The 144,179-nt window shown below is 35.8% G+C and overlaps 5 protein-coding genes and 2 long non-coding RNA genes across 27 annotated transcripts; 5 read left to right on the forward strand and 2 right to left on the reverse strand.

Moving 5' to 3' along the window:
- The first annotated feature begins 1,573 nt into the window (after positions 1-1,573).
- LOC145807484 (uncharacterized) lies at positions 1,574-3,563 on the forward strand. The gene is made up of 2 exons (XR_014350619.1): positions 1,574-2,768; positions 2,880-3,563. It is a non-coding gene; the product is annotated as an uncharacterized LOC145807484 (long non-coding RNA).
- Positions 3,564-12,101: 8,538 nt separating this feature from the next.
- Positions 12,102-13,346, forward strand: LOC114290867 (uncharacterized). Its single transcript, XM_028234874.2, has 2 exons — positions 12,102-12,662; positions 13,242-13,346. The coding sequence occupies exons 1-2, from the start codon at positions 12,102-12,104 to the stop codon at positions 13,344-13,346; spliced, it is 666 nt and encodes a 221-aa protein (XP_028090675.2).
- A 6,532-nt stretch (positions 13,347-19,878) lies between these two features.
- LOC114290822 (uncharacterized) lies at positions 19,879-110,005 on the reverse strand. 21 transcript variants are annotated; one of them, XM_082904470.1, is made up of 10 exons: positions 109,304-110,005; positions 108,680-108,746; positions 108,453-108,549; positions 108,322-108,372; positions 107,709-107,805; positions 107,466-107,549; positions 107,325-107,365; positions 106,708-106,773; positions 106,506-106,619; positions 102,472-104,913 (listed from the first exon to the last, which is right to left on the reverse strand). In XM_082904470.1, the coding sequence occupies exons 1-5, from the start codon at positions 109,674-109,676 to the stop codon at positions 107,719-107,721; spliced, it is 675 nt and encodes a 224-aa protein (XP_082760596.1). In that variant the 5' UTR covers positions 109,677-110,005; the 3' UTR covers positions 102,472-104,913; positions 106,506-106,619; positions 106,708-106,773; positions 107,325-107,365; positions 107,466-107,549; positions 107,709-107,718. The 21 variants fall into 21 exon arrangements, with proteins under 21 accessions (XP_082760598.1, XP_082760593.1, XP_082760596.1 ...); XM_082904478.1 differs by having other exon boundaries at positions 108,322-108,549; positions 109,287-109,414; positions 109,510-109,994; XM_082904475.1 differs by having other exon boundaries at positions 108,322-108,549; positions 109,287-109,438; positions 109,510-109,994.
- LOC114290823 (uncharacterized) lies at positions 20,335-23,026 on the reverse strand. Its single transcript, XM_082904976.1, has 8 exons — positions 22,988-23,026; positions 22,518-22,583; positions 22,113-22,350; positions 21,911-22,045; positions 21,298-21,364; positions 21,071-21,167; positions 20,943-20,998; positions 20,335-20,432 (listed from the first exon to the last, which is right to left on the reverse strand). Exons 1-8 carry the CDS (start codon positions 23,024-23,026, stop codon positions 20,399-20,401), a joined length of 732 nt encoding a protein of 243 aa, XP_082761102.1. The 3' UTR covers positions 20,335-20,398.
- Positions 52,031-52,384, forward strand: LOC145807060 (zinc finger BED domain-containing protein RICESLEEPER 2-like). Its single transcript, XM_082904977.1, has one exon. It carries the CDS (start codon positions 52,031-52,033, stop codon positions 52,382-52,384), a length of 354 nt encoding a protein of 117 aa, XP_082761103.1.
- Positions 68,942-71,759, forward strand: LOC145807597 (uncharacterized). The gene is made up of 2 exons (XR_014350837.1): positions 68,942-69,223; positions 71,463-71,759. It is a non-coding gene; the product is annotated as an uncharacterized LOC145807597 (long non-coding RNA).
- LOC114290821 (uncharacterized) lies at positions 96,089-97,645 on the forward strand. Its single transcript, XM_028234801.2, has 2 exons — positions 96,089-96,756; positions 97,340-97,645. The coding sequence occupies exons 1-2, from the start codon at positions 96,187-96,189 to the stop codon at positions 97,466-97,468; spliced, it is 699 nt and encodes a 232-aa protein (XP_028090602.1). The 5' UTR covers positions 96,089-96,186; the 3' UTR covers positions 97,469-97,645.
- Positions 110,006-144,179: the final 34,174 nt, after the last annotated feature.

The raw sequence follows: 144,179 nt of genomic DNA on the forward strand, positions 1-144,179 counted from the left end.
ATGTTCTAAGAACCATAGGCCTAAAATTACTGGGCCTCTGGCCCGTGGTTCAGGTGAAGATTTTAGTAAAAAGTGTTGTGATAATAATGATGAAAATCAAATACAATATATAATAATTCATATAAAAAAATTCTTTAAGAATAAGAGAAAAAATCTAAAAAAATATAAGCGGAATAATACCTATATGTAAGTACAGAGATTCAAATTGAAAATACCTCCGAGTGAGACAATGAAAGATTTCGAGATCCATTGACTTGATCTGGTGATGGATCTAAGAAACATTTATATATATATTGTTAGAATTTACCATCACCTACCACCACTACCACCTCACCTACTCCACTAAACCTAACCCACTACACCACTACCACCTCACCTACTCCACTAAACCTAACCCACTACACCACTATCACCATCCACTACACACCATCCACTACACCTACATCTATATAAGGAACCATTTGTAATAGAACAATATATCAATCAATAATACAATTTCTCTATTTCTCTTTATACATTAAATTTCTACATGGTATCAGAGCAGGTTTAGAACCTAGTATTTTCGCTTCACCGGCGGGCGGCAACCTCACCTTAGCCGTCCGCCGGACTTCAACCTATTCCGCTTATTTTCTACAATACCTGCCATCACGCAAACTGAAGAGCTTAGTCAACTTCCTCAATTTTGGGACCAGCACCACTACCACCAGCAGGAGGAGCATCATCATCATCCATAGCAGCACCACCGGCACCCTGGTACATCTTGGCAATGATGGGGTTGCAGATGCCTTCCAGCTCCTTCATCTTGTCCTCAAACTTTCTTCTTGTGGTCCTCATCCTCAGCCTTGTATTTTTCGGCCTCTTGTACCATCTTCTCGATCACTGTAACTATGCTGTCAACAGCTACTTTCAGAAGAAGAGTCAAGTTACTGGCAGCTGTGATTTCACAGGCACTGCCACCACCACTCAGACCCTCACTAGCTCAACTTCTGGATGTGTTTATCCCAGCTCTGCAGGGAGTAGCACCACCCCATCAACAAGCACAACTCCATCCACAACCACAACTACTCCCTCCTCTATATTTGGCCTGGGCCCCACAGGAAGTGGCACCAGCATTACCAACACTGACAGCAAGGCCAGTGTGACCCTCCACCAAAACAAACACTTGTTTTTCTGCTCTTTAGCTCTAACCCTTTTGTTCTCAGGCCCTATCTTTTTTAGGCTTTGAAAGATTATTGGGGTTATTGATGTGAGGGGGGTATGATGTGTGGATGATATTCTGCCGTGACAGCTCGAGCAAAGCATGTGATATTCTGTTCCCCACTCCTCTTTCTTTTCTTTTCTTTATTTTCCACTTTCAAACCCTTTATTTTTTTATTCTCTTTGATCACCCACGGGTAGGACCTTTACACCCAGCAGATTCTCCCCTTTCTTTTCTTTTCTTTATTTTCCACTTTCAAACCCTTTATTTTTTTTATTCTCTTTGATCACCCCCATGTCTGACCAAACACCACTCTTCTTTTATTTCACACTTTTCTTTTATTTTAAGATATATATATATATATATATATATATATATATATATATATATATATATATTTTATTATAATCTATTTCTCCTCTCCCTACTTTTATTTTATTTCATTTTATTTTTTTTTCTATCTTTTTTTTTCCATCAATATTTCATTATTATACCACTCGTTAGTGAGCATCACCCTTTTTCCATTATCTTATTATTATTTTTTTTTTTATATTCCACAAAAAAAAAAAAAAAAAAAACCATTTACCAATTTGCACAACAAACCATATTTTATTCATCTCAGGGGGTCACCCCGATCCACATTTTACACCACAACCAAAAAAAAAAAAAAAAAAAAAAACCACACAAGATCACCATCACAACAACAACAGATTTGTTTTCTTTTCTGCAGACGGCCACCCACCGACCTACTCTGCCGCCGGTCTCTTCTTTTTGCCTCCGTCCTGGGCGGTCCTTGACGGTGCTGCCTCCGTGTTTCCCACTCCACTGGGCACGATCACTAACCCCTGCTCCTCCACTGCAGCATATGGTGGACCTCCAAATCGGAACATAACGGTGGCCTTCCGCTTAAGCTCCTTATTTTCTGCCTTCAGCACACTTATCTCTGCTCGCGCATCCTTATACATGCGTTGGAGCAGAGCCAGTTGGGCGTTTAAATGCTGCACTTCATTTGTCCTACTCTGCAGCCGGTTCGACAAGTTTGTGACCGCCGTCATGGTTTCCACACATGACTTCAAAGTATACTGATTGGCCTCCACATCCGACTGCACTGCCATTCTTTGCTCCACAGACCGCATCGGAAAGTTCAACGGAGCAAACTCCGGGGCGCTTGGTAGAGGTTCCAGTGCCACCGCACCAGTTCTCTCTCTTGTTGACTCGTTGAGGTCGGGAAAGAGAGTGAGCAGACTCCGGGACGAAGAGGCCATTTTCTGGGCAACGAAGTGTTACAGCCTATCTCTCTCAGCAAAACGAAGAGTTTTTTTTCAGAGGTTTTTCGCAAGTTTTTTCTCAGCCTCTGCCTCAGCCTCTGCCTTCGTCTTAGTTAAATAGCCGAGGCAGACACGCGCATCGCGCGCCTCTTGACGCCAGACGACAAACCGGGCGCGCCAGCCAAGGCTCTCACGTGCCTCGCCATCATGTCCGGCACACCTTTTGATGAATTGGGCACGCCTTTTGATGGCACGCCTTTTGACAGATTGGGCACACCTTTTGAGGGTGCGACTTTTTAAGGGTCCGACAAGACTCTGTAAACTGTCCCAACATTGATTCCGGTTAGCTCCTTTATAGGTCCGACAAGACTCTGTAAACTGTCCCGACATAGATTCCGGTTAGTTTCTACAAGGGTCCGACAAGACTCTGTAAACTGTCCCGACATTGATTCCGGTTAGCTCCTTCATGGGTCCGACAAGACTCTGTAAACTGTCCCGACATTGATTCCGGTTAGCTCCTTTATGGGTCCGACAAGACTCTGTAAACTGTCCCGACATAGATTCCGGTTAGTTTCTACAAGGGTCCAGCAAGACTCCGTAAACTGTCACAACATTGTCTGCTACAACGGTCCGACATGACCCCATAAACTGTCTTCTACAACGGTCCGACATGACCCCCTAAACTGTCTTCTACATCGGTCTGACACCGCCATCCAGTGTCCTCTACACCGTTATGACACCCCCATACAGTGTCTTCACCAATGGTCTGACACGACCATACAGTGTCTCCTATCCTCTTTTCTTTTATGTATTCGTCTATTTTTCTGTTTTGTTACTCTCTCCAAACTCAAGTTGGTTAGTTTCTATCCTCCTTGAGTTTGCGGGGGGCTGTTAGAATTTACCATCACCTACCACCACTACCACCTCACCTACTCCACTAAACCTAACCCACTACACCACTACCACCTCACCTACTCCACTAAACCTAACCCACTACACCACTATCACCATCCACTACACACCATCCACTACACCTACATCTATATAAGGAACCATTTGTAATAGAACAATATATCAATCAATAATACAATTTCTCTATTTCTCTTTATACATTAAATTACCATCACCTACCACCACTACCACCTCACCTACTCCACTAAACCTAACCCACTACACCACTACCACCTCACCTACTCCACTAAACCTAACGCACTACACCACTATCACCATCCACTACACACCATCCACTACACCTACATCTATATAAGGAACCATTTGTAATAGAACAATATATCAATCAATAATACAATTTCTCTATTTCTCTTTATACATTAAATTTCTACATATATATATATATATATATATATACATACATATATTTGTGAGAGAACTGTAGGGACAAATTAATTTTAAAAAAAACTACTATAAATATGTGATAGGTTGCCTTTATTGATTAAAATTTAAAAGCTAACCTTATGAGTTAAGAATTGGTAAGATGTCCTTTCCATTACAAAATTATATTGAGTGACTTTTAACTTGGATTGTTAAGCGAATTAAATTACTTCGGTTTGACTCGTATTCAGTTCGTTAAAAATTTATTTGAAGTCGATTTGTTATGCAAACAAATCAAGTTTAAATATAATTTTAATCTTGTCAAGTTTTTAAGTTAAGTTTGAATAATCTACTATTTAGCTCAATAAATAAATATATTATATAAGGAAAAGGATATTTTTAGTAAACAGTCTTGTAAGAGGTTCAATATCTGCATACTAAATTTCTTGATTTTTTTAATTTTTGATAATTAAGAAAATCTTCATTAACTAGTTTTATTTGATAATCTCACATCGAAATCTCTATTGGCTAGTTTTATTTTACAATCTCACATCGGGAAAAGAAAAAAAAAAGAATTATTTTACTCATATAAAGGGAGTCTTATACTCCCATCCCATTTAGTAAAAAGACTTGTGAGAGTTTCAATATTTCATACTAATTTTCTTGATTTTCTTAATTTTAAACAATTAAAAAAATTTCTATTGGTTAGCTTTTATTTGATAATCTCACATCGAGAAAAGAAGAGAAAAAATGAGTTATTATACTCATATAAAATGAATCTTATACTCACATTCCATTTAATATTGTCGTGTTGTGCATGTTTAATTCAATATAGTTTAAATTTTAAAATTTTTAATTGATTAATTATGACCTAGCCGATTAGGCTCAATCATTTTTTATTTGATTGATTTGTTGGTTTAACCGCGATTTTAGTGGTTTTATCAAAATATATTACTTAGATATGTTTGATTCGAAATAAATTAAAAATTGATCTGATTAAAGATTGAAACACTGAGATTACTTGATTAGAAATAAACTTTTCGTCCAAATAATTGTTAACTTTTATTTTATAATCCCACATTGAAAAAAGAAAGAAAAAAAAAAGTGAGCTGTTTCACTTGTATAAAGTGAATCTTAATAGTGTAATATTGTGTACATTTCAATTCAAGACAGTTTAAATTTTAAAATTAAAATAACATTTAAAAGTTTTAATTAATTATTTATTATATAAGTTGTTGGTCATTTGACCTAACTGATTAGGCTGAATCATTTTGGATTTGACCGATTCGCCGATTTAATTACGATTTCTCATATTGATTTTATTAATTTTAAACAATTAAAAAAAATCATTGGTTAACTTCCATTTAATCATATAAAAATAAAACTCTAATTAATTTATGATTTATTTATAATCCCACATCAGGAGAAGAAGAAAAAACAAAGTTTGTTTCACTACCTATCTATATACTATATAAGGAAAATGGAGCTTTTAGGGAGAAGCTTTCTACGAGCTCCAAACCCTTATTCTAAAATTATTGAATTTTCTTAATTTTAAACAATTAAGAAAATTTCTGTTGGCTAACTTCCATTTACCTTTTATTTTACACTCTCATATCGGAAAAAGAAAGAAAAAGTGAATTGTTTCACTTACATAAAATGAATCTTATGCTCCTATTTATATAAGCAAAATGATATTTTTAGTAAGAAGCCCTATGATCAATATCTTATACTCATTTTTTTTTTATTTTCTTAATTTTAAATAATTAAAAAAATCCCATTGGCTAGTTTCCATTTGACTTTTATTTTACAATCCCACATAATTTTGATTTTAAAAATAATTTTGTATGAGATTTGAAACTCTCATAATATTTAACTTTAAAATAGTTACAATCCCACATTGAGGAAAAAAAGAAAAAGTGAGTTGTTTCACTTATATAAAGTGTTACAATCTCACATGAGGAAAAGAAAGAAAAAGTGAGTTGTTCCACTTATATAAAATGAATATTATAAATGGAGTTTTAAAGGAGAAGCTTTCTAGAAGCTCCAAACCCTCATTCTAAAATTATTGAATTTTCTTAATTTTAAACAATTAAGAAAATTCTCATTGGTTAACTTCCATTTACCTTTTATTTTACAATCTCAAATCAGGAAAAAAAAGAAAAGAAAAGAAAACGTGAATTGTTTCATTTACATAAAATGAATCTTATGCTTCAATTTATATAAATTATTAAAATTTCTTAATTTTAAACAATTAAGAAAATTTTTATTGGTTTGTTTTCATTTAACTTTTATTTTACAATCTCACATCAGGAAAAGAAGGAAAAAGTGAATTGTTTCACTTATATAAAGTGAATCCTATACTCCCATTTATATAAGCAAAAGAAGATTTTTAGTGAGAAATCCTATAATCAATATCAATTTTTTTTATTTTTTTTTATTTTCTTAGTTTTAAACAATTAAGAAAATCTTCATTGGTTAGCTTCCATTTCACTTTTATTTTACAATTCCACATAGACCTTTTGATTTTAAAAATAATTTTGTATGAGATTTTGAAACTCTCATAATATTAAATTTTAAAATAATTACAATCACACATTAAGAAAAGAAATAAAAAGTGAGTTGTTTCACTTATATAAAGTGAATCTTATACTTTCATTTAATATTATAGTATTGTGGATGTTTCAATTCAAGATGATTTAAATTTTAAAATAAAATTTAAAAGTTTTAATTAATTAATTTTGTTATAAATTGATTAGTCTTTTGACTTAGCCGATTAGGCTGAATCGTTTTCGGCTTGACTAATTCACTTGTTTAATCACGGTTTTAGCTATTTTATTAAAATATATTGCTTAGATTTGTTTGATTTGAAATAAACTAAGATTGACCTTATTAAAAATTAAACGACTGAGATTGCTTGATTAAAAATGAATTTCATGTCCAAACAACTGTTAACTTTTAATTTACAATCTCACATCAGAAAAAAGTGAAAAAATTAATTGTTTCGCTATATAAAATTTTTGCTCCCATTTAATATTGTAGTGTTGTATATGTTTCAGGTCAAAACAGTTTAAAATTTTAAATTAAAATAAAATTTAAAAGTTTTAATTAATTAATTTTTGTATAAGTTGGTTGGTCCTTTAACCTAACCAGTAGGATGGACCGTTTTCAGTTTGATTGATTCGCTAGTTTAATTGCGATTTTAGCGGTTTTATCAAAATATATTGGTTAAATTTGTTTGATTCAAAATAAATTAAAGCTTGACCTAATTAAAAATTAAACGACTAAGTTGCCTGATTCGAAATAAACTTCCATCCCAAACAATTGTTAACTTTTAAACAATTAAGAAAATCCTCATTGGCTAGCTTTCATTTAATTTTTATTTTATAATCCCATGTCGAGAAAAAAGAAGAACAAATTGAATTGTTTTACTTATATAAAGTAAATCTTATACTCCCATTTATATGAGCAAAAAGAGATTTTTAGTGAGAAATTGTAGTGATCCCGATTTTGACCCGGTCAACTTACGGGGGTCGAGCAGGGAATTGTGTTATTCCTTGGATGATGAATTAGAATAACAGTATTTATATTCATCTTGTGTTATTGACATATCAATTCATTTGATTACATTAAACTTTGAAAGTTGATTTGAAAACTTGCATTGAGAAAAGAATGTTGAGAAACAAGTTTTCATAGAATGATTTTGGGGTAAATACGTTGGTAAGTCTTGATAGGTGCTGTAGATAATATTGAATAAGTTGGCCTATGTAATGCCCCGAAATAATTCAACACGAACTACCCATATTAATTAACATTTACTAAACCATGACAATAAGCCTTCCATCTTTACATAGTTACTAAAAGAGTTATACAAAAATTTCACATGCGGATATACATTGATGAAAATACACATGAATCTATAGCATGTGAACCGCCTAGTCTCAAAACAATAAAATGCTCTTAAGGGCTTACATCTTCCAAGGCAATAATCCGGTTACACAAAATGGTCTCTCGGACCCTTACATGTTTAGCCCTTGGCTTTACAAAATTTACAACAAAAATAAGAGAGCTATTTACTCTTCACAAAAAAATATCCACGCCCTCAGTTCAGCGAGATCACCACATCTTTACCTGCATCAAATCCCATAGGGGTGAGCATAACGCCCAGTAGAAAATTCTAACAAAGTATATACAGTTATGCCAAATCTCAATAAAATACTAATGTCCATGCTATGCCATGCTCTCTTAAAGAAAATTTCATTTCATGCTCTTCTTAAGGATTTTCATTTTCAATAAAAGCCAGCAATCTCCACATATTTCAAAACTTCCGATTTTAATCAATAGGTAATCCCTAGACTGGTGTCTGCAAGTAGACTCTACAAGTATTACCAAATTGTCATTTTTACCAATATTAACCGGAAGGCTCAACACCTATCCGCGCGGTTTTCTGGTCTTTCACCATGGACACATAGGCCAACTTATCAAGTTCAACTACACCCCCTATCCGGACTTACCACGTATTTACCCCATACCACTTTTCCATAGTTCTCATTTTAGCATAAATTTTTCTCAAAGTAAACATCTTTCCAACTCATTTCAAATATGCAATAATGATGATAATTCAAATAAGGATATGATGCATTACTTAATATTTCATAACATTTCTCAATTTCCAAATGTCTTAACAACAATAACAAGCAACTACCTTTCTCATTTCTTAACTTCAACATTATTTCGCAAAATAACCATGTGCCTTTATCACACAACAACAATTTCCCATCATGCACAATTCTAATCAATTTAGCCTCTTCAAGGCCATATGTGATGTTTTCAAACATAACTCTCCCATGGTTATAATTTTCACAACCCATAGTGCACAATGATTTACCACTCCTCAACTATACATACTCAATTATCTAGTAACAATGCTAAAATAATTCTCATGGCTCATATATCAAGAAGATTTGCTATTTAATAAAAACACACAATAAGATTTACACTTCTTCATTTATCCTCTTGACACAAGATAATAAAGAACTTCATAAGCACTATTCTTATCTTCCAAAATCCCCAAATTTCTAGGGTTTTCATCAAAAACCCAACATCCTCTCATTTCATGGTGAAACCCAATCAAAATCACATCCGTCTTGAGTTTTGTAAAAAGAACGTTCTCATAGATAGGAAAAGATTGAGATCAAAACCATTTCTTCAAAACTTTCTCTATATTTGGAACAAAATCAAAATCAACACAAAAACTACAAGAAAGCTTTTAAATCAACATATATATAGCACAACATGTATATATAACTCAAGAAATCCCTACCTCAAAGCTTTGGAGAAGATGAGAGGAGAAACCCTAGAATCAAGAGGTGAGAATCTTTGGTCTACCACCACACAAGGATGAAGCTGTAGCTTTTGATCTTCAAGATTAGAGAGAGAAGATGGATCTAGATCGAAGGAACTTCAAGAGATCAAGGGTTTTGGAGGCTTATAGTCATGAGGCCTTCGCCCGAGGGAGATAATACCGTGGCACAAGACCTCGCCCGGGGGAAACAATACCGTGGCTCATGTATGACATATGTTATCCGGTACCGGAGGTTTCTTTTTGAAACTTGATACGCTTGACCAAAGAGACATGTTTATTCTAATGGATGTTCCACGCATGATTTGAATATGAATAAGCCTATGACTCTGTTTCAACTATAAACTTGATTATGATTCTGATTTGCTATGAGATTTGAAATATGTTCTGGGCATCATTTATTAAAATCTTTACTGTGTTATTATTCACTAGGCTTCCGCTCACTATTTATAATATGTATGTAGGTGACCAGGCACATGACCAAACCCAAAGTTGAGGATCTGGTATCTTTATTCTGTTAGCTAGCCGTTGTGCCTCCAAGGAGGTTCCTTTTTGATTTTGTCAGCTAGCCGTTGTAGCTCCGATGAGGTTCTTTTTTGTATGCAAGTCAAGTCTAAACGGCATAAGTTAAGACCTTGTATTTTTAGTAATACGAACAAGTCTTTTGTTATGTGTATATTGGGCTATACCCCTTTTAGGCTACAACTGTATTAAATGTGACGGAGATTACTACATTTTGATGACATGTACGTAAATATATTTTATAAGGTTTCAAATTTTTCCCCATGTAAGTCTGCATGGCTTTATGGACTATGTGTATATAGTATATTTGCTTCCACAGCCCCTAAACATATGTTATTCCGTTAAGAGGCCATTGGTAATCCAAGGATTATTAGCCGGTTACGGTGTTAAACCTATAAGGGCAGGTTTGGGTGATGACAGAGTAGTATCACAGCACATGTTAAACCACACACACGAGTCCATAAGAGCTATAGGGTGTCCTAAAAAGAACTAGGGACTTTTCATTAGTATGTGTGAGTGTGTGATAATTATTATACATGTGAAAACTGAATTTGAGTCTGAATAAATAAAAATTAAAAGAAATTAACAAGATTATTCCTATGTTTATTGTTACTTTGTCTTTCTTTAGCGAAATGGAGAATGCAACGGGAAATGATATAAGTGAATCTTCCGAGGCCCGAATAAGCCGAATGGAACAGATGATTACCATTCTAACCGAAGCATTAGCACATCAACAAAGACAACAACCAATGCCTCCTCTGCCCCCTCCAGTTCAAGTTGAATTAGATAATAATGACATCATCAACCTAACACAGAAATTCATGAAAATGAAACCACCAACTTTCTTGGGTAGCATTGAGCCGTTAAAGGCATAATCATGGCTGCTTGAAATGGAAAAATTATTTGAGGTCTTTCCCTGCATCGAGACGCAAAAGGTTCTCTTGGCCACTTATACCTTAAAAGATGAAGCCCGTAGATGGTGGTTACTAATTCGAGGCAGTAATGGGAATATGACATGGGCTTATTTCAATGAGATCTTTTATGACAAGTACTTTCTCCAATGCTTCAAAGATTGGAAAGTGTCCGAATTCCAAGAACTTAAGCATGGAAAGATGTCAGTAGCCCAGTATGAAGCTAAATTCATTGAGTTAACCAGATTTGCTCCTCATATGGTTGATACAGATTACAAAAAAGCTCAAAATTTTGAAGGGGGATTAGATCTGGAAGTGTATGACTGAGTAGGTGTATTGCAATTGCCTACATATGTTGATGTCCTTAATAGAGCATTGATAGCAAAGGCCATCCTGGCGGCAAAGAAGCAAGCTACAAGTCCAATGACTGAATGGAAAGGTAAAAGGGCTGGATTTAATTTCAAAAAAGGCCGATCACTTTTGAAGAAACAAAACATAGGATCCTCCAGTAGCTCCGGTCAAAGTAGTGGATCTATACCAAACTGTCCAAATTGTGGCAAAAGATATAGACAAGTATGCTACTGTGCATCTGGTGCCTGTTACCAATGTGGCAAAGTTGGCCATATAATAAAAGATTGTCCACTAGGATCCGGGAATGTCAGTCACCCCGCAGCAAGTTCAACTGGGTCTGCTTCATTGGCCAGATCAAATACCAAAACTAATACCAGGGGCAACAACTGGAATGAAACGTTAAGGCAAGGGAGAGTATTCGCCTTAGTGCTTAAGGATGTACAAAACACTGAATCAGTAGTGTCAGGTATGATTTCTATCTATGCTCAGAATGCCTATGTGCTGATTGATTCCAGTTCCATGCATTCATTTTTATTGCACGTTTTTTTCTCAAAAATTAACTAGACCGTTAGAACCTATGAACTGTTTGCCATCTGTATCTATATCGACTGGGGGTTCTATGATATGTGCTTATGCTTATCCGGCATAAGATCTTATGATTGGCGAAATGATATTGTATGTTGATTTACTACCCTTGAATATTGATTATTTTGATCGTATTCTGGGTATGGATTAGTTGACTAAGCACTGTGCCACTATAGATTGTGTGAATAAATCTATTGTATTTCGTCCACCTGGCTTGCCTGAGATTGTGTTTACTGGAAATGGGGTAATTCCTCCCCCATACCTGATTTCTACCATGAAAACTGTTAAACTGCTTGGAAAGGGATGTAGGGGTTACATGTGTTGTGTTTGGACTGAGATTTCTGATAATTCTAATGTGGAAACTATTCCTATTGCTAGTGAATTTCCTGATGTGTTTCTGAATGACTTGCCTGGAAACTTAATTGATAGGGAAACTAAGTTCACTATTGAAGTAACACCGGAAACACAACCTATTTCTAAGACCCCTTACATAAAAGCAACATTACACAAATAAGTAAGCAGCAAGACAAAGGAGTTTCCTCAGTAATTGCTAACACATTTCAGCAGTCTCAGATATGGCTACAACAACAATAACAAATTCAAAAATCAGCTTGAAACTCCTCATAGACACCAACTCCAACAAGGTTCTCTTCGCCGAGGCCAAAAAGGACTTTGTCGACCTCCTCTTTGGCCTTCTCGCGCTTCCTCTAGGTACTATCTTGGCACTTCTGACCAAACATGATGACACGGCTACTACATTTAGGTCGTTGAGCAGAGTCTACCAGAGTGTCCAAAACCTAGACAATGACTATCTACAACCAAATCAGACCAATGACACCCTCTTGACACCCAAGATTGGTGCATCTAACACTGCCCAAACCCCTCTGTTGAAGCAATTTTTAGCAATGGCAGACCCACCAAACCAGACCAACGTCGGTGATGGGTATTCTGGTCATAGAAATGTGAATGTGAATATGGTGCATGGGTTTGTTAAAGGAGTGGTGACTTCCATGGTGATGGGTGATCTCATGGTCAAACCTATGTCCTCCATTTCTAGTATTGCTCTTCTCAACAATCTTAAGGTCAAGGACATTACCAACCTCCAAGAGAAGACAGTGACGGTTGACATGGACGAGGTATGGTTAACATCTCCTTTTACTTGTTTTAAGTTTCAGCAATGCTACGTGTCCAGGAAAAAAACATACACAAAAATTATCCAGAATTTAAAACGTGTGCATCAGATTCATCACGAGTGTATATTATATTATATCAAGTTTGAATCTATATCGTATATTCAAATTTTGAATATTTTTCTGGGTGCATTGACATTTTTGTTTAAGAGTTGTTTTGAGTTAAAAGTTAATTTTTTTTGACTTTTTTTTTTGTAAAAGTGTTTAAAAAATGTAAGAGATGATATGACCTAAAATGAGTTAAAAGTTAGAAGATAGACTTTTAATTATCTTCTCAAAATAGCCCTAAGTTCCAAATTCAATCAAGTTAATTTGTGATGGAAAATAATTAAAAAATGTATTTTTGTTCTAGAAAGATATAACTATAATATTTTTGTAATTACGTGTGTTTCAACTTTAAATGAAATGGTCACCAAAAGCTCACATAATTCTGTGTGAAATTTTGTACAACAATTTTATTTTGTATAACATTACAAACATTTTTGATTGATTAACAACTTTTGAGTTCTATTGTTGTTTGGTTAGGGTTTGAAGCTGTTCATGAAGGCTTTCTCTAAGTCTACTACAGTCCTCACAGATATGTTCCTCCCAATAAAGCCCAATGTGAACAAAGACCAGGGATTCTGTTAACTTCAAGAATGCTTCAATGCTTGATTTAGGTTGCTATTATAGTAATTTTAGGGTCAGTCCATCTTAATGAGTATGGCAAGAGCCATTTTTAGATGTCAATGTCTTTGGGTGTGTTTGATCTTTGTCGCTGGACTGTGAGTGAATTGTGTATTTGATCTAAAAACTCTTTCTTCCTGTTCTCCTTTCTCTTCTGATCTTTTTGGTTCTGTAAATTCAGGTTCTTACTTCTTACCATGACATTTCATTTTGGCCAGTGATATCATAATAAGCAAAATAACACCAGCAAAATTCAAGACAACATACTTTACTTACATAGCTAATCAATCAATCATCCAGTTTTTGCTCAGCAGAGAAACTATTTTAGATAGGCAGTTTGGAATGTGATGTGAGTGTACTTTTAAACAATTTTAATTTGGAGTTAAAAATTTTTGTTTGGAATGAATTTTTAATTTTTTTGACTTTTATAGAGAAAAAAATTTTGATTATGGTTTGGAGATGATAACTTTAGCTTGAGACTAAAAATCTATTAGGAAGTGGGTTAAAAGTCATTTCTAGTTTTTAATTCATTTTAGGTTACATTATCTCTTATATTTCTTACATATTGTTTTTAAAAAAAGTCAAAAAAATTAACTTTTAATTATCTTCCCAAAATAATTTAATTTTTGTGATTATTTTAGTCCCAACCCAACATGCCAAACAACTAGGTGTTTGATGGGAAGGATCAGAGTGTGGGATTAAATTGTAATTTATTGAAATTCTTTTAATCGGCGTTTAGTTTTTCTTTTTAATCCGCTGAACATGGAGTCCAGTTGGTAGGGCTGAGCAAGGAATCCGTGAAATCCGTAATCCGATCCAGTCCAGTCCAATCCGATAGGTTTGGATTGGTTTTTTGAATCCGTGGTTCGGTTCCGGATTGAAGAATTAAAAATCCGTAGTCCACGGATTGGTTCCGGATTGAACCCCACGGTTCCGGATTGGAACCGGTCCGGACCGTATACAAATAGTGTCTATATTTTTATTATACATCCTTACCCATAGTATCTTCGCTTATTCCATATAAAACCTAAACTCAAACCTAAACCCGTTTAATATCTTCTTTTATTACTTTTGTTTGTTAGTTTTTAGTTTTAACTTGTAATGGTCTAAATAATTATGGTGAAACTAATTTTCTTATGGTTGTTTAAATTCTATAACAGTATGTTGCTATTATAAAGACATATTGCTATTGTGGAACTAATGTAGTGCTATGTTTATGTTTATATGAAATTAAAGTGTTATATATATATTTTTTTTATTATTTAATTATGTGAATCCGTGGTCCTAAACCGATCCAATCCGTATTTAAATGGATTGGTTCGGATTGGTTCCATGATTTAAACGGATTGGATTGGTTCTAATTTTTCAGGAACCGTAAATAACGGATTGGTCCTGGTTTTACACCAATCCGGTCCAATCCGGACCATGCTCACCCCTACCAGTTGGACTCCTTATCCCCTATATGTAGGATTACAATGTCAGGAGAGGTGGGGTATGGGACAATTTTTATGTGATAACAATCCCGCGAGATTAGGTAGTGAAATGACCATTTTGATCATCTACTATTTAATTATGTATTATATTTAGTAATTTAATAAAATTTAAACCTCTATTTAAAAATAAAATAATTTTACTTAACTTTTTATTGATGTTTTATTTATTTAATTTTTTATAGATATTTTATTGATATTTTATTTTAAATTTTTGTTTATATTTTATTTAATTTCATTATTTAATTATTATTATTTTTTAATATAAATTTATTTAAAATTTTAATTAAAAAATAACATATATTTTTATTGATATTTTATTTAATCTAGCTGAAAAAAAATTAAAATATTAAAGATATGTTTAATATTACTATTACTTAATAAACAATTAAAAAATGGTAAAATAATCTTTTGCTCATTTATCCTTATCCAGTCAATCTAATCAAACATTGGATTTATTAAAAATAGTCTTTTCCAGACATCTAATCCCATGAAAAACAAACACAAGATATACATCCAATCCAACTAAATAGTCCGGAAGATTCATAGTCTCAGGATTCAAGTCCGATAAATTCTAATCCCCCTTATCTAGTCCATCCAATCAAACATGTGAATCCACCGAACTTGATAAGGAAGATTAAAATCCATCAGACTTGAATCTTGGGACTGAGAATCCCCCTAAACTATTTGGTTTGATTGGATGTGTATCCCGTGTTTATTTTCTCACGAAATTAGATATCTGAAAATGATTATTTTTAGTAAATCTAATGTTTGGACTATTTGATTTGGTTGGATTAAATGTGTATCCGTGTTTGTTTTCTTATGAGATTAAATGTTTAGAAATGACTATTTTTAATAAATCTAATGTTTAGTTTGATGGACTGAATAAGGATAAATGAGCAAAAGACTATTTTACCCCTTTCAATTCTTTACTAAGTAATAACAATATTAAATCTGTCTCTAAATTTAATCTTTATTTATAATTGATTAGTGGACCACAATTAATTGTTTAATTTTTTCAATGTTTGAAACAAACATTTTTCCAATAGTTATATTTTTTAATGGTCATGTTATTTCAATATAAATAAGACCAGTTTGCTTCTAATTTTTATCCAACACAAAAAAAAGAATTTTTTTTTTTTTTTTGATCAACAAAAAAATAACTTTATTAATGCATAGAATGAACAAAGCATAAATACATCAACAAAGAAAAAGAGTAAAGAGCACACACCCAAAAACCAAAAGAACAAAAAACAGAAGTTGAAGAGATTTCAACAAAAAAAACCCTACACAACTATAGATTAAAAGCAACATACCAGCAGCATCACGCAACGCACTAGCAACAATACGCAACACACCAATACTTCCTTATCACACCAGCAAATCCACACAACACACCAATTACTAATCATCCAAATAACAAAACCAGCACCACGAATCCAAAACAAAAAAGAGTACAACAACAATATGTAACACACCAACACTTCCTTATCACACCAGCAAATCCACACAACACACCAATTAGTAATCATTCAAATAACATGACCAGCACCACGAATCCAAAACAAAAAAGAGTACAGCAACCAAAATAAAAACAGCAACTAACATCAAAGTGGTATATGTTCATAGAGATGTTAGCAGGTACAAATATTTGCTCTTACAACTAGCAGCTTTTAACAACAAAAACAACAGTATCCAATGACTAGATGAGTCGAAGGCACCAAATCATGATATAACAATTTAACCCACAAAATACAGTGCTTGACGAAGAGAAAAAGCAACAATTAAGTCTATGGAGAATAACCCAAAAACCAAATATTCCCATCATATACCACAAGTTTATTATGGAGCATTCTTACTTAGCAACCTCATTACCCACCTCAGCCTATCATCATGTCTCAAGCTGACAAAAATGTCAAGTTTTTAGACATCATGGGATATGATTTCGTAAGCATCTAACCTTTCATCTACAGTAATTGGCAACTTTGTAAGTTCATCATTTAAGTCGAATGGAGTTGTGTAACAAGCAACATGCTATGATAATATGATTTTGGGTTCTGATGGGATAGTATTATACACTGTGAAGTATTACCCATCTCATTTTCGACAATCCAAAACACCTTTTTGTAACATTCCTGACTTGTGCATGTTTCATATTGAAATATTCTTGGTAATTACTTGGAGTTGCCCCCCCTCTCTCCAAACAGAGAAATGGTATCGCTGACCACGGTAAGGTGCTAAGAATTCTTGCCCATTCATATGGCCCGCATCCACTAGGTAGTAGTAACCTGGGTGTGGAATGTTATGCATTAAACTCAATTATTACACATAAACTTCAGAAGAATTAAGTATCCTGAAATTACCATTTGGAATCCTTAGGCCATTAGGCTAATTGATTGCATCTCTTAAAACCCTAGAGTCGGCTGCTAACCCTTCCCACCCCGGCAACACATATATAAAATTCATTTGTTGGGAGCAAACTCCTAGAACATTAGTAGCAATATCTCCCTTTCTCATCCTATACATTGCTTGATGAATCACGGTACACGAACTCTAATATAGGTGCCATCAAGTGCTCCAAGGCAATTCTAAACAAACCAGCTGAATAGATATTGTAATAGTTATTTATTTATTTATTTTTTATTTTTATTTTTTGGGTAAAATAGAGAACATAAGAAAAGAAAAGAAAAATAATGTAAAGTCGCCAAATTTGTAGACAATATATTTACCTAAAAGCAATGCCACCATAGATCTGTGCTTGCTTCGGTAATAGGATTTGGTGTGCTAAGTTGGCTTATGGGCGTAACACGGCCTTTAAGACATCCTTGACATATCAACTGACAGTCTGCCCAAATCTATAGAAATTGAACTTAACATTTTGTATTTTCAAGTGTTATACCAAAATGAAGAGGAAGTAGGCCACCGTCTCTTCTGAAGTGACATGTTTTGAAGGTCCTAACCCACCAATTGTATGAAGCACATTACACAAGGTCATAAAAGAACGACGATCCATACGAAGGTGTTCAATACATGTTATGTCGCTTTCTCTCACTAAACGATTAATATTGTCCATTTGTTCTTGCAACCGATTTGATCCTCTAATAAGATTATATGGATACTTACATAAATACTTCTTCAAGATAACTTCAATGACAACAGAAACTACAATGCATAAGGCAAACAGTTCTTGCATTACAACTTGCAATACTAGGTACAATTGAAGCACATCATTACTTTCATCGTCAAAGTCATTGATTTTCTCATCCATCTATGAAAATAAATTATCATACAAAAACCATTTAGAATTACAAATAATTTAAAGAAAGGAGCATCTCTAGGCATAGAGATAACATATAAGAATTTGCAAGCAGCATAGATGCACCACTTTCATGATTATAAACTTTCTTCCAAATTTAAACAAAGAAATGAAAAAATTAAATCATTTCTACTATATTTTTTCTTTTTTTAATTTTTTTTTTAAATCAATTATAAAAATATATATTTAATTTATAAACGTAACCCATCTTTTGCGGCAACGGAGAACCATGTATATAGCTTTCCAAGCGAGATGCATTTATCATTCTTTTGCTGTCAGAAACTCCTTCACATTCCACAGAATGCCCTTGTCATATGGATTTGTAAGCCTTGTTCCACTTTCACTTTCACTATGAACTAAAAATACCTGGTTCAGACTGGACAGTCTGATGGAACTCTGGATACCTCTTCCAGTTTGTCTGCATAAAAATAGTGTCTACAGTCACAAATGCTGCAGATTTCTGTTATCCTATTCTTCACACATAATTAGACATATTCTGACTCGGGCCATCCATGGTGCTGGCTGTACATTATCTAACTTGTCTAACCTACGGTTTTTTATGTCCAGTCAAGAGTCAAAAAAAATACTTGAGGTCTTCTCAACACCAAACTGAGGCCATCCATGCAGCCAAGCAAGATTTTGAGGGTAACTATTTTCCACATTAAAGTAAAGGGTAAATATATTTTACAAAGAAGAGAAATCATTTGATATTAAAAAGGCTCGGAAAGGAGTTTCCTTAATAAGCTTTGTTGACAAGCCAAATCTATACACCATAGCACTAAATTGGTTACATAAACATCCCTCGCTTCTTCCATATAGATTAAAATGCTTCTTTACGGAGTTCAAGAAACACTTCCCCCCCCCCCCCCCCCTTCCAAAAAACAAAAAACAAAAAAGGTTTGGGAATTCAAAGATCAGAGGGCTCCAACTCTAATTTACAAGCATTCAAAAGATCATGAAATTAGAGAATTGAAAAAATTAAAGCTCACAGTATGACTACATCAGTGTACAGAATAGATTTGAGAACTTACCCATTCATCAGTTTTGATGTTGAAACAAACACAATAAATATGCCATGACAGGAACACCCCTATAAACATTCACCAGCATGTTCCTGTTAGATAACAATTCAATATTCAAATAGGGAAGAACTTGTATAGGAGAAGAAACAATGTACACCTGCCAGAGCACTTGGAGAAGAAAGAATAGTATTGTGCAAATTGCCAAATTTCTAGACGAACTAGTCTGCACAAATAAAATGTAAATATAACAAAAATACAAGTCATAAAGTATGAAGAGTTTGATTTTGTCCAACTAAAATAATCCATTTGTTTGGAATACTTGGAGAGAAGAGAAAAGAAAAGGGATTCTCTTCTCCCTAATCACTTGTTTGGATAGTTTAAGAGGAGCAAAAAAAAATGGGGAGAAAAATGGAGAGAAACCATAATCCCATATAAACAAACTTTTCAAATTTACTTTTACGTGGAGAGATTTGGAAAGAGGGAATGAGAGTTGGTGATTATCAATTTTGTCCTTGATTTTTATAACAAGTGGTTTTCATTTTACCCTGTACATAATAAAATTTGCTTTTCTTTTACTATATCTCCATCTTTCCTTCTTCTTCTCTCCTATATTATCCAAACAAGAAAGAAGGATACCGCTATCGTTTCTGTTCTCTCCTACCTAATCCTTTCTTTTCTTTTCTTAATGGACTGTTAGTACAAAAGGGCAAAATATCATGAAAATAGAAGATTTGAAAATGTACCAGACCCCCAATGTTATCCATAATCTGAAATTTTGTAGCAACTGAAATTCATAATAAGAATAAAATTAGCATAATTAATTTCACCAAAAAAGTAAATTGTTGAAACTAATGCAGGTCAGTATCCAATATATTCAACCTTACACTGAGATGAGCACGCTACATACGAAGCCTCAGTAAAAACAAACCCAACTAGGAGGATTATGAAGAGGACACGGTTTTTTTGACCTGCATTAAAAGAATATCAATGTCAGTATCCACAAAGGCAGCAAGACCCACTGTTTTACCAAATCCAAGACTAGTTTAATAAGAACGAAAAAGGCAACAGTTTTTGTTGTCTGAAGTAGTTAAAAATGTAAAGAACTATACCCACATGTTGTCATTACCTATACAGTTTCCAAAAGCAGGACAATGGTGGTTGAACCCCTTTACATATGCCTTGCAGTGCCTACATATCTGACTCTCTGGAGTGGAATAGAATTCTGTGATAGTATAAATACTGAAGACTTCAGAATACATAAGATTTCAATGATAAAGAAGTAAATGAAGTGCTAAGATTTTGTGGCTAAACAGAAATTTAACATGAATAGAAAGCTGAGATATTTTCAATCAATAGTGATTTGCTATAATGAAACGCAACAGAATTTAAGATAGTTCAACACATATTGCCACCCGATTACATTTAAAGTCTTCGGCTTTTCACTATGGAATCCAGATTCCAAAAAATAAAAAACCAGAAATCCAGGATCATTGTAAGCTATGAAATATAGACCCGATAATTAAAGTTTCAGTTGATATTCATAGTTCCTTGCAATCACATCTGACTACCTAGTATATATTAAATCAAGATAATATTTGAGAAGCAAAACATGAAACAAAACTAGCAAGGCTACCAAAGCCAATTTTGAAAACTAAAATGCAAAGGATAAATTAAATATGATCGCAAACTCAGTGGTATTTAATGCTGTAACTGATGAAATCACCGGAATCACCTTACTTCTTCAGCAACGAACTCATAGGGAATGTCACAAGTTGAAGGCACCAGTTCCTGCACCAGTAGATAATTTCAATAGCTGTGTTAATCATATCTAATTGGAAGGGCTTCTCAAAAATTTACAACCTCAGAATGGGCTTCAAATACTGAGACAGAACTCTCAACAAGCTGGTTATGATGGGAAGATTCATTTGTAACATAACCAGGGTCTGTTGTCAGGATACTGGCACCAAGAAACACACAGTTAGGACAATGAATAAATGATTGAAATTCATTCTTTCAAACCTTAAATCTAGATTTTGTACGAACAAATCAATTCAATAAATTTTTGAGTGCAGAAACAATAATCTGACCTGCATAGACTAATCACGAGCATAAAGAACTCTGCGTAGAGTATAATGTCTAGCAAAGGTGAAATGACTGAAAAAAAGACAATTTTTCTAAGGATGTCAGGATCCCATACAAGTCACAATTTGGAAAAGGAAGACACGTATCGATGATGAAAAACCTATCCACCCAAAATTTGAGCATTCTCACATAATTTATTATCTGGTTGGAAAAAATAAATTACTCACTCCTTTACAGAGAAATGAACAAACAAACAGAAAACAACGGGAAATTTTTACATGCTAATAATAGCATACACGTGCCACTAACTTCAATTATTGTATATGCCCCTATTTTTCCTCAAACACCCAACATAAATGTAATGGATCCTATCGTCAAATTCAATCATAATAGTAGAAGGAACTACGCGGCATCTACACCTAAAAATTCCTTGAAAACACCATGTATATGATGAATAAATAAACCATCTCGAACTGTTGAAAAAACCCACCATCAGAATCCCATTGTATGCAGAACCCAGATTTTAAAATTCGTAGAATAATCAAACAGTGAATCTGACGATACAAATTAGAGACTAGAGAGAGAGAGAGAGAGAGATTACTGAGAATAAAGAGGGACCTTGTCGAACCATTCCAATATAAACCCCCCAAATGAATATAATATCGAAGAAAACGAACGCCCGCGCTGATGCTTCCACTCCTACAAGTCTCTTGCAGCATCTCCCAACACCTGTCACTCCCAACAGTGCTACAGCTGCAACAAAAGCAACCACTTCAACCACATATTCATATATATATATATATAGAGAGAGAGAGAGGACCTGAGAGTGAGAGGAGCGAGAAGGAAGGGAAGAAGGAAGGAAGCAAGAAGAGGGACAGTTGAGTTAGTGATGAAGACACAAATGATATCAAACAACGACCAATCGAATTGGACGAAGCTACTCTCTTCTCTGCTTCTGATTTCCTATTTCTTCCATTTTTATAGCCAAACAATTCAATTCCAATTCTTGTCGCACTACCCAAACACACAAAAACCCCTGAAAATTCACCAGAACGAAACTAGAACAGTATAAATCGGGTCTCCCGGTCCACGGGTAGGAAGATCCGGACTGTTTTGACGCCGTCTGTGGCGAACCGTGATCGACCCGGATTCAGGGCCCAGATCCGGTTCTTATTCAGATGAAATTCTCTTGTTTGGGTTTTATATTCTAGTTAAAAGTTTAGACCATCTCCAACGCTTCATCAAACTTGGCATCAGATTTGAATTTTGATGAAAAAGTTAATTTTTGATACTTCAATAATTTCAACAAATTGGTATTAAAATGAGAAAATATCAAACGTTTCACCAAACTGAAGACGAGTTGCTCCTTTCACCAATTCACTGTGTATAGCCGTTAAAGCAAAAATTTGTGGAAATTTTACACATGGTGGTCGACCACCTGGTTGACCACGTAGTCGATCCCCTAGTCGACCACCCGGTTGACTAGCTCGTGCAAATGGTTCAAAAATTGGCCTACGAACTGGTTCAAATGGTTCAAATTACTGATTCAAACGATTCAAAAAAAATTTGAACCAACGGTTAGGTAGGTTCAAAAAGTTCAAAAAGGTCAAAAATAATAATAATAATTGCTTTACCGGTCGACCGACTGGTCGACCAACCGGTTGACCCACGGGATGATTCTTCCTTTTGATGTACCGTTGGAGCAACTAATATCAAATTGAGAAAATGAGCCATTTTTTACTCAAATTTGGTGAAAAAAATACTGAACCGTTGGAGATGCTTACATAGTTTGAAAAATTATTTGAAAAATAAATAATGTAACAAATCTCAAAATATTAGTAGATATGCAAACAATCACGTGATTTGAAAAACAATTAAATTTGAACATCATTAATTCTATTTGGTTTAATTTTAGAATTATGATTTGAATAAAAAATTGTGTTTTAAGTTTTGAGTTTTTAAATCATGATTTTAAAAGAAAAAATTTGTTTAATTATGAGTTTTGAAAATAATTTTGAGATGATTTGTACTTTTTTTTATTGATTAATATATAAAATATGAGAGAATGTGAGAAAAGAGATAAGAGAAAAAGTGATTGATTAATTGATTAATAATAATTTTAAAAAAAAAAAAGAAAAAAAAAAGTTTTAAAAGTAATTTTAAATTGTATTTTAAAATTTTTTTTGATTATAAATTTTAATTTAAATCATAATTTGAAAACAAAATAAAATTTTGAAAATTAAACCAAATTCTTTTTCAAATCATAAAGTAATAAAGACCCCCCAAAAAAAAAGTGCACTAAGCGACAAAAATTCTTCTCAACCTTTTAAAGTTTGTACTGTTTTATATTTATTGTATAATGTAACACGCTTTATAATTTATCATTTATAAAAAAAAATTAACTCTTCTAATAATTATATTATTTTATTATATTTATTTAAAAATATATATATAATTATCAAATCATATTTAACGAAATGAATATGATTATCGAATCATATTTATCATTATTTTGTTTAAAAGGTATGAACAATTTATTTAATGAAATAATATGATTACAAATCATATATTTATTTTTAAATAAATTATCTTCTCACAATAACTTACAAATAAACAAATTGAATTATTAAAATACAATTAAAAGTTAAAATATATTTTAATGGACTACGAAGCCCCTTGGTGGTCTTGCACCTTTAGCTTAACTGGCATGATGTGGCATGAATCATGATTGGTCTTTGGCTCCATGATACATTGCACTTTGTTGGATGTCATTGTCATTTTTTGTTGTGTTTTGTTTTGTATTTTCATTGTCATTTTTGTTCTTTTTTGACAATTTTCTAAAACGTGTAATCGATTTGTTTGCCTTTTATGGACAAGAGTTCAACTGGATTCAATTATACTGGTGTCTCCACTCAAAGACTGGTCACTCCATGTCGGCTTCACAAGTTTGATGAAAAATTTAATTTATTCCTTATTTAATAATGATAATACAACACAATGGGAGATGGGTCGAACTGAAACACGCGCTCTTTGGGTTTTCTAGTTTTTGTCATCTTGATGCATGCCTGCAAAAGGCCTAATGGGAAGGTACCAAGACTAGGGAGGTTTCTCCCCGTGAACTCTCTAATGGTTCAATTAGACAAGAAATGATTGAACAGAAAAGAGTAGTGAAAGTTGATAGTGGAGGAGGAGAAGAAGAAGAAGAAGAAGAGCAACAGTGTTACTTGTTGTTTTTTAACATTCTTCACAATATTTCTTATATCTTTTACTAATCATTTCCTTATCCATTCAAGCTGTCTTATTGGCCAAAAGTTTATGGTCTACTCGTCGTCGGTCATGGCAGTTTCACCATACCAGGGAACGAGAGGTCTTGTTGCATTTAATACCATGGCAGTCTAATTTAATGCTTGATACCTAGCCTCAACTCTGCAGGATCTTTGTCTGCCATGTAACTAACTCCCTATCTAACAGGTGTCTAAATAGAGATGGCAATCGGAACCCGACTCGACGGGGACTCAACCCCCCAACCTCGAATTGAGCGGTTACTCCCCGAAAAATACTCCCGACGTGCTGGGATGGTATTAAAAAATGTATCCTCAGTGATATTTAGGCTGGGGACAGGGATACATGCTTCAGTCCTGGGCCCGACCTGACCTCGACCCCGACCCCGACCCCGATCCCGATCCCCACCCCGTATAAACCCCGATGTGAAATTACTATTTTGCTCCTCCTTATATGTATGTGCACGTATAGGGTTTTGTAGAAACACTCTGCTCACACACAAAACACTAACACTATTGCTCTCTCTCTCTCTCTCTCACACACAACGAACGACGATTGTCGCTCCTCTGTCACTACCGATCCGCCGATCCTCCCTCATTGTTGCTCATACCTCACCGCCGATCATCCTCCCTCACCGTTGCTGTTTAGGGTATCTCTTTCTCTCTCTCTCTCTCTCTCTGGGGATTTCGATCTACTAGGGTTTACAGACATATATATATATATATATATCAGAGTTTATTTATTTTTCTCTAAATTTATTTATTTATTTTAGTGTTTTCTCAAATCAAAATATATATGATTGATCTGTAATCTGTTATGGATCTATTGTGTATATATATGATTGATCAGTTGTTACTGATCTGTTATTTATATATATATGAAATTTGATCTGTTATCTGTTATTGATCTATTGTTACTGATCTGTTATATATATATATATATATATATATGAAATCTGTTGTTTATTTTATATTGGTAATTGGTATCATCACTATTCATTAGTTTAATTTGACGAGTTTATCATGAATCAGCAATATAGGTCATTTAATTTAATTTTTTATTTTTCATTTACAAGGAAGTGCAAAAGAAATAAATGTATTTGAAATTATAGTTAATTCCATGGGGTCAATATAGCTTTTTATTAAGTAGAGTTATCAGTTATTTGAAATTATAGTTAATTTCATGTCTCAAAATGTGTAAGAATTTTAGTGGGTGAAACAATAGTTTTTTATTAAGCAGAGTTTGTAACCTGTAATTTTTTACAATGGAAAAAAAAAATAGAAGAGAGATAGAGAGTTTGATTAAGCATCAATGAATAATATTCTTTTTTGGGATTTCATTCCTCTTCTAAGGATAATGTTTTCAAGAGCTCTCTAGTGCATATCAGTGATGATATGATTGGTTCTTGGGTTTGTGAAAATGTGACTTCAAAACTTTGAACTAGGGAAATAAAGCTAGCTAACAAAGTGGGAACAAATAAGAGAGCTCTTATTTGCACACACAAAGTTCAAAGTTCATTCAAAATATGATCTTTTTTTTAATTATTGATTTATTTATTTTATTGATTTGTTTGTAACCTGATTTGTTAATGATTCATTCACATTTTAATTCAATCCATATTATTTTTATAAAGGTAAAAAATGTCAGATGTTAACTCTCAAGTACCAGTTAACCCTGAACTACCAGTTAACTCTCAAGTGCCATTTGAGAGTGACGCATCACAACAATCATCACCAGCTACCAACTCACCTACGGACTCACCGTCTCCCTTCTCTAATAAAAATGTTATTGATTTAGAAGAAGAGTCTAATACTTGTGGAGGAAGTAAAACAAAACCTAGTGTTGTGTGGGAACACTTTAAGAAACAAGTCAATGGGGTATGGAAGGCAATATATAATTATTGTAATAAGCATATTGGAAGTGATTCAAAAAATAGAACTAGGCATTTGCATGATCACCATAGGAGTTGTACTAAGAAAAAAAATGATGGACATGAAGCAAAAAGTTTTAACTAATAACTTTAATAGAGAGAGTCCAAAAATGAATTCTTATATTTTTTATCAAGATTTTGCTAGGAAAGAGTTGTCACATGCCATAATATTGCATGAATATCCCCTCTCTATCGTAGATCATGTTGGCTTTAAATGATATTTAGCCGCACTTCAACCATTGTTTAAAGTGCCTTTTCAAAATATGATAAAGAGTGATATTTTAAAGATTTATGATTATGAGAGGGTGAAGACTTTGAGTTTGGTGGAGCATAATAAAAGTAGAGTGACAATCACAACTGATATGTGGACTGCTAACAATAAAAAAAAAAGGATTCATGGCTGTCACCGCACACTTTATTAATGATTCATGGACATTGCAAAGTCGCATTTTGAGGTATATATTTGTAAATTTGCAAATCATTTAAAAGTTATACCTTATTCAGTTCAATTTGCATGTTATTAATACTTGTTCATGAATATTATTGTTGGCTACATATTTTGTATAAGTCAATCATGGTTTAACACATGGCAGGATGAGGGCAATACCGGAAGACGATTCAAATCTTCAATCATAATCACACACGTGGCAGTTAGTATTGGTTATTGTAGATCTACATAGCACTGGATCAACAAAAAGATATAAGATGATGTGGCTTTAACGGTTACTCATATATTTAAATTCAAAATCAGGAGGGAAGCCTAACTGTAGGCATGGCATAGTGGAACTAACTGTAAGGAAACATGATCAGCGATTATGGAGGGATGGTTCGACGGTTAAAAATTCATTTCAACGGTTGTCATTGAGAAGTATAAATACCAGAGAAGGCCCCAAAAAGAAGCCCCAGACTCAGATCCAAAAAACCAGTTTTATTTACTTTATTTTCAGTTTTTACATTTCTTGCTCTTAAATTTCTGTACTTCAAATTCCTATACTGCACTTCGTTCATAGGAGTAGTTTCAAGTAACTTGTTACTGTAAACCTCTATAAGGCTGAATTGGATCATTGTAAGTCTTTCATTTTAGTTAATGAAACGCTATAATTGTTCTTCATTTAATCGTTATTTGCTTAATTCTCCTAAACAAAATCACCAGTAAAAGTCCTCTTCATTGAGGCTGAAAGAACTAAAACACAATCGTCTGATAATTGGTTGACAATTAATCTTCTATAAGGACTGATTGATCATTGCTGACATGCTTAAAATTACAATAATAACCTTCGAAAGCCAAAAAGTCAACATATATTTTTGGCACACCCAGTAAGACTAATTGAAATGGCTAGACGTAGGAGACAAGAAGAAAATGAACGCTTGGAAGAAGGCGCGAAAGGAGAGGTAGAAATACCTAATCTAAAGGATAATGTGATAACACATCCTGTGAAAGTACTTGTTTTATCGGAACCTATGGTCGAACAGACCAGCACTTTGGAGCAAGTACCACATGTTCAAAGTATTGGACGAAGCCAAGGAATTGGACCATCCACTATTCCATCTACTCAGCCAATGAATCCATGGGGAGGCCTAGTAGATGCCATGAGACAGTAGTTAATGAACATAATAGAAAGATAGGCAACATCCTTTTTGGATCGAATGAATACTCATCAACCAACTAACGCAAGGCAAATAGATGAAATTTTAAATGTCCCTCAGCAAAAATTAGCTAGAGATAAACAGCCTATGCAGAGTAATGGACATACTAATGGTCAAACTAGTAACCAAAACTATGAAAGACCATCACCTCAGTCTTGGTATGAGCCTCTTTTGAGGCTTGTGACAAATCAAAATGTCTCATTACTTAATAATGAAATCATGTAAATTGGTGGATCCGAGCCAACACAAGAAAATGGCATAAGGATGTTTCCAAATCCCATATTCGAAGCCATACCTGGCACAAGGAGGTTCACTAATCCTTTGTTCGAATTTGCACCTAGGGGGTTGGAAGGGTTTTCTGCGACTGGAAGAGACACAACACCTGTTCCAACACCTTTCGCAGGCCCTTTTGCAGGACAGGCTCAAAGGGGTCACCCATACCCTCAACAGTAGCCAGCATCACAGGAACAACCAGTTCCAAATATACCGCCTTATGGACCAAGAGGACCTCAGGCACAAGGTTGTCCACCAAATCCTGTGTTTGTTCCTCCAGTAGTGGTTCAACAAGCACAAAATATAGTTCCTAGGAACCAAATTGCTGATATTATTAGAGAGATGTGTGGACCGATGGCTCGAGGGGTTCAAACTCTTGTGTACAATAAACCATATCCAGAATGGGTAGATAAGGTACATGAATACCCAAGAGGGTTTAGGATACCAGACTTTGCTCTTTTTTATGGGAATATAAACTAGTCAACGGTAGGGCATATTGCTAGGTTCGCCACTCAATGAAGTGAATTTACCAATAATGATTACATGAAGTTAAGACCGTTCCCAAATTCTCTAACTAGGGCTGCCTTTGTATAGTATATTAATCTTATACCTAGCTCTATCCAAACTTGGCAACAAATGGAGGAGGCATTTCATGCCCAATTCTTCCAAACAGAGCAAGAATTTTCTATGGCAGACTTGGCAAGATTGAGTCAAAGGCCTGATGAGAAGGCTACTCAATTTATTGCCAGATTCAAAAGAGCACGAAACAAATTTAGGATCATCCTACCAGAGCCTGAATTCATGAGATTGACTCAAAATGGTCTAGAGTTTAGGCTTCGAAAGAAGTTTGACTCAACTGAGTTTAAAGACTTAGTGGAACTAACCTATAAGGTGTCTAGGTATGATGCATTACTAGAGGAAGAACAAGATTGAAGTAATGCTCATACAAGACGTATTATAGAGATCCTAATAATGAGATTGATGTAGCAAAGATTGTAGTGAAAGAACCTGTAATCTGTGAGGCATTAATTCATAAAGACACAACAATAGATCAACAGTTAAAAAAGAAAGACTTTCATAGGAAATACTCTTTCGATTTAACAAAGGCAGATGACATTTTTGATCATTTTCTTGCGGCAAACTTCCTGAAGTTACCAAAAGGAGTCAAAATTCTGTCTCCAGAGGAACTTGAAGGAAATGTGTATTGTAAATGGCATAATTCTTGGTCTCACTCAACTAAAAACTCTATTGTTTTTCGGGACATGATCCAAGAACAGATTCGAAATGGGAGTTTAAAATTCTCAGCTAAAGCAGAAAAGACTATGGGGATTGACATTAATCCATTCCCAAAAATTGAAGAAGTTGCAACCAATGTTATTGTGCCAGACTTCCAGAACTTATCCTTGAAGGAATTGGAAGAGCTCAATGTGCAAATGGATGTTGTCAGCCAGACTACTGTCAAGAAAGATGCTAGAAGTTCAACTGTTGGACAGGGCTTTGCAGACCAGAGGGAAGATTATGATGGGGAGGCACTGGATAATGATTCTTTAGAGGCAGCTGTCATGCAAAGAATGTGTCCCAGGTGCAAGTTGAGTTACAAGTGGTTGAAAGGGCTTTCGATTGATGGGAAGCAATATTAGAAGGATGTACAAAGGCGTCCTAAACCAACCAGTGCCTATAACAAAAGGCCATAACCAACTGGTCCGAGGCAACAACCATTTATGGCTGGGTCAGCAGCCACTAGAGTGCATTCAAAGGGGAAGAGACCTCTACATGAGTTCAAACCACCCAACTATTACAGAATGGATGGCAATCACCCTGAAAAGGAGACCTGAAGTGGGCTCAAGTTATGGAATCAAAGCCGGAGATTGGCCCTATAGACCAGCCTTACACAAGATGGAAAGTGGCCACCTTCATGGAATGCCTGAATTAGGCCCAAAACAAGGAGTCAGGGCCAAGCAGTGGCCTTCACAGGCAGCTTCAAAACTGGTTCCAAAGGAAGAAAGAGACAGTTCGACAACTGAGTTAATGGGTTCATGGGTACCTGGGGTTCCAGATTGATTTGTTATGCAGAACAAACCTAAAGAAATAACTACCCATAGAAATGTTGTTGGAGACCAGGATATTATGGTCAAACCTCCCTCGGTGGCTCCAAATAATTGGGTGTTACTAAAGTATCCAAAAACAAAGGAACCAAACATGGTCCCAGTGATTTCTAAATCCCAAAGGAGGAAGATCTAACAAAGGTATACTCAGTACCAGAAGGATCTGAAAGAAAGTGAAGAAAGCTCTTCATTGGTCCAATCAAAGGGCCAAACAGAGGAAAGAAATAGTCCAAAGTTAGATCATAGTCCAAAATCAACTCTTCAAGACAAAAAAAGTTGCAACAGAGAGCAATTGGCCAAAGTTCACTCCGAACTAAAAGCCAAAGAAAGATCCAGTTTAGCAGGATTGGAAAGGGCTTTGATGGAAAGCGATAGTGAGACAGAGGGAGAAGTTGGCCTAGGCCAAAGGAAGGAGATGGTTGAAGAGGAAATGTTTGAAGCCTTCATGGCTGATCAGACATTTTTTGTCAAAAAACCAGCAGAAACAGACCATTCGAAGAAAGTCACTAGTGTTGAAGTGCCAGAATGCAACATGGAAGATGCTTCTGACGTAATTGAACAAGTTGGCCAAGAAAAGAAGCAGGTACAGCCAGTCGTGCAATTTGGCTCATTTCGTCCAGTGTCAGTGAATATGGTGCATATACTACCATAGGAGTTCCAAGCTGAAGATAAAAACCAAGAAGGTCAGGAGATTGACCCAATTTCAATTTCTAGTGAAGACTCGCAAGTGAGTATAGTGCAAGACGAAACCAAAGTGGCCACCCCAATGGAAACTGGAGACGAGAGTGAGGAAGAGGTGAGTATTAACCTCTCATATCCTTTTGAGTATCCCATGACATCTATGACACAGCATGTCAAAGCCTTGTATATCAAGGCCTTCTTCGATGGGATACAAATGAACCGAGTATTGGTGGATAATGGGACAGCAGTAAACCTACTTCCAAAATCTTCTTTGAAGAAACTAGGAAAGAGGAACCCCAGACTAATCCCAACCAGCACAACCATTGCTGGTTTAACTGGAGACAAACAGATGGCTCAGGGCATTTTGCCCATCAACCCGAGTGTGGGAACCAGGGATTGCATGACGGTATTCTTCGTTATTGACAGCAATGCTAAGTATAATGCTCTACTTGGTAGGTATTGGATTCACACCAACAAATGTGTGCCTTCCTCTCTACATCAGAAGATAATGATGGCCTTGTGCAATGGAGAGACAGAAGAGATCAATGCAGACCCTCAACCCTTCAATGCTTGTGCAGATTTTACAGAGGCCAAATTGTATACTGAAGGAGTAACACCACTCAGTATATTGAGAAAACCTGATGGATCAGCCGAAGTGACAGCTGATGAAAAATTAGCACACCTGAAACACTTAGTCCAAGAAAGTGCCAATGAAGAGTTTGTCGCTAAGGATGACAATGATTCCTGGTTGTAGGCAAAAAGATGGAACCTAGGAGGCCAGATCTTTTGCTTTAATTAAGTTCTCAGTATTAGATGTAAATCAATAGTCTAGAAGGTGCAAGAGCAAGAGAAACAAGCTATGGTAAGTGGCTGTAAGCAGGAGCAGGGATAGGTCCGGTTTTTGGCCTTTGATAAATACTGTGCTTTGAACATTGAAACAAAAATCCAGGAGAAACAGGAAGAAGAAGCCTTATGGACAGACTTTGTCTATGAGAATGAGGGTAAAAATGTTGAATCGAAGAAATTGGGAGCAGGACAAAGTAAGGAGATTGCTTCGAAGACAGAAGAAATCAAAAAAGAAGCATCAGTGAGTTCTCAGATACAAGACCCCTTGGAAGAAGTTAATTTAGGTGAAGGTTTCACACAGTAACCCACCTACATTAGTGTGACACCCCTGTTCCGTAGTATGTTAATTAGTCCTTAACATGATGTGATTATGTATTTTGATATGATTTTGTGTTCCACTATGTGAAAATATGTGGTTTGAAATTTTATCTGTTCATCGTAGGAATATCTGTTTGAGTAGTCTGTTTTGGAAATTTAATTGAGGGCCTTATCGGCCACGGAACCCGAAATTGATTACGCCATTGTGGTTGGCATAATTTTTAGGGCCTACGGTGAAATTTAATTGAAATTTGATTCTGGTCAATTTAAACTGATTAAATTGAGAAATTAAGTACCCCATTATTTTATATTAAAATATTTGTTAGTGGGGCTTGTTGTATATTTGTATTGCACTCTCCTTTAGCTCTCTTAAAACTCAAAATCTGAGTTAGACAATTGAGAGTGAGAGAGAGGCCGGCCATGGAGAGAAAAAGGGAGAGATTTGTGTAATTTGGGCTCAAGACTTGGGAATTTGAAGATCTAGCTCAAGATTTGGCTAGGGCTTGAGTGTTGAAGCTCTTAGGTAAGTGATTTCATGAAATCTTACTTGTAATTTGTAAGTTCAAGGGTTGTTTGTGATCAAGAACATGTAATGAGTTGATTTTTGTTGAGATTGAAGTCTTAGAACTCATGCATGTAAGAAATTACTTTGAATTTGCATGTTTGAGCTTGAAACACATGATTCATGTGGAGTTTTGGGTAAAGCTCATATTGTAGTCACCATTTGTACCATCTAAGTTGAGAATGATGAGCATCTCCCACATGCATGTACGAATCATGGGAGTATAAGTCTTGAATGTTGAATTTGAGCATGTTGATGATGGGTTTGAGACAATTTGGGACATGCATGTAGATAATTCATGTAATTGAGCTTCCTAATGTTGTAATCTGCATTAGTAGCATGTTAGCATGTGTAAATGTGTAATTTGAACCATTGCATGCAAGAAATGTAGATGGAAAACTGATTTGGAGCTCAAGAACACGATCTGGGAAACCCAGATTTTTGAGGTCCGCTCGAGCGGGGTAATGGCCGCTCGAGCGGGAAAATCGTGCTCCCAGCATTTTTGCAGAGTTGGATGCCCGCTCGAGCGGGACATTTCACGCTCGAGCGTGGATTTTGTAGACGGACCTTCAGCTCGAGCGCATCTTTTGTGCAACCAGTACCTTGCAGGCCTTAAGGGTCCGCTCGAGCGGAGAATCTTACGCTCGAGCGGGGACCCTGTTTCCTGGAATTTTGTTCATGCATTTTGTGATTTGTTTTCCGTTCTCTTTCACTTGTAAGCACTCCTAGGCATGTGTTAAGCATTGTAAATGAGTTAATGAGATAAGAACAAAGCCTAAAGAGGAATATGTGAATTAAAGAACGGATTGAACTGTTAGTGACCCTTTTGTATTCATGAAATGTGTAGGGTCAAGCTCCAGGGCGCATCCACAAGCCGATCACTGTGAGTAACATCAATATTTGAAAACTTGTCAATGTCCAATTGTTATTCCCCTATAAATATTATGAGTTGTTAATTGGGATTGTGGACAAAAGTTTGACATGAATGAATGGGCCAAAGGCCGTTTGACATGAATGAATGGGCCAAAGGCCGTTTGACATGAATGAATGGGCCAAAGGCCGTTTGACATGAATGAATGGGCCAAAGGCCGTTTGACATGAATGAATGGGCCAAAGGCCGTTTGACATGAATGAATGGGCCAAAGGCCGTTTGACATGAATGAATGGGCCAAAGGCCGTTTGACATGAATGAATGGGCCAAAGGCCGTTTGACATAAATGAATGGGCCAAAGGCCGTTTGACATGAATGAATGGGCCAAAGGCCGTTTGACATGAATGAATGGGCCAAAGGCCGTTTGACATGAACGAATGGGCCGAAGGCCGTTTTGCCATGAATGGAAACCCGGATGGGCCAAAGGCCAGAATGTTTGGAACTACAGTTACTTGACTTGCATTTCGTATAGTTATATATATATATTTTGCTGTTAAACAGAAGTATGAATTGGGCCCAAGGCCGTTTGGAGCATGTTGATCTACATATTGTTATGTAACTGTTATATTTGATATTATTCACTTGGCTATCGCTCACGCTCATTCATGTATTTGTAGGTGAGCCAAGGGAAGTCCAAACCCAGCCCCAGTGAAGTCTGCTAGGAACAACAGGAGTTTTGGGAGAGTCAGCCTTGTGCCTCGTGCATGAGACCATCCTTGCCCTTTTACTATGTACCTATGTTTTGTCTTGTTGGCAAGGACCCAGTGCATGTCTGTACATAGTCTGTTATAGGTTGACTCGTTTTGGACGATCCTGTCTGTAATGAATTTTGTGAAGCTGTACTTTTGATGTGAGTTATTAACGTATCTGAGTATGGTTTGTTTGATGTGCATATAAGCACGGCTCTATGGACAAAGTTTTTAATTTTGCTTCCGTTTGGCCCCCATTAACTCTGTTAAAATACGTTTAGAACAGTTTGAGGCCGTAGGTAATCTCATGATTACTGGCCGGTTACGTCCTTAACCCACGGGGGCGGGTTCGGGTCGTGACAGAGTGGTATCAGAGCACGAGTTAATAACTCACACACTTGTCCAAAAAGAGCAATAAGCGTCTAGATGAGATCTAGGATGCATTCATGTGATAAATACGAGTTTGGAAGCATTGATTATATGCTTAAATGTTTTGTTATGAATAATTATATGTGTAAGTTGTGAACTACTTGCATTACGAATTATCTGGAAATATGTGCTCCTTAGTGTATGTGTACTTGTGTACCTTTGGTATGGAATATAATGCAAGTTTAATTAGATGGTGAGAACCAGAGGTGATGAGTTAGAGGAATCCTCTGCTGCCAGACTGGACAGAATGGAAAGACTGATTCAGGAAATGGCAGAAGCTTTGAGACAGCAACAGGAGTGGCAACAACAGTGGCAGCAACCACATCCGCCACCTCCACCTCCGGCACCACCTGTGCCAGATAATCAAAATGATGATCGGATAATCGCCCTCACCAAGGAATTCAAGAAAATGAAACCACCACAGTTCCATGGTGGACTAGATCCCTTAAAAGCCGAAGCTTGGGTACTTGGGATTGAAAAACTGTTTGAGGTGTTTCCGTGCTCGGATACACAGAAAGTGCTTCTAGCCACCTTTATGCTAGAAGATGAAGCGAGAAGATGGTGGATGTTGATGAGGGAAAACCACAGAGATATTGATTGGGCGAAATTTTTGGAAATCTTCTATGACAAGTACTTCCCGCAGTGTGTCCGGGACAGGAAAGTGGCAGAGTTCATGGAACTCAAACAAGACAGTATGACTGTAGCTGAGTATGAGGCCAAATTTACTGAGTTGGCCAGGTTTGCACCACACGTAATTGACACTGATTATAAGAAGGCAAGGCATTTTGAAGGTGGGCTCCGAAGTGACATCCTAGAGCGGGTGAATGTCCTGAAATTGGAGACCTACATTGGGGTGCTTGACCGGGCCATCATATCAGAGGCTAATATAGCTAGACAAGCTAAGCCAACAACCGAATGGAGAGGCAACAAAAGACAAGGCTTCTTTTTGAAGAAGAAATTTCTGAAAAAGCAAAACACGGGCTCCTCAACTACCTCAAGTTCTTCCCGAGACACGACTCCCATGTGCAACACTTGTAGCAAAAGGCACCGTGGAGTTTGTTACCGTGCATCGGGAGCCTGTTTTAAGTGTGGGAAACAAGGGCATATAGCCCGAGATTGTAATCAGAATAGTGGGAAGATAGCTGCTAGCTCCACTGCATCGATCCCGAAGCCGGGAAACACTTTGAGATCTGCTACTACTGGGGATACAGTGAGACAAGGGAGAGTCTTTGCACTCGTTCCGGGTGATACACGGAATGCCAATGCCGTTGTCTCAGGTACTATCTCGATATGTAATCAGGATGCTTTTGTGTTAATTGATTCTGGATCAACGCATTCATTTGTGACATATGCATTTGCATCTAGACTGAAAAGACCCCTAGAATTGTTGCCATATTTGTTATGTGTGTCTGCTCCATCGGGGGAATCTGTGTTATGTGACTATATATATCGGTTTTGTGACATGCATAGTGAGGATGCTACCCTGTATGTAGATTTGTTGCCCTTAAACTTTAGACACTTTGATGTAATTTTGGGCATGGATTGGTTGACCAAATACTGTGCCACTATAGATTGTGTGACAAAGAGGGTTGTATTTAAACCACCAGAACAGAAAGAAATTGTGTTTGTGGGAAATGGGGTAGTACCTCCACCATATTTGATATCTGCAATGAAAGCATGTAAATTGATCAGGAAGGGATGCCAGGGTTATTTGTGTTATGTATTGACTGAACAATCCGTGAATGTTGAATTGAATGATATTCCCATCGTTAGAGAATTCCCAGATGTGTTTCCAAATGAATTACCAGGGGAATTGGTAGACAGGGAGATAGAGTTTACTATTGAAACTGTGCCAGGCACCCAACCTATTTCTAAAACTCCCTACAGGATGGCTACAGCCGAAATGAAAGAATTAAAAGAACAGTTGCAAGACCTTCTTGATAAAGGGTTTATCCGGCCCAGTACTTCGCCTTGGGGCGCACCGGTGTTATTTGTAAAGAAAAAGGATGGTACCTTACGCCTATGTATTGATTACCGGGAATTGAACAAGGTAACGATAAAGAATAAATATCCCTTACCCCGTATTGATGACTTATTTGACCAGTTGCAGGGATCACAGGTGTTTTCTAAGATTGATTTGAGATCCGGGTATCATCAGCTGAAGGTTAAGGCAGAAGATGTTGAGAAAACCGCATTCAGAACGAGGTATGGTCATTTTGAGTTTCTTGTTATGCCATTTGGAGTGACTAATGCTCCGGCAGCATTTATGGACTTAATGAATAGAATTTTTAAAACCTACCTTGATGAGTTTGTTGTTGTCTTCATCGATGATATTTTAATATACTCTAAAGATAGACTTGAACACGAACATCATTTGAGGACTGTTTTACAAATACTTCGGGAAAGAAAACTATTTGCTAAGTTAAAGAAATGTGAGTTTTGGTTGGATGAGGTTATTTTCTTAGGGCACGTGGTCAACAAGGAAGGAATTTCAGTGGACCCGCAGAAAATAGAAGCAATTGTAAATTGGCCTACACCAACTAATGTGACAGAAGTTCGCAGTTTCATGGGCTTAGCTGGGTACTACAGAAGGTTTGTAAAGGACTTTTCGAAATTAGCTGTGCCTCTTACCCAATTGACACGTAAAGGACAACCATTTGAGTGGAATAGTGAAAGAGAATCGGCCTTTCATGAATTGAAGACAAGATTGACCACTGCACCAATTTTGACACTACCTTCAGGTACGGAAAATTTTGTGATTTTCAGTGACGCATCTTATAAGGGTTTGGGTTGTGTGTTAATGCAGAACGGAAAGGTTATTGCTTACGCCTCCCGACAGTTGAGGCCACATGAGAAGAATTATCCAACACATGACCTAGAATTGGCCGCAGTTGTTTTTGCTTTGAAAATCTGGCGGCATTATTTGTATGGGGCAAAGTGTGAAGTCTACACAGATCATAAAAGCCTAAAATACTTCTTCACGCAGAAAGAGTTGAATATGCGTCAGAGAAGATGGCTGGAATTGATAAAAGATTACGACCTAGAAATTCGGTATCACCCCGGAAAAGCTAATACAGTGGCTGATGCCTTGAGCAGGAAATCAACAGGGAGTGTGGCTTGCTTGCTTACTGAACAAAGGGAGATTTTGCAAGACTTTGAAAAGTCTGAAATTGAAGTGGTAGTGTGCGAACAGGGCGGATTGATAGCCGCTATTACAGCCGAGCCGGCAATTGTTGATGAAATCAAGCAAAAACAGAAAGATGATGAGTTCCTCAGAAAGGTAATTGATGAATTTGAAGTCAGCCCAAAAGCAGAGTTCAGTATCGAGAATGGAATGTTGAAATTTCGAAACCGAATATGTGTTCCAGTTATTCCGGAGCTAAAGAAGAGGGTCTTAGATGAAGCCCACAGATCCGTATTTGCCATGCATCCGGGTAACAATAAAATGTATCGGGATTTGAAACAAACCTATTGGTGGCCTAAAATGAAGAAAGAGATTGCAGAACATGTGTCCAAGTGCCTTCAGTGTCAGCAAGTTAAGGCTGAACATCAGAAACCAGGCGGTCTACTTCAACCTCTCCCCATTCCTGAGTGGAAGTGGGAACATGTGACCATGGATTTCGTTGTTGGCCTACCTCGGACTTCCCGCGGTATGGATTCTGTTTGGGTTGTAGTTGATAGACTGACTAAATCTGCACATTTTCTGCCTGTCAAAACTACATTTACTGCTTACAGGTTGGCTACTATTTATGTTGATGAAATTGTCCGCTTACATGGAGTTCCAGTATCCATTGTGTCGGATAGAGATCCGAAGTTTGTATCTAGATTGTGGAAGAGTTTGCAGGAAGCTATAGGAACAGAACTAAGGTTCAGCACTGCATTCCACCCACAGACAGATGGGCAGTCAGAACGAACAATACAGACTTTGGAAGATATGCTTCGCATGTGTGCTTTGGATTTTCAGGGGAGTTGGGAAGATTACCTGCCTCTTGCAGAATTTGCCTATAATAATAGCTTCCACTCCAGCATCGGTATGGCACCCTACGAGGCTTTGTATGGTAGGAGGTGTAGATCACCTATTTGTTGGACAGAGGTCGGGGACAGAGCTTTGCTCGGGCCTGAAATTGTACAAGACACCTCTGAAAAGATCAAAACTATTCGGCAAAGGCTCAAAACAGCTCAAGACCGACAGAAGAGTTATGCAGATGTCCGGAGAAGACCTCTTGAGTATGAGGTCGGCGACCATGTGTTCATCCGTGTTTCTCCAATGAAAGGCCAAGTCAGGTTTGGGAAAAATGGCAAGTTGACGCCCCGTTATATTGGGCCGTTTCAAATTTTGGAGAAACTTGGTCCAGTTGCTTATAGAGTTGCTTTGCCACCGGGATTTGAGCAAATCCACAATGTGTTTCATGTGTCAATGTTGAGGGGTTACCTCCGAGACCCGTTGCATGTGATTGATTATCACCGGATTGCTATTGATGAAAATATGGAATATGCTGAATGGCCGGAAAGAATTGTTGACCGACAAGTGAAAGAATTGAGAAACAAATCCATTCCAATGGTGAAAGTGGAATGGAAGGAACACTATGGGACAGATGCTACATGGGAAAAAGAGGAGGAAATGCGTCTACGCTATCCACATTTGTTTCCCGACGAAGGTAAGTTAAGTTTGGAGGACCAAACTTCCTAAAGGGGGGAAGACTGTGACACCCCTGTTCCGTAGTATGTTAATTAGTCCTTAACATGATGTGATTATGTATTTTGATATGATTTTGTGTTCCACTATGTGAAAATATGTGGTTTGAAATTTTATCTGTTCATCGTAGGAATATCTGTTTGAGTAGTCTGTTTTGGAAATTTAATTGAGGGCCTTATCGGCCACGGAACCCGAAATTGATTACGCCATTGTGGTTGGCATAATTTTTAGGGCCTACGGTGAAATTTAATTGAAATTTGATTCTGGTCAATTTAAACTGATTAAATTGAGAAATTAAGTACCCCATTATTTTATATTAAAATATTTGTTAGTGGGGCTTGTTGTATATTTGTATTGCACTCTCCTTTAGCTCTCTTAAAACTCAAAATCTGAGTTAGACAATTGAGAGTGAGAGAGAGGCCGGCCATGGAGAGAAAAAGGGAGAGATTTGTGTAATTTGGGCTCAAGACTTGGGAATTTGAAGATCTAGCTCAAGATTTGGCTAGGGCTTGAGTGTTGAAGCTCTTAGGTAAGTGATTTCATGAAATCTTACTTGTAATTTGTAAGTTCAAGGGTTGTTTGTGATCAAGAACATGTAATGAGTTGATTTTTGTTGAGATTGAAGTCTTAGAACTCATGCATGTAAGAAATTACTTTGAATTTGCATGTTTGAGCTTGAAACACATGATTCATGTGGAGTTTTGGGTAAAGCTCATATTGTAGTCACCATTTGTACCATCTAAGTTGAGAATGATGAGCATCTCCCACATGCATGTACGAATCATGGGAGTATAAGTCTTGAATGTTGAATTTGAGCATGTTGATGATGGGTTTGAGACAATTTGGGACATGCATGTAGATAATTCATGTAATTGAGCTTCCTAATGTTGTAATCTGCATTAGTAGCATGTTAGCATGTGTAAATGTGTAATTTGAACCATTGCATGCAAGAAATGTAGATGGAAAACTGATTTGGAGCTCAAGAACACGATCTGGGAAACCCAGATTTTTGAGGTCCGCTCGAGCGGGGTAATGGCCGCTCGAGCGGGAAAATCGTGCTCCCAGCATTTTTGCAGAGTTGGATGCCCGCTCGAGCGGGACATTTCACGCTCGAGCGTGGATTTTTGTAGACGGACCTTCAGCTCGAGCGCATCTTTTGTGCAACCAGTACCTTGCAGGCCTTAAGGGTCCGCTCGAGCGGAGAATCTTACGCTCGAGCGGGGACCCTGTTTCCTGGAATTTTGTTCATGCATTTTGTGATTCGTTTTCCGTTCTCTTTCACTTGTAAGCACTCCTAGGCATGTGTTAAGCATTGTAAATGAGTTAATGAGATAAGAACAAAGCCTAAAGAGGAATATGTGAATTAAAGAACGGATTGAACTGTTAGTGACCCTTTTGTATTCATGAAATGTGTAGGGTCAAGCTCCAGGGCGCATCCACAAGCCGATCACTGTGAGTAACATCAATATTTGAAAACTTGTCAATGTCCAATTGTTATTCCCCTATAAATATTATGAGTTGTTAATTGGGATTGTGGACAAAAGTTTGACATGAATGAATGGGCCAAAGGCCGTTTGACATGAATGAATGGGCCAAAGGCCGTTTGACATGAATGAATGGGCCAAAGGCCGTTTGACATGAATGAATGGGCCAAAGGCCGTTTGACATGAATGAATGGGCCAAAGGCCGTTTGACATGAATGAATGGGCCAAAGGCCGTTTGACATGAATGAATGGGCCAAAGGCCGTTTGACATGAACGAATGGGCCGAAGGCCGTTTTGCCATGAATGGAAACCCGGATGGGCCAAAGGCCAGAATGTTTGGAACTACAGTTACTTGACTTGCATTTCGTATAGTTATATATATATATTTTGCTGTTAAACAGAAGTATGAATTGGGCCCAAGGCCGTTTGGAGCATGTTGATCTACATATTGTTATGTAACTGTTATATTTGATATTATTCACTGGGCTATCGCTCACGCTCATTCATGTATTTGTAGGTGAGCCAAGGGAAGTCCAAACCCAGCCCCAGTGAAGTCTGCTAGGAACAACAGGAGTTTTGGGAGAGTCAGCCTTGTGCCTCGCGCATGAGACCATCCTTGCCCTTTTACTATGTACCTATGTTTTGTCTTGTTGGCAAGGACCCAGTGCATGTCTGTACATAGTCTGTTATAGGTTGACTCGTTTTGGACGATCCTGTCTGTAATGAATTTTGTGAAGCTGTACTTTTGATGTGAGTTATTAACGTATCTGAGTATGGTTTGTTTGATGTGCATATAAGCACGGCTCTATGGACAAAGTTTTTAATTTTGCTTCCGTTTGGCCCCCATTAACTCTGTTAAAATACGTTTAGAACAGTTTGAGGCCGTAGGTAATCTCATGATTACTGGCCGGTTACGTCCTTAACCCACGGGGGCGGGTTCGGGTCGTGACAATTAGTGTTTGGTTAAGTGCTCTTGACATGGACCAGTTGGTGGTGGTCTTGAAGAGATATAGAGATTGTTTTGCATGGTTTTACAATGAACTGCCAGGGTTGGACAGGTCATTAGTAGAACATAGGCTTCCTATGAAGCCTAATTTCAAGCCATACAAACAAAAATCCAGAAGGATGAGTCCTGAAGTGATTCAGAAGGTCAATGAGGAAATTCTTAGGCTCCTTAAGGCAGGTTTTATTAGGACAGCTAGATATGTTGAATAGTTATCCAATATTGTGTCTGTAGTTAAGAAGAATGGTAAAATGAGGGTATGCATTGATTTCAGAAACCTGAATTTAGCAACTCCAAAAGATGAGTACCCCATGCCCATACAAATTTATTGGTGGATAGTTCAGCAGGGCACAAGATTTTATCAATGATGGATGGGCACTCTGGTTATAACCAAATCTGCATTACAGAAGAGGATATCCACAAGATAGCATTCAGATGTTCTGGGAACATTGGCACCTTCGAATGGGTTAAAATGCCATTTGGCCTGAAGAATGCTAGGGCCACATATCAAAAGGCTATGAACACTATCTTTCATGATCTCATTGGAGGATATTTAGAGTGTTACATTGATGACATTGTAGTAAAGTCCCAATCCATGGAGGAACATTTGTTTCACTTGGAAGCAGCTTTTGAAAGACTGAGAAAGTTCAAGTTGAAACTTAATCATCTTAAATGTGCTTTTGGTGTGTCAGCTGGAAACTTCTTGGGCTATGTAGTACATAAGAAGGGAATACAGATTGATCAAAACAAAGTCGAAGCTATCATTGAAGCCAGACCTCCATCAAGTAATAAAGAATTACAAAAATTCCTTGGGCATGTTAATTTTCTTCGAAGATTTATTTCTAATACTGCAGGGAAAACTAAAGTATTTTCTTCCTTATTAAGGTTGAAAGTTGAAGAGGAATTTGTGTGGACAGCAGAGCATCAAACTGCTTTTGAAGGAATCAAAGTCTACTTGGCCAACCCTCCAGTGCTAATGTCACCAAAGGGTGATAAGCCCTTGAAGTTGTATATAGCTGCAACAGAAGATTCACTGGGAGTTTTCTTAGCCCAGGACAATGAAGAAGGTAAAGAGCAAGTAATTTATTATCTTAGTAGGTTTCTAAATTCTTGTGAATGTAAATATTCAGCTATAGAAAAGTTGTGCCTTGCATTGTATTTTGCTACAATGAAATTAAGATATTATCTTTTGCCTACAACTGTCTTGGTAATTACAACTACAGATTTGGTAAAATAAATGTTATCTAGACCTATGTTGAGAGGAAGAATTGACAAATGGATACTAGTTTTATCAGAATTTCATCTAGAATATATCCCTCAAAAGGCAGTAAAAGGACAAATTTTAGCTAATTTCTTGGTAGACCATCCATGTCAAACAAAAAGCCAAGAGATAATGGAACTTGGTATGGTTAGTGTTGAACCGTGGCAAATTTGGTTCAATGGATCAAAAGCCAATGGTCTAATTGGAATTGGTGTGGTGATTAAGTCACCACAAGGGGTAGAAACCACACATTGTTTCAGAGTTGATGAAATTACTTGTTCCAATAATCAAGCTGAATATGAAGCTTTAATAATGGGATTGAAAATACTTATTGGATTACAAGCTCATGCAGTTGATATATTTGGAGATTCTCAATTGGTGGTTAACCAGGTGAAAGGAATTTTCAAATGTCAAAATGTAAGCATGTTCCCATACTATGTTGTTGCATTACATTTGCTTTCTCAATTTCAGATAGCAAATGTAACTTATATCCTAAGATTCTTGAATAATAAAGCTAATGATATGGCTCAGAAAGCTTCGAATTTCAAGAGAATGGATAACACTCAAATGAACATATCAAAAGGTAATACCACCTTTAAATAAAAGGAATGTGGTCTTAGAAGTCAATCATAATGACTTACAAGAACAACATTGAAGGTATCCAATAATGCAGTATCTAACTGGCCCATCTTCGAAAGCCAATAGGAAAATCAAATTGCAATCTATGCAATACATAATGTATGGTAATGCTCTCTACAAAAAAGGGGCAGACGGATTATTATTGGAATATTTAGGTCCAAATGAAGCATTGACAGCCATGGCTGAGGTTCATGAAGGCATCTATGGTGCTCATCAGCCTGGTGTGAAGATGAGATGGCTGTTTCGAAGACATTCCTACTATTGGCCAACTATCCTTAAAGATTGCATAGAATATGCTAGAGGTTGTCAGGCATGCCAAAAGTATGGCACAATAAAACATGTACCTATAATTGATCTGCATGCGGTTGTGAAGCCTTGGCCGTTTAGAGGATGGACTATGGATATTATGGATATGATAGGGAAAATACACCCACCCTCTTCGAAGCATCATTGTTTCATCTTAGTGGCCACAGATTACTTCACTAAGTGGGTTGAAGCTAAGCCGTATAAGGCTGTAGACCAGACCGAAGTTATTGGATTCATTAAAGATCTGATCCACAAATTTGGCATCCCATAGACTATAACTGTTAATAATGGGACTGTATTTGATAGGAAGATGATAAATTCTTTTGTGGCAGAATTTGGAATTAGTCTTATTAATTCTACCCCCTATTATGCACAAGCCAATGGTCAAACAGAATCATTCAATAAATCTTTGAAGAAAGGAATACAAAAAGTTATGGAAGACAATCCCAGGTATTAGCATAACTTACTGTTAAATGTATTATGGGCTTACAGGACTTCTCTAAGATCAAGTATACAGGAGTTACTTCTTATGCCTTAGTATATGGGCATGATACAGTGTTACCTATAGAAATTATCATCAAGTCCTTAAGGGTGAGAGGTCAGGATCAGTTAGTTCTTGAGCAATACTATCAGAGTATGTGCTTGGAATTAGAGAATGTGGATGAAGCTAGAATTCTGGCATTAAATAGTATTCTTTTCCAAAAGAAGAAAGCAGCCAAAAACTATAATAAGAAATCCAAGCACATTAGCTTTGATGACGATGATTTGGTATGGAAGACAATACTCTCAATAGGGATTAAAAGCCATAAGTTTGGTAAATGGTCACCTAACTGGGAAGGATCATATCAAGTTCATAGAGTCTTGCCTTTGGGAGCATATCATTTGAAAATTTTGAATGGATATGTACATCCTAAGAAGATTAATGGCAGATATTTGAAGCCTCACTATCCAACCGTGTGGGAAACACAAGAAATATAATAAGTGCTAAATGAAAAGAACATGAAAACACTCAAATGATAAATAAGGATTTTATTTCATAATGAATTGAATATATGCAACCATAGATTGGCCTAAAAGTCAATACAATGTTTCAATTGTTTCTTTACAATAGACTCTCTACACTTAAGAGATGGGAACAACTGAATGGCTGTAACTATCTCCTGCTTTCAATCAGCTAGTCCTTGGTTAGTGATTTGCAGCTTGGTGGCAGTTCGATCTAAAGCTTGGTTGACTACTGATAACTCTTCTTCAAGCTGAGCTTTCTTCTCCAATAGTTGAGCTCGAAATTGGGAGATAGAGGAATGTTGCTCTTTCAATTCTGACACTTCAGCATGTGTTTTGGAAACAAAACTCTGATCTCTCAATAATTTCTCTTCTGCAGCCTTGGCGACATGGCATATGTTGATGTAAAAGTCAATGGTGGCTGCCGCTTGAGATAAATGATTTGAAATAGTCATGCTGGATTGCTCAACAACTTTGCTGAACTGGAGGAAACCATTCTTGATAATAGGCCTTACAAAGCTTCGAAGGGGATCCTCAAGAAAGATGTCAGCAATTCCAAACAACTGTCCAAGTCCAATGTAGGCAGGGAAGTCTTACTAATGAAGGAAGAGCTCTAAAAAATTTCTAAGAGAGAATCAGCTAGGACTAATGGCTCAGTTTCATTGCTAGCTGTTGAAGTGGTGGAAGGCACATCAAAAAAGCTAGCTAGTCTAGCTTAAAAAATGTCCACTTATTCTGTTGACATGGTTAGCACAGAAAGGGCTCTAATATGAAGAAGAGATGGCAGCATATGGATAGGAGAAGAAGATGAAGCATCCCTACCAGTATCTATAGTCTTAGCTACCAGTAGGTCAAGAGAAGAAGGACTGGAGCTAGGTAGAGATAATGGACAAGGAATTGGTGAGCTACTAGTGTCTTCTCTACGGGAATCAGCTATCACTGGAGATGAAACAATAGCTGAAGTAATAGCAGGAATTCCCTCAGAAGATGAAGGAACAGTAAGGCTTAAAGGGAGAGCAAATTGAGTAAAGTTGAAAGATAGATGAGGAAAGTATGGAGTTAAGCCAAAAGATAGGGATGCAGGAATACTTTGCCTCAAGAAATGTATAAAAAATGTAGGACCAGAGAGTGGGAGTATTATTTGAATTGGCTCTAGATTTTGAGGTCTTTCAACTTCAGATGAAACTGAAGGAGTCCTTATTGAAGGAGAAGACAGAGTAGTTATTGCTGCAAAAGAAGAAATACAAAGTAACGTTAAGTCTCAATATTAAGAATTTGAGAAAGGAAAGTGGAGACACGAAAGGAAATTACTGGTTTCAGAAGTGGTGGCAATGATGGGAGAACTACGAAGGAATAATGCTCAGCAATGTGTTGCCTTCTCGCAATTTCCCTTTGGATTGTATCAGCAACAGCAGCTTCATACCTTAGTAGTTGTTGCTACCACCTTTTTTTAGCTCTCTGGAAAACAATTATTTCTTTAAAGTGTTCCTTCTCCACTATTTTGACAACTACCTCATGAGTAGGGTCTTCGACCAAGTCAGAAGGAGAGGCAGTTATGTTCTTTCTCTTTTTTCTCTGCAGTGGTATGTCCTGCTCTTTCTCTGTCTCTTTCTCTTCAATCTATGACGTAGACTCTTCAGGAGTGAGTATTAGTTTTCTTTTCTTTTTCTACTGGTGTTTGTCTTTGAGAATAGTTAGAGCTTCATCTCTCTTGAGAGATTCTTCTTGTGGAGACCCTACACCAAGTAGTATGGATATGAAAAAAACAAACAGAAAATTCTCAAAGAAAGGAAATCTAAAAATGCATACCCTTTTTCGAAGCAGCTCTGGTAACTCTGGAATGAGAAAGTGAGATTGCAGGAATAGTCTTGTTAGCTGTAGAAGGAGAGGGGATGGTCCCGGTTTATTTTTCTTTAGCCTCAGAAGGCACACCTAACCCTATTAGTAAATCATGAGGATGTATTGCTAGATGTACTTCCATATTGATTGTCCACCAATTTTGAAAACCTTTTAAAATTGAGCAAGAGGGGAGGAATGGGGTAAATTTAAACTTACTCAAATCTTTCAACAATTTAAATGTAGCCTCCTCTAGTTTAGATTTGGGTACTCTCAGGTCTCTGGCTGTAAAATGGATATTCGAGAGACTGCAGAGTGAAATGGGAATTCCTTAAGTAAGCCCAAATTGCCTGGCAAACTGGGAGGGGCAGTATACCTCAGATATGCACTTATAAGCTCGAGGGTTTAAAATACTAATAAAAAAGTTCCTTTGGAAACAAAATAGAAACCCACATATCTTTGTGCGATGTGATGGAACACTGTCTATCAGCCAAGAATCTCTTTAGCCAAGTCGGTCCTTTATTGGCATCAAAGGGGTAAAAGAAGGTGGCAGCTGGGGAAACAGGAAGCTGGTGAAAAAAAGTAAGATAGTAGGCGAAAGAAGCAGGATAAAGGGCAATTCTAGCATACTTTTATCCATAAGTGCTAGGGTCTTGAACTAAGAACTTCAAGCACTTGGGACGTAAATCAGTAAAGTATGCAAAGAGCCAGAGTTGAAGCACCCAGAGGGGACCTCCTTAGTTGATATCAAGAGGTTTCTCACAGAATTGGGAGCAGGCTCTATAGACATGGCCTAAAAGATAAGGGGCCAAGGCTATTCGCTTCTTCAAAACAAGGGCCTTCACAAGTGGGGCAAACTCAGGCATAATTCGTTGAGATGATGTACAAAAAGGAAATTTACACAACCAATATAAAATAAAGGACAAGAGTTCTCGATCACTCACAGGGCCCTCTTTTTTATTCTCAGCCTTTACGAAGTCATTGAAGGAAGAATTCAAAGGTGGAAGAGAAAATTTAACCGAAAGGTCTGGATAGCTGGGTGCAAAGGGAGTACCGAATGGTGAAAGCCCTAAGAGATGACAGATATCAAGAATGGCGGGAGCCATCATACCACAACGAAACTAAAAAAAGTTAAAGGCCATATTCCAGAAACAAAGAGCGGCAGGAATCAAAAAGGGTCTTCAGGAATGATAAACCTGGAAAGACAAAGGGCATCGAGAATACAGAGTTCTTATAGGTCCCATTTTCTTGCAGGCACGACCCTATCATACCACTCCTCCCACTCAACCCTCAATGTTGATGAGGTCGGTTCATCCTCCAATTTCCCCAGTCAAGCCCCCCTTCATAGAGAAGAAAGTGGCTCTCCAAACAAGGGTACAAAGCGGGAAGTTTGGAGGGAACCTATTGAAAGATAGGACCTAGGACATATTCTTGTTTTTTGCTATGGCGAAGAATGAAGAGGCGTCTGTCTATGGCACTTGATCCACCAGCTTTAAATTTAGTAATTTCTTCCTCAATACATCTTTTCAAAGCCATTGTTGGGCTTATACATTCGCCAGTTGGTGCTTTCAAGAAAGAAGACTCCATTGGTAGCGAGCAGCAAGAAAGAGAGGGTCGGTAGAAATAAAGGGTTTGTGTGTTAGGCAAACGAATATATTCAAAGCACGAAATAAAAGGGTTTTTAAACCTGTGTTTGAAAAATATACCCAATCATTTTAAGTGGGTTGAATTCATAAAGAAGTGTTAAAAGTACGGATACAAAAGGTTCCCCTAAATATTGATAGTTATGGAGGGAAACGTATTTCAAAAGCTAATGTTAGCTTCGAAATAAACTATTTGGCTTTGAAGCCAAGTTTTGGCACCAAAATCAAGTGACAAACGGCTTTGAAAGCAGGAAGTCGACTTCGAAGCACATTCCACACCTAAGGGTGCAAGAATGCTCAGGTATTTGTTTACTTCAAAAGGATTAAAGACCTATTTTTAGGTTTCTTGATGAGAGTAAAATCCTTTGGAGCAAAATTTGAAATACCTTACGGCTAGAATTTGTTTGTTCTAGGTTTCAAACCAATAGATGGTTTGGTAGTATACAGAAGAAATCATTTTTTTAGAATAAAACAGTGCAGTTCTTAAAAGAGGTTTCCATATGTTGAAAAATATAGACTGTTTGTTCGAAACGAAATTAATTGATTTGAAATTACTTGATTGTATCAACCATATGTTGGGGAATTGGATATGATCAAATCAAGTTTTCGAATGGCAAAATTGGTGAATTCGAACTCTGATTCTGAAAGGAAACTGACAAAAGTTGTAAATTGCACTCCATAAGTTGGAAAAGTTCAAATTGGGTTTCCATTATTTCATTGGGTATGATTGAATCGAGATTCGAAGGATAAAATTATTGAATTCTAAGCCCTAAGTTTGTTTGTCTTTGACAAATGGGGAAAAATCAACCCATGCCAAATAAAGAAGAAAAAAAAAATATCTTAGCTTTATTAAGACAAAAGTAATTATATCAGAAGCCTTCTTTGGCTACATATTCGAGTTCATAAAAATAAGGAATAGAATAAATGACAAGGTCATAGAACTTGTTCCAACTATGGTCAATGAACTTCTGTTCTTTCTTTATTCTATTTTCTATCTTTTCCAGGCTAGGCTGCTGAAGTTGATATGCTCTTACTTGATAAAAAAGTTTTTCGGCCTTTTTTTCAAACTCTATTTTTTTCAACCCTTGTTCTATCTCATCCATGTCCAAGTCATTCCAGTATGCAGAGTCTTTATTCTTGAAATCATCATATTCATCGATGAGGTTTTCTGCTTCATACCGGGTATGAACTCGACGGGCTAAGATTTGATCCAAAGATCGAGTAGTGGCCACAGAAATGTGATGCCAATGAAGAAGTAGTAGGAGTTGGTCTAAAAATATTTGTAGCTCTGCTTGGGCGATAGGGTTAAGAATATGACCCCGGGTCATAACATCACAAGCCCATCGAAAGTTCTTGAGAGGAACATCGTCCTCGAGAACATTAAAGGGCAAGTGAGAAAAGGCCACAAGCAGAAGTTGGACTTGCTGTCACTAATATTTAGTAGTACAAGATGGAGGGTGATAGAAGGGGAAAAACTAGTCCTCAAAGAGAGTATTTCTCAGTTCCTCTATCCAGTGAGGGTTTTGCGGAAGAGAAGGTGCAGGAGCTTCCATCTCGAAAGAAGGAGGAAATTGGGGGTTGTTGACAATATCAAGCCAATCAGAAGAGCAAAGCTTTTCCTTCTGGGCTAAGAATGACGGCTATACCCTTGAGTTTCTTCTAGACGACGGACAGCTTGTACTATCTTCGTAGGTATGAATGTTACGAGTAAGTTGTCTTCCAAACGGCGTCGGCAGTCAATGGGTACATATGGGTAAACCACTGATCTCCGAGCAAAGTAAGGGAAAGTTAGAGGATCAACAAATTCGACGAAATGATGATTGATTCGCTCTCTTAACTTGGACTCCTCAGGTTCTAGCCAGTTTCTCCAACCAGAAGCCCCAGAAGAAGAAGAAACTGCAGCCTCATCCCACGCAGAAGGTTTTGGGTTAGAGGAAGAGCTTTCAATATCCATGTTTGCAAAATTTTAGGTTAAAGAATTGTGGACAATAGGTTCGTAATCCAAAGATTGATAGTTTGCAAAAGCTTCCATGACTTGAATATAGGAAGGTGGATAAATGTGGCTAATCAACGCATGAAGATTCTTTCGAGGACGAACAACATTATCAAATAACTCTTCATAGGCTTGATTGAGGTAAGAAAAGGTCTTCTTGGCCATGAGAGCTGAACTAGTCATTTTGAATACTAAGATAGTGGGAATGTTCAAACGATAGAAAAGAATTTAATGCAAATGTTCATTGATGAATGACGGTTGCATTTTTGAAAATGCAAAGCCCATGCACGTTTTAAGACGTGGGTAAAATACCTTGATCCACTAATATCACCAAGTATTGGGTATATTAGTGCGAGGGGTAATGTTGGCTACATATTTTGTATAAGCCAATCATAGTTCAACACGTGACAGGATGAGGGCAATACGGGAAGACAATTTAAATCTTCAATCATAATCACACACGTGGTAGTTAGTATTGGTTATTGTAAATTTGCATAGCACTGGGATATAAGATGATGTGGCTTTAATGGTTACTCATATATTTAAATTCAAAATCGGGAGGGAAACCTAATTGCTGACATGGCATAGTGGAGCTAACTGTAAGGAAACATGATTAGCGATCATGAAGGGATGGTTCAACGGTTAGAAATTCATTTCGACGGTTGTCATTGAGAAGTATAAATAGTAGAGAAGGCCCCAGAAAGAAGCCCCAGACTCAGATCCAAAAAATCAATTTTATTTACTTTATTTCTAGTTTTTACATTTCTTACTCTTTACATTTCTGTACTTTATATTCCTGTACTGCACTTCATTCATAGGAGTAGTTTCAAGTAGCTTGTTGCAGTAAACCTCTACGAGGCTGAATTGGATCATTGTAAGTCTTTCATTTTACTTAATGAAATGCTACAATTGTTCTTCATTTAGTCATTATTTGCTTAATTCTCCTAAACAAAGCCACTAGTAAAAGTCCTCTTCATTAAGGCTGAAAGAACTAAAACACAATTATCTGATAATTGGTTGGCAATTAATCTTCTGTAAGGACTAATTGATCCTTACTGGTACGTTTAAAATTATAATAATAACCTTCGAAAGCCAAAAAACCAACAATTATATTTTAAGTTTATTTATGTTCCATGTCTACACACAAAAGAAGTTCTTTGTGATACTTTGCTTGAGTGTATAATGGATTGGAATATTAATAGAAAAATTTCTACTGTTATTATTGATAATTGCTCCACAAATAATGCCATGATTACCATGTTGATGGATAAATTGAGTAACACATCGCTTTTGTTGGGTGGTACTTTGTTTCATATGCGTTGTTGTGCGTATATTTTGAATTTGATTGTGAGAGATAGATTAGATGTCATACGAATGGGTGTGGAGAAAATTCGAGAGAGTGTAGCTTATTGGACAATAACGCCAAAAAGACAAGAAAAATTTGAAGAAATAGTCAATCAATTGCGTAATCCACATACTAAGAAATTAGGACTTGATTGTGCAACTAGGTGGAATTCAACCTGCTTGATGCTTTAGACTGTCTTATTATATAAGGATGTCTTTTCTCGGTTGAAGATTAAAGAGCCTCAATATAAGACCGTGCCAAGTGAGCAAGAATGAGAGTTTGCTAGAGAGATTAGTGGGAGGTTTAAAATATTTTTTTCTATCACAGAGTTATTTTCTGGTACTAAATATCCCACAACCAATGTGAGATTAGGATGACACTATCTCAATGGCTCTCTTGTGAAATTGAAGTGATTAGAGCAATGGCATCAAAAATGGTTGAAAAATTTGATAAATATTGGTTAGTGATACATAGTGTTATTGGAGTTGCTGTTGTGCTTAATCCTAGCAATAAGATGAGTGTATTGAAGTTTTATTTTGAAAAACTTTATCGAGACAAAGCTGAAGGTAAAGTTGAAGTTGATAGAGTTTGTCAGCTTTGTTATGATTTGTTGCAAGAGTATTAGCACCGAGTTGGTATGGAGACCGATGTTGTTGGTGACTCTTTTATTCATCCAGAAATTGTTACAGAGACCCTTTCAGAGTTTGATTTGTTTGTTAGTAGAAAAAGAAGTAAAAAAATGAAGAATGTAAGATCAGAGTTGGACCATTATCTAGAAGATGATGTTTTGCCAAGAACTTTAGGTTTTGATGTTTTGAATTGGTGGAAAGCCAATGGACCAAAGTATCTGACCTTACAGGCAATTGCTAGGGATATTTTAGCTATTCCTATATCCACTGTTGCTTTTGAGTCAGCATTTAGTACTAGTGGAAAGTTGGTGAGTCCACATCATAGTAGACTTCATCTAAACACATTAAAAGCATTAATGTGTGCACAAAGTTGGTTGTGGGGTGCAGAGATAAAAGGTACTCATATTATTATTTCATCCAATCTACATATTATTATTTCACTTTTATATTACCATCGAATAATTTCAATATTGAATTTATATTATTTATTTTTTAGGAAATTCAACATTGAAATCAGTGGGCTATGCGACAATATGATGATGATGAAATCGACTCGGATGAGTCGTGTGCCACTTTTGTGTTAGTTGTCATCTTTTTTCTTTTGATTGTTAACATTTTTTACATCTTATTATTAGTATTGATTTTTTTATTTTATTTTTTGTTATTTAATAGGAATTCAAGTTGAAGGAGATGATGAAAGTTGTAATGTGGTTTGAAAGATGATGAAAGTTGTTTTGGACAAACAAACTTGTTTTTTATTTTGTAATGGATTTTTTTTTTAATATTTATTTTTTGGATAGCCTATCCCATGCGGGCTGTGCTTGGGACTAATTATTATGTTTGCAACTTGTTGAATTTTCCTTTTTGTGGGCTGTTGGATTGAATATGCTATTTCAGTTGACAGATTATGGCTGCTGGATGGAATCTGTCAACTTGTTGAATTTTTTGGGTAGATTATGCTATGCTACTGACAGATTATGTTGTTATGCTATTGACAAATTATGTGAACTTGTACAGATTTTTTAATTTGCTATTTAGTTTAGCTTGACAGATTATGTTGACAGATTCTCCTAATAGTTGTATTGACAGATCACAGATTATGCTATGCTATTGACAGATTATTTGAAAATATGTACAAATTTTTTAATTTGCTATTGAGTTTAGCTTTGACAGATTATTTGAAAGTATGTACAGATTTTTTAATTTGCTATTGTGTTTAGCTTTGACAGATTATGTTGATAGATTCTCTTAATGATTGTATTGACAGATTATAGATTATGCTATGCTATTGAAAATATGTACAGATTTTTTAATTTTAAAATATGTGTTGATTATTTGAAATATGTACAGATTTTCTTAATATGTACAAATTCGCTTAATAGGATGTTTAAAAAATTTAAAAATATGTACAGATTCTTTTAATTTTAAAACATGTAAAGATTCTCTTAATATGATGTTTAAATATTTTTTTTGAAAATTTTTTTTTCTATAATTCGGGGAATTTGCGGGGTCGGGAATACCCAATCCTCGATCGGGGGCGAGCGCGGAGGGGCGATGGGGTCTCTGCTGGGGATCGGGGGCGGGGACGGAAAATTTTTCACTATCGGGGATCGAGGACAGGAAGTGTAGTCCCTGGCCCCGCCTCGCCCCACCCCGCCCCATTGCCAATCCTATGTCTAAATGCCACAGGACCTAAACCTGTTCGTTGGCCTGATATTGAGTTTTACCTATTGGGCCATAAATAAATGACCGTTTGGGCCACCCAGGACAATGGTGGATTGGGCTTTCCTGGCCATGTGGGTCATGCCCATCAAATAATATTTTTTGGTGAAAATGTAATTTGATATAGATGTGATAAATGAACTAGATCTCATTTTTACCATTTAGTAAATTGTTGAAGATACTCTTAGCCCTAGACTTATGGTACCAACTAAAAAAGCTTTTTTTATTTTTTATTTTTTATTTTTTATTTTTTAAATTGTATTTTTTTTCTAATTTTTATAAATTTTTTGGTCCAATTTAAAAGGATTTAAAAAGTAAACAAATTTCTAAAAACTAAAAACAATTAATTTTTTTTTACTTTTTAAAAAAATTTAAGGTCTTCTAATCTAATAGAATTTAAAATTGAAAAGTTTAAAATAAATAAAGTTCACAACAAAAATTTAACAAATAACCTGCTAATTTTTTATTTTTTATTTTTTATTTTTTATTTTTTGTCAAACCTCCTCTCACTTGAATTGTTGGTTCCATTTTTTTATTCTATTTTATTTTATTAATAAAAGGACAAAAGGGACAATTAATGCATGATAATCCTAGATATGTTAGCTCTTTTATCAATGCATTGTCAATGAGTATTCAGTCTGTAATTTTAAAGCACCATATGATTTTCAAGCCCCATATGATTTTCGGTAGTGCTATATTATCATACCTATAATATTATTATTGATCTCATTTATTATATAAATTATAAATGTTTAAAATTTTTAAAATTATACTTTATTATTTATTAGTATATTAATTAATATACCAATTAATATATACAATATTATTCTATGATTTTATTTATATAGTGTGTGAAATCAATTACTTAATAAAAAAAAAATTATGAATAGATTACATTGATTTTACAATTGGAAGTAGTGGCCAACGCATCTCTCCTCCACTCAGTTGAGCAGATGTCGATTTTCAGAGGTGTCAATTTGCTTCAACTCATTGCGTTGTATTCCAATAGACACTTTGCCTCTTGTGTGTGCAGGTGAATGATGTCCATTTGTGTGCTCTAATGGTGAGTCTCTTTTTATGAGTTGAGTTAAATCTAATCAACAATTAATTATTCTGGAACCAAGACTTACGGATGTTATGATGTCCTCATGAAACATTCTTTTTTTATTCAAAAAAAAAAAAATTAAAAGAGATTATATTGATTCACATGGTTAAGCAAACACAAAATGATCAATTTAATACATCGTGTTATAATTTTTTATTAATCTAAAATATCATTGTTATTCATTTACATTTACTTTTAATTGTAATGGTTAGTTATTTACCGTTTACACATGTTACAGTGCCCTCGTTTGGCATGATGAGTTGCGAGATTAAAAAATTAAAATAGTTACAAAAAATTAATAAAATAAAATATGATATTTAAATTATAATTATTTTAATTTTTCTCTTATAATAATTAAAAAAATCAAAAAATCTATTTCAAGCGAAACTTTTTAGCTCAAGCTAAAATAATTAAAAGTAAAAAAACTAACCCACTTTTCAAACGAAGCCAATATCACCATTTCATTTACATCATATTAATGAAATTGATAAAAAAATGACATAAATTTTTGTGATATATTTTTAACAATATAGTTAAAAGGGAAGAAATCAAAATAAAATTTTAATGAAAGTGAAAGAAAGTGTAGGGACATAGGTGCCTTGAAAAATATTGCAGGTAAATGATTGGTTGTTACAATTAAAAATTAAAAAATTTCAATAAAAGTTTAATAAAAATATATAAATTGAATTAGAGTGTGTTGTTGGGCCTCGGTAGGCTCACCACGAAACCCAAATTGATATTCACTGTGTAAGTTCATCGAGTACTTTATCTTTATAAAAATTTATATTGGTTAGATATCGCTACTCATTCGATTAGATTACATTTGTGTCAATAGTAAGTACAATTTTAAAAATAAATTATTAACACAAATATCATATAATTAAGTGGCTATTAACATTTAATCAACATAATTTTTTATAAAAATAAAATATTCAACAAACCTTATACATTAGATAATTCAAATTATTAAAATAAATTTAAAATAGGCCGAATTGAACTGCCCAGTTAAAATTCCAAATTGAAGAGGTTCTAGTTAATTTTTTACTTTCTTAAAGTGTGTAGTAACTTTAATTTCGCCAACATGTTTAATCATTATATTTGTTAATCGGCATGCGACTGTAATTATTAATCTCGGACTAAACTTTGGGCCCCTTAATGCAGTACCATGACACATTTATGGAGTGTTTTGACGTATTGAAAAGGGACTAAAAATGAAATAATTATTTTGGTAATAAAAAAAATTATACAAAAAATAAAATTATTATTTATTAATTTAAAAGAATGATCATTTTTTCAAAAAACTAGAGTATAGCTATTTTGTTCTTATTTAAAATTATTTTTGCGGACCAAACACTAATTTAAAGCAAGTTTGTGGATCAAGGTGGTAAGCTTACATACATTAGAGTACAATTCTACTTAAATTTTCATACTTTTACAATCTATACTATTATATAATGTTTTCCCTATCTAAAAAAATATGTATAATGTGTATACTCAAACTTGGTATTTAAGTTCTGTTGGAGCATTGTAATATTATAAATTTTTTATTTGTTTTGAGATCATTCACATAATCTATGAACTAATATATCACTCGTGCTATGCACGGAATTAAATTAAAAAAAATATTTATAATTATATCAAACATTTTTTTAACATTATTAGTATAAAATATACGTAATTTTGAAAAAAGAAATATTGACATTTCATAATTAAAGTAGTAAAAATAAAAATTTATTACATTGGTTCAAAATTCACTGAATAAATAAAATATGTTCTACTAAAATCTAAATTGTTGTGAGTCTTTTATCAGCATTCTTGTATTATCAACATGATAGTTAGTGTTATAATTAATAAACAACACATATATTATGTATTTATAAATATTATAAAGTAAAAATGTTATACTTACATATTATATATATATATATATATATATATATATATATATATATATATTACCTTTTAAAAGGTATAAACATTGTTCAGACCAATTTACATTTAAAACAAAGGTCACGCACGGTGCACAATCTAATTGATGTTGCATTGTTAGTACATGTATGATAAATGCATAGGCACAGTCTTGGCATGACGCAATGTAATCTTTAATCATTCTAACTCCATTATCCTGTAAAATTTTAGAATTATAACATTGTATTTGAAAATGCAGGAATAAGTTATTTATAATAAATTATATAATTTCCTACCTTAGATCTCATATTCTTCAAATATGATAGTTGACATCGCAAGATAAATTATATAATTTCCTACCTTAGATCTCATATTCTTCGAATATGATAGTTGACATCGCAAGATAAATTCTGCTCGTTTATCTTGGACAGTGAGATTTATTGAACCGGTATTGTCTAACCACAATGTTAACATTGTATTTAATAAATAAATAAATAAACACTTGTTAAAAGAAAATATTGTATTTAATAAAAAATTATAACACTTGTTAAGTTTGAATTATTATTGTACATAACAATTATTTACGTAAAGGAAATCACCTCGTTATAATATCAATATCATCATGTATGCAGTGATGACAAATAATATGACCATAATGATATTCAATTTTTTGGTAGCAACTTTTGCATAAATCAATCCAAATATTGTCAACATCAATTTGTTCGATATACCCAAGTATTCAAAAATATGAAACCTATAAAATATTTGGAAAAACATAAATTATTCCCTATCTGTAAACGAATATATATATACATATCGTTTAACTTTCATTACTTGAGATCCGTGGTGAAGCCAGAAAATTAAGTTAGAAGGGGTACTTATTAATTATAATTTTTTATTTTAAAAAAAAATCATGAGCAACATTAAGATAATAATAATTTTATGAGATAAATTTAAACATAAAAAATTACATATTCATTATTAATAAGAACAAATCAAAATTCTATAATAGTGTGGAATAGCTCGGTGTGGAATGATGATGTAAGTTTGTAATTTTAGCACAAAAAATTATAGATCAAAATTCCTAATTTTAAAAAATAAAAATACATCATTTATAACATAAATTATTATAAAATTTATTTAATTTTTATTTGACAGAAAAATATTAAAGAGATGACATTACTTATAAATGATGTGTTTTGAATGAAAATTATTTAACAGTCTTAGAGTACCATATGGCGTTGCCTACGTGATACTCAAGGTATAGAAAATCATAAATCACATTAAGTAGTATGTCAACTACTTGAAAATAATGAGTTCATTATATCCAATCTATAATATTTTTTACTACACTATTTATTTAAACTACTACATAAATAATATCACATAGTATTCCCAAAGTATTAAATAACTACTTGTTATGAACAACACAATAAACTCTTAGCCAAAGAACATGTTAAGGAAAAAAAAAAAAGAATACATTTTATACATGACAATAATCCAAAAAAAAAAAATTCAAAATTGAGGGGGGAGGACATGACCCCCCTAGCCCTACTGTGCCTCCGCCCCTGCTTAGGATGATAAGTGTGAAGGTGTGCTGGAATGAAGATTGTAACTTACCGATTTTGAAGATTGTGTTGGAATGATGATTGTAACTGTGAAGGTGTCAACCTTTCATGCTATAAAAAAAATTAATATAATAAATTTGGAATGAATATTTAATCAATTGTAAAGTAAAAAATAAAAACAGAAAAATAAAAACACACAAATATCTCTATTGATACCTATTTATCTTTCAACATAAAAATAAAAACACACAAATATCTCTATTGGTACCCATTTATTTTTTAACAGAAAAATAAAAACACAAATAATTCCATGCATAATATGGGTGATATGGTAGTTAATATTTGTATTGTGAAAGAGAAGATTAAATAATCTATTACTTGACTAAAAAAGTTTTTAAAAAACACAGAGATTGTCATAATTCATACATTTTTTTTTCTCATAATGGGAGTGTACAAAAACTCAATCACAAATTAAGTTAATTAATATTTAAAAAATATAAATATTTTTTTGTTCAAAAAATGCAGTGAGTTAAAGACCCAATTACAATTTTTTTAAAAATTATTTCAGCATACAATCTAATCATTAGAAAGTATAGAGATTATCACAATCCAAATAAATTTTTTTTCTAACCATGTGATCGAAATGGAGTGTAGAAAAACACAATTATTTAAAAAATAAAATTACAGTGTGATCAAAATGGAGTATAAAAAAACACAATCACATTTTTGCTTATATAAAAAAAAAAAAAAACAATGAAGTCAATTAGTAATTAAAAAACACGAATTTTTTTTCTTCAAAAAACATAGTGAGTTAAAAATTCAATCATAAATTAAGTTAATTGATAATTAAAAAGCACAATAATTTTTTTATTTTTTTTTTTGCAAAAAATACAGTGAGTCAAAAAATCTAATTATAATTTTTTTTAAGTTTCAGCCTTCTGGTGTAGTGGCAGTAGTAGTGGAGTTTGAGCAGTGGCGGTGACAGACGACATCCTCGGCAGTGGTAGTGGTTTTATGCTTGAGGCAGACCTTTTATCCTTAGGTTGGAGTCCAAACCACATCTACAAGTAAATCTGGTATTCTCAAACCGCTACTGTTTTTTGAGATTTTTTGTAATTTGTATTAGAATTTTTCTTTTGTTGTTCTTGTAATTTATTTTTTCTTTTAATATATTGCCTATTTTTCTGGTTCTAAACAAAACAAAACAAAACAAAATATATGCTTTATTTTTAAAAATATACGGTCTATTTTTAAAAATATACTTATTGTTTATTTTTTTTAGAGACAAATATATATGGGTTAATTACGGGCCAGTCCTATTAAGTGGACGTAAATATCATTTGGTGGGGGATTAGCATCCTCCTGTACATGGGAACAAGTTTTGCTGCAAGGTCCAGTGGTAGGACTTGGCCCTGAACCAACAGGGCTATCCATAAGCCCAAAACAACCAATTAGTTAAAAGTCCTACTTCTCCACTTGCTGATTGGTTTTTCTCTCCTATTTATTTGAGGACTTCTCCCTCCTACTTTGATAATTGTATATTTTTGTAATTTCCCTATTTATGATGTAAAAAGAATAGAACAAGCCATAAAATTGAATTTCTACGTCCAATTTTCGATCAATTGTTAACTTATTGTGTTGGGCCCTTTGACATGTTTTAGGTCAGATAGTAGGATATATGAAGTTGAATTTTTACCAAGCGACAGTGTTATCATGTATTTGGTTACTCAAAATCATTTCCGGATGAATGGGAATTCAATGCGCATTTTCAGATTCGTAAAAATGGCTTTAGGTGAGTTTCCTACACATTTGTGAAATGTGTTTATCCCACATAGGAAAGGCTTAAGGATTTATATGAGTATATAAACTCTACATTGCCATACTTGAGATGGGTCCTAAGGGGCACCCTAAGTTTTGAAATAAGGGGAGTTATGGACAAAGTATGCTTTGACCAAAACCACCACACGCGTGCGTGCCGCCATCCACCCGACCGAGCCGGGTGCATGGTGTGGGCCGGAACTTTAATTTTTTGGATAAAATTCATTTGAATTTTTTCAAATTCTTGCCGAAAAGTTTGAAATCCTTATGGAAATAATTCAAAATTAGCGCCAAAATTTCAAATTCAAATTTCCAAATTTTCAAATTTCGATTGTCTCTTTTCCGAACTGCTGTCATTCCGGTCGTAACTTTCTAGCCTTGTCCGAGCAGCCACAAAGGTCTACCCGAACAGGTGCATGGTTAGCTATAAATAGCCTGCCATTCCAGCATTTCAATCCATCCAATTTTTCTGAGCATTTCTTCATTCTTCTTTCTTTCTGTCCTCTTGTCTTCCTACATATATTTAACATATAATCTTTAGGAAAAGAAAGAAAGAGTTACAACATAGTTTTGGTTTGCCAAACTTGGTTTTATAGTGCTACAAATCAAGTAGTAGTCGTTGCATCTTGAGAAGTAGACGCTAGTAAATCTTGAAGCACCGGAGCGAGGGCGAAATCTACTTTATGGAGATTGTATCCAACACAAGTCTCGACTTAAAATTTCTATAAGCAATTAATTCAGAATATAATTTATTTAATTATTTTCTAAATTATTTAATTTTTTGTTGTTAATTTTATTTACATTTTCACACATGCACACAACCACTAGGAAATAACACCAATTGCACCTTTTCGAACATCATTTTGTCTCCAAATTATCAGGTTAATGCCATCAGGAATTGCTCTACTTAAATCTGCATCACCGTTGAGCAATGCACATCCATATAAAGTAACCCATCTTTTCCAGCAATAGATAACCATGTATATAGCTTTCCAAGCAAATGCGTTTATCATTCTTTTGCTATCAGAAACTCCTTCACATTCCACAAAATTCCCTTGTCATATGGATTTGTAAACCTTGTTTCACTTTCACTTGAGGTTTTTCCCTAGACAAAAAGAATAATTCAAAGACCAATTTTGGTATAGATGGTTAAACAACATACAGAGCCACTAGAACTATGAACTAAAAATACTCGATTCAGACTGGACAATCAGATGGAACTCTGGATAACTCTTCTAGTTTATTTGCGTAAAAATAGTGTCTACAGTCACAATACTGTAGCAGATCGAGCCAAGCAGCGAGAAGTTCCTAAGGAGGTTTCGGTTGCCGGAGAATGTTAAGGTGGATGAAGTGAAGGCTAATATGGAGAATGGGGTGCTGACTGTGACTGTGCCTAAGGTGGAGGAAAAGAAGCCTGAGGTTTAAGTCCACTGACATCTCTAGCTAAAGACTAACATGGTCATATTTTCTCATGCTTTGTTTTCACTGTATTCTTATTAAATTAAAAATTATTGTGTGTGAGAGGGTGGCGTGTAAGAATATCTCCAATTGATCATCAGATATTCCATTAAATTTGAGTAAAAATTTGATCTGATATGATACACTTCAATCCTTTCATCAAATCTGGTTGGTCAATCGTCTGTCTAAAGTAAATTTTCATCAAATTCATCCCAAAATTGGTTGTTTGGGAGAATGTCCAGGTGGACATCTGGCTCAACAGTCACCTATAAATTTGATGAAAAAAGTACCACTTCTGTGGATGTTGATTTCCGACCTTACCACCAAACAAAGAACTTAGCTGGAAAGCACTAGCAGAATAGATTAAACCAAGGACCTGCAAACAAGAAGATAAGAATACCACGGTGGCTCGTCCACTCGGGGGCACTCCGATGATCAAGTCAGTCACTTATCTCTCAAAGATATTAACTCAATTAACAGTGCACAAGTAAAAGCATATCTTAGACCCATGGAGGTGCCTCACTTTTATAGCTAGTAGTGCCCTCGTCCCCTAAAAGTCTCACTTCATAGGACTCAAGCACAACGCTTATCTCAGATTCTTAGTTAGATATGGATAAACTACTCAAGAGCCTCATCCCTATATGAACTAAGCACTTCACTTATCTAGGATTCTTGTTCTCTATCAAAACATCTTGGATTCCGGCATTACCGCATCATATCTCGACAATATCACAATCACCTTGGCAATCTTACTCGTCCATGTGGTATCTCAGCTAACACCTAGGCCATGTGACACGACCCCAAAAATACGTCCCCACAACTACACCTAGGTTCTGTTACTTCGGCCACTTGAGATGATAGAACCTATATCATTTGATCTCCTAACATGTCAACTAGACAACGCGCTAGAGATATTCTTCCAACTAAGATCATGACTCATCGGCGTCAAGTGTCCACTCATCAAAACCCAAGAACCGAAATGTTCTTTCTCATCTAAGAACAATATCTTAATCGAGATCCATTACTAGCCAAGACCATGACTCATTAGTTCAGGAATATCAAAAACCCCAGTTGCGATGAGCTGTCACGCCATAATTACCCCAACCGTTTTATCCATGTGTCATCACTAGAGTGGATCGTACGCAACAGACGCATTGTATCAATCCTATCCCACGCCACCCAACGTCAACATGGGCACGTCTCCCTATGCAGTTAAATCATTAGCTTTCCCACCCTTTTGAATTCTAACAAACACTTTCCTTCTCTCTTTTCTCTTCATTCTGCAATCACAACCCCCTCTCATACTTTCTCTCTCTAAAATTCCCTTAAACCACCATTGTTGCCTTTCCATGTTCTCTGCAACTCCACTGATCAACCATCTTCGGCAAGAAATCACCCATTTTATTTCGATCTGTTTCGGCAATCTAGACTTGTAAGTTCTAAAACTCTTCGCCTACTATATTTATCTCTTGTATTCTTCATGTTTTTGAATACTTGTCTCATGAAATTCTTGCTTTAATTATTAACATTGCACACGTTGCACTTATGGTCAAATTTTTATCACTTTTTGTTCGATATATCTCCATTCCTGAAATCTGCCTAAATTGCATTCCTAGATTATTCAAACTCACACATTTGTTACATTAGAAGATGTCATTACATTTTTTATTATTTTCTGAATCGGCCTTTATGTCATTCATTGTTTCCAGATTGCCTCATCTAATTCTTGCTCATTTTTATTTGCCCTTACATATTTTAGACTAGGAATTGGGATTTGCCAGTACACTAGGAAAACTAAAACTAACCGTTCCCAAAACCTTCTTCAATAACTTAATAGAATCTTGAACCCAAAACACATTAGGGTCTGAACCAACAATCCTAAGTATCCATTCATTTAGCCGAGATAATAGGGATGTTCAAATGGAGGGTAGATTTCCCTAGCAAACTAGAGTATTTTCACCAAGAGTTTAACATTCCAGCCGATGTCCACATTAGGCTAGCCGGTGAGAACGACTCTATCATGCTTGGAGAGAACTATATGTCTTTTCCCATGGTGTCAATTGTTGAGGGTGAAATTAGGTTCCCCCTTAACATCTGTGACGACCCCGCCACGTATAATATTTTGCATTTAATTAATTCTTATTCTGATTTAATTGTGGCATTCTCAATAAGGTGAAATTGACGAATTGAATTATTTTAATTTCAAGTATTGGACCATATGAGAGTTTAATTAAATATCTGATTCAGTTTAGTAAATTTGAAATTTTATTAATTGGTTCTGAATTGGAGTTGATTAAGTTATAAAAAGAAAAAATAAATAAATAAATAAACAAAAACGGAGCAAGTGGCACGTAGTGTGGTGAGTCACCAGGTTAGATAAGAATGAAATTATGGTGATAAATTTGAAGGAGCCACGTGTTGAGCTGTGGCTTAGGGCTCACTATTTTCCTCCCTATTTAGGGAGGAGATGTTAAGTTAAGGAAGAAAAACAAAAACAAAGAAAGGGGAAGAAAATATGGGTGAGGAAAAAAAATAATTAAGAAGTAAAGAAGGTCCTTGAAGGATGGAAAGAAAGAGTAAGGAATTAATCTTAAGATGAGTTATATTATACCTTGAGTCGCCATAATATATTTTATGTATATTTTCAATTACCATAATTTATTTTACATAATTTGTGTTTTATAAAATTATATTAATATTTCATTTATGTTGATTATTTTCTGAACTTTATTTGCTTAAATTGAAACCCATAAATATGTTTGTTTAAATTTTAGAAATTATTTGACAATGATTTTATAAACAATTATTTTCTATAAGTACCACTACGAGAGTCTCATGCATTGGGGGACTTAAATAAACCATTGACTTCTGATTGGTCACTTTGTGGCCTTCTGTTTATCATGAATCCATTGACTTCTGTTTTGATTGTCACTTCGGTGACCTATGTTTTGTTTCGTTCTATACCATGGTTATGATTATTTTGTTTATATGATCTATTTATTATATATTTGTTATTCAAAATTATTTTCATATTATATAAACTATATTTTAATATCAAGCTCTATTTAGCCCAATAGTTATCCATGGTGATTTTTATACCCTTATGCTTTTAGTATAATATTTCTCACTCTGTCATGTGCTTATAGTTGTTAATCACTTTCAAGTGACGTGTCAGGTTCATCACGTGGGATAGGCACAAGGCACTTTATAATCATAATCTAGGCTCGGGCAATGAAATTAAATAGAAGCTCCAATGTATATGTTCGGTTATTATTGAATAAAGTTTTGGGTACCCTTTGTTTTTTTTCTCCGTTGCTCTATTAATTTGTTAGGACTTCAGTTATTATCTTGTCGCGACACTGAACCTCCAGGTACTGGGTTTTGGTCGTGACAACATCCCATTTAGGTAGATGATGCACTTCTACAAACTCAACCACATGCAGCTAGCAATAAACACATTTAGGATCATTAATGGCATAGTCGAGTTATGTTGCCAACATAACGCAAGGCTTATCCTTCCCGACATCCAATATTACTACACCATGTGTAGCCTGAAATTAACCAACGGCTACCCCTACTATCTCAAACCTCGGTCAACCGCTTACAAAATGATAGTCGACCTTCCAGACTCCAACAAGGGTGCTGGAGAAAGCTACCACATCATCTAGAGCAACTGGGAATTTGCACAAGATGATAAACTTTGCCTCTTTTTCCTGCGCCAAGGGATCTTTTAGGAAGGGGAGGGTAAGAACTTAGTCATCCTAAACCATACACTCTTGACATTGCTGCCCATACTTAGTCCAATTCTAATTTTTTTTCTTATTTTTACAGAGCTTCCTCAGCCTAGTAAATCCTTCAACAAGTTATACGTCAAAATGCAGGACCTTACCTGACTTCTGGACTTGCCAATCAAAGACCTCAAGGCCCCATTCTGCTCAACTACGTGCTGACGTGCCGGTCTCTACTGCTCGACGTTCTATCCAAGAGTATAACTCTACCATTTGAAACAACTCCATTAACAATATCTTCTCTACGAACAGACCATGTCACGACCCAAACCTGGTACCTAGAGGTTCGACGTCACAACAAGACAAAAACTGAAGTCATAACAAATTAATTATGTAGCGAAGTAAAATAATAGGGTACCCAAAAAGTTATTTAATTACATCCATAAAATATATACATTAGAGCTACCATTCAATTGCAATACCAAAGCTGGACTATGACTACAAGTGCCTTGTGCCTACCACACGCACTAGTCCTAACAAGTCACCTGAAAGTGGTTAACAACTATAAGCACGTGGTAGAATGAGAAATATTATACTGAGAGCATAAGGGTATAAAAATCACCATGGATATGTATTCAAGCTTAACAAAGATTTGTTTAGTAAAATAACCGAGTACATAATACGGAAATCATTTTGAATAACAGATATATAATACAGAAATCATACAACTAAATAATCATAACCACGAGATAAAACAAAAAAGAACAGATGTGTGGACTCAAGAGGTGGCTTGAACGGATCCTAGGGGTGGCTCCCACAACAGTGTAACACTTAGCTCCGCATAACACTTTGCTCCGTACCAGAAATCAAAGGGTCAGTGGATCCATCACAAACAGAGGGTTACTTAACATGACAATAGAACATAACAGAAGGTCACATAAAGTGACAAGTCAGAGGGCCAATGGATATTAAAGTCCTCCCAAGGCATGGGGCTGTCAGACAGCCAATGGATATTATAGTCTCCCAAGGCGTGGGATCTCGTGGTGATACTTACAAAATAATTATTCACAAACACATTTCATAAACAGTTTTATCCATGGGTTTCCTTTTTAAAACAAATAGGTTCAGTTAACAAAAATACTATACTTCAAAAACTAATATAATTTGCAAAACAAATTTTATATAAAACAGTTTATGAGAGCTCAAAATATAATAAAACTCACCTCAAAATTGATCGTTTACTCTCACTTTTGACTTCGGTTCACTCTTTCATATACCCCTCATTTGTTATTCTTGTGATTTTATTACCATGCAACTCACCTATTTATAAATGAGAAGACCCTTACTATGCAACACTGTACACCAACCACATGGCAAATCACGTAAACCATGTGGTTTGCACAACAATTGAATAATTTTGATTGATTGAGAGGAGCCCAAATTGATCAAATAACATTATATTATCATTTTTTGTTAATAAAACACAATAACTCGTAATTTAAATCAAATTACATTTTATTACACACAATTATAAAATTAAGTATTTTGCAGCGTTACAATCTTCCCTTCTTTTAAAATTTCGTCCTCAAAATTGATTTAGAAAATTATTTTTTTCATTTCTGCTATGCACTCTAATATAACATTTTAGGTATACATGTCCTATGCTCTAATGTTTTTTTTTAAAAAAAATAAACCATTGCTCTAACACCACTCCATTGTTCGTGGTTCCCAATGGCCACATCGGAGTCCCATTAAATCTAACAATAAGGTTGTCAGACTGCTCCAAATCATCCTTGTGAAGGGCGAACTTCTTGTAACATTTGATATACATGATGTCACAAGAGTGTTGTAATGACCCCCCAAAAAAAATTAAATAGCTGGTGCATAATGTAATTAAGCAAATTTTCAAATTTGATTACTGTGCAAATTCTGTGCAAAAATAGTTCAGTTTTGTATTTTGTAAAAATAGTTCCCGATCTCAGAAAATTATGAAATTTTTATATGTTGTTCCCATATGAGTCTAGCACGTTGGATAAAAATTTTAGAATTAAATGATGAGTTTTTAATTTATTAAAATTCACGGACTGATTGGTGTTCAATTTAATTTATAGCAGAATTTGAAATTGAGTTTTGGGTGTTCGGACCAGGATTTGAGATAAATTTGTTGAGACTATTTTGGTATATAATTGGACCATGTTTGACTTATGAGAGAGACCCATGATTTAGATTTAATTTAATTTGAGTTTGTTTAATGACTCATGTTTAAATGTTTGGTCCTTTTTAATTAAGTGATTGGTAGTAACCACCTTAAGAATTGTTATTATTTATTATATAGGATTATAATAAATATTTGATGATGAGTGTGGAATAAAGAAAGGCTGTGGAGAATGATGATTTGCGAGAGCTCATAGATGAGCAATGATCAAAAGAAAATTGAGTGGCTGACAGAAGGGATCTCTAAAAGAAAAAGAGATAGAGATAATATAAAAAATGAGTTTTGTGTAATGGTGGAGGTTTTTGGCTGAGAGCATTTTTGAGAGAGAAAAAAAGGTTAGAAAAAGGGAAAGACACACACATGGGGAGATAAGGGACATCATTGTTTTAAAGTTAAAAAAAAGAAAAGAAAATACACATCAAGAGAATATATGATGACTTTCTCTCTCTGTGGGGGCTAAGAGAGGTTTTCAGTGGAAATAAAATAAAATAAAAAAGAGGGTAAAGAAGAAGTTCATATGGCTGTCATCTCTATCTCTCTCGGTGGGATATTTAAAAAAAAAAAAAAGAAAACGAAAAAGAGATGACATCGGCCCACTCTTGAACCTATTAGGCAGCTTAATACAGTCAAATGAGGGAATTGGAGTGAGCAGATTTATGGAAAAAGTTGTGAAAAAGACCAATCTCTCTCTCTCTCTCCCTCTTTATTTTTCCATTGATGCTCAATCTTTGAGCTTGAAATGGGAGTCTTTAGAGTGAGATTTTGCCAAAGTGTTGTACACGAAAGTCGGAAAACTTGTCGTGATCTTCGCAATAGTGATCTCGGATCCATGATCGGGTGATGTTTGCATTTTCGGATTAGCTTTTCTTCATATTTGAGGTAGGGACTTTTTTCATATTTTTACATTAAAGTTATGTAAGGGTTATTTTGAGAAAATATGTCATTATAAGAGGTATTGCATATATATATATATATATTTCAGATTTTTGTTTGGTAATTTTTGAAAGAAAAATTAGGTTGAAGTGTTAAGAATATTGTTATTTTGAAATTGATTTGGAAAAATCATCTTGTGTTAGAAATACTTGTTAAAAATTCAAAAATAAAATAAAATAAATAGTTGTATGAGTTGTATCTACCTCATATCATGGTTAGATAATTTATTTTGAAAAAATAATGTTGAAATATTTATTTCATCTTTGAGTTTTGGAATTTATTTTTGAGAAGAAAAATAAATTGATGTTGAGGAATATGGAGTAAATGCTTAAGTAGGAATTATAGAATTGTTTTAGGATTAAAAACTCTAAAAGTGTTATATTCATGATATTTTATAAAAGATGATATGTTGATGATTAAGTTGTGTTCATTTTTATGAAAATAAAAATGTGAAATGTGGACTTTCAAACTTATAACCTTGAAAATGTTACTATTGGGCATATTTCATAATTTTGATGTAAATATCATGTTGGTTAAGTAATTTTAGAAAAAGTTGTGAAATTGTTATTGGTAGAGAATTTGGTAAAAATATTACCTCTTTAAATAGCTTGGCATGAAAAATGATTATGTTGAAATATAGTTATGTTTGAGGGATGAGGCATGTGAAGTTAGGTTTGGTATTGTTAATTTGAAATTTTTTGAATATAATAAACTTACTAATCTAGTGGATTAAATTAGTTTTGGTTAAAAGGTTATATCCGTTATGGTTAAAAGTGTGTAATTAAGATTAGACCATAACTTTTGACATAGTATGATGGAAATGGTAAAGTTTAATAAGTAGGGATTTCCTTTGAGTTATATAAATGTTTTTGCAAGATCTAGATGATTTTCGAAATTATCCTTTGATTTGTTTTGAAAATTGATTGTTGATTAAAAAAGATGAGAGATTTTTTTTTAAAGTGGGTTTACTTTCTTGTTCCTTTTAAAATACAAATTGAGGGTTTTGAACTATGAGGATTGAAGAGAGATGTTTTTGGTGACTTTCTTTCAATAAATGAAGATGAGTGATTTTGGTGAAAAAACCTAAAAATTGGAAGTTTTTAAGAAACATGTTGACAATTTTTGAAGATGTTGTTATATTTATTTTGTGCACCAAAATAAATGATATTTGAAAAATTATTTATTTTTTTACATATAAATGATGGTTTTCATAGAATATGAGAATTGTTAAGTTTTAAAAATTGTTATTCAAAATGTTGATATAGTCTTGAAGTGACTAAATGGTTGAGATTACACTAAGTATGGGAATTATGTTGTCCCATGGATGAATTGGAATAAAATTATTTATATTCATCTTGAGAAATTATATTGAAATGAGAAATGAGAATTTTGATCAGAATAGGAATATTGTGTGGAAGTATTGAAAGTGGAAGAAATATTGTATTGTATTATTAATCATTGCATTGGCATATCATTTAATTTGATAATGATAAGCTTTGAAATTTGATTTGAAAACTTTGTATTGAGAAAGGAATGTTGGGAAACAAGTTTTCATGTAATGATTTTGGGGTAAATACGATCGTAAGTCTTGAAATGTAGTGTAAATGATAGGTGTCGAACCTTCCATTTAATACTGGTAAAAATGACAGATTACAAGTGTCGAGCCTTCCAGTTAATACTGGTAAAAATGAAAAATTAGTAGTACTTGTATAGTCTACTTGCAGACACCAGCCTAGGGATTACCTGAGTCGTATTTACCATCTTGGAATTTTATTAAAATTGTTGGATTAATGTATTTTCAAAATGGCATTGTGCGTAAAATTTTCAAAAGATGAAAAAAATATTTTGAGTATGACATGGCATATGCATTCATCTTGTAAGACCGTATAAAATGGATTTGATGAATTGTTTAATTATTTGATTCAATTGATAGTGAGATAATTGAATGAATTGAAAAGGATGTCCTGTTTCTATTGAAACATGTTTATTTATTTAAGTTAACTTGTTATGGTTAATTAAATAAATTAGATATAAGAGATTATGTAATAAAATCATATAGTTTTAACATGATATGATTTCACATATATGTATGAGTATTTTGGTACCCGTATATCTTCTAATGTTTTAATATGAGATTGCTTGGTAAGCTAGTGGTTGCTCACCCCTTACATGTACATGTGTACAGGGAATGCTTTTCGGATTTGAAGATCAAACAATGGTTTTTACCATTTCATAAGTGTAATGTAGTGATGGATTGTACTACTTCATTTGTTGTTTGGCTGAGTGCTATTTTTTTGTAAAAAGTAGTATCTTCTCTTTTATTGTAAGCCTCAAGGCATTTTTTTTATTTGTATGTAAATGTCATTGTTGTATAACAAGAGGGATTATGTATATTTAATTATTCATCATATCATCCAAGAATGAAATGTTATTTGTAAATAGACTTAATTAATGAATATTGGTAAGGTTGTCCGAGTAATAAAATACGGGGCGTTACAAGTTGCCTTGATCAATTAGTATACGCCTTACCTAGTAGTCTCTAATCTTCAGTGTCATTATCAGAACATCGTTGTGCGTATGTTACACCATATCTAGGTCTTCGTCCGTGAACGAGATCGTCGGCCCCCGATGTCCCTCAATCCGAGGCTTCTTCTGTTGGGCTTAGACGACATACTACAGATGTCTTACGCTCTGTGTCTCTCATTGGATCTCGTTTGCATTGACCTTCTGTGGATCACGTTGATAACTCATGGTCCATTTGCCTATGGCGCAAGGGTGGTGGTTCTGCTGCCGGTGCCTGGGCCAGCTTCGCCTATTCCTCTCTTGTCTTTGCCTTGTCTATCAAGTCTCTCAGGTGTCCCTTCCTAACCAGGTCCTCCAAGTGTTGTTTCAGAGTCCGACACCCTTAAGTCATGTGCCTATTCTTGTCATGGTAAGCACAATTCTTCTCAGGGTTCCTGTCAATGTACTCCATCGAGGTCTTCTGCGGTGCCCTAAAGTAGGCTGATTCTTGATCTCCTCCAAGATCTTGTAGATTGGGATCCTGAAAACTATGCTCACAACTTGCATAGCCTTCAATCCTAATTCTGGCCTGTCGGTGCCGATATTTCCTCGATTGCGCTTTAGTGAGTCGTTTCTCTTCTCTTGCTTTACTACACTTGCCTTCTTTATTTTCTTGTCTTCCTTTATCCTTGCATACTTTTCAATCCTTGCCATGAGGTCCTCCATGCTCTTTGGGAGGGTCTTTGTAAGGGATTGCCGAAGTGGGCAATCATTTTACAAGTCGTTCTTGAAAGACACGACTGCAAATTCCTGGTTACAAACTGGTATTCGATTGTAAACCTTGTAGTATCTCTTGGCGTAAGCCCTAAGGCTTTCGCCATCGTCAATCTTCAGGGGCAATAGGGAATCGACCCTTAATAGCTGCAATCTGTTTGTAACAAACCTGGCCACAAATATCTTGGCCAGGCCTTTCCAATTCTTGATGCATCCCTTTGACAATTTGAGGAACCAATCTAATGTTGTTTCCCCAAATGTTGATGGAAACACCTTGCATAACAACTGCTCGTTTCCACTTCACAGAGACATTGCATTTAAATATAAACCAACATGAAAGTTCTGACTTACCATCATAAATTTGGAACCTCGATATACTAAATCTCTTTCGTGCCTCTAATGCATCCAACTCTACCTAGAAAGATGTTCTTGGTTGAGCAATGGACATTACCTTGGCTCTCTGCCTATTCCTCTGGAGGTAATCTTGCAAGTCTTCCTTCGTCCGCCCAGGAGCTCGGCTATCGGTTGATTTCAGTCTCTTTGGTGCGTTGCTTCCAATGTTGGGATGTGTATGTTTGGATTTCTCCACATCTATTACATCGTCAAAGCACAGGCCCTACTTGTTGATCTGTCAAGATCTCCTGATATGGGTTCCTCTAGTCCTTAGGGTTCTATGTGACTCCTCTTGTCGTGTTTCTGTCCGCCCGGCATTCTGTGACCGTCATAGTGAGTTCCCAGCCCTCTTCTCATGATGTGGGACGGTTGGTACAACAACCTATCCCTCCCTCTGGGCGCCGTCGTTTGCTACTGGGGTCAGCGTTGCCGGTAAGGACAACGCTGGTTGCATCACTTTATTCTGCATCATGAAGTTCACCACAGTTTGTAAGTCCATCAGTTTGTTTGCCAAGTCCTTCACCTTGTCGTCTTTTCTCAGGCATCTTTCTTTCCATACTTAGAAGTTGCTCTCGTTGTCGGCATTGTTTGCTTCAGGATTTACTTCTTGCACTTTTTCGTCATTGTTTCCTCCTCCAGCATTTGGATCCATGTACTCCCCTTCCTCACTGTGTATGCCATCCCTGACTCTTACCTTTTGTCCAGCGTTAGCCATCTATTCTTTACTAAGTTTCTACAGACGGCACCAAATTGTGGGTGTTGAGTTCCGACCTAACAATCAAACAGGAAACTTGGCTAGAGAACACACGGCAGAATAGATTAAACCAAGCACCTGCACACAAGAAGATAAGCATACCATGGTTCCACTCGAAGGTACTCCGACGATCAAGTCAGTCACTTATCTCTCATAGATATCAACTCAATTAACAGTGTATAAGAAAAAGCATACCTTAGACTCTTGGGGGTGCCTCACTTTTATAGCTGGCAATGCCCTCGTCCCCTAGAAGTCTCACTTCATAGGACTCAAGCACAACACTTATCTCGGACTCTTAATTAGATATGGATAAACTGCTCAAGAGCCTCATCCCTATCCGAACTAAGCGCCTCACTTATCTAGGATTCTTGTCTTCTATCAAAACATCTCGGATTCCGGTATTACCACACTATATCTCGGTAATACCACAATCACCTCGGCAATCTGGCTCGTCCACGTGGCACTTCGGCCAACACCTCGACCATATGACACGATCCCAAAAATGTGTCTCCATAGCTTTCTTCATTTGATACCAAACTAATAAAATAGTTGGAGTACTGTTTTCATTAATTTTTTATCAAATTTAAATTTGATGAAGAATTGAAAATGGTCTAATAGATAGAAGAAAATGATGTCAACATTGTTTACTTTGCTTTAAAATAAATAAAAAGTTATTACTTTCACCTTGTTTATTACAAATTCTAGGAACAATTTTAAATATTGGTCAATATTATTAAATAGTATTAGTTTATAGATCGGTAAATATCAACTGTAAAAATTCAAAATTTGTGATGTTTTACGTTAAGTTGTTTATTATAATTTTGGGTGTCATTTTAAATAAAGGTGTCAGACTACTGCTTGTTTCAGTAATATAATTATATATTCATGAATATCAAAAATTTAAAATTTCAAACGGGAGGTGTTTATCAATATTTATAACCCTAATTAGGGCTACGATTTTTGTTAATTAAGGAGTTTGAAATTTGTATAAATATTATGCCAAAGGGTTTTTTTTTTTTTTTTTTTTTTTGAGAACATGAAATATTATGCCTAAGGTTGACTACTCATATTCATAGCAATGTGAAGAATTAATGAATAATTTTCAAAATCATGGGAATTATTTTAGTTCACTGTAAAAGGTTCATTAGTGCATGTTCTAAGAACCATAGGCCCAAAATTACTGGGCCTCTGGCCCGTGGTTCAGGTGAAAATTCTAAATTAGTAAAAAGTTTTGTGATAATAATGATGAAAATCAAATACAATATATAATAATTAATATAAAAAAAATTCTTAAAGAATGAGAGAAATTTTTTTAAAAAATATAAGCGGAATAATACCTATATGTAAGTAGAGCAACAATGATTTATCCCACTAAAAACATCACCACTAATAGCACTAATGCATTAAAAAAGTAAAAAAAAAAATACAACTCCAAGACCAAAACATCACATCATTAATGACGGAACCCACTGCCACCTAATTAGTGGGAGCACTAATGCTCCCAAGCATTTTTCGTAAGTAGAGAGATTGAAATTGAAAAAACCTCCCAGTGAGACAACGAAAGATGTAAAGATCCATTGACTTGATCTGGTGATGGTTCTTGAAACATTTATATATATATATATATATACATATATTTGTGAGAGAACTGTAAGGACAAATTAATTTTAAAAAACTACTATAAATATGTGATATGTTGCCTTTATTGATTAAAATTTAAAAGTAAACCTCATGAGTTAAGAATTGGTAAGATGTCCTTTTTTCCATTACAAAATTATATTGAGTGACTTTTAACTAGGATTGTTAAGCGAATTAAATTATTTTGGTTTAACTTAGTTCATTAAAAATTTATTTGAAATCAATTCGTTATGTAAACAAGTTAAATTTAAATACAATTTTAAATTTGTTAAGTTTTAAAGTGAAATTTAAATAATTTATTACTTAACTCAATTAATTTATATGTACTACAAATTATTAAGCTACTTAAACTTTATTCGAATTCAACTCGTTAAAAACTTATCTCCTTATATAAATAAATTAAATTTAAATATAATTTTAAACTCATTAAATTATAAAATCAAGTTTCAACAGTCTATTCGGCTCATTTTCGTGCTACTTTTTAACTTTTTGCTTTACTTGTGAAGAGAGAGATTTATACAAAGGGATCTTTTGGGAAGTGAATTATAATCTACTTTTTAGATTATAACACACTTTTTTCTCTCACAAAAATCAACTTTTAACAAAAAAATTAATTATAACTATCTTTATAAAGTAGGCCAAAATAAAATAGGAAAAGCAAAATGCCGATGGAAAGAGGACAACTTATTTTATTTCCTGAAGCAAAAGGAGCGCTCAGCGTGGGAGAGAGAGAGAGAGAGAATATTACTTAATTGTGAAGAGAGAGATTTGTTTTGTTTTAGGAAATAAGTGAAAAGTTAGGTTGCGCTGGGTAGAATTTTCTAAATATAATTTGAAAATAGAATTATATTTTGAGTTTATGAGTTTTAGAATTATGATTTGAGTGTGAAAAATTTGTTTAGTGAATGAATTTTGAAAAGAGTTTTGAATTGAATAGGAAATTTTTGATGTGACATGTGATATTTGATTAAAAAACTTACAACTTATAACCAAACACACAACTCAAAATTCTATTCCAAACTCATAAAAAAAAATTAAAAATTCTGAAATTTTTTTATTTAAAATATAAAAAATACCAGGTGCCAATTATAAAAATAAAATAAAATAAAATAATAGTACTGCTCCGGTCAATTGGCTCAACGTCTGAGAAGACGACCAGTTAGTCCAAATTTTCCCGCATTACAAAGAGTTTTCAAAAGTGAGTGTGAAATTAATTTTTAAAAATACTAAACAAACACCACACTCAAAAGTGAGTGTGAAATTATATTTTGAAAGCTCCATCAAATGGGGCCTTAAATTTTTAATGTTTTTTAATTTTTTTAAAAAAATATGTAAAATAAAAAAAAAAGTAATTAACCTAAAAGAGGTTTTAAAAAAAAGAGGCCAAAATAAAATAGGAAAAGCAGTATGCTGAGTGAAACAGGACAAATCATTCTTAGCACTCTGCGATAGAGGGAGGGAAAGGGATGTGGTTGGTTTCTACGATAGCACCTTTTGAAATTGAAATTATTTTATTACTTAATTTTTTAAAAATAGGATTAAAAAAAAAGAATATTTAAATATTTTATCAAAAAATTTCACTTCTTATGTGATGTGGTAGGACTTTCTTTTTTTTAAAAAAATAATAAATAAAAAAAAAAAAAAAAAACAAGTGATAGACCTTATACACCTAGTATTTATTTTGTGAAAACAAGTAAATAAAATAAAATAAAATACGTTTATCACAAACAATAATGCTACATTTTTATTTAAAGCAACGGTACATGAATATGTATATATATATAAAAAAAAAAAAAAACTAGAACATGAAAAAAAAATTAAAAAAATAGAAAATAACCTTTTTAAAAACAAAACGAGAGAATGCCCACTAAAAGCAACATTAAACAAAGGAGTAAGCAGTCAGACAAAGGAGTATCCTCAGTTATTGCTCAGAGCATCTCTAGCAAAATCGTTATATCACCAATTTTGTTATTTTAGTCAGTTTTAAGCTCGAAAATGAGTCTCCAACAGTCTCATCAGAAGTTTGCTAAAATAATTTTAAGTTACAGTAACTCGTCAAAGAAGATGAGGCACAGTGTTCTAGCCTCATAATTTTTTATTATGTTCTTCCTTCCTCGTGTTGATCTCTGAACAGGTGTGCTCTTCAACTTTTTTTTTTTTTTTAATAAATACTATATTTGAAAGAAGAAAGAATAAAAAATAATATTTAAAAGAAGGAAGATAACTAAAGTACATAACCTTATTGGAATATATAGTAAAAAAATGACTACGTAAAATAATAATAAAAAAATTTAAATAACTATTTTAACTATTTTTACTGGATATGCTCTTACACATTTCCGCAGTCTCAGATATGGCTACAACAACTACAAATTCAAAAATAAGTTTAAAGCTCCTCGTAGACACCAACTCCAACAAGGTTCTCTTTGTGGAGCCCGAAAAGGATTTTATTAACCTCCTCTTTGGCCTCCGGTTCAATTCGTATTTAGTTTATTAAAAATTCGTTCAAAGTATACTCGCTATTATGTAAATAAATTAAATTTAAATTTAATTTTAAATTCGTTAAATTTTTAAATGAAGTTTGAATAATTTATTACTTAAATCAATAAATTTATATGTATTACAAATTATTAAGCTACTTCAACTTTATTTGAATTCAATTCATTAAAAACTCATTTTATTATATAAATAAGTCAAATTTAAATATAATTTTAAGTTCATTGAGTTATAAAATTAAGTTTGAACAATCTGTTCGACTCATTTTCAAGCTATTTTTAACTAATTTCTCTTTACTTGTGAAGAGAGAGATTTGTACAAAATAAGATAGGAAAAGCAGTATGTTAGAAACAGGACAAATTATTTTATTTCTTAAAACAAAAGGAGCACTTTGCCAGAGAGAGAGAGAGAGAGAGAGAGAGAGAAGATTACTTAATTGTGAAGAGAGAAAGATTTGTACAAAATGAGATAGAAAAACAGTATGTTGACGGAAACAGGACAAATTATTTTCTTTCTTAAAGCAAAAGGAGCATTGTACGAGCATGAAATAAAGGAACTCATATAATCCTATTGATCAAGTTTGCACTCCTTCAAACGTCGTCGCTTTGTTACTTGAAAACACAAACGTGAGCTAACCGGCGGGTGTGTGTCAGATACCTCTCCCATACCTAAGTCAGCAAGTAGACAATAGACAAAAGCTCTGTGTATTCGAGAGTAGAAATTGTGATACCTGTACATAAGTCCTATCATGAGCTTTTATAGATTCCGCATGGCTCAATCCTAGTAGGACTCCAATTCTCCTTATAAGAGTCCTCGTAGGAATCATACTTCTAAGGATAATACCTATCCTGATAACACCTTACTCACTACCAACCAAGTGAGATGGCTCGAACCTCCTTACCTCGGCTTGGTAGTAGCTCATCTGAGCTAGCATGGCCTTGCCCCAGGCCAGACAGAACCAGGAATATTTGACCGAGAAAACCAGTTCGGTACCCCGATCCAGCTTGGGTCAAACATAACCACCTCGGTCTAAACCTTGGGCCGAATATCCGCCCAATCCACGACCGAGCTTACTCCATTCTCATTTCCGCCCACAGTGCATCCTAACGACCAAGAGTGTATACCTAGCTCGGTCCATCCAATAGATGGTCTTAGCTTAGCCTAATTTGCACATAAATTGCCCTCTCAATTGCCCCTCAATTCCATTTGCAATGCATGATTGGGATTATTCTTCTCAAGCCGTGCTAAGATATTCCAACCAACTGAACCAAAAGCAACCCAACCGAACTAAAATACTTCTATCAGAACTATAGACATGTCCATCTCTAGGTAACTCGGTTTGCTAGAACCGTGCCTGTTACACTGCGTGTCGTTTCGCGTACCCGACATCGTGTCCTTACTAGGACACATGGCACACGTCCATTGCTTCTCCGTACAGTGACAGCCGTCTCACATTTATCAAAAAACGTTCGAAAAATTCTCGCCGTTTTCATGCCTATACAAAACCCACTTCTTTAACTAAGCACTCTTACTGTTGATCTTCTCTCCCTTATATTTCCGAGTTCCACATCTGTGCCTCCTGTGCTCTAGTCCCAAACCAAGTAGCCATATCATCCGCTTCACTTGCCCTATTGTTGGTTGGATTCTAGCTTCTTGCTTTAAACCCGTAAGTTGTTAATGCCTCTTGCTTCCTTTTGCTGGTGTTCCTTTTTATTAATTTCTATAATATTAATTTCTATAATTCCAGCACTTAATCCCTATATATACGTATTTATATACACTAGAGCGTTAAGTTTAAATCCAAAACCTCACGCTCAAGCCTAAAAACACACTAGATGGATTTTGAATCAGTTTAAAACATGGTTTTGATCCAAAATTGTGCTGTGACTGAACTAGGAACTTGTTTGCGACCTTTAGGCTTGTACTTGACCGAACTAAAAGCGCACTATAACCTTGTGCATTGATCACCAACCGTGCTATAAACCTTGAGTTGGCTCTGTTTCACAGCCGAACTGGAAACTGTCTCTAACCCAGATATAGCCGAGCTAGGCTTATTTTACTTTTGCCTATTTACTTAGCCCGGTCCAGTTATTTGGGCATAACACTTTTTATTTCCACTTTGCAGACTTGACTAGGTTGGCCAAGCACACCCTTATACTTTGCCCCTGGGCGATTTTGCTCAACCGAGCCATCCAAAGTCACACCAGTGCCGAGCTAGGCTGCCATGTTCATTTTTAATATAACAATTTTTAAGTATAATGGGTAAATACCAATTCCTAGTGGACTCACCTAGAGCCATGGCAGAATTTCGAAAAGAATACCACATCTCAGATGACGTCCATCTTTCCTTAGCCGAGCTAGACACCATGCCATGGGGCAAGTCAGGATTTGTTCCATTCACCATGGTGTCTATTGTAGAGGGGGGACTTCGGTTCCCAGTCCAACCCTTGATCTATGAATTTCTTAGGCAAACCAGACTATGCCCCACACAACTATCTTTCAATACTTACAAAATAATAAATGGCATAGCCAAACTAAATCGCCGTCTTGGCCTCAACCTCGGACTGGTTGAGCTTTTTCATCAATATTCGCTCGGTCAGAATGATGACGATTGGGTATATTGTCTTAGAGTAAGAAAGGGCTGAGAGAAAATCATCAAGAACACACTTGATAAAGATCTAAACGACGATGATTTTCTTTGGGTGTCTGGGAACTTTGAAGATCATAAAGCCCAAATACCGAGCTATAACATCAACTGGAACAAGGGGACAGCTGGTAAGGACAGCTCGGTTTCATCTTTATTTGTTATCAAAAATAACTGTCGTACTAACCCTTGTGTTCTTTGTTCATTATGCAGATTTGAACCACCTGAAATCAACTTACACTTACGTGAATCAAGACGCGATCCGAGCCGCGCTACGATACCGGCATCGAGACTGGATCGAGCTGCTCGACGTACAACTGTTCTACTGTTACAGCGGTAAGAGAAAAACCAAAGTAACCGACTTCCTCCTTCACCCGAGCCAAACCCCACTCTCCCCCAAATCAACCTAATCCCACTCACTAAAGAATATGAGATGGCAAAGAGGCGAGCTGTCTACGCCCTTATTACCCAGCAGACCGCTGCTTCCACAGTTGAGGTCCAGACCGAGTTGCCCCCAGCTGGTAACGCTCGTGAGGCCGTGGTCGCCCTTCCAACCACTAGAGCCTCGTCATCCTGGCCTAATAAGAGACCGCGTACCTCGGCCGACCAAACACAGCGTTTGGTTGATAAAGAAGACGCCAAGCAGCCTCAGGCCATGCTCCCTGAAACACCCACAAGTAAACATTGAGCTACCCCATCTCCTCCTCCAGCGTGGGCACCAGTTGTGTTTTTTAAGGGCCGAGTCATGACTAAGTCTGATTCTGTTTGCGCTGAAAAAGACCATCTTCTGGCATTTAACTTGGAAAAAAATGTCTGCCTTCCAGCTGACATAGAGCACCACGCCCATCTAACCGAGCTGAAGGCCATACGATCTGCCAACAAATCGCTAATTCTAGTAACGCTGAATTCTACCTATGTTCTGGTTTTGCCACTAACTTCTCTCTCGATTCTTCTAACGGTAAATGTTCTGTAGGCCGTGCAAAAGAACTAGATCGCGCACGAGCGCGTGCTTGAATTAAGAAGAATGGCCAAGGCGGCCATTGTTGAAGGCAAGGCCAAAGAAGCCGAGCTTAAAGAACTACGAGCAAAGTTCGCCGAGCTAAAAGCTGACCAGGACCAATTGGCTGAGCAGGTTTCTGCTGCTGAGGCAGATAAGAACAAAGCTCTGGACGAAAAGAAGGATCGTTATCTTCGAGAGATGGCCAAGCTCGAGAAGAAAAAAGATGCCAAAATAAAAGCATTGCAGAAGAAAATGGAGAACGCTGAAGAGCACAGTTTCAAAGAAGGTGAGGAGCTCTACGTCCAGCAATGCAAGGCGTCGAAAGACATCTTTTTTAAGTGTGAGTGGAAAGCTGCCGTTGCCAAGCTCGGTCATGGGCCTGATTCTGAAGCCTTTCTCAACCCTCCCCCTCACTTTATACCCAGTTATGTGACAGACTATGTAGCCGCGGTCCAACAGAAGTTCCTTCAGGCGGGGAAGGAAAAAGAAACCTCTGATCTAAATAATGCCCCAACTGCTAACACTGACCCCGGTCTTCAGCCTGCTCGGGTGGATCCGCTCACCCAGCCTATGCCAAGCACGGTTGACGGGGTGCCCTTGGCTAACCTACCTCAGGAGACAACCGCCGAAACCGGGCTACCCAGTGGTGAGGTCCGGGTTGACCTGAACATTGACCTTGACGACCTTTTTACCTAAGGCTCATTTTCTCTTTTCTTTTTGTTTGCAATGTAACTAGGCTAAACGCCCCACCTTTTGTAATTACTTACCAATGAATAAAATCTGTCTTTTTTCACTCTTTATAGTGTATTATCTTTAATGCAAGCCTAGCCGGCCTGGTTAGCTCGGCCGTTCCTTATCTTGCCCACCTTTTTCGACCGAGATATTTATCTCGGCTAAAAAATAACTTGAAAAATTACAAAACCTTTGTGACCGAAATGTGTGCCTTGATCCTTAGCTCGGCTAAAAGAAAATAGGTTTGATTAAACCTGCAAACTTACTTGAGCCTAAATCCTTATCTCGGCTGAAGAACGAACTAAGTGTTCAATCACATCTGCCAACTTCCTTGAGCGTAGATCCTTATCTTGGCTTAAGGGACGAACTAAGTGTCGGTCAAACCTGCCAACCTTCTTGAGCCTAAATCCTTATCTCAGCTGAAGGAGAAAGATTTGTCGATCAAACCTGCGAACCTTCTTGAGCCTAGATTCTTATCTCGGCTAAAGAGCTAAGTGTTGGTCAAACCTGTCAACCTTCTTGAGCCTAGATCCTTATCTTGGCCGAAGAACTAAAGATGTTGGTCAAACCTACCAACCTTCTTGAGCCTAGATCCTTATCTCGGCTGAAGAACAAAAGGTGTTGGTCAAACCTGTCAACCTTCTTGAGCCTAGATCCTTACATCGGCCGAAGAACTAAAGGTGTTGGTCAAACCTGCCAACCTTCTTGAGCCTAGATCTTTATCTCTGCTGAAGAAGAGAACTAAGTGTTGGTCAAGCCTGCCAACCTTCGTAATTACCCCCAGTCGACAATAAATATGAACACCTTTTACAAACAAAGGAAAAAAATATTTTTACTAGAAAAAAAAAAACTACTTGTTTTATTGCAAAAGAAAACTTACAAGTGTTTTTAAGAAAAAACTAAAAATAAAATAGTTTAAGATTGGCTGTGTTCCATGGCCTAGGAATAGCTTTGCTGTTCATATCTTCTAAGTGATATGCCCCTTTTCCCACTAAACCAATCACTTTGTATGGTCCTTCCCAGTTAGGTCCTAACTTGTCATCTCTAGGTACCAAAGCATTGCCCATTACTTTGCGCAATACCCAATCTCCAATCTTGAATTGTCTTAGGTGTACTGTTTTGTTGTATTTTCTGGACAACTCTTGTTGATATGAGGCAATGTGCACCAATGCCCTTTCTCTTCTTTCTTTTGCGGAGTCGAGTTCTAAGGCTATGGCCTCACCATTCAAGTTTGGATCAAAATTTGTTCTCCTAATAGTGGGGAGGCCCACTTCTAGGGGAATTACTGCCACCATGCCATAGGCCAAAGAAAAAAGTGTTTTGCCAGTTGACCGCTGAGGTGTGGTACAGTAAGCCCATAAAACATGGGAAAATTCTTCAGCCCACTTGTCTTTTGCTCTTTCTAACCTCTTCTTCAGACCATCTAAGACTACTTTGTTAGAAGCTTCAGCTTGGCCACTAGCTTGGGGGTACGCCAGTGTAGAGTTGTAGAATTCTATTTTGTATTCTTCACAAAAGCCCCTAAAGATTTTTCTATCAAACTGAGTGCCGTTGTTGGATATTAAAGCCTTGGGTATACCGAACCGAGTTATGATGTTCTACCAGATGAACTTCTTGACGTCTTTTTCTTTTATAGATGCGAGTGCTTCTGTCTCCACCCACTTTGTGAAATAGTCCGTTGCTACGAGAAAGAACTTTCTGTTGCCTGGCGCAGTTGGGAGTGGTCCTACTATATCCAGGCCCTACATTGCAAAGGGCCACAGGCTGGTCAATGGTAGAAGCTCTCAAGCTGGTTGATGCATTTGGTGTGTGAACTTCTGACATTTCTCACACTTCTTGACATATTTCTCTAAATCTACTTGCATGTACGGCCACCAATACCCTTGTGAAATTGCTCGGTAGGCCAGCGATCTTTCCCCTTAGTGGTTTCCGCAGACGCCTTCGTGTATTTCAAACAAAGATGCCTCGACCTTACTAGGATGGACACATTTCAAGTAAGGTCTTGTAAAGGATTTTTTATACAGTGCTAGTGATGGGGAGAGCCAAAATCGTTGTGACTTTGCTCTAATTTTATTGGCTTCTTTCTTTTCTTCAGGTAAAATGCCATCTTTTAAAAACATTATGATGGGATCCCTCCAAGAAGGGCCTAGCTCGGCACAATATGTTTCTGCTGCTTCGGGCTCTTTAATACTTGGTCTGGGTAGGAAGTTAATCAACAATGGGTGTGAGATAGATATATCTGCCATTGACGCAAAACCGACCAGTTCATCTACTTTACTATTTTCCTCTCAATCGATTTGTTCTATCCGAACTACTTCGAACTTCATGATCTTTTTTCTGACCAACTCTTGGTATTAGCCATTCTATCATCCTTTGCTTCGTAGTCGCCCAGAATCTGGTTGACTACCAGCTGGGAGTCACTGTGCACTATCAGCTCGGTGGCCTTCATGCAAAGTGCTGATTTCAAACCTACTAGCAATACTTCATACTCCGCCTCGTTGTTGGATGTTGGGAAGCCAAGGTTGACTGCATGTTCAATTGTTAGGCCATCCAGTGAGACGAGAACTATGCCTAGTCTTGTACCATGCCTATTGGATGCTTCGTCCATGAAGAGTTTCCACATCTCTCCGACGAATAGCTTTTAGCAAGTGGAGGGATCTGATGATGTCTTCAGATCAGAAGCATTGCTGATGCCTTTTTTCGGGTTAATGTCTGCTGTTGGGCTTTGATCCTCACTGTCTGACTGTCTCAAGACTTTATTTTTGGGTGAGTCCTTGTTGGCAGTGCTGCGATCTGTTCCTTTTTCCCTTTCTTCAGGCCTGAATGGCTTGCCATGCAGTCGGGCGTCCTGCTTTGGGGGCTGCACTATTCTTGCGACACTTTTCCTCCTTCTTTCAGTTGCCTCAGTCAAGTCGATCGAGTAAACATGATGACTCCCTGGCGCGAACTCGGCCACAAAGTTTGCCAAAGCTTGGGCCTTTATTGCGGTTCTTGGTTGAAACTTAATGTCAAAATGCGTCAACTCCACTGCACACTTCAAAATTCGTCCAGAAAAATCCGCCCTCTCAAAAAAGGCTTTTAAAAGGAAGGTCATTAAGATAATCACGGTGTGGGCATGGAAGTAGTGCGACAATTTTCTTGAGGCCATCATCAAAGCTAAGGCCAGCTTTTCCAACGGCAGGTACCTTGTTTCAGCGCCCAGCAATGTCTTGCTCACATAGAAGATAGGCAAGTGTTGTATTCCCTCAGCTCTCACCAATATTGCGCTAACTACATGCTGGGAAACTGTTAAGAACAAAAAGAGCTCATCTCCCGATACTGGAGTCACCAACAATGGAGGAGAGGTCATCTAGTCTTTCAAGCTTATAAAGGCGCGGTCGCACTCATCATCCTACTCAAACTTGGCCTTCAGTGCCTGGAAGAATGGTCGATACCTGTCTGACGACTGACTTATAAATTGGTTTAGTGCGGCTGCTAGGCCAGTGAGATGCTGCACCTCCTTGATGGTGTTAGGCCTCTTAAGGTCTTGGATGGCTTTGATCTGAGAGGGATCAGCTTCTATACCCTGGTTGGTCACTAGAAAGCTTAGGAATTTGCCTGACCTCACGCCGAATGTGCACTTAGATGCGTTTAGTCGCAACTTGTGGGACTTCAAAATTTGAAACATTTCATCTAAGTCCTTGAGATGGTTCCCCTCATCTCTGCTTTTGACTACCATATCATCTATGTAAGCCTCCGTTGTTCTGCCTAACAATGGTTCAAACATTTTGGTGATCATCCGTTGAAATGTAACCCTTGTGTTTTTCAAGCCAAAGGGCATGACCCTGTAGCAATATAGTCCTCTAGGTGTTGTAAACGATATGACCTCCTAATTCGGTTTATACATAACGATCTGATGGTAACCGTGATATGCATTAAGAAAGCTAAGTCGGTTATGCCCTACTGTTAGGTCCACCAATTGGTCTATTCGTGGCAGGGAAAAGCTATCTTTTGGGCATGCTTTGTTAACTGTTTTGTAGTCCACAGAAACGTGCCATTTGCTGTTCTTTTTTGGCACCACTATAGTGTTGAAAATCCACCTGGGATAGTGTATTTCTTTGATTGCCCCTGCTTCCAGCAAGTTTCCCACTTCTTCCGCCACTATCTCTGCGTAGTAGAGTATCGATCGGCGAGTTCGCTATATAATTAGTCTAGTACTTAGATGGACATTGAGTTGATGGCAGATGAAATTTGGGTCAATGCCAGGCATGTTGTACGGCATCCAGGCGAACACTTCGATGTTAGAGGTCAAAAATTCCATGATCTCTATTCTTTCAGTGCTGGATAGAGACGAGCCGAGCAAAAAGAACTTTTCTGAGTTTTTTCCATCTATCCTCACCTCTACTAAGTCTTCCATTGCCTTCTGTTCGGCTGCTTTACCGACGTCAGTGAACAGCTCGTTGCTTTCTAGCTCTTCTACCATTTGTACAAACTCTTTTGCAGCCCGACTGCCGTTTATAGTAATGAAGCACTGTTTTGACATAATTTGGTCCCCTAAGACTTCTTCAATCACTTCGGTTTCGTTAGGAAACCATAGCACCTGATGGTAGGTTGATGCCACTGATCGCATGGCGTGCAACCATGCTCTTCCCAAGATTATGTTGTAAGTGAAAGGGACTTTCAATACCTTCAACCTGTTTTGTCATCGTTCCTGCCTTGACCAACAGAAGTATCTTGCCCACCTACCATTCTGGCATTGAGTTGAAGCCGACTAAGGGAGATGTTGCGGGTGCCAAGTCTCTGTCCTCCAATTTTAGTTACTTGAAGGTCTCGTAGTACATTATCTCGCAGGAGCTCCCTTGGTCAATTAGGATCCGCTTGATGTCGAAGTTTTTGACGCGCAAAGTAACCACCAGTGCGTCGTTGTGAGGGCATTGTAACCTTGCTAAGTCCCTGTCAGAAAAAAAAAATGACATTCGTTGCATTCGTTTTTTCCCTTTTGACGGTAGGTTGTGCACTTAGTACCCCTCTCAAGTGCTCAGCCTTTTTTATCATCCCTCTGAGCTCACATACCCGTTCAGGTTTGATGATCCCATGTATTACGTTGATTATGCCTTGGGGTGGACCGTTGACCGGCATCCCATCCAGCCTGTTGCGTTCTTGGGGGGCCGGCTGTGTTCTCCCCTCTATATACTGGTCCAGGTAGCGTGCCACCACTAACTCCTCCAGATGTTGCCTCAATGGCGTACAATTTTTAGTTCGGTGCCCCTTTACATCATGGAAGGTGCAACGGTACCTATCATCGTAGCCCCTCTGCGCTTCTCCCAACTTGGCAGACCGCCGAACGAAGGATTCGTCACGTATCTCGCTAAGAATCCGGTGATAGGTTTATTGAATATCGTGGTGATGGCAGTATGAACTCTCAACTTCCTTGCTTGGGGGTCCTCTTTGTTTGCTCTACTGTCTTGCCCATTCTTGCTCGGTTGTTCTTTTCGCCCGACCATGTTTACTTTTGCCGTAGGTTTTTTGTTTGACATCGCTGTTGTGCCAGCTTTCGCTTTGGTTCGTACGACATCTTCTTCTACCTGGATGTGCTGATGCACTCTCTCTATTAGGGCCTCCATTGTGAGGGGTGGAGTCATCGTCATTGAATCCCTCAATTTGTTGCCAGCTGGCAAACCTCGTTTGCACTGTGTGATAGCTAGGTTTGTGGGGCAATCTCCAATCTAATAAAAAAGTCTCCCAACACCGGTTATTGTAAGACCTCAATGTTTTCTTCTTGCCCATGTCTATGGAGAGAAGCTGGTCAATCTTCACAGGCATCTTGGTGTTCGTTCTGAATCTAGTCACGAATACCTTCGCTAGTTGCGCCTATGAAGCTATGCTGCCTTCGGGCAACCTTTCAAACCACGTTAAACTCAGGTCACTGAGGTTGGAAGGAAACATGATACACATTAAAGCCTCGTTTCGCCGATATACTGCCATAACCTGGCGAAAGTGGCGAAAGTGCATGTAGGGGTCTGACTTTCCCTCATAATAGTGAATTTAGGCTGGTAGAAGCCTGAGGGTAATGGTGCGTTCTCTATTGCCAGAATGAATGGCGAGCTCTGCAACCTTGCTATCGCTTTGTCTGCTAGTTCATTGGCAAGGCACAGCTTTGGCATTCCAACCTCGATACTCCCATGTATTCTAGGAGCTAATCGTTGCAGCGCTAAGACTCTGCGGGGGTCGCGAGCCTAGGATTCTTCTCTTCTTCGAGCCCTTTCCTCAAGCACTGTCCGCAGGTCTGCCGACCTAGGCAACTCAGATGTCATTTGGTGCAAATGCGAGGGCCAATAACTACTTCTTTCTGTGTAAGACCTTTCAGTCCTCGTTCTCTCAGACCTGGAGTAGCGAATCCTAGGAGTCCTTGATTGTGTGTCGTCTATCCTGAGGCTTCTACTTTCAGCTTGTGATGGTGTGACTTGTCTGTCACGATCTCCTGAATGGTAAGAGCCTGTGTTGCCTTTGCGCCCCTCTTCTGTTGCCACCCCTTTCTTTTTATCTGACGCTTCATTGTCTCCATGTTTGCCGCCATCCTCCGTATCAATTCGTCTTGCTCCCTTACCCGATCTTCTAGAACCTGAGGATCCAACCTCTGCCTCTGCCTTTCAGGGCTTTGGGAGCGACAAGGACTAGAGCCCCGTCTTTCTCGTGTGTCCCTCTGCGGGTTCCGTTGCGGGGGATCTAACTCTGCCATGGGCAGGATAAAAGGCAAGCCTTCACGCCTTTCGCCTCCTTCTAGGGTTTGCCCATCTATAGCAGAGTGTGGCAAGTCTTCATTGTGCGCCATTGAAATCAGTTGAAAGAAAAACTTAATCAAGAGGTTTGTTCTTGGTGATTGCTTCCTACAGATGGCGCCAATTGTACGAGCATGAAATAAAGGAACTCGTATAATCATGTTGATCAAGTTTGCACTCCTTCAAACGTCATCGCTTTGTTACCTGAAAATACAAACGTGAGCTAGCCGGCGGGTCTGTGCCGGATATCTCTTCGATGCCTAAGTCAGCAAGTAGACAATAGACAAAAGTTCTGTGTATTCAAGAGTAGAAATTGTGATACCTGTACATAGATCCTGTCATGAGCTTTTATAGATTCCGCATGGCTCAATCCTAGTAGGACTCCAATTCTCCTTATAAGAGTCCTCGTAAGAATCATACTTCCAAGGATAATACCTATCCTGATAACACCCTACTCACTACCAACCAAGTGAAATGGCTCGAACCTCCTTACCTCGGCTCAGTAGCAGCTCATCTAAGCTAGCATGGCCTTGTTCCATGCCAGACAGAACCAGGAATATTTGATCGAGATAACCAGTTCGGTACCCCGGTCCAGCATGGGTCAAACATAACCACCTCGGTCTAAGCCTTGGGCCGAATATCCGCCCAATCCACGACCGAGCTTACTTTATTCTCATTTCTACCCATAGCGCGGCCCAATGACCAAGAGTGTATACCTAGCTCGGTCCATCTAACAGATGGTCTTAGATGGTCTTAGCAGTATGTTGACGGAAACAGGACAAATTATTTTCTTTCTTAAAGCAAAAGGAGCACTTTGCCAGAGAAAGAGAGAAAGAGAAAAAAAAAAGTAAGATTACTTAATTGTGAAGAAAGAGATTTGTACAAAATGAGATAGGAAAAGCAGCATGTTGACGGAAACAAGACAAATTATTTTCTTTCTTAAAGCAAAAGGAGCACTTTGCCTGTGAGAGAGAGAGAGACAAAAAAATAAGATTACTTAATTGTGAAGAGATAGATTTGTACAAAATGAGATAGGAAAAGTAGTATGTTGACAGAAACAAGACAAATTATTTTCTTTCTTAAAGCGAAAGGAGCACTTTGCCTGAGAGAGAGAGAGAAAAAGAGAAAAAAAAAGAAAAAAAAAAGTAAGATTAGTTAATTGTGAAGAGAGAGATTTGTACAAAATGAGATTGGAAAAGTAGTATGTTAATGGAAATAGGACAAATTATTTTCTTTCTTAAAACAAAGGGAGCACTTGCTAGAGAGAGAGAAAGAGAGAGAGAGAGCGAAAAGTGGACTTTTCCATATGGTTGGTTTTTACGATTAAAAATGTTAAAAATTTTATTAGATATTTAATATGGATGTAGGATCTATATTATGTGTATATAATGGGATTTAGTGATGTTGTTAGGCAACCTACATAGCAGCAACTGTTGTGCATTAAAACGGGCTCATTTCGAGGTTCATTTTGATCATCTGAACCGTTCACATTTGAGAATACATCAAGTAAAACATGCCTGCAAAAAATCAAGTTAATCGGATATCGCTTACCCATTCATCCACTCACATTTGTATCTACAAAAATAAATAATAATTGTAATTTAAAGTATTAAAATGAATACAAATGTGAGTGGATGAATGGGTAAACGATATTCGATTAACTTGATTTTTTGCAGGCATGTTCTACTTGATGTATTCTAAAATGTGAACGGTTCAGATTATCCAAATAGATCTCGAAATGAGCCCATTTTGACGCACAACAGTTGTTGCCTAAATCCTTGCGCAGCAGCATCACTAAATCCTTGCGTAGCAGCATCACTAAATGCTATATAATGTGAGTTCTACCCTTATGTTAAATATTTTTAGTTAAAAATTTTATAAATTTTTTAAAATTTCTAATATTACTCTTCTACAATAGCACCTTTTGAAATTGAGATTATTTTATTACTTAATTAAATAGAGTAAAAAAAGACTATTGAAATATTTTATCAAAAAATTTCACTTCTTATGTGATGTGGTAGTTTTTAAAAAAAAAAATAAAAATAAAAATAAAAACATGATAAACCTTATACGCTTAGGCCCCAATTGTTTATTAGGTATAGAAGGCCGAATATAAGTGTGAAATCGGATATAATATGAAGTAGATTTCACATATTTTTTTTATCTTTTTATATTTTGTGTTTGGTTGTTCCAGATATAAAGAGTCCAGATGGTATATGATGCAAAAGGAAGGTATGCAGTACCACCCCCATTGTATTGTATATCCCTACTGTCGAATATAGCTCATCTTTCATTAAAAGATTAAAAATTACTCTCCTCTTATTTTATTCTATATCATATCTTAACCAAACATAGGGGTTGTTTGGGAAGTGTTAAATTAGAATTTTTTTTTTTTTATGAAAAAAACGTAAAATATGGGTTGAGTTTGAAGTGATGTGGTAGAGAGGTAATGTAACTTAAATAAGATGATTGTGACTTAAATATGATAATATGCTAAACATGCCAAATACTTACATAGTATAAGTGACCCCACAATATGTGATGTTTTAGAAAGTTGGTAAAAAGTTGACTTTTGATTTTTTTTTTTTTTTTGTGTGTGCGCAAAAAAATCACCTTTTTGTGACTTTTGTGTAAAAAAAGCTAAAAAATCAAAAAATTGACTTTTTTAGCTTGTTCCCAAATTGCCAATATATATATATATATATCTATACTATATATATAAACAAATGTAGTGGAGTATGAGAATTCTCCAAACTCTTAATACTAAATTCTTATGGATTCTCTCTCCTACATGTCACTTCTCAAGTCTATCCTCCCACTTTTCCTAATTTTTAATCATTTGTCAATTATCTAAATCTCAAAAGCTAAAAGGATTATATATATTTAAATAAAATGGTAAATATTTAAATATAAACAACAAAGAGGTAGAGATAAAAATATAAAATAAATAAAATAAAAAGATAACTATTCAAATTTCAACTACAAAACAATATAAAGAGTCAAATAAAAGATAAAAAAATAACTATATAAAAAATATTACGAGTCAATTAATTATAAAAATAAAAAGTTAACTATTTATATATGAACAATTAAAAAAAATCTCCAAACTCTTAATACTAAATTCTTATGTATTCTCTCTCCTACGTGTCACTTCTTAAGTCTCCCCTCTCACTTTTCCTAATTTTTAATCATTTGTCAATTATCTAAATCTCAAAAACCAAAAAGATTATATATATTTAAATAAAATGATAAATATTTAAATATAAACAACAAAGACGTAGAGATAAAAATATAAAATAAATAAAATAAAATGATAACTATTCAAATTTCAACTACAAAACAATATAAAGAGTCAAATAAAAGATGAAAAAAATAACTAAATGAAAAATATTGCGAGTCAATTAATTATAAAAATAAAAAGTTAACTATTTATATGTAAATCAAAGTATAAACGTAGCAGATGAAAAATTATGGTCATACCTTTTTTCTGCAGAATCTGAATTGAAGGATCTCGTGGGTAAATCACGTGCTTCCTAAATTTGATCAATCAACCCAACAATGGAGTGATATTACAGAATGAATATCACCCACACAAGTCACAGTGCAAAATAGCTCTTGATCGTTGTATTTTTTTGGAAAGAGTCAGTATATAGGAAAAACATACGACATACGTTGTTTTTCTCTTAGTATTACTTTTATTTAATATATTAGTCATTTTGATTAATTATAATATGCTTTTGTTAATCTACTTTTGATTGTCTGAAGTAATTCTTAGATAAATTAGCTATTATATATGTGATGATTTACTAATGTATGATAGTTTTTTAAAATTTTCAATAATGTGAAATATTAAATATTTTTAATGATGTGAAGTAAGATTTATATACACAAACCAAATAAAAATATTAAAAAATATAAACAAATAGCAATTTTTTTTATTTTTTGGAAAATTTACCCATAAATCCTATTTTTCTGAAAAGTTGAACATTTAGTCCTAAAAGTTTTCTTATGCACCATTTAGTTCCATTTTATTTTGGTAATGTTGTTTATTTAATTTTCATTATTTTGGAGGTTACAATAGTACCCATTTTGTGGAATGTTTGTTTCCTAAAAATCTGCAACCTCATAAAAACATCACCAACAACATCAATTACATCACCAACGGTGGTGGTACTGGATCGGTGTGTCATCAATGATTGTGAGACTGGCAGATCCAGGGGGTTCGAGTTCGTGATGTTCAAGGATGAGCAGCCGATGAGGGACGCCATCGACGAAATGAACGGTGAGGATCTTGACGGGCGCAACATCACCGTCAACGAGGCCCAGTCCCGCGGAAGCGGTGGTGGCGGAGGCCGCGGGTTCGGCGGTGGTGGTGATCGTGGTGAGGGTGGATACGGTGGTGGTGGTGGATGTCGCTGATGTTGATGATGGAACTAATGTTGATGATGTTGATCATGGCCCTAATGTTTAATGATGTCTAGCACTGATGTTGATGATGGATCGGCCTTTTCCCGACAAACGTTGCAGATGTTGACGATGTTGATCATGGCATTGATGTCGCTGATGTTGATGATGGCACTAACGTTGATGATGTCGATCATGGTGCTGATGTTGATGATGTCAATCATGGCGCTGAGGTTGATGATGTTGATCATAGCACCGATGTTGATAATGTTGATGATATTGATGACGACTGCTGCCCTATTTCCGTAATTTGACATTATCAAATTACCAAGCTTGCCCATTAGTCTTACCACTCACGAACACAATGTATATGCCCTCAATGGTAAATTCCCTTACAATGGGACTGTTCAGTTTATAAAATAACATTTGGGATTAAATAGTATATAAGTTATTAATTTGAGATTTATTAGTTTATCATTTTTTTTTAAGTAATTATTAACTTTCTAAAATGTCGTGCATCGCACGGGCTAACAACTAGTATATATATATAAGGTTGTTTTGAGAAATAAGTTAAAAGTTGATTTTTTTATTCTTAAAAATATATATATGTAAAAAAATGAGGTGGTGTAACTTAAAAAAATTTAAAAAATTTAAAAAAAAAGCAAAATTACCAAAATAGACCAAATTCTTATTCCAATCAGAACAATTAAACGGGATAGAAACAGGACAAATTATTTTCCTTCTTAAAGCAAAAGCAGCACTCTGCCCGAGAGAGAGAGAGAAGTAGACTTTTCCATGTGATTGGTTTCTACGACCGAAAACATTGTGGGTTTTAAATTTTTTATTAAATGAATAATTAAATGTTTTATATAGGTATAAAATTTAAAAATTTTATATTTATGTGAGATATTTAGTCATTTATTTAGTAAAAAAATTGATATCCTTAACATGACCCTTTTATGATAGTACCTCTTGAAATTGAAATTATTTTATTACTTAATTTTTAAAAAATAGGATAAAAAAGACTTGAAATATTTTATCAAAAAATTTCAAGTTTTAGACCACCTCCAATCGTTCACCAAACTTTTCATCAAATTTAAATTTGATGAAAAAACTTACTCCAATGGCTTACCAAATCTTTCATAAAATCCAAAATTTCTTAAATCTTTCATCACATTAAGGATGAATGTAACTTTCATGAGTTCATAACCATTGTATTTTCGCCACCAGATGTCCTCCGAACGTCTCCCCGGATGACCGCCTCAAGGCAAAAATTTGTGAAAATTTTACATTAATCAGTCTACCGGCCAGAAATCCTCCTAGTTGTCCACCTGATCAACCCCCCGAATGACCACCTCAAGGCAAATATTTGTGAAAAATTTACACTAGCCAATCGATCGACCGAACATCTGCCCAGTCGTCTTCCCGGTCAACCGGTATTCTAATGAAACTTTAAAAATTTCCATTAGAGCACTCGATATCAAATAGATCTTTTACTCAAATTTTTATTCAAATTTAATAAAAAAAAAATTGATGCACCATTGGAGATTCCCTTACGTGATGTGGTAGGTCTTTTAAAAAGAAAAAATATGATAGACCTTATACACCTAGTGTGTGTTTGTTTGGACGGACTGGATAAGGGGGGATTGTAATCCATCGGACTGTTAGTCCCGGGATACATTGTCCCGGGACTATTTGGTTGGATTAGATTTGTATCCTATGTTTGTTTAGTCATGGGATTAGATGTCTGGATTGGACTATTTTTAGTAAATCCAATGTTTGGTTAGACGGACTGGATAAAGATAAATGTTCAAAAGACTATTTTACCCTTATAATCTATAATTTATAATTTAACAACACTAAAAAAATTTAATTTATAAGGCCACAATTTTTAATTTATTATTTTCAATTAAATTAAATTTATATTTTATATTTTATATTTTATATTTTTATTTAATATATAATTTTAAATAACGACAATAAAAAAATAATTTATTTAATATATAAATTAAATTTTCAACAACACTAAAAAAATTTAATTTATAAGGCCATAATTTATAATTTATTATTTATTATTTTTAAATAAATTTAATTTATAATTTATTATTTGATATATAATTTTAAATTAACAATACTAAAAAAATTTTATTTAATATGTAAATTTAATTTTTTAACAACACTAAAAAAATTTAATTTATAAGGCCATAATTTATAATTTATTATTTTTAATTAAATTTAATTTATAATTTATAATTTAAATTTTTTATTTAATATATAGTTTGAAATTAACAACACTAAAAAATAATTTATAAATGTTCAAAAGACTATTTTACCCTTTTCTAATTGTTCACTAAGTAATAGCATGGAGGGTAAAATAGACATTTTACAAAATAATCCCATGGGATACCAATCCCATGGTTTCTATCCCACACCCCCCATGGGATAGGATAGTCCCATGTTTGTGGGACTAATAGTCCGGGGGACTATTAGTCCGGAGCAAAATTTTTCAAACAAACAATGGACTATTAGTCCGGTGAGACTAATAGTCCAATCTCACCCTCTTATCCCTCAAAAGAAACATGCTCCTAGTGTTTATTTTGTGAAAATAAGTAAAAATAAAATAATAAAATAAAATAAAATACATTCACGAATATGTAAAATAAATAAATAAAAATAGAAAATAACTTTTTAAAAACAAAACCAGAGAATGGCCACTACATAGCACACATATAAAAGCAACATTACACAAAGGAATAAGCAGCAAGACAAAGAAGTTTCCTCAGTTATTGCTAACACATTTCAGCAATCTCAGATATGGCTACAACAACAACAAATCCAAAAATAAGCTTGAAACTTCTCATAGACACCAACTCCAACAAGGTTCTCTTCGCCGAGGCCGGAAAGGACTTTGTCGACCTCCTCTTTGGCCTCCTCGCGCTTCCCCTAGGTACCTTCTTGGCACTTCTGACCGAACATGATGACACGGCTGCTACATTTGGGTCGTTGAGCAGAGTCTACCAGAGTGTCCAAAACCTAGACAATGACTATCTACAACCAAACCAGACCAAAGACACCCTCTTAACACCCAAGATTGGTGCATCTAACACTGCCCAAACCCCTCTGTTGAAGCAATTTTTAGAAATGGCAGACTCACCAAACCAGACCAACTCCAGTCAGAGTCAGAGTCAGTATGATTACTATCAGAGAAATGCGAATGCGAATATGGTGCACGGGTATGTTAAAGGAGTGGTGACTTACATGGTGATGGATGATCTCACGGTCAAACCTATGTCCTCCATTTCTAGTATTGCTCTTCTCAACATTCTTAAGGTCAAGGACATTACCAGCCTCCAAGAGAAGACAGTGACGGTTGACATGGACGAGGTATATGGTTAACATCTCCTTTTACATGTTTTAAGTTTCAGCAATGCTACGTGTCCAGGAAAAAAACACACCCAAAAATTATCCAGAATTTAAAACGTGTGAATCAAATTCATCGAGTGTATATTGTATTATATCAAGTTTGAATCTATATCGTATATTCAAATTTTGAATATTTTTCTGGGTACATTGACATTTTTTTTCAAGAGTTGTTTTGAGGAGATAGTTAAAAGTTAATTTTTTTTGACTTTTTTTTGTAAAAGTGTTTAAAAAATGTGATAGATGATATGACTTAAAATGAGTTAAAAGTTGGAATATAGACTTTTAATCATCTTCTCAAAATAGCCCTAAGCTCCAAATTCGATCAAGTTAATTTGTGATGGAAAATAATTAAAAAATGTATTTTTGTTCCAGAAAGATATAACAATAATATTTTTGTAATTAGGTGTGTTTCAACTTTAATGAAACGATCACCAAAAGATCACATAATTCTGTGTGAAATTTTGTACAACAATTTTATTTTGTATAACATTACAAACATTTTTGATTGATCAACAACTTTTGAGTTCTATTGTTGTTTGGTTAGGGTTTGAAGCTGTTCATGAAGGCCTTCTCTAAGTCTACTACAGTCCTCACAGATATGTTCCTTCCAATAAAGCCCAATGTGAACAAAGACCAGGGATCCTGTCAACTTCAAGAATGCTTCAATGCTTGATTTAGGTTGCTATTATAATTAAGAAGAAAAAAAATTAAAAGTTAGTAATTTTAGTGTCAGTCCATCTTAATGGGTATGGCAAGAGCCATTTTTAGACGACAGTGCCTTTGGGTGTGTTTGATCTTTGTCGCTGGATTGTGAGTGAATTGTGTATTTGATCTAAAAACTCTTTCTTCCTGTTCTCCTTTCTCTTCTGATCTTTTTGGTTCTGTAAATTCAGGTTCTTACTTCTTACTATGTGACATTTCATTTTGGCCAGTGATACCATAATAAGCAAAATAACACCAGCAAAATTCAAGACAACATACTTTACTTACATAGATAATCAATCATCTAGTTTTTGCTCAGAAGAGAAACTATTTTAGATCTGCAGTTTGGAATGTGAGCGGATATTTTAACTATTTCAACTCGGAGTTAAAAAAATTTATTTGGGATTATTTTTTAGTTTTTTTGACTTTTATAGGGAAAAAAAAAATCTGATTATAGTTTGGAGGTGATAACTTTAGCCTGAGACTAAAAAACATATTAGAAAGTGGGTTAAAAGCCACTTTCTAGTTTTTAACTCATTTTAAGTCACATTATCTCATATATTTTTACATATTTTTTTTTTTAAGAAGTCAGAAAAATTAACTTTTAATTATCTTTCCAAAATAATTCAATTTTTGTGGTTATTTTAGTCCCAATCCATCCCAATCCAACATGCCAAACAGCTACTAAATTTGTCCTCTCATTCTAATCTAACAACTGGCAAATCATACGAGGCATCTATCTGTATGCAAACAGGATTATGGCCCTGTTTGGTAGAGTTATGGGAAAGTGATTACAACTTATAACCTAATAGTTTATAGTATATACCTATGAACATAAGCTGATTTTTTATTTCTAGACTAAGCTTCTCATCCCTCACTCAAAGAATAAGTTGATTTTTGACTTAGAAAAAGCTATAAGATGTATTGTTAAGTTGAACCAAACACATCAAAATAGCTTAAATTAAGCTAAAAGTTGAAATAAGCTGAAAATAACCCCTACCAAACAGGGCCTATATATAGGAGGTGTTTGATTGGAAGGATTAGAGTGTAGGATTGGATTGTAATTTATTTTAAGTCTTTTATTCGGCATTTGTTTTTTATTTAGTCCGTCGGATATGGAGTCCGGCCGAACTCCTTATTCCCCATATGTGGGATTACACTGTCCGGGAGAGGGTATGGGACAATTTTCATGGGATAACAATCCCGTGAGATTAGATGGTGAAATGATCATTTTAACCCTCCTCTATTTAATTATGTATTATATTTAGTAAAATTCAATAAAATTTAAACCTCAATTTAAAAATAAAATAATTTTATTTAACTTTTTATTAATGTTTTATTTATTTAATTTTTTAAAATAATTTTTTTAGATATTTTATTGTTGTTTTATTTTAAAATTTTATTTAATTTCATTATTTAATTATTATTATTTTTTAAAATAAATTTATTTAAAATTTTAATTAAAAAAATAACATATATTTTTATTGATATTTTATTTATTTAATTTAAATTTTTTTATTTATTTGTGTAAAAAATAAAATAAAATAAATTTTTATTTAATCGAGCTAAAAATAATTAAAATATTAAAGATATGTTTAACATTGCTATTACTTAGTAAACAATAGAAAAAATGTAAAATAGTCTTTTACTCATTTATCCTTATCCAGTCCGTTCAACCAAACATTGGATTCATTAAAAATAGTATTTTCCAGACATCTAATCCCATGAGAAAACAAACACGAGATACACATCCAATCTAACTAAATAGTCCGAAGGATTCATAGTCCTAGGATTTAAATCTGATGGATTCTAATCTGCTCTTATCCAGTCCGTCCAATCAAAAATGTATATGAATCCATCGGACTGGATAAGAGGGGATTAGAATCCATCAGACTTGAATCCTGAGCCTGTGAATCCCTCGAATTATTTGGTTAGATTGGATGTGTATCCCTTATTTGTTTTCTCATGGGATTGGATGTCTAGAAAGAACTACTTTTAGTGAATCTAATATTTGGTTGAACGGACTGAATAAGGATAAATGAGCAAAAGACTATTTTACTCTTTTTAAATTGTTTACTAAGTAATAGCAATATTAAATCTGTCTTTAAATTTAATCTTTATTTATAATTGATTAGTAGACCACAATTAATTGTTTAATTTTTTCAATGTTTGAAACAAACATTTTTCCAATAGTTATATTTTTTAATGGTCACGTCCTTTCAATATAAATAAGACCAATTCCCTTCTGATTTTTATCCAACACAATTTTTTTTTTTTATTAGCAAAAAAATAACTTTATTAATGCATAGAATGAACAAAGCATAAATATATCAACAAAGAAAAAGAGTAAAGAGCACACACCCAAAAACCAAAAGAACAAAAAACAAAAGTTGAAGAGATTTCAATGAAAAAAACCTTCACACCCATAGATTAAAAGCATACCAACAGCATCACAACAGCATCACACAACACACCAGCAACAATACACAACACACCAACACTTCCTCATCACACCAGCAAATCCACACAACACACCAATTACTAATCATCCAAATAACATGACCAGCACCACGAATCCAAATAAAAAAGAGTATAACAACCAAAATAAAAATAGCAACCAACATCAAAGTGGTATATGTTCATAACGATGTCAACAGGTACAAATATTTGCTCCTACAACTAGCAGCTTTCAATAACAAAAACAACAGTATCCCATGACTAGATGAGTCAAAGGCACCAAATCATGATACAACAATTTAACCCACAAAATACGGTGCTTGACGAAGAGAAAAAGCAACAATTAGTCTATGGAGCATAACCCAAAAACCAAATATTCCCATCACATGCACAAGTTTGTTATGGAGCATTCCTACTTAGCAATCTCATTACCCACCTCAGCCTATCATCATGTATCAAGCTGAAGAACATGTCAAGTTTTTGGACGTCATGGAATATGATTTCGCAAGCTTCTAACCTTTCATCTACGGTAATTGACAACTTTGTAAGTTCATCATTTAAGTTGAATGAAGTTGTGTAACAAGCAACATGCTGTGATAATATGATTTTGGGTTCTAATGGGGTAGTATAATGCACTGCGATGTACTGCCCATCTCATTTTCAACAATCCAAAATACCTTTCTATGACATTCCTGGCTTGTGCATGCTTCATATTGAAATATTCTTGGTAATTACTTGTAGTTGCCTCTTCTCTTCAAACAGACAAATGGTATCGCTGACCACGGTAAGGTGCTAAGAATCCTTACCCATTCGTATAGCCCGCATCCACTGGGTAGTAGTAACTTCTGTGTGGAATGTTATGTATTAAACTCAATTATTATACATGAACTTAGAAAGAATTAAGTATCCTGAAATTACCATTTGGAATCCTTAGGCCATTAGGCCGATTGATTGCATCTTTTAAAACCCTAGAGTCAGCTGCTGACCCTTCCCACCCCGGCAACACATACATAAAATCCATTTGTTGGGAGCAAACTCCTAGAACATTAGTAGCAGTATCTCCCTTTCTTGTCCTATACCTTGCTTGATGAATCACAAGTACACGAACCCTAATATAGGTGCCATCAAGTGCTCTAAGACAATTCTAAACAAACCAATTGAATAGATATTGTAATAGTTATGTTTTTTTTTTTTTTTTTTTGGGTAAAATAGAGAACAAAAGAAAAGAAAAGAAAAGAAAAAGTAATGTAAAGTTACCAAATTTGTGGACACTATATTTATCTGGAAGCAATTCCACCGTGGATTTGTGTTTGCGTCGATAATAGGATTTGGTGTGCTAAGTAAATTGGCTTGTAGGCGTAGCACAGCCTTTAAGACATCATTGACATATCGACTGACAATCTGTCCAGATTTATAGCAAGTGTACTTAACATTTCGTATTTTCAAGTGTTGTGCCAAAATGAAGAGGTAGAAGGCCATATTCTCTTCTAAAGTGACATGTTTTGAAGGTCTTAACCCACCAATTGTATGAATCATATTGCATAAGGTCATAAAAGAACAACGATCCATACAGAGTTGTTCAATGCATGTTATGTCACTTTCTTTTACTAAACGGTTAATATGGTCCATTTGTTCTTGCAACCGATTGGGTCCTCTAATAAGATTATGTGGATACTTACATAAATACTTCAAGATAACTTCAATGACAACAAAAGATACAATGCATAAGGCAAACAATTCTTGCATTACAACTTGCAATACTACGTACAATTGAAGTACATTATTACTCTCATCGTCAAAGTCATTGATATTCTTAGCCATCTATGAAAATAAATTATCATACAAAAACCATTTAGAATTACTAAACGTTTAAAGAATGGAGCATCTCTATATAGATAACATATAAGAATTTACAAGCAGCATAGATGCACTACTTTCATGATTATAAACTTTCTAAATTTAAACAAAGAAAATATAAAAATTAAATCATTTCTATTATATTTTTTCTTTTTCTAAATTTTTTTTCTTAAATCAATTATAAAAATATATATTTAATTTATAATCTAGTCAATTTAATTTCACCATAACTATGTTTAAAAAAATAAATAGCATATTTTAGAATCATACTTGTCATTTATCTTTATTAATAGTTGTAATTATTAGATTAATTTAACTTATTTTATAAAAATATATATATATATATATATATATATATTTAATAGCTTATAAGAGAGCTGTTTGATGCACCTAATAATACTAGTTATAGTTTTTTTACTTTTAGAATTTGAGCTAAAATATTTTGAGTCAATTTTTAATTATAACTTACAAGGGTAGAGGAAGAGATGTTTTTATCTTTTATAAATGACAAGATTAAATTATCGAAATGGGTTAAGGAGGAGACATGCGGTTGCACTATATCAGTCCTTCACATGCTCTGTTTTTGTCAAATCAATTCCAACTTCCAATAACAGCAAAGCAACAAAAAGATTACAAACAAAACACAGAAGAAAATAGAGACTTGCGAGTCCATGCATGCATGTATAACAACCAAGCAGTATCCATTAACAACAAACAACCAGCAACAGCATGTTTTTTCAATGCTCAAAAAAAAAAAAAAAAAACAAATATAGACCCAGTACCCACCAAAATAAACAGAACAGAAACAAAATCCCTCATACTGAAGAAAGAGAAAAAACGATCTCTGCAAAATCCCTCAAATCTGGTTTGATGAAGAGGAGGAAAAAAAACCTTGAAAGAAACAAAAAAACATAACCAGAGAGAGAAAATAAAATCTCAACCAAATCAACCACAACAAACAAAATTGAAATAAAAAATAAATAACAAACAAAATGAAAGACGTAGAAAGTGTTTCAAACCTAGGAGATCGAATGATTTGATGAAATTCAACCTCGAGCAAAAGAATCGCCTGCTAGGGTTTTGCCATTTTTGCTTCTTCTAAAATAACGAGGGCAAAATAAATGACGAGGGCTAAACAGAGGAAGCAAATTATCTATGATGAGGGCAAAATAGACTTTTTATGATTTAATCCCATGGGATTGTTAGCCCATGAAAATTGTCCCCCCCCTCCCGGGACAGTGTAATCCCACAAATGGAGGATAAAGAGTCTGGCCGAACTCCATATTCAACGGACTAAAAAAAAACAAACAAACGCCAAATAAGGGACTTCCAATTGATTACAATCCAATCTCACACCCTAATCCCTCCAATCAAACACCTCCATATAGTATATATCATACAATTGTCTTGGAACTACCTCTCTGTTTGCAATGAAAATTCTCACAGCTGAAACTGCAAGATCTCCAAACAATCGATCGTGTTGGAATTTAAACATGTTCCAATTGAACCTTTCCAAACATCATTTTGTCTCCAAATTATCAGGTTAATGTCGTTGGGAATTGCTCCATGTAAATTTGCATTACCATCGAGCAATTCACAGCCGTATAAAGTAACCCATCTTTTGCAGCAACAGAGAACCATGTATATAGCTTTCCAAGCGAGATGGATGCATTTATCATTCTTTTGCTGTCAGAAACTCCTTCACTTTCCACAGAATTCCCTTGTCATATGGATTTGTAAACCTTGGTTCACTTTCACTTGAGGTTTGCCCTGGGCAAAAAAATAATTCAAAGACCAATTTGGGTATAGATGGTTAAACAATATACAGAGCCACCAGAACTATGAACTAAAAATACCCAGTTCAGACTGGACAATCAAATGGAACTCTGGATGCCTTTTCCAGTTTATCTGCATAAATATAGTGTCTACAGTCACAAGTACTGCAGATTTCTCTTATCCTATTCTTCACACATAATTAGACGTCATTCTGTCTCAGGCCATCCACGGTGCTGGCTGTACATTATCTAACTGGTCTAACCTACGGTTTTTTATGTCCTTTCAAGAGTCAAAAAATTTTAAGACTGAACAAAGAATCCGTAAAATCTGTAATCCGATCTGGTTCAATCCAATCCGGTAGGTTTGAATTAGTTTTTTGAATCCGTGGTTTGGTTTCAGATTGAAAAATTAAAAATCAGTAATCTACGGATTAGTTCCGAATTGAACGCCACGGTTCCGGAATGAAACCGATCCAGACCGTATACAAATAACCTATATTTATATTATACACCCTCTCACATAGTATCTTCTCTTATTCCATATAAAACCTAAACCCAAATCTAAGCCTGCATAATATCTTCTTTTATTGTTGATTTTTAGTTTTAATTTGTAATGGTCTAAATACTTGTGGAACCAATTTTCTTATGATTGTTTAAATTCTAGAACAATATGTCACTATCTTGGAAAGACATGTTATTATTGTGGAACTAATATGATGCTATGTTTATATTTTTATGAAATTAAAATGCTCTATTTTTATTTTTATTTTTATTTTTATTTTTTTAGTTATTTAATTATGTGAATCTATGGTCCTAAACCGATCCAATCTATGTTTAAATGGATTGGTTTAGATTGGTACTACGATTTAAACAAATTGAATTGGTTCCAATTTTTCAAGAACTGCAAATAATGAATTAGTCCTGATTTTACTCCAATCCGGACCATGCTTACCCCTAAAAAATTCTACTTAGGTCTTCTCAGCACCATACTGAGGCCATCCATGTAGCCAAGCATGATTTTGAGGGTAACCATTTTCCACGTTAAAGTAAGGGTAAATATATTTTACAAAGGATAGAAATCATTTGATGTTAAAAAGGCTCGGAAAGGAGTTTCCGTAGTAATCTTTGTTGACAAGCCAAATCTATACACCATAGCACCAAATTGGTAACATAAACATCCCTTGCTTCTTCCATATAGATTAAAATGTTTCTTTAAGGAGTTCAAGAAACGCCCCCAAAAACAAATGGTTTGGGAATTCAAAGATCAGAGGGCTCCAACTCTAATTTACAATTATTCAAAAAATCATGAAATTAGAGAATTGAAACACTTAGGGTGTGTTTGGTAACGTTTACGTTTTCAGTTTATATTCACAAAAATTTTATAAACTGGTTTTTGTTTATTTTTAAGAAAACATAAACTACAAACACGCTTGGTAATTGACAAAATGTTTAAAAAATTTAAAAATATAAAAAAGAGTAAGAAATAACAAGTGGCGGCAGAAGACGGTGGTGGAAAGTGGTGACGGTGGGTGGGTGGGTGGGTGGTGGTGGTGGGTGGGTGGGTGACGGTGGCGGGTGGTGGGTGGTAGTGAGTGGGAGGTAGTGGCGACGGGTGGTGGGTGGCGGATGGCGGGTGGTGGCGGGTGGCGGGTAGGTGACGGGTGGTAAGTGGCCGATGGTGGGTGGCGGGTAGGTAGTGGTGGTGGTGGGTGGGTGGGTGGGTGACGGTGGCGGGTGGTAGGTGGTGGTAGTGGTGGTGGTGGCGGGTGAGTGGCGGATGGCGGGTGGTAGTGGGTGGTGGCGGGTGGGTAGTGATGTGGGTGGTGGCGGCAGCGGGTGGTGGGTGGCGGATGGCGGGTGGTGGTGGGTGGCGAGTGGCCGATGGCGGGTGGTGGTGGATGGCGGGTAGATGGCAGGTGGTAGTGGGTGGTGGCGGGTGGTGGTAGTGGGTGAGTGGGTGGGTGACGGTGGCGGGTGGTGGGTGGTAGCGAGTGGGTGGCGGTGGCGGTGGCGGTGGCGGTGGCGGTGGCGGTGACGGGTGGCGGGTGGGTGGCGGATGGCGGGTGGTAGTGGGTGGTGGCGGGTGGGTGGTGATGGTGGGTGGGTAACGGTGGCGAATGATGGGTGGTAGCGAGTGGGTGGTGGTGGTGGCGGCGGGTGGTGGTAGCAAGTGGGTGGCGGATGACGGGTAGGTGACGGGTGGTGGTGGGTGGGCGGGTGGATGACGGTGGTGGGTGGTAGGTGGTAGTGAGTGGGTGGTGGTGGTGGGTGGTAAGTGGTGGTGGCAGGTGGGTGGCGGGTGGTGGTGGTGGTGGTGGGTGGGTGGGTGACAGTGGCGGGTGGTAAGTGGTAGCAAGTGGGTGGTGGTGGCAGGTGGGTGGCGGGTGAGTGGTGGGTGATGGTGGTGGTGGTGGTGGCGGGTGGGTGGCAGGTGGCTGGTGGTGAACGGTGGTGGCAGGTGGGCGGTGAGTGGTGGTGGCAAGTAAGTGGCGGGTGGTGGTGGCAGACGGCGAATGGTAGTGGCAGGTGGTGGGTGGTGGAGGGTGGATGACAGGTGGGTGGTGGTGGTGGCGGTGGCGAGTGGGTGGCAGGTGGGTGGTGGTGGCGGGTGGTGGCGGGTGGTAGCAGGTGGGTGGTGAGTGGTGGTGGCAGGTGGTGGTTGAGGGTGGGTGGTGGTGGCGGAAAACGGTGGTGGAAAATGGTGGCGGGTGGTGGCTAATATTGGGTGATAAAAAAAAAAAAAACTGAAAACTCAAAATGGAAACACATTTTTTGTGTTTTCATTTTTTGGCTAAATTTATAAACTGAGACCACTGATTTATAAATCAAAAATTTTACCAAACAGGTTTTTATTTGAGTTTTTTTAATTTTTGTAAATATAAATAGAAAACTGAAAACGTAAGTGTTACCAAACGGCACCTTAAAGCTCAGAGTATGACTACATCAGTGAACAGAATAGATTTGAGAACTTCCCCATTCATCAGTTCTAATGTTGAAACAAACACAATAAATATGCCATGACAGGAACACCCCCTATAAACATTCACCAGCATGTTCCTGTTAGATAACAAATCAATATTCAAATAGGAAGAACTTGCATAGGAGAAGAAACAATGTACACCTGCCAGAGAACTTGGAGAAGAGAGAATAGCATTGTGCTAATTGCCAAATTTCTAGCCGAACTAGTCTGCACAAATAAAATGTAAATATAACAAAAAGATAAGCCATAGAGTATGAAGAGTTTGATTTTGTCCTCCTAAAATAATCCATTTGTTTTGGAATACTTGGAGAGAAGAAAAGAAAAGGGATTCTCTTCTCCCTAATCACTTGTTTGGATAGTTTAAGAGGAGCGAGAAATGGGGAGAAAATTGGAGAGAAACCATAATTCCTTATAAACAAACTTTTCAAATTTATTTTTAAGTGGAGAGATTTGGAAAGAGGGAATGGGAGTTAGTGATTATCAATTTTGTCCTGGATTTTTATAACAAGTGGTTTTCATTCTACCCTTTACATAATAAAATTTTCTTTTCTACATCTCCATCTTTCCCAAACAGAGAGAATGATGACACTCTTTTCTTCTTCCCTCCTAAATTATCCAAACAAGAAAGAAAGATACCGCTATCATTTCTTTTCTCTCCTACCTAATCCTTTGTTTTCTTTTCTTTTCTTTTCTTTTCTTAATGGACTGTTAGTACAGAAGGGCAAAATATCATGAAAACAGAAGATTTGAAAATGTACCAGACCCCCAATGTTATCCATGATCTGAAATTTTGAAGCAACTGAAATCCATGATAAGAATAAAATTAGCATAATTAATTTCACCAAAAAAATAAATTGTTGAAACTAATGCAGGTCAGTATCCAATATATTCAAGCTTACATTGAGATGAGGATTCTACATACGAAGCCTTGGTAAAAACAAACCCAAAAAGGAGGATTATGAAGAGGACATGGTTTTTTTGACCTGCATTAAAAGGATATCAATGTCAGCATCCACAAAGACAGCAAGACCCATTGTTGTACCAAATCCAAGACTAGTTTAATAAGAACAAAAAAGACAACAGTTTTTGTTGTCTGAAGTAGTTAAAAATGTAAAGAACTATAACCCGCATGTTGTCATTACCTATACAGTTTCAAAAAGCAGGACAATGATGGTCGAACCCCTTTACAAATGCCTTGCAGTGCCTACAATATCTGACTCTCTGAAGTGGAATAGAATTCTGTGATAGCATAAATACTGAAGACTTCAGGATACATAAGATTTCAATGATAAAGAAGTAAATGCAGTGCTAAGATTTTGTGGCTAAACAGAAATTTAACATGGATAGAAAGCTGAGATATTTTCAATCAATAATGATTTGCTATGATGAAACGCAACAGAATTTAAGATAGTTCAACACATATTGCCACCAGATTACATTTAAAGCCTTCGGCTTTTCACTATGGAATCCAGATTCCAAAAAATCAAAGACCAGAAATCCAGAATCATTGTAAGCTATGAAATATAGACCCGATAATTAAAGTTTCAGTTGATATTCATAGTTCCTTGCAATCACATCTGACTACCTAGTATGTATTAAATCAAGATAATATTTGAGAAGCAAAACATGAAACAAAACCAGTAAAGCTACCAAAGCCAATTTTGAAAACTAAAATTCAAAGGATAAATTAATTGTGATCGCAAAACTCAGTGGTATTTAATGCTGTAACCGATGAAATCACCGGAATCAGCTTACTTCTTCAGCAACAAACTCGTAGGGAATGTCACAAGTTGAAGGCACCAGTTCCTGCTCCAGAAGATAATTTCAATATCTGTGTTAATTATATGATTCATATCTAATTGGAGGGGCTTCTCAACAGTTTCAACCTCAGAATGGGCTTCAAATACTGAGACAGGACTCTCAACAAGCTGGTTATGATGGGAAGATTCATTTGTAACATAACCAGGGTCTGTTGTCAGGATACTGGCACCAAGAAACGCACAGTTAGGACAATGAATAAATGATTGAAATTTCATTCTTCCAAACCTTAAATCTAGATTTGTACGAACAAATCAATTCAATCAATTTTTGAGTGTAGAAACAATAATCTGACCTGCATAGACCAATCACGAGCATAGAGAACTCTGCATTGAGTATAACGTCTAGCAAAGGTGAAATGACTGAAAAAAAGATAATTTTTTTAAGGATGTCAGGATTCCATACAAGTCACAATTTGGAAAAGGTAGATACATATCGATGATGAGCAACCAATAATCCATCCCTATCCAACTAAAATTTGAGCATTCTCACATAATTTATTATCTGGTTGGAAAAAATATATTACTCACTCCTTTACAGAGAAATGAACAAACAAACAGAAAACACAGAGAAATTTTTATATGTTAATAGGGTACACGTAGCACTACCTTTTATCAATCAATCACAAATGTATACACCTTCATTTTTCCTCAAACATCCAACATAAATGTAATGACCCTACTGTCAAATTCAAAATAGTAGAAGGTACACGTGGCATCTACACCCAAAAATTCCTTAAAAACACCATGTATATGATGATTAAATAAACCATCTCCGACTGTTGAAAAAACCCACCACTCGAATCCCATTGTGTGCAGAACCCAGACTTTAAAATTCGTAGAATAATCAAACAGTGAATCATATTGAGGATACAAATTAGAGACTAGAGAGAGAGAGATTACTGAGAAGAAAGAGGGACCTTGTCGAACCAATCCAGTATAAACGCCCCAAATGAATATAATATTGAAGAAAACGAAAGCCGGCGCTGATTCTGCCACTCCTACAAGTCTCTTGCAGCATCTCCCAACACCTGTCACTCCCAACAGTGCTAAACCTGCAACAAAAGCAACCACTTCAACCACATATTCATATATATATATATAGAGAGAGAGAGAGAGAGAGGACCTGAGAGTGAGAGGAGAGAAAGAGAGGAGAGAGAAGGAAGGGAAGAAGGAAGGAAGCAAGAAGAGGGACAGTTGAGTTAGGGATGAAGAGGCAAATGATATCAAACAACGACCAATCGAATTGGACGAAGCTACTCTTCTCTGCCTCTGATTTCCTATTTCTACCATTTTTATCGCCAAACAATTCAATTCCAATTCTTTTCGCACTGCCCAAACACACGAAAACCCCTGAAGATTCACCAGAACGAAACTAGAACAGTAGAAATCGGGTCTCCCGGTCCACGGGTAGGAAGATCCGGACTGTTTTGACGCCGTCTGTGGCGAACCGTGATCGACCCGGATTCAAACCTTGGGCTTGGACTTGATTTATCATCTAGCTCAGGGCCCAGATCGGGTTCTTATTCAGATGAAATTCTCTATATCCTAGTTAAAATTTTACATAGTTTGAAAAATTATTTGAAAAATAAAGAATGTAATTAACAAATCTCAAAATATTAGTAGTTATGCAAACAATCACGTGATTTGAAAAACAATTAAATTTGAACATCATATTGATTCTGTGTGATTTAGTTTTAGAATTATAATTTGAATATGTGGAATTGTATTTTAAGTTTTGAGTTTTTAAATCATGATTTTTAAAAGAAAAATTTTTTAATTATGAGTTTTGAAAATAATTTTAAAATGATTTGTACTTTTTTTTTTATTGATTAATATATAGAATGTGAGAGGAGAGATGAGAGAAAAAATAATTGATTGATTGATTAATAATAATTTTAAAAAAAAAGAGAGTAAAAAAGAGTTTTAAAACTAATTTTGAATTGTATTTTAAAATTTTATTTGATTATAAATTTTAATTCAAATCATAATTTAAAAATAAAATTAAGCTTTGAAAATTAAACCAAACAATACTCCTCTTTTTCTTTTCTTTTTTTTCTTTTTCAAATCATAAGGTAATAAAGACCTCCCAAAAACAAAATGCACTAAGCGACAAAAATTCTTTTCAACCTTCTAAAGTTTGTCGACAATGGTACGTAGCTCAAATTTTGTGGCTCAAAAGTGGCTCAAATGGCCAAAACGACGTCGTTTTGAGTACAGAACAACATAAAAATGGTCAAAACGACGTCGTTTTGACTATTTGAGCCACTTTTGAGCCGCAAAATTTGAGCTACGAGACATATTCCAAAGTTTGTAGTGTTTTATATTTATTGTATAATGTAACACGCTTTATAATTTATCATTTATGAAAAAAATTAAACGTTTCTAATAATTATATTATTTTATTATATTTATCTAAAATATATATGTAATTATCAAATCATATTTAACCAAATATATATAATTATCGAATCATATTTATCTTCATTATTTTGTTATATTATTTGGTTTAAAAGTCATGAACAGTCTATTTAAAGAAATAATATGACTACAGATCATATCTTTATTTTAAAATAAATTATCTGCCAGCAATGGCTTACAAATGAATAAATTAAATTATTAAAGTACAATCAAAAGTTAAATATATTTTAATGGGCTATGAAGCCCCTTGGTGGTCATGCACCTTTAGCTTAACTGGCATGATGTGGCATGATTGGTCTTTGGCTCCAGGATACATTGCACTTTGTTGGATGTCATTGTCATTTTTTTTGTTGTGTTTTGTTTTGTTTTTTCATTGTCATTTTTGTTCTTTTATGACAATTTTCTCAAAGGTGTAATCGATTTGTTTGCCTTTTATGGAAAAGAGTTCAACTGGATTCAACTATGCTGTGTCTCCACTCAAGACTGATAGCTCTATGTCCGCTTCACAAGTTTGATGAAAATTTTAATTTATTCCTTATTTAATAATGATAAAAGAAGAAGAAGAGAGAGTGTTACTTGTTGTTTTTTAACGTTCTTTACAAGATTTCTTATATCTTTTACCAATCACTTCCTTATCTATTCAAGTTGTCTTATTGGCCAAAAGTTTATGATCTACTCATCGTCGGTCATGGCAGTTTCACCATACTAGGGAATAAGAGGTCTTGTTGCATTTAATGCCATGACAATCTCATTTAATGCTTGATGTCTAGACTCAATAACTTTGCAAGATCCTTATCTGTCACGTGGCTAACTCCCTATCTAACGGGTGTCTAAATGCCACAGGGCCTAAACCAGCACGGGTTCTTCGTTGGCCTGATATTGAGTTTTACTTATTGGGTCATAACTAAATGACCCTTTGGGCCACCCAGGACAATTGTGGATTGGGCTTTCCTGAGCCATGTGGGTCATGCCCATCAAATAATATTTTTTGGTAAAAATGTAATTTGATATAGATTTGATGAATGAATTAGATCTCATTTTTACCATTTAGTAAATTGTTGAAGATACTCTTAGCCCTAGCACTTATGGTACCAATTAAAAAAGCTTTTTTAATTTTTAATTTTTTAAATTGTATTTTTTATTTTTTATAACTTTTTTGGTCCAATTTAAAAGGATTTAAAAAGTAAACAAATTTCTAAAAACTAAAAACAATTAATTTTTTTTTTTTACTTTTTAAAAAAATTTAAGGTCTTCTAATCTAATAGAATTTAAAATTGAAAAGTTTAAAATAAATAAAGTTCACAAGAAAAATTTAACAAATAATCTGCTTTTTTTTTTTTTTTTTGTCAAACGTCCTCTTACTTGAATTGTTGGTTCCATTTTTTTATTCTATTTTATTTTATTAATAAAAGGACAAAAGGGACAATTAATGCATGCATAATGTTTCAGATTGGCCAAACTTTTTTTTTTTTTCTTCTAATAACCAACCCCACGTGTGTGGGGATGGTGGGGGTGGGGAAAATTGGGAGTCTCCATCACGTTTCTTAATGCATAATAATCCTAATATGTTAGCTCTTTTATCAATGCATTATCAATGAGTATTTAATCTGCAAATTTAAAGCACCATATGATTTTCGGTAGTGCTACATTATCATACCTTATAACATTACTAGTGTATGTCCGTGCCTAAAGGCACGGTGTAAATAATGTTTTATTTAAATAATTTTCATTTATCATTTTCTCTTAAGTTAGCAATATTGAGAATCAAGTATACCTAAAATTTTGTTACCCCATGACACACAAAAAATGAATAGATAACATGCATTTGAGCAAGAGAATTCCCTTTATTATAAACACAACTTCAAAATAAAAGGAACAACAAAATGGTGTTCTCCCTTTGGAGTACCCCATGCCAATATGAAAATGGTGTTCTTAATCAAAATCTAAATAGCAAACATCTTCAAATGTCTACCTCTCAAACCAAACCAAACCAAACCAAACCAAACCAAATCAAATATATATAAGTTTACACAATGTCAATCTGCCTCTAAATAATCAACTTTATACAACGTCAATCATTTTCAAAGTGTGCAACGATAAAACCAAAAATAGTGCAAATTCTGCACTTGAATTCCCTAGTTTTGCACCAATATAAATTTATTGACATGCAATGCATATGCTTACACTACTACACATAGTTAAAAGACGCTTTATGGGTAAAGGACCAATCATCATTTCACAAATAAAATCAAATGTTTTATATAGAAACAAAATAAAGACGCCATCTAAGTTTGAATGAGACATGAGAAATTCCCTTTTACTCATAAAGACTTCAAAAGAATATTTATGTGATTGCTATCATAAAAAAGAATCTTATGGATGACTAAATTAGTGTATCAAATCATTCTCCCGTTTTCTAATTTCTTGTATTTTGTATTCTTCAAAACAAATTGCCTCCCTAAACATTTTGAGTTTTCAATTGCTTTATGTGGTTCGGGCCATTCCCAAACCCATCCAGAGAATAAAAAAAATACCAAGATAAAATGTGGAAAAGTGAACCACGACATAGCTAAAACCAAAGCAAGTAAAACCAATTAATAAAGATATTCAACCTTCTAATTGTACACCTAAACTGAGACTTGAAGCAGCAAAGGAGCTATACATAACCATAAAGAAAAGGACAATCAAAATACAACTAAATTATGTACAAAGCACAATCCAAAAAACAAAAACCCTCAAAGAAATTCACAAAAAATTGCCATTATTGTCACTTGCAAAGAGGCTAAGAGAGAGAGAGAGAGAGAGAGAAAACTAAGTAGAGTTGTTTCTGGTCTTCAAATTATGTTGTAAAGAAACTAACTTTTAAGGTAATCACACTTACATCAAAACCAATAGAGCTCTTCTCCTCATTCAAGTCTAGGAGTTCAAACTAAGTAGAGCTCTTTCCGGTCTTCAAATTATGTTCTAAAGAAACTAACTTTTAAGATAATCCCATTTACATCAAAACCAATAAAGCTATTCTCCTCATTCAAGTTTAGGAATTCAAACTAAGTAGAGCTCTTTCCGGTCTTGAAACTATGTAATAAAAAAACTAACTTTTAAGGTAATCCTACTTACATCAAAACCAATAGAGCTCTTCTCCTCATTCAAGCCTAGAAATTCATTGCAGAGCTCTCCTTCCATTACCCACTGTTGTTACTGTAACATTTCAACTCAGCTCCATTCACAAACACAAAAACAACACACATTTTTTTTTTATGAGCAAATACTCATGTGAAAACCAGTTAGGAGAAAACTGTACCTTTGCAAGAGAAGATTTAGAGCTAGCATTCCTTATAGTACCACTGTTGTTTTTCCTTAGTTAATGAATCCCTGTTGTTCTGTTCTATTCCAGCGGGTTGGTTCCATTTGAACTTCACCTAAAACTCAAAAATAATATATCTCAAAGATTGAAAAGAAAATATATAAAAAAAATCTCTCTAGTTATTTTGTCGAACAACTTGTGAATAATGCATTAGTACAATTAAACTTGTATGTCAATGGATGAAATTTAGAGAAGCCCCCAAATATATGATTAACAAAATGAAAATTATATAAAAGTACCACTATGATATAAGGACTATTAACCCACAATAGAAACCAATACTTGGATTGCTCTGTCTTTCGTATCCAATTTTAAAAAAGAGCATTTAAGTCATCATCACCATAACATAAAAGGTCCAAAAAAAATTGAAAAATAACAAGCAATGATAAATTCAGTAATCACCATAACATTTTACACCTTCAGTTCAACTAAAACATTTTATAAAAAAAAAAAAAAATGAATTCCACACAAACTGAATCTTCCCAATCCACAAAAAAATAAAATAAAAATAAAAAAGCGTACAATTTTTTTTTTATGAGCAAATACTCATGTAAAAGCCAGTTAGGAGAAAATTGTACCTTTGCAAGAAGAGATTTAGAGCTAGCATTCCCTATAGCACCACTGTTGTTTTTCCTTAGTTAATGAATCCCTGTTGTTCTATTCCAGTGGGTTGGTTCCATTTAAACTTCACCTAAAACTCAAAAATAATATATCTCAAAGATTGAAAAGAAAATATATAAAAAAAATCTCTCTAATTATTTTGTCAAACAACTTGTGAACAATGCATTAGTACAATTAAACTTGTATGTCAATGGATGAAATTAGAGAAGCCCCCAAATATATGATTAACAAAATGAAAATTATATAAAAGTACCACTATGATATAAGGACTATTAACCCACAACAGAAACCAATACTTGGATTGCTCTGTGTCTTTCGTATCCAATTTTAAAAAAGAGCATTTAAGTCATCATCACCATAACATAAAAGGTCCAAAAAAAATTAAAAATAACAAGCAATGATAAATTCAGTAATCACCATAACATTTTACACCTTCAGTTCAACTAAAACATTTTTATAAAAAAAAAAATGAATTCCACACAAACTGAATCTTCCCATTCCACAAAAAAATAAAAATAAAAATAAAAAAGCAATTTGAGATTTGGCTAAGAAATGGGGGAAGTGAATCGCCACAGAACAACTCTATCGATGCTCAAATAATCGTCAAAAACAAAAACAAAATCAAATAACATAGGTTACACCTATAAAACAACAAAAACAAAATATGTTCCAAACGAGTACAAATCATGAATTTGGATAGGAAAAAAAAAAGAAAAAAAAAAGGTAAGAGAAATGTCAATGAAATATAAGCTAAATTTTTTATCCATTTCTCTCGCCTTTCCCTTTTGCAATGCAAGGGAAGGAAGCCTCCATCTCTTTACAGTGAGGTTACTTCTTTACAACTACCAATAAGTAACCAAACAAATGTGACATCACAACTCACAAATATGAGTGCCAAAAAAGCACAAAAATAATTTCTGTGAGCATATAGAAAAACAAACCAAGCACTCTCGCTAGGGTTATTGCATTAACACCGCCCCCCCTCCCAAAAAAAATACTGCACACTAAACCAAGCACACCAATCAGCTACTAATAATCATGCTAGAAAGAGGCAATGCAAAGACAAATATTCAATGTCTTAGTCTAAAAAAATTTAAATTAGCTCAACTATCTCAAATTTTCTTGGTCTTTCCCATTATCTAATCCGATAGATATCTTTCCCTCCATCTATGATTCCCATCAACAGGCAGTAAATAGTAATTAATCACAATCACTCTAATTAAAAAATAAAATAAAATAAAATACAATCACTGTTTCAACCCTCTATAGTGAGTGACAATTTTTTAACATAAAAAACACAATTACTCTTGCAAGTAAAATCTATTATATCATCACAATTAGATGACAATGTTGCAGAAAACAAAGATAACTCCTCATGGAGTTGAAAACAAAGTTATAAAAAAATAAAATAAAATAAGAATGAGAAGAGAATGAAAACACAGAAAAAGTTTAGCACTTGAAAACAAAATCAGCAACCATGGGTACATTAATGGGTTTTAGAGGGAGAGAGCACACATGGGTACATTTCTTTGAAGTATAAACTTAGATATGCCAAATCAGGAAAGAAATTTCAGTACACAGTCCCTCTAACTGTGGTAAGGAGCACACATGGGTACATTTTTTGATCTTGAAACTGCGCCCCTATGGTCAGAAATTTCAATATACACATTTCAGTATACAGTTACAATGTCAATTTTTATTTAGGGCCAAAAGGGGTTATCAAAGTTCATCAATGTGGCTTCCACCCAAGAAACTATGATATATCACAAAAATATTAACAGACACATCCATATAAAGAGAGAAAGAGAAAGATGTACTAACCATGAAAAAAGCTATCACTTTGATGACCTTTGAATTGGCTGTAACATGGATATCTTCAGCTTCACAATGTGAGGAGCTGCAATTTAAGAAATCAGCTCTCTCTTTGATAACCTTATGTGGCTTCCACCCAAGAAACTATGATATATCACAAAAATATTAAAAAACACATCGATATAAAGAGAGAAAGAGAAACATTCACCAACCAAGAAAAAAGCTATCTCTTTGATAACCTTTGATTTGGCTATAACATGGATATCTTCAGCTTCACAATGTGAGGAGCTGCAATTTAAAAAATCAGCTATCTCTTTGATAACCTTCCAAACCACAAAATCCCCAAAGTGAAGCACACCAACTAATGTAATCCAAAAAGAGTGCACCAACTAATAAAAACCCAAAGATACAATGGAAACCAAAGATACAACCAACATAAGTGAAGAAGAAAGAAAATATAAATTAATGGAAACCAAAACTTTTCAATACGAACAATTAATCACTTGAAGATACAAATGAACAAAAATAAAAATAAACAACCAACTAATAGGGGAAAGAAAAAAAAAACAAAATATAAATCAACAGAGAGAGAACGTGTAGAGAATACAATTGAAAATAACCCCAATTTAAACCATACCTACTGTTAAAATAATGGAACAAACAATGGAGGTTAGGTTTGAACAAACAATAATCACTTGAAGATACAAAGCAACAAAAATAAAAATAAACAACCAACTAATAGGGGGGAAAAAAACAAAATCTAAATCAACGCTAAAAAAAATAAACAAATAAATAACCAACTAATAGGGGGGAAATCTAAATCAACACTCAAAAAAATAAAAAATAAAAAATCTAATTTGACAACAAAATTGTTTAAAATAGAATTGGAAACATATAGACAAACCACCAAAAAATTCGCCCAAAAAATATAGACAAACTGTATAGACATATAGACAAACTGTATAGAATGATTAAAAAATTCGCCCAAAAATATTAGATGGATTGAAAAATATTAAAACAAAGAACTGAAGAACTGAAGTAGGATTCTCAAATTTGAAGCACAAAAACAGACACAAACACCAAAAAAAAAAAAAAACCAGAGAGAGAAGGGGAGAGACAGAAACACTGAAACAATTCTCAATTCTCTTACCCTGTGCGTGCGAGTTCAAAGGGAGCCAAGTTCGAGAGCAATGACGATGATGATAAGTAGCGGCGGCATATACTCTTTCTCTATTGGTTAAGAGAGAGAGAGAGAGAGAGAGAGGATTATACAGATTTTTGCGATCGGAGGAGTATCGGATGATCGTAGGTGATCGGCGTGAAGGATGAAGAAGGGGAAAGGTAAGAACATTGGCTTAAAATAGACGTCGTTCGCTAATCGTCGTGGCTTAAAGGAGTATTGAATGATCCTTAAGACTGTTAGCACCGTCGTTTGCTCCGCCGCTTCTATTTCTTCGGATGAAGAACGGAAGGATGATCGCATATATCAGTTTTTTTTTTATTTTGAAGAGAGAATGTATGAGAGGGAATTGAAGAGACGTGTCTGGGCAGGTGTGGGAGAAAGAGAGAGAGAGAGAAAGAGTGTTTGGGCGGAAAAAAATTTGATCTCAACCATTACATATTGTTTAGAAATCATTTCAACCGTTCAAATGAATTGTATCTCTGATACATTTTAACACATTTTCAAAAACAGTATTGTTTTATTAGATGGGTTAATATAATTATAAATATTTAAAACCTTTAAAATTATACTATATTATTTATTAATACATTAATTAATATATGCAGTATTATTCTATGATTTTATTTATGGAAAATTTACCCATAAGTCCTAGTTTCTGAAAAGTTGTACCATTTAGTCCTAAAAGTTTTCTTATGCTCCATTTAGTCCCATTTGCACATCAATCTAATGTTTGAAACATTAATCTGATGTTCGAAATCTAATGTTCGAAACATTAATCTGATGTTCGAAATTTAATATTCGAAACATTAATCTGATGTTTGAAACATTGTAATAGGACCTTTCAGTCTATAAGAAAACTTTTAAGACTAAACAATGTGTAAGTTATTAATTTGGGATTTATTGGTGCATCCCCCTTTATTTATATAGTGTGTGAAATCAATTACTTAATAAGAAAAAATTATGAATGGATTACATTGATTTCACCATTGGAGGTGGTAGCCAAGTGGATTACGCATCTCCCCTCCACTCAATTGAGCAGAGGTCGATTTTCAGAGGTGTCAATTTGCTTCAACTCATTGCATTGTATTCCAATAGGCACTTTGCCTCTTGTGTGTGCGGGTGAGTGAGGTCCATTTGTGTGCCCTAATTGTGAGTCTCTTCTTATGAGTTGAGTTAAATCTAATCGATAACCGATTACTTTGAAACCAAGACTTATGGATGTTATGATGTTTCTTTTTTTTATTAAAAAAAATTAAAAGGAATTATATTGATTCATATAGTTAAGCCAACACAAAATGATCAATTTAATACATCATGCTATAAATTTTTATTAATCTAAAATATCATATAAATAGTATTAGAATATGTAATAATTTTTCATTAAGGATTGTGTACATAATCAAAATTGATCGTGTCACAAGTTCTGTCCCGACTTATCATTGAGCACGTACGTGCAAATTTATTTTTAATGGATAATGCTTTTGATTTTTTATTCATTTTTTTTTAAATATTAAATTAATTACCTCTACAATGATGTACTTTCATTAAAAATTCATTGTTGTTCATTTACATTTACTTTTAATTGTAATGGTTAGTTTTTTACCATTTAACACGTTGGCTCTCGTTTGGCATGTTGAGTTGAGAGATTAAAAAATTAAAATAGTTACAAAAAATTAAAATGTGTTAAAAAATTAATAAGATAAAATATGGCATTTAAATCATAATCATTTTATTTTTTTTCTCACACTAATAAAAAAAATCAAAAAATCCATTCCAAACGAGACTTTTTAGCTCAAGCTAAAATAACTAAAAAGTCAAAAAACTAACTCACTTCTCCAACGAAATCAATATCACGATTTCATTTACATCATATTAATGAAATTGATAAAACATGACGTTTTTGTGATATTTTTTTAACAACATAATTCAAAGTGAAGAAATCAAAATAAAATTTTAATGAAAGTAAAAGAAAGTGTAGGGACATATGTGCCTTAAAAAATATTGCAGGTAAATGATTGGTTGTTACAATTAAAAATTAATGAAAATATATAAATTGAATTAGAGTGTGTTGTTGGGCCTTCGTGGGCTCACCACGGAGCCCAAATTGATGATCTGTACCATTCATTGCGTAAATTCATCGAGTACTTCTTTGTTACAAAAAATTCTATTGATTAGATATCGATAGTCATTTGATTAGATTAAATTTGTGTTAATAGTAAGTATAATTTTAAAAATAATTTTTTTTTTTTTTTTGAGAACACAACACAGATATATTAAACTAAATAGAGTGACATACAACAGTAGCAAGAAGGTGAGCCTCATGAACAACCTGACGCTCCACCTTTTGTAAAACAACATAATCAAGTAACTTAGTGAGAGGGAAATTTATGATCTGAAATTGGGCCGTGGTAACGGCCGGACAGATTTGGACTGAACACATTGGGCCGTGGAAGTTTTGGGCCTGTCTAGAGAGTGTTGCTCGGTCAAGTCTAGGCACTGACAAGGCGGTGCTTCACGGCACAAGGACCGGTCAAGTGAGGGCTAAGCCAAGTTGTTCGCTGCCTCATTGGGCTCCACGGTTCGAGAGTTAGCTTCGTGGGAGCGCCGACGTCCAACCAGCATGAGCTGAGCCGAGCTCGGCTCTGCCAGAATGTAGCCGAGCACGGTCGATATTGAACATGGCCTGGAGTAGCTCGGTTATGGAGCGCTTGGGCTTAAGTGTGGAATGGCCATTGGTAGCCGAGATAATGTTGACCGGCTGCCGAGCTCCCAGCAGGGTAGGCTGGCAGTTGGGATTAGGTGATGCTCAGCAAGATTTGTGCTGACGGATGGGATAGCAAAGCTACGTGTCGAGAGATCACTCGGAGTAGATTTGGGACGCAGAGGGTATATAAGCTTGTCTGCGCCCCTCATACGCGTACGAACGAACATTTGGTAAGAAACTCTTACCCTCAAACTCTCTCATCTCTCTCCCTCTATCCCAAGGTGTGTGCTAACTTGGTCGTCGGAGGGGTTTTCCGGCCACACACCGCCGGGTAGCTCACTGCCGTTGTGCTTTTAGGCGATCGGACAGAAACAAAGCTTAGAAGAAAGGAGTACGGGCTTGCCGGAATATTTGCTCCCCGTACACTTAGTAACATACAAACTATCAGCCAAAATAGATTGGAGTCTCTAATTATGGTCTTGATCATCGTGTTGTAATAACAGAACTAGGACTAGATAGTCCGTTTGCACAAGCAGTCTGGTAAGGCCAGAGTGATAAGCCCATCGCATAGCCTTAAGAACAACAGCCGCTTCAATTTGCTGAGGCGAAAGCATTGGTGGCCCTGCAATAGCCTCCTCGTAAACCTGCTGATTTTCTGCATCAAAACAAACCCATGCCAAACCAGTTCGGTCACCGACAGAGAGCCAAGAACCATCCACAACAATGCGCATACACGGAGCCGCAGAAGTGGGTTGTAGAACGTTCTGCAAAAACACAAGATTAGCATATCTGTTGTGGGAAGAAAGACTAGAGTGAAACCACTCAACAGAAGCATTGTGCTGTGATGAATTAAGTAATAGGAATAGATCATTGGCTGTCATAGTCGTTTGTTCGATAGACACAGCTTCCCAATGAAATTCCACAGAATTCCGTTGCAACCAAATAGCCCATAACAAAGCAATGGATTGAATTAAAATCGCCGAGTCGTGAATTTGTTGCACTCATCCCTGAAACTAGGAGAAAAAAGACAGAGGTGTGCCAACTCCAAAGTCTAAGCCCAGAACTGACCCGTGCCAAACCCGTTGGGAAAATGGGAAATCAAAAAATAGGTGCTCAAGGGATTCGACATTCTGAGAGCACCGAGAACACAGGGGATCAATAGGCATCCCTCGTTTGTGAAGTTCCCTTTTCACTGGTAAAATATTATGGAGACATTTCCACACAAACAAGATCTATTTGGGGGGAATCTTGAGCTGCCATAAACGTTTCCAAACTGCCCAATCCGGATCAGGCCAACAATAGTCTGGAAATTGACGTATCAGAGCCTGTCAATAACCTGATTTTACCGAATACTCTCCACGTTTAGTAGGACCCCAAACCAATTTATCCTCAATGTCCACCTGAGAGAGATGCAGTGATAAAATATAAGAAACAACATGAGCAGGAAAAAATAGACTCAATAAATTGGCACGCCAAGAGCAAAGTGAGGGATCTATGAAGTGGGCAACCCGCAATCCCGGCCAAAAATCACTCCACCCTCTACCTCTACAAGGGTTGGAAACTAGAGGAATCCATTGATCTTCAAAGGGATTAATACGTTGTCCATTCCCGACAACCCACTGAAGCCCCGAGGCCAATAAAGAACGCCCCCATAAAATACTCCGCCAACCCCAAGAAGAGGCCGAAGATGGGGTAATGTCAAGAAAAGAACGGCATTGACAGTATTTGTCTAGCAAAACCCGCGAAAATAATAAATTGGGACATGAAAGAATGCGCCATGCTTGCTTTGCTAACAATGCTTGATTAAAACACGTAAGGTGCCGAAAACCCAGGCCACCCCAGTCTTTTGGCAGGCACAAATATGCCCATTTTTTCCAAGAGATTCCTTTACCCCTGGATGAAGTCCATAGAAACTGGTGAATAATAGACGTGAGCTTATGCTGAAAAGATTCAGGCATACGGAAGACAGACATGAGATATACCGGAATGGAGTGAAGAACATGTTTCACCAAAATTCCTCGGGCTGCAAAATTTAAAAGATCACATTTCCATCCTTGTAATTTGTGACTAACTTTGCTTAATATGGAATTAAAGATTTCCGATTTCGTACGCCCAGAAAAACCTAAATTAGCCCCAAATAGATGCCGGGTTTGGATACAACTTGAACTCCAAAGAGGGAAACAAGCCAATCCCTGGCCGAATGGGCAAAATTGGGACTAAGAAAAAGCTCCGATTTATGAAAATTGATTCGCATTCCGAAATAGTGACAAAATGCATTCAAAAACCAATGGAAACACCATATGTCAGAAGGTTTATAATTGAGAAATATGAAACAATCATCAGCAAAAAGCAAATGTGCGACTGTCGACTAATTGCAACACCTCGGCAAATATTAAGAGACGCCAAATGCACAAAACCTTCGGATAGAACTTGCATGACCAATAAAAATAAGTACGGCGATAGAGGGTCACCTTGCCTCAGACCCGCAGTAGGTTCAAAAAATCAGGACGGAGTACCATTAATCAAGACTGCAAATTGGACAGTAGATATGCATTGCGATATCAGTTGGATCCACCTAACTGAAAAGCCCATTTTAGCCATAACCGCCTCAAGGAAGATCCAGCTCACTCGATCATAAGCTTTATTCATGTCTAACTTCAACCCAAAGGTGGACAAACTCCCCTCTTTTTTGCGTTTCTTTATATATTCAATAACTTCATGAGCCAAAAAAATATTGTCGGAGATAAGTCGACCTTGCAAGAACGCGCATTGATTATCAGCAAGTAATTCTGGCAACACCAGGCTAAGTCGATTCGCGAGAACTTTAGCACCTATTTTATAAAGCACATTACACAGGCTAATAGGCCGATAATCATGGACTGTGAGGGGACTCTTAGTTTTAGGGATAAGACATAGGAATGTTTGATTTAGTGGTTTAAATAAAGATCCCGTATTCAGAAATCCTAAAACAGCATCAGAAACCGAAGGCCCCACAATTGACCAAAATTTTTAGTAGAAACCAGCAATGAACCCATCCGGTCCCAGGGCCTTAAACTTGCCTATTTGAAAGACCGCCTTGTGGACTTCCTCAGTAGAAAAAGGTTGGTCCCCAAAAGAGTATAATGATGAGGAGCCAAATGAGTATTGATGACACTGATTAAATTGAAGTGAGAGGGGAATGCACCGGAATCGAGGGAAGAATCCGGTGATGATGAAAAAAGTTACTGAAAATGCTCCACAAACACCCTTTGAATATCCTGCGGTTGGGTGAAGACATGACCATCTGTATCCTGAATGAGAACAATGCGATTCCGACTCCGTCTCCATGAAGCCATACGGTGAAAAAAATTGGTATTACGATCCCCCAAAGATAGCCAATGTTGTTTAGATCTCTGCGTTTAATACAACTCCTGCTTTTGTAATAAAATATCAAGGTGAAACCGCAACTCCTGCTCTTGAGTCTTCATAGCCGGTGATGAAAGCAACCTCTGGACCTGGTTGAGCCTAGCTTGAATGTCTTCAATTTGACCTTGAAGACTCCTGAAAGACAAAGCATTCCAATTCTTCAAATGTCTGAAAACGGTGGAGTGCCGTTGAACACAAGAAGCAACATCAGAAATGGGCAGCTTCCAAATTTTTTGGAGAATATCTTGGGTAGACGGGTCTGATAACCAAACCGCCTCAAATCTGCACCATTTGTGACCAAAAGGCTTCATCCGGCTTGTGTCGAGAAGTAGCGGGCTATGATCGGACCGTTGAATAGGTAACGTCACTAGTGAAAAAAGAGGGAAGTTATCGGTCCAAGTCAACGAAGCTAGCACCCGATCCAAGCGCTCATAAATCGCCGCAGATTCCTTGCGATTGTTACACCAAGTGTACCACACCCCTTGGGAAGGAAGATCCACCAACCGGTTGCGAAATATTAAATCATTGAATGCCGATGCTCCAGGGATGAGTCTGCTATAGGAGCTGAGTTTTTCTGCCCAACCCCGAACCTGGTTAAGGTCTCCCATAATAATGAAGGGTCTTTGCAAGTGCTAAAATTTGGCTTCAACACTACTCCACACTTGACCACGGGCTAGACTAAAAGGAGAGCCATACATAAAAATAATAAACCAATTGCCTTTCATAGTGTCATGAACCTGAAAAATAATGAAGTGCTCATTTCGTTCACAAACATCAATCAGAGTATCAACATTCCAGCCAACCCATAAACCCCCAGCTCTATCAATACAATTCACTCCACACTTGTACTTAAAGCCCAAAGAAAACCCAATACAATTGGCCTGCAAAACTGTCCGTTTGGTCTCCATTAAGAAGCAAATATCAGGTTGGTACTTACGAGTCAAATTGCGAGCTGCTTGAACTGTCAGGGGATGACCCAGACCCCTGCAGTTCCAGCTGGGGAGTTTCATGGCGAGCAAGGAGGTTGTTGAGGGACAACCTCCTGCGAAACCCCTTGAGTCAACCCAAAACAAGGATCTAAAGCCAACGCCATAATCCGACGAGTTTGATGATGCACTTGCATTAAATCCAAAGAAGAGCGTACCGATGGTATTGCGGAATAGAGGTTGTGGCCTTCAGGTGGGCTTACACCAGTGTCATAACTCGATTCCGAAGTGAGATTATCCTGCACTAGAACACCCGTAGAAACAGAACAGCCCCTCGGATATCCACTAAGTTGGCGTGAAGACTAACCATGACGACGCAGAGAAGTAAACCCCGTCGAAGAGCCCACAGCAGCAGGGGGACGAGTCGATCGAAGACGGAGTTTCCGACGGCAACGCTTAGCCATAGACCTGACTGAATCCTCCCGTATTGGCCACTGGTCTGCAGGGGCATACAAAGCCAACGGTGCAGAATACCGTGCTTGCTTCCGTCGACGGAAAATATTACAAACAAGAGAACCCATGCTGGAAGGAGGGCACATGGAATCCAACACTGTGCCCGAACTATGCATGACCCACACATTCTGGCCAGCATGTAAAAAGCCCGTCATGAGGTCCATAGAAAACATGGGCTCGGTGTCATAGACCAATTCAAAACCTGTATCCGTTTCCCGCAACCGTTTTTTGATGGACGGCCCACTTGAGAGAGAAACAGGAGGAGGAGTATGAGAAGGTGCAGCTACTATAGGAGCAATCTGGGGTCCAGTGTCCATAATAGAACTGGATTGGCCAACTTCAAAAGTAGCAGGGCCCAAATGATCAGAACTATATGGGCCCACTTGAATAAAGGCCTGAGTGGTAATTGGGGCCTCACCCATGGGTAAGTTCAATCGTGGGCTAGGCCCATTAAGATGAATAGCTCGGATAACCTCCTCAGTTGAAGCCAGTAAATGGCCTTGATCAGAACCAATAATGGAACCTGAGTAATTGAGCTGTTCTTGACGCGGTGAATCTGTCAACTCATCGACTCAATCAGTCACCAACTGCCCTGGTCTGATGCCCATTGATGAGAGTTAACCCTCCCATTGATGCCACATTACCTCCAACTCACCTACCGAGTCCACCGGAGCCTGACCCAAACCCGAAAGAACATCGGAAGCACCAAGATGAGTCTCCGGTGTAGAGGCAGACGGAAGAACTCCATCCCTCCCAGCATCTAGCAGCGGTGACTCACTCCCCATGGGTGTCTCGTGTTGTAAACCAGTGTCCCAATCCCGTTCCCACATATCAGCAAAGTCCGCAGCCAAATTGGGATCGTGTCCATTGTCTGGTGGAACCACTTCTTCAGGAATCTCCATATGAGAATGGGTGGAATTATGAAATATCCAGGTAGTACGACGATCGGCCCTATGGGCATTAGCTCGAATAGAAGCAGAGTACATGGGATGCGATGCTTGAGTCATCACCCGAGAATGGAGTCTCCGACCCATGTCCTGAAGATTGTCATCAATTTGCCGTTGAGCCTCGGCGAAGGATAAAGCACAAGTAGTGATTGTGTGACCTATTCGACCACAATTCCGACAAATCTTACAAACACGCTCGTAACAGCAACTGATCCAATGCTGTTGACCATCATGAAACTTAAGAAAAAAGCCACTGATCAATGGTTTATCCAGAGATACCCATACTCGTAGGCGCAAAAAACGAATATTCCTAGGCATTAGAGAATCAATATCAACTTTAAGTGGCTAAAAATAAATTATTAACAAAAATATCATAAATTATTAACAAATATCATAAAATTAATCAACATAATTTTTTATAAAAATAAAATATTCAATGAATCTTATACATTAAATAATTTAAGTTATTAAAACAAATTTAAAATAGGCCGACTGTCTGTTAAAATTCCAAATTGGAGAGGTTCTAGTCAATTTTTTACTTTGTTAAAGTGTGTAGTAACTTTAATTTCGCCAACATGTTTAATCATCATATTTGTTAATCGGCATGGGACTGTAATTATTAACCTCGGATTAAACTTTGGGCCCCTTAATGCAGTACCATGACACTTTTATGGAGTGTTTTGACGTATTGAAAAGTGACTAAAAATGAAATAATTATTTTGGTAATAAAAATAAATTATACAAAAAATAAAATTATTATTTATTAATTTAAAAGAATGATCATTTTATTAAAAAAAACTAGAGTATAGCTATTTTGTTCTTACTTAAAATTATTTCCGCAAACCAAACACTAATTTAAAGCAAGTTTGTGGATCAAAGTGGTAAGCTTACTTACATTAGAGTACAATTCTACTTGAATTTTCATATTTTTACAATCTATGTTATTATATAATGTTTTCCCTATCTAAAAAAAGTATATAATGTGTATACTCAAACTCGGTATATAAGTTCTGTTGGAACATTGTAATATTATAAATTATTTATTTATTTTGAGATCATTCACATAATCTATCAACTAATATATCACTCATGCTATGCACGTAATTAAATTTAAAAAAATTATTTATGATTATATCAAACATATTTTTAAATTATTAATATAAAATATATGTAATTTTGAAAAAAAATATTGACATTTCATAATTAAAGTAATAAAAATAAAAATTTATTACATTGGTTCAAAATTCATTGAATAAATAAAATATGTTCTACTAAAATCTAAATTGTTGTGGGTCTTCTATTAGCATTCTTGTATTATCAACATAATAGTTAGTACTATAATTGATAAACAACACATATATTATGTATTTATAATATATTATAAAATAAAAATGTTATACTTACATATTATATATATATATATATATATATATATATAAATTACCTTTTAAAAGGTATAAACATTGTTCAGACCAATTTACGTTTAAAACAAAGGTTACGCACGGTACACAATCTAATTGGCGTTGCATTGTTAGTACATGTATGATAAATGCATAGGCACAATCTTGGCATGATGCAATGTAATCTTTAATTATTCTAACTCCATTATCCTGTAAAATTTTAGAATTATGACATTGTATTAGAAAACGTTGGAATAAGTTATTTATAATAAATTATTTAATTTCCTATCTTAGATCTCATATTCTTCAAATATGATGGTTGACATCGCAAGATAAACTTTACTCGTTTATTTTGGATAACGAGATTTATTGAATAAGTATTGTCTGACCAGTATAAAAAATTATGGATCAAAATTCCTAATTTTAAAAAATAAAAACACATCATTTATAGCACAAATTATTATAAAATCTATTTAATTTTTATTTGGCAGAAAAATATTAAAGAGATGACATTGCTTATAAATGATGTGTTTTGAATGAAAATTATTAAACAGTCTTAGAGTACCATATGAAAGCCTACGTGATACTCAAAGCATAGAAAATCACAAATAACACCAAGTGGTATGTCAACTATTTAAAAATAATGAGTTCATTATATCCAATTTATAATATTTTTCACTACACTTTTAATTTAAACTGCTACATAAATAATACCGCATAGTATTCCCAAAGTATCAAATAACTACTTATTGTGAAAAATACAACAAACTCTTAACCAAAAAACATGTTAAGGAAAAAAAAAACATTTTATACATGACAATAACTAAAAAAAAAAGTTTTCAAAACTGAAGGAGGCACGTGACCCCCCTAGCCCTACCGTGCCTCTACCCCTGCTTGCGATGATAACTGTGAATGTCACGACCCAAACCCGCCCCTATAGGTTTTGCATCGTAACCGGCCAGTAATTCTTGGATTACCAAAGGCCTCTAAATAGAATAACGTATAATCAAGGGGCTGCGGAAGCAAATATACAAATTACTACATCCATTGAGCTGTGCAGACATACATGGGACAAAATAATTATAAACTTTATAAGCATACTCATGACATCACACAGGTATAGTAATTATACGTCACTCCATGTACAGATAACCAAAAACAAACTGTTCATTAAATAAGAGAAAACAAAGTATTGAACGTTCAAAAAGACATAGCCACATGACTTAACTTGGTCCGGAACCTCTTTAGAAGGCGTAAAGGGTGGCTGACAAAACGAAATCCCAGGCCATCAACTCTGGCCCTGATCACGTGCCTGGTCACCTACATACATAATATAAATAGTGAGCGGAAACCCAATGAATAATAACAAAATAAAGGGTTTCCATGAATGATGTGACATATCAGCTCTAGAAAATAGATTCATATTTATTTCAAAAACAGAAGCAGATCCATATTCATAATCTTGTCCAAATCATACACAGAAATTAGAGTTCACACTAAATCATACATGGTACATCCATTAGTGCTAACAGATCAGATACAGAACAGATGGTGGTTATGAGTAACCAGTTTCATAAAGGAACCTCTGAATCCGGGTAACAGAGAATATACATGCTGAGCTCCATGATGGAGCCTCCGGTACAGGTAACAGATGACAGATATAATAAGTTCCATAATGGAACTTCCGATACCGGATAACAGCTAACAGATATTACATGATGCTAAGAATGGCACGAATACATGTCAAAAATTAGACAATCATTCATTGTACCAAACATAACATTTCAGAAGACAGATCTCATTTCATCATACAGAAAATAAATAAAGTTGAACATGGTTTTACTAAGTTATTACTCACAATGGGCTTCGGGTGTAGACAGATAGAGCAGACTAATCAAACGGTTTACGACACGTGATCTACATCAATACATAACAAATACACATTTGAAACACACGTTGGAATATATCTAACTCATTACGTTCCGTTCTTAGTGTGTTTCTACATTTTACCCTCATTATTATGTCTTAATCTTGGCTTAGGAACGCCTAGGATGCAATGAAGATGCTAAAATGTACTTGAATACATTTAACAAAACTTGCTGAAAATAGGGGTACTCGAGCGGACATGCAATGTGTGAGGGGATGCTCGAGCGCAACTTCCCACACTCGAGCACTCTACAAAATTTGAAAAAAAAGTACTGGTTATGTGATTTTCATGCTCGATAGTTGCTCAAGTGTGGGACTCATGTCCCCGCTCGAGTGCAACTCTTAACGCTCGAACGGTCTGCAAAAATATGAAATTTATGAGAGCATGTATTTCACACTCGAGTGAACTTCTAGTCACTCGAGCTGAGATGCAAAACAAAGGTGGCCGCTCGAGCACAGAATTTCACACTCGAGCGGAAGTGCAGAATCTGGAATTTCCAGATTGCACTCCCAAGTTCCAAACTCGAATTCCACACCTCATCTTCTTGGGCCAAAATTCTGGAAAATATCTAAGAACTTGTAAAACATCATGGTTTGAAGTTCATTTCATGAAATCAAGGCTCAAAAGCAAGTCAATTGTGAAAAAATTCAACTTGAAATGTAAGAATATGCTATAAACATGACATGTATGTATTCATTTGACCTCATAGCTTCCAAAACATGATCAAATGCGGTCCAATGGTAAGAAATGTTATGAATTCTTCAAACCATGCTAGGGTTACAACATGCATGAGAGGAAATCTTTGAAAACAACTTCAGTTTGCTATGAAAAGAGCATGCATGCACGATACGGTCTTCCTACCAACTCATTAGCTCAAGATTTGCTTAATTCAACTAAATTTCTCTTGAATTCTTGTAAGAATGAGTTAAATGAAAGCTTAGGGAATGCAAGTCTTACCTAATATCCTCAATTCTTTGAATTCTAGGTGAATCTTAGTGAGTTCTAGCTCCATTTTTCAATTGCCCTTTAGTTGCCTAGTAATTCTTCATTTTTCTTCTTGAAATCAATTCCCTTTAATTCCCTCTTATTCTCACGTTTGTGTGTGCATAGGCTCAAGAATGTGTAGAAATGTAATCAACAAGGATGAGTGGGAGTATAAAAGGTGCCTTATACAGGCTTGGATTGAGTAATTCATTAATTAGGCTTAATTAGGCATTAATTTTCTTAATTTAATCGTTCCGAATCAAATTTTAATTAAAACTGTCATAATGTTCTAAAAATTCTAAATAACACATAAATTAAGTCAATTTCTGAATCAGATGCTAATAAGGCCTTCAATTCGCAAATCAAAACAGAAACATGAACAGATTTTCCTACGTTAAACAGATATAAACACAAATAATGCAACACACATGGAACTAATTCAGAATTTGATCTTAATAACTTATTAGACATATAAAATCACGAATTAACATTAATCATGAGTCGGGGTTGTTACAGTGAAGGTGTGTCGGAATGAAGATTATAACTTACCGATTTTGAAGATTGTGTTGGAATGATAATTGTAACTGTGAAGGTGTCAACCTTCCATCCTATAAAAAAAAATTATTGTAATAAATTTGGAATGAATATTTAATCAATTGTAAAGTAGAAAATAAAAATAGAAAAACAAAAACACCCAAATATCTCTATTGATACCTATCTATCTTTTAACATAAAAATAAAAACACACAAATATATCTATTGGTACCCATTTATTTTTTAACAGAAAAATAAAAACACACAAATAATTCCATGCATAATATGAGTGATATGGTAGTTAATATTTGTATTGTGAAAAAGAATGTTAAATAATCTATTATTTGATTGAAAAAGTTTTTCAAAAACACAGAGATTGTCATATTTCATACAATTTTTTTTTTTCTCATCATGGGAGTGTACAAAAACTCAATCACAAATTAAGTAGTTAAAAAATATAATTATTTTTTTGTTCAAAAAGTACAGTGAATTAAAGACCCAATTACAAATTTTTTTTTTTTCAACATACAATCTAATCATAAAAAAATATAGAGATTATCACAATGCAAATAAATTTTTTTCTCACCATGTGATCAAGTAAAAAAACACAATCATTTAAAAAATAAAATTGCCGTGTGATCAAAATGGAGTATAAAAAAACACAATTGCTCGTAATAAATAAATAAAAACAATGAAGTCAATTTGTAATTAAAAAACACGAATATTTTATCTTCAAAAAACATAATGAGTTAAAAATTCAATCACAAATTAAGTTAATTGATAGTTAAAAACCACAATCATTTTTTATTTATTTTTTTGCAAAAAATACAGAGAGGCAAAAAATCTAATTATAAATCTTTTTGAGTTTCAGCCTTCTGGTGCAGTGGTAGTAGTAGTGAAGTTTGAGCAGTGGCAGTGACGGATGACATCCTCGACAGCGATAGTGATTTTATACTTGAGGCAGACCTTTCATCCTTAAGTTGGAGTCCAAACCACATCTACGAGTAGATCTGGTATTGTCACGACCCAAACCCGTCCCTATTGGTTTAGCACCATAACCGGTCAGTAATATGAGATTACCGAAGGCCTGCTTAACAGTAAAACAGTAATACAGAGTACATGGGCTGGCGGAAGCCAAAACAGTAATTAAAAGATGTCCAATGAGCTGTGACAGTCTGTATGTAAAAAGATTTTTCACACATACTCACATTCAGTACCAAGCAACATATACATATATATACTAACATTCAGGTTAGGGACCAAGTCCCTACCATAATAGTACAGTACAGGCCTATATAGTCTATACAAAACAGATACAGAAAGGGAGAATCTAAAACGCCCCGAAGCAGCCTTGGCTTGGCAGTACTTGGAACCTCAAGGTGAGGCACGATGGTTGGCTTGACAAAACAAGAGCTAATCCGACGCTCCTAACTCTGGTCCGGTGCCTGAACACCTACATATATATATATATATATATATATAAAAACAGTAAGCTAAAGCCCAGTGAATAACATATGCGTAAAGAGGTTAAGAATGAATGTCCTTTCAATATTGAAAACAGTAATTTATCAGTATATCAGTCATTCAGTTTGTGGCTCATAATTCATGCCATAACAGTCATTCAGAAACTATAATAGTCATATGTGGTACATCTAATAGCAAAACAGCACAGTAGGTTTTAACAGACCGAGCAGTCAATGATGGCCATCATATCAGTAAATAATAGTGGTCCCAAACATGGGAACCGACAGAGATCTCTGTAACAGTAGTAGTAACAGTTCAGTAACAGTAAATTGCTATGGATGCCACGAATACAGTTCACAAATAGGACAAACATTCATTCAGTAAACAGTGTCATTTCATAAAGCAGTACAGTCATTTCTTCAGAAAATAATCTCAATTGAACATATCTTTACAACATTGTTACTCACTGGGCTTTAGCTTACTGTTTATATATGTAGGTGTTCAGGCACCGGACCGGAGTTAGGAGCGTCGGATTAGCTCTTGTTTTGTCAAGCCAACCATCGTGCCTCACCTTGATGTTCTAAGTGCTGCCAAGCTAAGGCTGCTTCGGGGCGTTTTAGATTCCCCTTTTTTGTATCTATTTTGTATAGACTGTATAGGCCTGTACTGTACTGTTATGGTAGGGACTTGGTCCCTAACCTGAATGTTAGTATATGTATGTATATGTTGCTTGGTACTGAATGTGAGTATGTATGAAAAATCTTTTTACATACAGACTGTCACAGCTCATTGGACATCTTTTAATTACTATTTTGGATTCCGCCAGCCCCTGTACTCTGCATTACTGTTTTACTGTTAAGCAGGCCTTCGGTAATCTCGGATCACTGGCCGGTTATGATGCTAAACTCATAGGGGCGGGTTTGGGTCGTAACAGAGTGGTATCGGAGTGATATTAAACCACGAGTTATATCTCACACACGTGTCCAAATGAGCGATAGGGTGTCCTAGAAAAGTGAATAGGGCATCGCATGAGCATTGATAAGTGTGTGTGGCCATGACGTGAATATACGTGTTAATGTGTTTAAGTATGCAACTGCCTATGTTTATTATTGTCATAATTGCCTATAGTGAAATGGATAATGCAAGAACTGCTGATGAAACTGAATCATCTGAGGCCAGAATGGCAAGGCTAGAAAGAAGAGTTGAAATGTTGACGGAGGCCTTAAGGCTACAACAACAGAACCAACAGCCCCCGCCTCCTCCAGTTCAACCGGAACAGAATGTTAATGATGATATAATAGCTCTAACACAGAAGTTCATTAAGATGAAACCGCTATCATTTCAGGGAGGCCTTGAACCATTGAAGGCCGAAGCGTGGTTCTAGAAACTGAAAAATTATTTGAAGTGTTTCCGTGTTCTGAAGCACACAAAGTGCTACTGGCCACCTTTACTTTGCAAGAAGAGGCCAGAATGTGGTGGATGCTGGTCCGCAACACCAATACTGCTATGGATTGGGCTCAGTTTAAGGGAGCCTTCTTTGAGAAATACTTCCCACAGTGTGTCAGACACCGCAAGGTGACCGAGTTTGAACAGTTGAGACAAAGTACCATGTCCGTGGCTAAGTATGAGTCAAAGTTTACTGAACTCGCCAGATATGCACCACACATGATTGACACTGATTACAAAAAGATCAGGAAGTTTGAAGGCGGCCTTAATGTAGAAATTCTTGACAGAATCAACATTTTGAAATTGCTGAAATACGTGGATGTTCTTGATCGAGCAATAATGGCTGAGTCGAACATCGAAGCATTGAAACAGACTGAAACACCAGCGTCTGAATGGTGTGGTAAGAGATGGGGTTTTAAATTTAAGAAAGGCCGGAACAGTTCGTTGAACAAAAAGCAGAATACAGGGTTAACAACCAGTTCTAGTCAAGGAAACCGTTCTATACGGCCCTGCTCCGAATGTGGTAAGAATCATAAAGAGGTTTGTTATAAAATCTTAGGTGCTTGTTACAAGCGTGGCAAGGTGGGCCACATGGTCAAGGATTGCCCTTCTGCTCCTCAGGGCAATAGTAAAGCTGCACCAAGCGCAGCAGCATCAACTGCTCCACCGAAACCCAACCCCAAAGCTACTGGAAAAGAGCCTATGAAGCAAGGCCGAGTGTTCGCATTCGTACCGGGAGATGTACAGAATACCGAGACCGTTGTGTCAGGTATACTCTCAATTTGTGCTCAAAATGCATATGTTTTGATTGATTTGGGGTCTACACATTCATATGTATTGCATGCTTTTTCGCAAAAATTGAATAGACCATTGGAATCCATGAACTATCTGTTAGCTGTATCTTCACCTGTTGGGGGATCCATGACTTGTGCTTATATGTACCCTGCATGTGAAATTATTGTTAGGGATGTTCATCTGTATATTGATTTACTGCCTCTTAATATTGATCATTTTGATGTGATATTGGGAATGGACTGGTTAACAAAATATCATGCTACCATAGACTGTGTAACGAAACAAGTTGTTTTTCGTCCACTCGAACTACCTGAATTTGTGTTTAACGGAGTTGGAGTAGTACTTCCCCCATACCTGATTTCATCCATGAAAGCTTTTAAATTGATTAGAAAAGAGTGTAAAGGGTATCTATGTTCTGTATTGACTGTACCTACTGATGATAAAACTAATGTGGACAGTATTCTATAGTCAGAGAATTCCTAGATGTTTTTCCAGATGATCTGCCAGGGGATTTGATTGATAGGGAGATTGAGTTCACCATTGATGTGATTCCGGGTACACAGCCTGTATCTAAAGCTCCGTACAGAATGGCACCTACCGAATTGAAAGAGTTGAAAGTTCAGCTGCAGAAACTGTTAGATAAGAAGTTCATCAGGCCCAATACTTCACCGTGGGGCACACCGGTCTTATTCGTGAAAAAGAAAGACGGCTCACTGAGACTCTGCATTGACTACCGTGAACTGAACAAGTTAACAGTGAAAAACAAATATCCATTGCCTCGCATTGATGATTTATTTGACCAGTTACAGGGTGCCCAAGTGTTCTCCAAAATTGATCTTAGATCTGGATATCACCAGTTGAAAGTCAAGATAGGGGACATCGAAAAGACTGTCTTTCGAACGAGGTATGGACATTACGAATTTCTTGTTATGCCTTTCGGAGTTACCAATGCACCTGCTGCATTTATGAACCTTATGAACAGAATTTTCGAACCATACCTTGATGAATTTATAGTTGTATTCATAGATGGCATTTTGATATATTCCAAAAGCACGGAATAACATGAACATCATTTGAACATTGCCCTACAGACCCTAAAAGAACAGAAACTTTATGCAAAACTAACTAAATGTGAATTTTGGCTAGATAGTGTGATGTTTTTGGGACATGTGATCAGTAAGGATGGTATTACAGTTGACCCACAGAAAATTGAAGCAGTAGTGAACTGGCCTAGACCGACGAATGTTACTGAAGTCCGAAGTTTTCTAGGCTTAGTCGGGTATTACAGAAGATTTGTCAAAGATTTCTCCAAAATTGCCCTACCACTGACACAGCTAACTCAAAAGGGGATATCATTTGACTGGACTGATCAGAGGGAATCAGCTTTTCAAAAGTTGAAAACTCGACTAGTGACTACACCAATTCTCACCTTACCCTCAGGTACGGATGGTTATACCGGGCTTGTTTGGTTTGTATTTGAGAAACATGTTTTGAGATAAAAAGTACGAAAATTTGTTTGGTTTGATTTTTTTTCAAAAGATGTTTTGAAAAATTATTTTGGGAGAGAGTTTGGAAAAAGTGATTGATTTAATGCGTATGAGAGAGAGATTTGTTTGGAAAACTTGTAAACCAAACAAGTTTTGGAAAAAAAAATTGGGAAAATTTGTTTGGTTTGATTACTTTTGAAAACTTATTTGCAGAGAATTTTTCCCTAAATTTTTTGAGAAACACAAACCAAACAAGGCCACTATATTTAGTGATGCTTCTCATAAGGGTTTAGGGTGTGTTTTAATGCAGAATGGAAAAGTGATTGCGTATGCTTCCCGACAACTAAGACCACATGAAAAGAACTACCCGACCCATGATTTGGAACTTGCTACAGTAGTGTTTGCACTGAAAATCTGGCATCATTACTTTTATGGGGCAACATGTGAGGTGTATACAGACCACAAGAGTTTGAAATACTTCTTCACACAGAAAGAACTGAACATGAGACAATGGAGATAGTTAGAACTGATAAAAGATTGGGTGTACCGAGTGATTCTGAACTGAAAAGAAGAATTCTGCAAGAGGGCTACAATTCAAAACTGTCTATTCATCCAAGAAATACGAAAATGTACCAAGAAGTGAAACTGATTCAACAGAGACTGAAAACCGCACAAAGCCGACAAAAAAGTTATGCGGATGTCCGAAGGTGAGACAGAGAATATGAAGTAGGTGATCATGTTTTTGTTAAAGTGACACCGATGAAAGGGCAGACCCGTTTTGGGGTTAAAGGCAAGTTAGTGCCGCGATATGTCGGACCGTATGAGATTATCGAAAAGATTAATCCGGTGGCGTATCAAGTAGCGCTTCCTCCTGAAATGGAGCATATGCATAACGTGTTCCATATTTCAATGTTGAGGGATTACCTCCGGGATCCCTTCCATGTGATTGAGCCTACCCGTGTAGTACTAAGTGATGACTACACCTATGAAGAACGGCCTATTCAGATTGTAAACCGACGGATCAAGAAGTTAAGGAACAAAGAAATTCCGTTAGTGAAAGTTGACTGGCAAAACCATGGTGGCGTGTATGCCACTTGGGAGAGGGAAGATGATATGATGAAGAGATATCCTGAATTGTTCCCACTGAATCCTGTTTTCTTCCAAAATGAAGGAAATTCGAGTTTGGAGGACCAAACTATTTATAAGGAAGGGAGACTGTGACAACCTTCACTACTGTTTACTGATAACACCATTGATTATTGCTAAGCTGAGACTGATCATGATAAGTAATTGAATTGATTGAAATTCTAAGCTAATTAATTGAGTGTGTTAGTTTAAATGCATGTCTATCTGTTTGACTGTTAAATGATCTGTTCATATGTTATGTTTTAAACTGCAAATTGAAGGCCTTATTGGTGGCCGAATCTGAAAATGATTCGTGTTATGTGTTGACTAGAATTTATGTAATTTTATGATATATTTAATTGAAATGTGATTTGGTATGTTTAAATTGGATTAAATAATGCTAATTTACAAGAGTTGGACTCAAATTGCCATGCTTAGTGGGCCACTTTCTCCAACACCTTGAGGCTTGAGTACACTTAGGCATACCTTTTGCTTAGCCATTTTGAGAGACAAACCGACTAGAGAGAGAGAGAGAGAGAGAGTAGGAGAAAGCTTAATTCCATCTTAAATTGGCTTGGAAAACTTGGAAGAATTGAAGAGAGAATTGGCAAATTGAACTTCTAGACTTGGAATTGAAGACCTAAGGTAGAGAATTTATCTTCTTGTTTGTGTATTTGAGCTGATTCTTGCATGGTTCATGAGTCATAAGTGATCTAAGTCTAGAATTGGTTCTAACATGTTGAATTGTAGCTTAATCCATGCATGCATGCCCTTATATGGAAGTTTTGAGGTTATGTTCATGGAAATTGTTACATGCATGTTCATATTATAGTTCTAGTACATGAATCCATCATGTTTTTGGAAGTTTAGACTCAATTGAGTTTGCATTGAAGCTTTGAATTTGGTTGAGCACTCGCATGTCACATTTAAATTATGTTTTTGAACTTTGGATGAAAATTGTGCTCAATTGAACTACCTTTGGGTTTTGATTTCTCAAATTGATCTTTGAAACATGTCATATTATGAGTTTACAAGTGTTTTCCAGAAAATTAGCCCAAAAGGATTGATTTTGGTACATTTAAAGTTGATTTTGAGCTTGAAGGTTCAATTTGGAATTTCCAGATTTAAGACTCACGCTCGAGCGAGGAACTCCACGCTGGAGCGTTCACTGAGTTCATGCAGTCCGCTTGAGCGAAGAAAGTGACGCTTGAGCGTGAAATGCGTGTATCCAATACCTTGCATGTGTTTATAGTCCGCTCGAGCAAGGGAATGCACGCTCGAGCAAGGACTTGTGTCTCACGCTCGAGCGAGAGTTGAGCGCCCGTCGAGCATGAATTTCATGCATCCAGTACTTTTGCAGTCCGCTCGAGCGAAGAAAGTCGCGCTCGAGCGGAGCTCCTTTGTCTGCATGTCCGCTCGAGCGTAGAAAGCCACGCTCGAACCAGACCCCTGTTTTCTGAAAATTCTAAAAAGTGTTTTAAAGTGCATCTTTGCATCCTCATTCCATCCTAGGCACTCCTAGGCCTAGTTTAAGGCATCTTAATGAGGATATTGATGTAGAACCACACCGAGGCAAATTAGGGATTAAGTTATTATTTCCCAACTATGTAGCTTAATGTGTGTTCGTTCTGTAACTGTGTAGAGGACGCGTACTAGCTTATCTGTAGCCCAGAACTCTGTGAGTAACAATGTTGTAAAGATATGTTCAATTGAGATTATTTTCTGAACAAATTACTATACTTCTTTATGAAATGACACTGTTTACTGAATGAATGTTTGTTTTATTTGCGAACTGTATTCGTGGCATCCATAGCAATTTACTGTTACTGTACTGTACTGCTACTGTCATAGAGATCTTTGTCGGTTCCCATGTTTGGAACCACTACTGTTTACTGATATGATGGCCATCAACTGACTGTTCGGTCTGTTAAGACTTACTGTACTTTTTTGCTATTTGATGTATCACATATGACTATTCTGGTTTCTGAATGACTGTTATGGCATGAATTATAAGCCACAAACTGAATGACTGATATATTGATAAATGACTGTTTTCAATACTGAAAGGACATTCATTCTTAACATCTTTACGCATATGTTATTCACTGGACTTTAGCTCACTGTTTATATATATATATATGTAGGTGTCCAGACACCGGATCGGAGCTAGGGACGTGGGGTTTGAACTCCTTTTTTGTCAAGCCAACCAACGTGCCTCACTGCGAGGTTCCAAGTGCTGCCAAGCTAAGGCTGTTTCGGGGTGTTTTAGATTCCCCATTTTCTGTCTCTGTTTTGTATCGACTGTATAGACTGTTACTGTACTGTTATTGTAGGGACTTGGTCCCTAACCTGAATGATTATATAAGATGTATGTATATACTGTTATGGTTTGAATGTGTATATGTTTAAAAAGTCTTTTTGCATACAGACTGTCACAGCTCATTGGACATCTTTTATTGCTGTTTTGGCTTCCGCCAGCCCCTGTACTCTGTATTACTGTTTTACTGTTAAGCAGGCCTTCGGTAATCTCGGATTACTGGCCGGTTACGGTGCTAAACCCATAAGGGCGGGTTTGGGTCGTGACAGAGTGGTATCAGAGCGTTATTAAACCACGAGTTATACCACACACACGTGTCCAACTGAGCTATAGGATGTCCTAGAAAAGTGAATAGGGCATTGCATGAGCATTGAAAAGTGTGTGTGGCCATGACATGAAAATACGTGTTAATGTGTTTAAGTATGCAACTGCCTATATTTATTATTGCTCTGTCATGACCCAAACCCGCCCCTATGGGTTTAGCACCGTAACTGGCCAGTAATCCGAGATTACCGAAGGCCTGCTTAATAGTAAAACAGTAATACAGAGTATAGGGGCTAGCGGAAGCCAAAACAGTAATAAAAGATGTCCAATGAGCTGTGACAGTCTGTATGCAAAAAGACTTTTTAAACACATACACATTCAAACCATAACAATATATACATACATCATATACAATCATTCAGGTTAGGGACCAAGTCCCTACCATAACAGTACAGTAACAGTCTATACAGTTGATACAAAACAGAGACAGAAAAGGGGAAATCTAAAACACCCCGAAGCAGCCTTAGCTTGGCAGCACTTGGAACCTCGCAGTGAGGTACGTTGGTTGGCTTGACAAAAAGGGAGTTTAAACTCCACGCTCCTAGCTCCGATCCGGTGCCTGGACACCTACATATATATATATATATAAACAGTGAGCTAAAGCCCAGTGAATAACATATGCGTAAAGATGTTAAGAATGAATGTCCTTTCAGTATTGAAAACAGTCATTTATCAGTATATCAGTCATTCAGTTTATGGCTCATAATTCATGCCATAACAGTCATTTAGAAACTATAATAGTCATATGTGGTACATTCAATAGCAAAATAGTACAGTAAGTCTTAACAGACCGAACAGTCAGTTGATGGCCATCATATCAGTAAACAGTAGTGGTTCCAAACATAGGAACCGATAGAGATCTCTGTGACAGTAGCAGTATAGTACAGTAACAGTAAATTGCTATGGATGCCACGAATACAGTTTGCAAATAGGACAAGCATTCATTCAGTGAACAGTGTCATTTCATAAAGCAGTACAGTCATTTGTTCAGAAAATAATCTCAATCTTTACAACATTGTTACTCACAGAGTTCTGGGCTACAGATAAGCTAGTACGTGTCCTCGGATGCCAACCCTACACAGTTACAGAACGAACACACACTAAGTTACACAGTTGGGAAATAATAACTTAATCCCTAATTTGCCTCGGTGTTGTTCTACATCAATATCCTCATTAAGATGCCTTAAACTAGGCCTAAGAGTGCCTAGGATGGAATGAGGATGCATAGATGCACTTTAAAACACTTTTCAGAATTTTCAGAAAACAGGGGTCTCGCTCGAGCGTGGCTTTCTACGCTCGAGCGGACATGCAGACAAAGGAGCTCCGCTCGAGCGTGACTTTCTTCGCTCGAGCGGACTGCAAAAGTACTGGATGCATGAAATTCACGCTCAACGGGCGCTCGACCCTCGCTCGAACGTGAGACACAAGTCTTCGCTCGAGCGTGCATTCCCTCGTTCGAGCGGACTATAAGCACATGCAAGGTACTGGATACACGCATTTCACGCTCGAGCGTCACTTTCTTCGCTCGAGCGGACTACATGAACTCAATGTACGCTCCAGCGTGGAGTTCCTCGCTCGAGCGTGAATCCTAAATCTGGAAATTCCAAATTGAACCTTCAAGCTCAAAATCAACTTTAAATGTACCAAAATCAATCCTTTTGGGCTAATTTTCTGGAAAACACTTGTAAACTCATAATATGACATGTTTCAAAGATCAATTTGAGAAATCAAAACCCAAAGGTAGTTCAATTGAGCACAATTTTCATCCAAAGTTCAAAAACATAATTTAAATGTGACATGCGAGTGCTCAACCAAATTCAAAGCTTCAATGCAAGCTCAATTGAGTCTAAACTTCCAAAAACATGATGAATTCATGTACTAGAACTATAATATGAACATGCATGTAACAATTTCCATGAACATAACCTCAAAACTTCCATATAAGGGCATGCATGCATGGATTAAGCTTCAATTCAACATGTTAGAACCAATTCTAGACTTAGATCACTTATGACTCATGAACCATGCAAGAATCAGCTCAAATACACAAACAAGAAGATAAATTCTCTACCTTAGGTCTTCAATTCCAAGTCTAGAAGTTCAATTTGCCAATTCTCTCTTCAATTCTTCCAAGTTTTCCAAGCCAATTTAAGATGGAATTAAGCTTTCTCCTACTCTCTCTCTCTCTCTCTCTCTCTAGTCGGTTTGTCTCTCAAAATGGCTGAGCAAAAGGTATGCCTAAGTGTACTCAAGCCTCAAGGTGTTGGAGAAAGTGGCCCACTAAGCATGGCAATTTGGTGAATAAGTCCAACTCTTGTAAATTAGCATTATTTAATCCAATTTAAACATACCAAATCACATTTCAATTAATATATCATAAAATTACATAAATTCTAGTCAACACATAACACGAATCATTTTCAGATTCGGCTGTTGATAAGGCCTTCAATTTGCAGTTTAAAACATAACATATGAACAGATCATTTAACAGTCAAACAGATAGACATGCATTTAAACTAACACACTCAATCAATTAGCTTAGAATTTCAATCAATTCAATTACTTATCATGATCAGTCTCAGCTTAACAATAATCAGTGGTGTTATCAGTAAACAGTAGTGAAGGTTGTCACAGGTATACTCAAACCGCAATTGTTTTTTGAGATTTTTTGTAGTTTGTATTAGATTTTTTCTTTTGGTGTTCTTGTAATCTGTTTTTTCTTTTAATATATTGCCTATTTTTCTGGTTCTAAAAAAAACAAAACAAAACAAAATATATGTTCTATTTTTAAAAATATATGGCCTATTTTTAAAAATATACTTGTCGTTTATTTATTTATTTATTTATTTTGAGACGAATATAATTAGGTTAATTACAGGCCAGTCCTATTAAGTGGACTTAAATATCATTTGGTGGGGGGCTTAACATCCTCTTGCACATGGGAACAAGTTCTACTTCTACTGCAAGGCCCAGTGGTGGGACTAGGCCTGAACCAACAAGGCTAGCCCATAAGCCCAAAATAACCAATTAGTTAGAAGTCCTACCCCCCACTTGCTGATTGGTTTTTCTCTCCTATTTATTTGAAGACTTCTCTATCCTACTTTGATAATTGTATGTTTTTGTAATTTCCCTATTTATGATGTAAAGAGAATAGAACAGGCCATAAACTTGAATTTCTACGTCCAATTTTTGATGAATTATTAACTTATTGTGTTGGGCCCTTTGACATGTTTTAGGTCAAATAGTCGAATATATGAAGCTGAATTTTTACCAAGAGACAGTATTAGGTTTTTGTTATTAGCAATCCCGTTTGACAAAACTCATTTCAGTTATAATTTTATTCGATTTTTTTATTTCAGTGAGGTTGTAAGTTTTAAATGTGAATCCAACCCGAATTGTGCCTATGCAGAGGAATTGTGCCTATTGCAATCGACGTTGTTTATCTACTCGAACGACCATTCCTGCGCTCGAGAGGAGATTGCGACCCTTCAGAAGTTTCACTTGCCTACAAAAGTATTGAGAGTTGTTTTTTTCCGCTTGAGCGTCCATTCCTGCGTTCGAGCGTAGACCTTGTTTAGTCATGCGTTTTAGTCAATCCGCTCGAGCGGCCATTCTTGTCTTCGAGCGGAGATCACGAATCTGTTTTCTATAAATATGTGGTTCTATCAAATTTTAGGGTTACGGCTTCCAAATCTTTTTCTTGAATATTAGGGTTTTTATCTGGAGTTTCTTTACTTGTTTCCTTTGATATCTGTGAGAGATTAATCATGAATTGAGTAGATTATATCAAAGGGTTTGTTTAGTTTGTTTTATTCAAAAAAGAGAGAGTTATTCTTCGATGGATTCCGGAGTGGCTCATTATCGTGATTCGACATTGGCGTTGTGGATTCAACGTTGGGCAAGACAATTTCGAGGTAAAGACGGGGCTGGAAGAGGCATATAAGGGTCGGTTTGATTCGGGCGTGGATTCGCTGAGTAATTGAGAATACACTTTTGTAATTCTTTTGGCTTCTTAGTGGATTATTTTGTGGCTTTTGCACGCAATTTTTTATCACAATTGGAGGCACTCCAATTGTGATTTTTTCACGTAAAATTGT

Source organism: Camellia sinensis, chromosome 14 (assembly GCF_055761805.1).
Source record: "Camellia sinensis isolate YWXY chromosome 14, ASM5576180v1, whole genome shotgun sequence".
Classification (NCBI taxonomy): Eukaryota; Viridiplantae; Streptophyta; class Magnoliopsida; order Ericales; family Theaceae; genus Camellia; species Camellia sinensis.

What these genes read in the sequence shown, in the direction of transcription:
- LOC145807060 (XM_082904977.1), top strand. Translation starts at nt 52,031, where the DNA reads ATGGATTGGAATATTAATAGAAAAATTTCTACTGTTATTATTGATAAT.
- LOC114290822 (XM_082904467.1), bottom strand. Translation starts at nt 109,676, where the DNA reads ATGGTAGAAATAGGAAATCAGAGGCAGAGAAGAGTAGCTTCGTCCAAT. An exon ending in CTCGTGATTGGTCTATGCAG is followed by an intron (nt 108,550 to 108,679) that starts GTCAGATTATTG and finishes TCTTGGTGCCAG; the next exon opens with TATCCTGACAACAGACCCTG. An exon ending in ACGAGTTTGTTGCTGAAGAA is followed by an intron (nt 107,806 to 108,321) that starts GTAAGCTGATTC and finishes ATGCTATCACAG; the next exon opens with AATTCTATTCCACTTCAGAG.
- LOC114290867 (XM_028234874.2), top strand. Translation starts at nt 12,102, where the DNA reads ATGGCTACAACAACAATAACAAATTCAAAAATCAGCTTGAAACTCCTC. An exon ending in TGACGGTTGACATGGACGAG is followed by an intron (nt 12,663 to 13,241) that starts GTATGGTTAACA and finishes TTGTTTGGTTAG; the next exon opens with GGTTTGAAGCTGTTCATGAA.
- LOC114290821 (XM_028234801.2), top strand. Translation starts at nt 96,187, where the DNA reads ATGGCTACAACAACAACAAATCCAAAAATAAGCTTGAAACTTCTCATA. An exon ending in TGACGGTTGACATGGACGAG is followed by an intron (nt 96,757 to 97,339) that starts GTATATGGTTAA and finishes TTGTTTGGTTAG; the next exon opens with GGTTTGAAGCTGTTCATGAA.
- LOC114290823 (XM_082904976.1), bottom strand. Translation starts at nt 23,026, where the DNA reads ATGGCTCATTTTCTCAATTTGATATTAGTTGCTCCAACG. An exon ending in TTGATGAAGCGTTGGAGATG is followed by an intron (nt 22,351 to 22,517) that starts GTCTAAACTTTT and finishes ATACTGTTCTAG; the next exon opens with TTTCGTTCTGGTGAATTTTC. An exon ending in TATTTGAAGCCCATTCTGAG is followed by an intron (nt 20,999 to 21,070) that starts GTTGTAAATTTT and finishes CTACTGGTGCAG; the next exon opens with GAACTGGTGCCTTCAACTTG.